The 129,292-nt window shown below is 43.1% G+C and overlaps 1 protein-coding gene and 1 pseudogene across 1 annotated transcript; one reads left to right on the top strand and one right to left on the bottom strand.

Moving 5' to 3' along the window:
• Window positions 1–30,606: 30,606 nt before the first annotated feature.
• Window positions 30,607–30,724, bottom strand: LOC126475762 (5S ribosomal RNA; annotated as a pseudogene).
• Window positions 30,725–39,759: 9,035 nt separating this feature from the next.
• On the top strand, window positions 39,760–119,036 carry LOC126474835 (arylsulfatase B-like). The gene is made up of 9 exons (XM_050102312.1): window positions 39,760–39,861; window positions 42,913–43,072; window positions 54,707–54,930; window positions 76,511–76,522; window positions 89,782–90,034; window positions 108,791–108,951; window positions 115,517–115,652; window positions 115,951–116,109; window positions 118,570–119,036. Exons 1-9 carry the CDS (start codon window positions 39,760–39,762, stop codon window positions 119,034–119,036), a joined length of 1,674 nt encoding a protein of 557 aa, XP_049958269.1.
• The last annotated feature ends 10,256 nt before the right edge of the window (window positions 119,037–129,292 follow it).

Below are 129,292 nucleotides of genomic sequence, written 5' to 3'. Positions count from 1 at the left end.
CCATTACCTTAGTCTTTCACCGATTTACTCTCAAACCGTACTGTGTACTCATTAGCCTGTTCATTCCGTTCAGCAGATCATTTAATTCTTCTTCACTTTCACTCAGGATGGCAATGTCATCAGCGAATCGTATCATTGATATCCTTTCACCTTGTATTTTAATTCCACTCCTGGCCCTATCTTTTATTTCCATCATTGCTTCCTCGATGTACAGATTGAAGAGTTGGGCCAAAGGCTACAGCCTTGTCTTACACCCTTCTTAATACGAGCACTTCGTTCTTGATCGTCCACTCTTATTATTCCCTCTTGGTTGTTGTACGTGTTGTATACGACCCGTCTCTCCCTATAGCTTACCCCTACTTTTTTAAGAATCTCAAACAGCTTGCACAATTTTATATTGTCGAACGCTTTTTCCAGGTAGACAAATCCTATGAAAGTGTCTTGATTTTTCTTCAGCCACGCTTCCATTGTTAGCCGTAACGTCAGATTTGCCTCTCTCGTCCCTTTACTTTTCCTAAAGCCAAACTGATCGTCACCTAGCGCATTCTCAATTTTCTTTTCCATTCTTCTGCATATTATTCTTGTAAACAGCTTCGATGCATGAGCTGTTAAGCTGATTGTGCGATAATTCTCGCACTTGTCAGCTCTTGCCGTCTTCGGAATTGTGTGGATGATGCTTTTCCGAAAGTCAGATGGTATATCGACAGACTCATATATTCTACACATCAACGTGAATAGTCGTTTTGTGGCCACTTCCCCCAATGGTTTTAGAAATTCTGATGGAATGTTATCTATGCCTTCTGCCTTATTTGACCGTAAGTCCTCCAAAGTTCTTTTAAATTCCGATTCTAATACAGGATCCCCTATCTCTTTTAAATCGATTCCTGTTTCTTCTTCTGTCACTTCAGAAAAATCTTCACCCTCATAGAGGCTTTCAATGTATTCTTTCCACATATCTGCTCTCTCCTCTGCATTTAAAAGTGGAATTCCCGTTGCACTCTTAATGTTACCACCGTTGCTTTTAATGTCACCAAAGGTTGTTTTGACTTTCCTGTATGCTGAGTCTGTCCTTCCGACAATCATATCTTTTTCGATGTCTTCACATTTTTCCTGCAGCCATTTCGTCTTAGCCTCCCTGCACTTCCTATTTATTTCATTCCTCAGCAACTTGTATATCTGTATTCCTGATTTTCCCGGAACATGTTTGTACTTCCTCCTTTCATCAATCAACTTAAGTATTTCTTCTGTTACCCATGGTTTCTTCGCAGCTACCTTCTTTGTACCTATGTTTTCCTTCCCAACTTCTGTGATGGCCCTTTTTAGAGATGTCCATTCCTCTTCAACTGTACTGCCTACTGCGCTATTCGTTATTACTGTATCTATAGCGTTAGAGAACTTCAAACGTATCCCGTGATTCCTTAGTTCTTCCGTATCCCACTTCTTTGCGTATTGATTCTTCCTGACTAATGTCTTGAACTTCAGCCTACTCTTCATCACTACTATATTGTGATCTGAGTCTATATCTGCTCCTGGGTACGCCTTACAATCCATTATCTGATTTCGGAATCTCTGTCTGACCATAAGGTAATCTAATTGAAATCTTCCCGTATCTCCCAGCCTTTTCAAAGAATACCTCCTCCTCTTGTGATTCCTGAACAGGGTATTCGCTATTACTAGCTGAAACTTGTTACAGAACTCAATTAATCTTTCTCCTCTTTCATTCCTTGTCCCAATCCCATATTCTCCTGTAACATTTCCTTCTACTCCTTCCCCTACAACTGCATTCCAGTCGCCCAAGACTATTAGATTTTCGTCCCCCTTCACATACTGCATTACCCTTTCAATATCCTCACACACTTTCTCTATCTGTTCATCTTCAGCTTGCGACGTCGGCATGTATACCTGAACTATCGTTGTCGGTGTTGGTCTGCTGTCGATTCTGATTAGAACGACCTGGTCACTGGACTGTTCACAGTAACACACCCTCTGCCCTAACTTCCTATTCATAACGAATCCTACACCTGTTATACCATTTTCTGCTGCTGTTGATATTACCCGATACTCATCTGACCATAAATCCTTGTCTTCCTTCCACTTCACTTCACTGACCCCTACTATATCTAGATCGAGCCTTTGCATTTCCCATTTCAGATTTTCTAGTATCTCTACCACGTTCAAGCTTCTGACATTCCACGCCCCGACTCGTAGAGCGTTATCCTTTCGTAGATTATTCAATCTTTTTCTCATGGTAACTTCCAAGGGGGAGGCAGTCCCCTCCCGGAGATCCGAATGGGGGACTATTCCGGAATCTTTTGCCAATGTAGAGATCATCATGACACTTCTTCAATTACAGGCCACATGTCCTGTGGATACACGTTACGTGTCTTTAATGCAGTGGTTTCCATTGCCTTCTGCATCCTCATGTCGTTGATCATTGCTGATTCTTCCGCGTTTAGGGGCAATTCCCCACCCCTAGGACAAGGGAGTGCCCTGAACCTCTATCCGCTCCTCCGCCCTCTTTGACAAAGCCGTTGGCAGATTGAGGCTGACTTCTTATGCCGGAAGTCTTCGGCCGCCAATGCTGATTATTTATTAAAATTTAGGCAGTGGCGGGGCTCGAACCCGGTACCGAAGACGTTTTGATTATAAATCCAAGCGCTACCCCTAGACCTATACCTTCAACCAACAATTGTGCCATCTTGTCTCTCCAAAATCAATCACCGTGATACAGCATCACTTAACGAATATGAAGTTCGCCTTTCTTCTGCTCTCGGAAATCAACTGTGACACCAGAGAATGAGAAGCATTGTTTAAACCTAGCTCTGACAAATCTCTGTGTTGCGGGTTTCGATTGGGCGGTCCTGGACCATAAAGTTAACCCCGACACTTCTGATGTCTCGTAATGTACACGTCACGATGCGTCGCCTAAGTCATTATGACGTCCTGCCGTGTCACATGGCACAAGGCATGTATGTCCAATACAGTGGCTCATCAATATGTACTGTAAAAATTACAAGAGAAAGGACGGCAAATAACGAATTCTCATTTTCTGTTGATCTACAGCACATTGGGAGGAAATCAAGATAAGGTTTTTAGGTCATACAAGGATATACAGGATGGGAAAATAAGTACGGGGAGTAGACAGCTCTGAGATCAACAGTGGCTCAAACCCAGCTCAGTATCGAGTCGAACTGAGCTTGCATGATACAGGGGGTGGGCAAGAATATGAAAAACCACAAACCCAACACATTACCATAGTTAATGCGATGCTGCAAACCCGTGGACATTCAAAACAGCTTCCAGCTGTCTCAGAATCAATAATTACATATCCTACATGGTTTTCAAGGGAATCGTACGCCTTTATGCCTGCAAAAGTGCAGGTGATGAGGATGGGGGGTGGGCAGACCACGTATCAGTGTCCACTCTTATGTGTCCCGCTAATTTTTATCGGATAGTGTATGTGTATCAAGGCATCGCTATGGTGGGATTGCAAGCGATACTGGACATTATCTCTCACAACAGCCTTTCACTTAACGACCGCGAGCAGCGAAATTTGCGTAGAGTTTTCTGCAGTAACGGACAAGCAACAGCGATTGAAATAACCGCAGAAATCAATGTGGAACGTTCGACGAACGCATCCGTTAATGCAATGCCTCGAAATTTGGGGTTAATGATCTATGTCATCAGAGACCAACGCAAGTGGCCTTACTAACAGCAAATCGCCTGCAGCGACTCTTCTGGGCTCGTAACCATAACGGTTGGACCTCAGACGACTGGAAAACCGTGGCTTAATGAGATGAGTCCTGTTTGCAGTTGGTAACAGCTGATGGTAGGATTCGTGTGGTGCAGACCCTACGAAGTTATCGATCCAAGTTGTCAACAAGGCACTGTATAAGCTGGTGGTGACGCCGTAATGGCGTGGGCTGTGTTAACAGGGATCATTGACTGGTAGTGGTTGTGGTCGGCTACCTGGAGACCATCTGCAGGCGTTCATGTACCTGGTGTTCCCAAATAACGACGGAATATTCGTGGATGACAGTGCACCATATCACCAGACCACAAAAGTTCGTCTTTGGTTTGAAGATCATACTACACGGTACGAATGGTTGGGCCACAGACACTTCCCGACATGAATCGCATTGATCATCTCTGGGACATTATCGAGAAATCAGTTCGACAAAATCCAGCACTGGAATGTATTTAGCGTTTATGGACGGCTGTAGGGGCAACATAGCTCAGTATTTCTGCAGAGAACTTCCAACGACTTGTTGAGTGTGTGCCACATCAAATTGCAGCACTATGCTGGGCGAAAGGAGATCCGACACGGTATTGGGAGGCGTCACATGACTTTTGCAACCTCTACGGATATTTCTTCCCATTTTATCCCAGAAATGCTCTATTTGTGACAAAACAGTGGACTGGGGAGACCAATGATAGATCCATACATTCCACAAGGAGTCTGTGTGTGGACTGTAGCTTGGTATCTTGCATTACCAATTCTGAAATATGTCGTTTGGTATCTGTGGTGTCACCGCCAGACATCACATTTGCTAGGTGGTAGCCTTTGAATCGGCCGCGGTCCAGTAGTATACGTCGGACCCGCGTGTCGCCACGCCAGTTTATATTGAGATTGTATTAATGTATCAACAAGAGCGATGTTCTCCAATTATGGATTAAAGTTAAGTATTACATCAACTACGTACTTTATTTGCTACTATAAATTCCCTTAACCGTTCCAGACCTCACGCCTGTCTACGTGAGCTTAACGCGTGCCTTTCGGCATCCTCGCATAGTGACTTGGCTGTCTTGCCAAGCCACAACAGTATCTTGGTCGTGAAGGTCATGACAAAGTGGTTAATCGTTCTTGTCATATGTAGGTGACCAATATAAATCCCTTAAACAATGAATAAATCAGTCCCTTTATCATGCGAATCAACAATCGCTTTATCCTTTGACCTTTTACCAGTCCGTCTACGGACACAACGGCTTTGATCTGTCCGCCACAAACAGAAGCGACACTCATCGCTACGCACAACAGAATGCCACCGAGCGTTCAAGTCGAACACTGCTCTACTCGAAGTGCGTCTCTGTTGTTTGTGGTTTGGTATGAGCGGCAAACGACACATGACGACTAGAGATGTCAACCCAGCTTCCAGTTATCTCCTCCTCAAAATTCCTGAAGACACTGTGCCTGTTGCCTCGGACTCCATCTGTTCTCCACCTTCTACCCTTCACCGTCGATCTCCTCGTGGGTTAGGCATTCTGGAAGAACCCTTGCCTACTCTTATTGCCACACTGTTTTCCTGAGCCCATATCGTGAGCACTCGCGCTGCTGTCTCCGTGACATTTCGGTAAGACGCTCACTTGTTCCTCATTCCATTGGTCCGACCTTACTAAATGTAACTCCTCTGAGCAAACTGTGTTTCGATCCTCACCTGAAAAGTTCCAGTAATATGTATATATAGTCACAGGTAGCAAATAAATTTAATAGCAATTTCTTAACTACAGGGTGAGTCTTATTAACATTTAAAAACCCCCGAAGCGATGTAGACGCTGCTGCGACAAATGATTTCATATGAGACACATGGTATCGCAAATGGCTGGAAATACCCCATAACTGGATGACAGATGTTGAACATGTGACGTAATCAGATGACGTACCTCGCTGCACGTGCTACGCTTCTGCTTGTCGATTCTATACTCACAGGCACGGGGCAGTGCTACGCATTTCTGCATAATGATGCAAATTTTGAGTACATTTTGTAAATGTGATCTGTTGTTAACGCAGAGGGAAAGCTGCACTTGTTTTCTGTTTCTTTCCGTTGGTTCTTATTTTCTTTTTTTACAGGCATCATGTAGTAAAGGAAACATGGGTCATTTACATGTTGCTACGAAATCCGGAATTTTATACTCATTTACTTGTGACGCAGTACGGTAGGATTTGCTGTACTGCAATGAACCAGCGAAGACCATGAAATCGACAAATAAAATAATACGTCTTGTATCAGCGTAACTGTCTAACGCAATGAAAAAAAAGTGCTGTCTGCCCGACACAAGATTCGAACCCTGAGCTCCATGCGCTAAGGCTGTGATCATTTGCCCGCAGCAACACCTTAGTGAATGCTTGACATGCGTTGGCATGATGTCCAAATGTGTGTGAATTCCAAAGGGGCCAAACTGCTTAGGCCATCGATCTCTAGACTTACACACTCCGTAAATTAACTTAAGCTAACTTACGCTAAGAACAATACACAGCTATGCCGGAGGGAGGGCTCGATCCTCCGGCGGGAAGGGCCGCCCAATCCATGGCATGACGCCTCAAACTGCGCGGCCACTCTTTGTTCCATAGACAGGCAGGCTCAATCGTTGCACGTGCCGCGACGTACGTCATCCATTGACGTCACATATTCAACTCTTGTCATCCACTTTCGGGGTGTTTCCCGACATTTGCGGCCCCAGATGTCTGATATTAAATTATTTGTCTCATCGTCATCTACGTCGCTTCAGAGTTTTTCTAAATGTTGATAAGAATCACCCTGTTTAGTAGAAAGTATAAGGACAAACAATACAAGAGAAAAATCACATGAGTATGTTGAAATTTCTCACCAAAGTCTCCTTCAGAAATTGAGAAAATTGCGCTGCACATTCTCTCAAAAATCAAATCTCATACGGTGTTTGATGGTGTTTCACCGAGCGAGGTGGCACAGTGGACTTGGATTCGGGACGACGACGGTTCAAACCCACGCCCCGCCATTCTGATTCAGGTTTTCTTGATTTTTCTAAATCGCTTCAATGCCGGGATGGTTAATTTGAAAGGGCACGGCCAATTTCCTTTCCCATCGTTTCCTAAGCCGAACTTGTGCTCCGTCTCTAATGACTTCGTTACTGACTGGACGCTCCACACTAATCTCCTTCTCCTGCTCCTTGATGGTGTTTCCTGTAGAATACTGACGATTTGTTCCCTTGTAATAATCCCGGTCCTCTGTGAAATATTTAATGCGTCAATAACTCAAGTCAAGAAACTCTAAAATAAGCCTTTGTCAAACACCATTTTCCAAAGCTTCTGCGACGGTGATATATTCTGGAGTAGTACCTTACTTTAGCGAGAACAATATCCTCAGCGATCACAGTACGGATTTCAAAACAGTTGTCCAAACTCTGAGAACATCATTTACGTGTTCACTCGCCAAATTTTACAAGCTTTAAGTAATAAAATAGCGCCGGTTGCTATTTTCCATGACCCAATGCATTTGACTGTGTGAATCACAGTATTCTCACAGATAAATTGACTCTTTATGCGACTGATGATATAGCCAGCCAACGGATAATGTCACATTTAACCAAAAAAGTGCAGAAAGTTGCTCTTAACAATTTAAGCAATGTAGTCTGATGTTGTAATTCTCACTTTGTAGAAAGCAAGTGAGCAGTTCCCCAAGGTTCAGCCTAAGTCCACAATTGTTCCATATACACTGAAGGGCCAAACAAAGTGGTATACAGACGTATATTCAAATACAGAGATATGTAAACAGGCAGAATACGGCGCTGCGGCCGGCAACACCTATATAAAACAACAAGTGTCTAGCTCAGTTGTTAGATGGACTTCCTCTGCTACAATGGCAGGTTATCAAGATTTAAGTGAGTCTGAACGTGGTGTTATAGTCAGCGCATGGTATAACATCAAATTCCCGAAATCGCTGCGGTCGGAAAAAGATCCTGCAAGAACGGAACTACCAACGACTGAAGAGAATCGCTCAAGCTGGCAGAAGTGCAACCCTTCTGAAAACTGTTGCAGATTTCATCGATGGGCCATCAACAAGGGGCAGCGTGCGAAACATTCAACGAAACATCATCGATATGGGATTTCGGAGCCGAAAGATCACTCATGTATCCTTGATGACTGCACGACACAAAGCTTTACGCTTAACTTGAGCCTGTCAACATCGACATTGGACTGTTGATGACTGGAAACATGTTGCTGGTCGGACGAGTCTCGTTTCAAATTGTATGGAGCGGATGGACGTGTACGGTCACGGAGACAATCTCCTGAATCCATGGACCCTGCATGTCAGCAGGGGACTGTTCAAGTTGGTGCAGGTTCTGTAATGGTGTGGGGCGTGTGCTGTTGGAGTGATATGGGACCCCTGATAAGTCTAGATACGACTCCGACGGGTAACATGTACGTAAGTAAGGATCCTGTCTGATCACCTGCATGCATTAATGTCCAATGTGCATTCCGACGGACTTAGGCGATAGGGAATTCCAGCAGGACAATGCGACCGCCCACATGGCCATAATTGCGGCAGAGTGTCTCCGGGGACACTCTTCTAAGTTTAAAGACTTCCGCTGGTCGCCAAACTCCCAGACATGAACGTTATTGAGCATATTCGGGATGTCTTTCAACGTGCTGTTCAGAAGAGATCTCCACTCCCTCTTATTCTTACGGATTTATCGACAGCCTGCAGGATTCACGGTTTCATTTCCCTCCAGCACTGCTTCAGATATTAGTCGAATCCATGCCACGTCGTTTTGCGGCACTTCTGCGCGCTCGCGGGGGCCCTACACGATATTAGGCGGGTCCAGCAGTTTCTTTGGCTCTTCAGTGTATACATAAACGAACTTCCACGTAATATTCAACAAGCAGGCTTATTTCTTTCTGCAGATAGTAATGTACTTACATGTATTATTGTCTGGTTTTCTGCGAATGGTCTCCTCCTCAATAAAAAAAAAGAACATTATATTGAGTTCTGCACGTGTGGGTTTATTACACGAATGATAAGTGTAATAAATGTCGAGAAAATAATAAATAGGTCGTGAACTTCAAGATTCTTAGGTGTCCACATTGATTAAAAATTTGAACTGGAAAAGGCACATATTGGACCTCCTACATCATGTTATTTCAGCCTTATTTGCACTTGGAATGATTGTAAAGCCTGGGGTGAGACGAATCTATAAGCTGAGATATTTTGCACGCTTTTATTGAATGATATCATATGAAACGTCGTTCTGCGGCTACTCATCTTTAAGGAAGAAGGTTTTCATTGCTGAAACACGTGCTGTAAGAATAACATATGGTGGTCATCCATGATCATCTTGTAGGCATGTTTTTAAGGAGCTGCGAATTCTGACTACTGCTTCACAGCATGTTTATTCCCTCATGAAGTTTTATGTAACTAGTCCACTGCATTTCAAAAGGAGCATTGACGTACGCAATTACAATACTAGAGAGAATAATGACATTCATTACTCCAGTAAAATTGTCTTTAGTACAAAAAGGGGTGCATAATGCCAGAACAGAAATTTTTGATCACTTATCCAGTGACATAAAAAGCCTAACGAGCAGGAAAGTAATATTTTAAAACGAACTAAAAAAGGTTCCCTTTGACATCTCCTCCTATTCTGTGGAATTTCTATTATTTTAATATTTAATACATGATGGGTAAGAGTTAAATAAAGGTGTATTAATTTTCAGTGTGGGTGTAAAATGATTCATTCCACAGCATTACTATATATCGCGCAAACTGTTTCATGGAACATGGAACTAATTACCTTAGACACACTCAACAGCCATCACGTACATACACCATTATCCCTAAGCGGATATAATTTATATCCAACAGCAAATTACGAAAATAATTTGACGTAAGGGCGAAATGTTAATCCACGTATCCCACACGCATAGAATTTCTGAGGCGCCAGTCCGGTAGCATTCCGATTTCCGTCAGTATTTGTCACGTAGCTGATGTCTGCGGTCCAAACCTGTAAACCGAAATTTTATTTTGGCAACATACAAAACGTGCAACGTCATAATTCCAGCGCAGTCAGAATCCAGTGCCGATTATGAGTTCCACTGGCGTGTCACCCGCGGAGGGCAACGTATTGTTCCTCTGGAAGGAACAGCGTCATCCAGCGGAAATTAGAACTTCCCAGTACCCGGCGGCTTCTATCCGGCGGTGGTCGAGTTGCAGCCACAGAAAGGTGACGTAAAAGACTGAAAACACGTAGATGAGGTTGGAGGCACATGTCTACCAAGCTCGAACTTATTGGCCTCTCAAGGAAGGGGGTCACCCTATGATCTCCTACTGTTAGGGAGCAGTCGGCCAGTTAGTGGGACGACCAGTTTTCACAAATATCACTATGAAGCTCTGACTTACCGTCGCCCGCCGTTTGTTGTATACACCAAGTTTTGACAGGTCCAGGTACAAATGGTGCCTAGGAGTTAGGTTGGCCTAGTTCGAACTTGGAGAAGAAACATACATTACGGACAAAGAAAAAACGACCCACCACGAAGGAATGATCCGAGCGCCACAGAAATCATTAGAAGTGATGTACATGTACAAACATGATTACAATTATGAATAATTTGATGATTTATTCAACAGAAAAGGCATCGAAACTGAGCAGGAAAATAACGTGTTGGTCGACCTCTTGCCCTTAAGAAAGCATTGATTGATGGAGTGTTGGATGCCTTCCTGAGGGATATCGTGCCAAATTCTGTCCAACTGGTGCGTTATACAGTGTCCCATTTATCTTGACGACACTAAATAACTGTTTGTCCAGATACAAATTAGAAAATGTTTCAAGTAAATGTGTTGTAACCGTCTGGGGGACATCAATCGGCATGATTGCCTTCGTTGTAGCTTTTTTTTTTTTTACAAAGATATGACGGGCGGTATGACTTTTTTAAATGGCACCCTGTACTTTCTATTCGCTAGTTCATTTCCTCTCCTAAACACCTATTCAGAAATGTAATACAGTGTACCATTCAGTGAAACATAAGCGCCCAATTGGATAATTCCTTTGTGGGCCCCGTCTTTCATTCTTTCTTTCTTTTTTTTTTGTTAGAGTAACGTTGATACTACATCAGAAAATTCTATCATCTGAAGACGGCAGTGGCCTCAAATACATAATGTTGTAAAAAACAGTGAAGCATGCGGAAGTGGAGGAGGAAAGGAAATGATATTTAACGTTTTGAGAGTATACGTAACTTCAGATCATGTCAAATTTACAAGGAATTCGGCAGTACGAGCACTCATTATATCATGACGTTCCATCCTTCCTGGCCTCGAAGTATGCAGTGATTGGACTGTAAGGGCGTCATAAAGCTGTTGTACTCTTCCCCGAGTCACGTTGGTCCACAACTGTAGACGGTCATCGATATTTTGGATAGTGAAACAAGGGCTTACTTGGCGTCAGAGCTGGTTCCACAAATGTACAAATCTGAGGCATCTGACTGGCCACGGGAATAACTCAAATCACACTGAAATTTTATAAAACGACTTGACATGTGTGGACGATTGTTATCCTGTTGCAAATGGTACGATACTGTCACATGAGAGGTAGCACAAATGGACGACAGGTGTCCGTGACGTATTGTTGTACCATCAGAGTTCGCTCAATCAAATGGTTCAAATGGCTCTGAGCACTATGGGACCTAACACCTGAGCTCATCAGTCCCCTAGAACTTAGAACTACTTAAACCTAACTAATCTAAGGACATCACACACATCCATGCCCGAGGCAGGATTCGAACCTGCGACCGTGGCGCCACACCGACCGGCCTTGGCTCAATCACTGACGGCCGTGACCTGAAGTCACAACCTATGGTTCTCTATACTATGACACTGTGAGTTACACTGCGGTGACTGTGTAAAACATTGAAAGAATGGACCCTCTCCACAGGTCGTCCCCACAGATGCCGCCGATGGTCGTCTGGGCGGTGCAGAACCACCATTCGTCGATGAGTACAGGTGATTCCGTAATCTGGCTGCTTCTACTCTCTCGCCAATGGTGGGAGATAAGGAACAACGTTGGGGGGAGTCCATTACTTGCTCCCTCACGGCAGGTGCAGATGTGGTTACTGTGCGCACTACGGGGATCCCCCCACTTGGTGGTCAGACTTTATCAGCCGGAACGTTGACGGCGGGTATGTCTGCTCTTATGTTCCCGTGCAGCCCTACGTCGGGTCACTGTCGTAGCAAAGTGACCCACAACTCTGGATATCCTACGATTCGGATAATTGGGTATTTGTGGTAAGATCTGATGGGACCAAACTGCTGAGGACATAGGTCCCTGAGCTACATGTACATCTACATCTACGTACATACTCCGCAATCCACCATACGGTGAGTGGCGGAGGGTGGTACCTCGTACCACAACGAGGTAGCACAACTAGCATCTTCTCTCCCTGCTCCACTCCCAAACAGAACGGGGGAAAAATGACTGCCTATATGCCTCTGTACGAGCCCTAATCTCTCTCATCTTATCTTTGTGGTCTTTCTGAAATATAACTTGGCGGCAGTAAAATTGTACTGCAGTCAGCCTCAAATGCTGGTTCTCTAAATTTCCTCAGTAGCGATTCACGAAAAGAACGCCTCCTTTCCTCCAGAGATTCCCACCAGAGTTCCTACCAGTAACAAATCTAGCAGCTCGCCTCCAAATTGCTTCTATGTCCTCCCTCAATCCGACCTGATAGGGATCCCAAAAGCTCGAGCAATACTCAAGAATTGGTCGTATTAGTGTTTTATAAGCGGTTTCCTTTACAGATGGACCACATCTTCCCAAAATTCTACCAATGAACCGAAGACAATTATCCGCCTTCCCCACAACTGCCATTACATGCTTGTCCCACTTCATATCGCTCTGCAAGGTCACGCCCAAATATTTAATCGACGCGACTTTGTCAACCGCTACACAACTAATGGAGTATTCAAACATTACGGGATTCTTTTTCCTATTCATTTGCATTTACATTTATCTATATTTAGAGTTAGGTGCCATTCTTTGCACCAATCACAAATCCTGTCCAAGTCATCTTGTATCCTCCTACAGTCACTCAACGACGACACCCTCCAGTACACCACAGCATCATCAGCAAACAACCGCACATTGCTATCCACCCTATCCAAAAGCCAAAAGATCATTTATGTAGATAGAAGACAACAGCGGACCTACCACACTTCCCTTGGGCACTCCAGATGATACCCTCACCTCCGATGAACACTCACCGCTCACCACTCACTTACACACTATTTAATCTAACTGAAACTCACTTACGCTGAGGGCGACACCCATACCCGTCGGGGGTAGCAGCGCGGGCCGCGACAAGACGCCTCTGACCTCCTTGGTCTTTCAGGGGATGGGGATTGTGGCGGTTGCCTTGCAGGATACGCATAATCGTACTTTGACCAACAGAATGTAGCCGGACTACTTACTGGAGCTTCTTCTAGCGTTCGTCTCAATATCTTATGGTACTCAGACTTCCAAATCTGGTGTACTTACAGTCCTCCGTCTCCCTGCACGTTCTGTGAGAGTACCTGTTTTGGCACAGCTCTGCTGCATCTCGGTCATTTCCCTTTGCTCAGCCGTACACAAAAACCATATCGCCTCCTTCCCGACATGAATGTTGAACTATTATGCTGCTTACAGTAACTTGTGTCAATCACATAGCCTGCAGCCTACAAGGAACCCACGTCACATAGTCACAGCAAGGGTCATTAGTCCGCACCATCTACTGTGGCAACGATGCATTTCCGGATACATATTCATTTGACCTTTCTACTTCTTTTCCAGTCAGGAATCCGTCCCTGCAGTTTGTCGGTTTTATTAATGTTCACGCTGTAAACACTACAATGCTCGGTAACAACTCTAAACTCGAACAACACTAATGCATCATAGAGAAATGCAGCTGTAGTCATCTGCGTGTACGTGTGTCACTGACATACAGTTACATCTAGTGGGTCTTTTTGTATTTTTTAAAAATTATTTCAGGCAGAGTATATTACCTCCATATACACATAGATGCAATTACGGTGACAGAATAAGAGAAACAGTGTTAAACAAAAAATTGTTTATTTCACATGTTCCTACATACTCCTGAAGCCATTGTGAAGTGCATGGTACGGTGTATGTCGAACCAGTATCATCAGTTTTCTTTCCTACTCCATTCGCGGACTGGGCGAGGGAAAATTTCTCTGCATCCATACTAATCTCTTTTATATATATATATATATATATATATATATATATATATATATATATATATATATATATATATATATATATATTTTAACCTCAACGTCAGACAGACGTTGATTGTTGCGTAATGGTCGCTCCGTCATGATCGAAAATACGTTCTCTAAATTTATGCAAGCGAGTTTCGCGAGAACGCGTCGCCTTTATATCAAGGATTCCCATTTAACTTCCCCTAGCATTCCTGTCACACTGCCGTATGCACTGTATTGGCTTGTTACGATACTCTCTGTTTGTCTCTAAACTCTGCCTTCCGTCATGCCTGCTTCATAAAGCCCCAAAACACTCGGACAGCACTCTGGATCAGGTCGCTGCACCGTCGTGTATGCGGTCTGATTTACGCACGCATGGGGAACATCACCAGTGACGACTCAGTTTCTGTCCCACCCCCCACGCACCAGCTACGGCGTACCCTGATACAGGGTCGCGCATAGACGAACGCAGCATACCACCAATATTTCTTCTTCTGACTGTCACTGGAATAAATTTTATATACCGGAATAATTCTTGCAGCTGCTTCGTAATGTATTACATCCCTGCTTTGTTTTATGTTACCCACAATAAACACTACAGTGACAAAGTACCCTCGCCATACCTCAACTAACATGACAGTCAACTATGTACATCCTCCGTACAGCGTTAAACACACGATACAGACAGAGCCGGGAGAATGACATTACTGGTAGTGGTGTCATGAGGTGCACTGCGGATCGCTTCATCACTCGCCACATTACGTGTACACCACTGTGACACAGTTCTGGCCGCTGTGTAGCGAGCCCAGTTTTCTTTGAAACCGTCCTGGCATATTTCAGAGGATGCGAATTCCCATGGCCAAGTGGTCGTTCAGTTACACAGCTCTGTAGTTGCAGATCCGGATTGGCATCACCAGCGGCTGTTTTCATTTTGCTGTTCGTTTTTTCTGACTATATAGTAGGGCGGAGGTTTCGAAAACTTGAAAACTTACAAGTTGGCTCCACGAGATAGGAGTCCCTTTAAGAGGAGTTGGCCGTCATAAAAATAATTCCCCACACAAGACTTTTAACAAGATAAGACGTGTCTAGGCAGGTGCGGTTTACCACAGGACGTGTGAATCTTAGTGTCGGCGCCTCCGACTAACTGTTTAAACTTTCGTAATCCAGTATTCTGATTGAGTCTTACAAGGGGAGGCCGCCAATTGTGAAATTCAGATTCGATTCATACTGCGCATAATAAAAGCTCATGGCCAGAGGTGTAATGTGGCAAAGCACCAAGATGCACTTCTCAGCCGTTGTCGAGAAAATCGACAGTTAAAAGAAACCGTTGCAGTGAAATACTCTCTACGATTAATAATTTTCCAGAGCGTCCTGGCGCAGCGGTAAGCGCTCGGGTTCGTAATCTGAAGGTCGCCGGATCGAATACCGCGCCATGCAGCCTTTTTTTTATTATTAGTTTTTTGTAATTCAAATATGCATGTTGGTGAAGGCGGATCGCTCTCCAATTGTACCGCCTCCATTTTTCCGTTTGTTTAACAGGGTCTACCAAAGCTCTCACGTCCGCACAGATTTTCGACGATGTTATAAGTTGCGCTAGGGACCGCATCTACCTTCTTTCGAAGTTAGCAGGCAACTACGCTGTTATGCGGCGGCTAGTTTCGGCCCATTCAACATCTGTCCTTCAAGTGTAACGAGCGAGTAACGGAGTTTATATTTCATACCTGCCACAGCAAATTTGTGTTCGTGGGGTTTCCATTCTAATTCGAACGTTTGACTTACGCTATACGTATCCGTTTCGGAATATCGTTTCTACGTCTTCCGTTAACTATACGTGGTTAACATTATGAAGACAATTAATAACATTTGTGAAATACTACTTTGTTTGCGGAAAACATAATGATGTTCGAAGTCACCAGTTTTTCCACGACAAACGACTTTCTACAACTTATTAAATGCATAATTGTTGCAACTGATTGCCGGGAATTTATATATATATATATATATATATATATATATATATATATATATATATATATATATATATATAATGAATTACAAAAAACAAATACTAAAAAAAATGTTGCATGGCGCGAGATTCGAACCGGTGACCTTCGGATTACGAACCCGAGCGCTTACCGCTGCACCACAACGCAGTAGAAAATTATTAATCGTAAATTGTATTTCATCGCAACGGTTTCTTTTAACTGTCGATTTTCTCGACAACGGCTGAGAAGTGCATCTTGGTGCTTTGCCACATTACACCTCTGGCCATGAGCTTTTATTATGCGCAGTATGAATCGAATCTGATTTTCACAATTGGCGGCCTCCCCTTGTTAGTGTTATTTTCCAGCTATATGCAGAGCATTGGATAGGCTCTTTTCAGAATTGTTTCATGGAGCGGAATAGATTTTCTACATTCCTTCACAGATAAGAGTTCTGTTTGATCAACATACGGAAATTATTCGAGAGTAGGATGTTTTTTAACATCTTCACTCGCCTTTTACTGGTCAGTGCTAGGAAACATTACCACCTTTGACGTGCTGCTGTGACGAGAAACAGCAAAGTTACACATCGGCCAGAAGGAGTACACTTCGGCGTACGCCTTTAAGGAGATATTACATCACTGTAGTATTTGGTGAAGCCTTCACTCTAGGTTTTCAAGTTAGGACAGGTGAGATACATGATGAGGTGGCCCTTGCTGCCACTACAAGGATGTCGGTACTTACGCAGTAAGTAGAAAGAGACGGCTGAAATCTTATTTTCCAGCTGCTGTTGCTGCCGCCGACAACCTTATTCACGTTCCATATGGTTTGGTTAGAAGCGTCACCGTAGCACTCGCCGCTATTGTTCACACACAGAGTTAACTCACTCCCCTCAGGAGCCAGGTGCGTCATGGTAAAGTCACGCATCTGGCTTCTAGCTCTCATTGCACATTTTGGCAACTTTATGGTGTTCCCTCTTATCTTTCGCTCTACTTACTACTTTCAAATAGCAACTTATGCAGTCACCGGTCATTATTAATGTACCTGTGTTTCATCCTACCCAACCACATGTGCCAAGGTTATGCCTCGCGGTTACAATCATTTGCACATTTGCCAGAGCTTCTTTTTAGTACATCTGTTGGTAAGTTTAATGTTTTAGGATTATAAATCTAAATGTGATAGTGACCATCTGTTTCCAGTCATAGCTAGAGGATCCCTCCTCCTATTAATAAATCTATGACAGTGATGTACTAATTTGCTTCATACTTAATTGGACTACAACGGTTAATATTCATCTAAACAAATCGTTTCCTTGCGCGGCAGTACCCTTGTTTTAAGTTTATTTGCATCGTCATTTTGGCTGGTTGCTCATTTTGTTGGTCACCAGAATTTGGTATTGTGCATGACAGTGATATAGTCCAACTAAAACCGACACTCAAGACTGGCGTAACAGGCAAGTTCAAGCTGGGCTCATGATGTCATTACTTCTGACTGCAGCCAAATCGTGGGTGGTCAGTGCGTTGGATACGCACGGTTACTGCAATCGGGGGGCCTTCTTTTACCCATTCATGCAAATTCGTCGGAATGCAACAGAACGGGCGACAAACGCTAAAACGGTAATATCAGATACCTAATGCTGTTTTATTTAAGATGGATCGGACGAATATTAAATCCTGTAACAAGCGCTTTTGTCCTGAAGACCACCAATTGAAGCTGCGTAGGTTTAAATAGACAGAAATGCTGTAAATTTCTGTATGAAATGCTGCTGCAGCTAAGGATGGAAGGGACACATTTCAACTGCTGTCTGACGTTGTCAGTTGTTGTCACATAGGAAGTTTAAATACGAGGTGGAAGGCTCAGTGTTTTGTGGAGGTATTACACAACATTTTTCGCTTTCTCTCTCTCTCAGACACACATACACCCCCCCCCCCCCCCCACACACACACCTTGTTTAGCTATTTACAAAACAGTCACAGTAAAGGTTTAAATTTTTAAATGCAAGACTATTCTTTTCTAATACTCACCTTATGTGTTTAAACGACTGTGTAGGAATCAGTTTAAATCAAACTTCAGTCAGTTTCAGTTAGGGATGTAGAAACTGTCAAAGTTGTAAGGGTGGATGCAACAGAGTGAACGTGAAGTTGCTGGTATCGTGGAGGGACAAGCTCCGTCGCTTTGCTGTTTGTGGCCTTGTTCGGTTACACTGTAAAGTTCCTCTTTAACGCCGTCGTATACAAGGCAGGACTGAATGCACATGTAAACCCGATTCGGCCTGCTTGAGAAACTCATGTGAAATAAACGTGGCATAAACAACCAATGAGTACGTTCACATATTGCTGAACCTCCGTGAATGCCAGAAGGCTGTAACGTAGCAGCCACGGTTCATGCTGTTAGTTATCCTGGTGGCCGAACTCCGTCATCAGTTACTTTCCTATGTGCTGAAGAACGACTTCGAGAAAGAAGAAAATGCGGTATGTGTGTCACACTCAGACGGGTACCAACAGCAGTGAGCACGTGAAAGTTATTGATTTAGCTACAGTGCACCACGGTATGTAAGTTACCTGACGAGAAGTTCCTGCAGTCACTGGTTCCAGCCTTATATCGGCGTGGCGAATTGCACACGGTCACAAGTTTCACCCGTACCACCCATCACTGACACAGCAGCTGCATGAGAAGTGCTTCAGTTCGAAAGTTTCAGCTAATAGGCTTTGAATGACTGCACTCCGGACGTCTCACGATTTGACATGTTCGCTGATCAACCTAATTCAGCACCGGTCGGAGGGTCCGAGCGGTTCTAGGCGCAACAGTCAGGAACCCCGCTGCTGAAACGGTCGCAGGTTCGAATCCTGCATCGGGCATGGATGTGTGTGATGTCCTTAGGTTAGTTAGGTTTAAGTAGTTCTAAATTCTAGGCGACTGATGACCTCAGAAGTTAAGTCCCATAGTACTCAGAGCCATTTGAGCCTAATTCAGCAAATTATGGTTCACTGAACTGTGATGAAACATTACTGTCCGAAAATGTGGTTAATTAACGTGTGTCATGAAATCGTAAGACATGGAACCATAATAGATTCTTACTGCTTCGCCGGCGCCTTGACAGATGGGACGTACCGAAATCTTATTGTCAGCAGTTCAGTTGATCACCTCGAAAATGTTAGTCTAGGCATCAGAGGCCTTATATGGTGGCATTGTTGCAAAACAATGGTCACAAAGCTCATATTGGTGCCATGTTGTGCTAGAAATGAGAAACATATTTCCTGGTCGTTAGTTTGGAAACCGTGTTCTCTTAGAAGGTCCGCACAGTCGCCCAATTAAACTCCAGAAAGTGTCTTTCGGTGTGGATATCCACCAACTTGTGGTTACGTCATCGTGTCCACAATACACAGTTGGTCTTAATACATCGGCTACATAAAAAATTAAATAACGTTATCTTTAAAAATTTTAAAACGTGTTACTGCATCCCACTGAAAAATTGATCAACTTCGTTGATAGTTGCACTTTTACCTACCTACATAAATACTCCTGTCATTTATTGATTTGTAGTATATATATATATATATATATATATATATATATATATATATATATATATTTGGTGTGTGTGTGTGTGTTATACACTACGCACTACGGCTCGCTGCCAAACATTTCCACAAATTTGCGTCTCCCAAAGGTAAGGTAAGTGGCCACCACTGGTATACAATTTGCTCACCAAGACGGCAACTTACATTACGTTTGGGAGACGCAAAGATGCGGAGCTGCCTCGAAGCGAGTCACATTTTTTAGTGGCTGATAGCTAACATAAATGAGGAAACATTATTTTAAAAGTAACAATCCCGCTCCGGCCGGTGTGGCCAAGCTGTTCTAGGCGCTTCAGTCCGGAACCGCGCTGCTGAAACGGTCGCAGCTTCGAAGCCTGCCACGGGTAGGGATGTGTGTGCTGTCCATAGCTTAGTTAGGTTTAAGTAGTTCAAAGTCTATGGGACTGATGATCTCAGATGTTAAGTTCCATAGTGTTTAGAAACCTTTGAACCATTTAAAATTCTTGTACTATATTGTTATAAATGTGGTGACTGTATTTTAGGACAAACAGCAGACACCATTTTCAGCCCCTAGTCACAAAAATTCAAGACACAAAGGAATTAAAGGCATTAGCTGCCACTGGGCATTGATTTAAATCGATGGGGAAAGTTGAAAATTTGCTCCTTATTGGAATTCGAACACAGGTCTCGGATACCTGCAGATTCATCCAAAGTCAAGCTCAATGCTGAATAGTCACACAGCATTTTCTTTTTCTTTTTCTTTTTATTTTTTTTTCGGTAGCTACTGTCAGTATCATCACCAATGGCAGAAACTTGCGTATCTAAAGCATGTATAGAACGGGAGATTTGGTCAACGGCTATTTGTAGTTTCTTATTGTCAAGATCTAAAACAAAAACAAGTTGTGTCATATTGTTGTCTATGCATTCTCCCTGTGTGTCAATATTCTTTTATATTGGAATATAAAAAGCCGGCAGCTTCAGTAGGTAAATCTGTTTCCCTGGAAAACATGCTCGTAACCTTACTCTGCCCTTGAAGTATTTCCTTCAATGATGCAATTTAGTTTTCCTTATCTGAGGAACAACAGGAAATTTTTTCCGGAAACCACTGTGGTTGGTGTCATGATGGTGTTCGAGATAACTCGTCTTGTACTGTGACAGCGACATTCTAAGCAAAAACTCATTGTTTAACTGTTTCTAGCTACAAAAACGAATTGCTCCCATCACTCTTTATTAAACACTCTGTTTTATTCTTCATAATTACGCTTCTTAGATAAGACTGTCACTGTTAGGACGCTAGCAGTAATCACGTGTTTACTTAAACTGTGATACACCATTGTTAGCTACGACCGTGACCGCCGACTGACCGTCGCACCCCGCTCGTTGATGGAGACAGGAAGACTAGTTTTAACATCTCGCAGATAACCGAAGTCTCAAGCGACTGAACTAGCGGCCAGAATGGACAAGGATGGAAAAGACAATAGATTAGCGTAATCACTTAAAAACTAAATCTAGATTAGTGGACGAAAATTCGAAACCTACTCCTCCAGTATTCGAATCTGCTCTGTCTTTAACCACAACTGCAACCCACTGGAAGAGTTATCGAAATTGCCTTACTATGAGATGAGCTACCCCTGTAATTTTGCTTTTCATGACTCTTCTGTTATGCCGCTGTCGTCTCAAGCCGAGTTTCAATAACAGCGTATTTCCATTAAAGTCGTATTCAGAGACAATGCAGGCTTGCAGCCGGCACTGATTTATTTTGCTCCAAGATGCTTCGACTAGGCGCCTGCCAGTGATTGTGAGGTGTGCCACAGAAAACTGACGAAGACTCTCCTCTCACGTAGTTTGTCAGCGCATTGCGTGTATCCAACCCATCCTTTAAGACGATGTTGAATGGCTGACCCTGACAAGTGGCGTGTAGCGCCGTCGCAGGTGGATCTGTGTGGCTCTGGTGGGATGTCCTCAGGTTTTCTGCTCGCCATGATCATCAGTGTACTGTGTCTACATCCACATCTACAGGGTGTTTCTTTCCACCGTGTACAAACTCTAGGGATTGATCGACGAGAGTATACGAAGTAAAAAATTCTAGTGAACTCATGTCCGGCAACGCGTCGTTTCTGTGTTAGACACCGTTTACACAACCACAGAGACTGCGGTCCAATACACGCTGTACCATGCAGCCACAGTTACAGTACGCATGGTTTCCTCCTAGAGGGTGGTACAGTTCCTCATACGTCATGCCCTAGCGCCCTCTCCTGTCACGTTAATGCTGTGCCCGATTCACTTCTCTTGCTGACTAACCCTGCAGAGGACGTGGTACAGCGTTGTAAACAATGGTACCGTATTCGAATCGAGAGCTGGCCGATGTGATGTTTACTTACGGAAAGGCAACGGGCGGCGGTTAACAAGTTTGTATCAGGAGACCTAACCCAGCCGACAATAACAGCAGTGTTCACTGTTTGCAACAGTGTCTCAGACTGTCGTTTCAGGAAGCAGGAAATCATGGAGGACGCATCCGAAATGTGCGGACAACAGACTTGGAGGAAATTGTTATTAACAGTGGTGAAGGCGACCGCGTTGTTGGTACCAACCATTTGTCCCGCCAGTACAGAGTAAGGCAGTCGTTTCTACCCTTACGTCGTGTGCAGGACTTACTAGCGACAGACTTTCAACGTCGGAAACTGTTTGTTATTGGTTTGTTCACCATGCAACCACCGTTCCTGGATTTGTTTCAGTCACAGATGAGGCCACCTTTACATGGAGTTATAATCTCCATAGAAGTCATCAGCGGAACAATATGCAGAACCCCCATGGTACGGTGACATCGAATCGTCACTATCGGTGCAGCCGGAATGTATGGACCGGGATAATTGGTGACCGTATTTTGGAACAAGCCTTTCTTCCGCGTTACCGAGCGAGGTGGCGCAGTGGTTAGACACTGGACTCGCATTCGGAAGGACGACGGTTCAATCCCGCGTCCGGCCATCCTGATTTAGGTTTTCCGTGATTTCCCTAAATCGCTCCAGGCAAATGCCGAGATGGTTCCTTTCAAAGGGCACGGCCGACTTCCTTCCCCGTCCTTCCCTAATCCGATGAGACCGATGACCTCGCTGTCTGGTCTCCTTCCCCAAATAACCCAACCCAACCCAACCCTCTTCCGCGTCACCTAACTGGCCGGAACTATCAGCGTTTCTGGCCGATGACTCTGCCTCCCCTGGTGGGAGAAGAGCCATTGATGATTCGAAGAGTTGCGTGTCTGCTACATGATGGTGCTCCAGCCACTTCGCCGTTAACGTACGAACGCATCTTACTCCTGTCTTGCCTGGTCGATGGATCGTACGACGGGGTCCAGTTGCATGGCCCGCTCGTTCACCGCATCTCAACCCTTGCGATTTCTGGTTATGAGGCCATCTCAAAAGTATAGTGCGTGCAAAGCCCTTCCAGATGTGGAGACACCGGAGAAGGGTACTCATGCTGCCTTCGGCACGGTTCGGATGCAGCCTGGGCGAAGTGAACGTGAGACAGAACATACTACGGCGCTTACATGCATTCGTTGCGGCACGTGGAAACCATTTTCAAAACATACTGTAAATGTGGCTGCATGGTGCAGAGCGTAATTAGACTGCAATCCCTGTAACAATGTATGACTGAATGTCTCTAGCACGGAAACCATGCATTTCCGAAGTTCATTTGACCTTTTGTATTACGTATTCTCTCGTCGGATCAGTCCCTAGAGTTTGCACACGGTGGAAAAATCACTCTGTTTATCTACATACACAAACCGATAGCCACCTTATGGTGTACTGCGGAGTTATTTCCTTTTCCACTCGCGAGTGAAGCGAGGGTGAAACGACTGATATGTGCCTCCCTAACAGCTCTTAGTTCTCTTATATGGTCTTCGCGGTTTTTACGCGAAACGTACGTTGGAAGCATTACAATCATTCTGCAGTCATTCGCAAATTCCATTTCTGTCAATTTTCTCAAGATTGTTTCGCGAAAAGACAGTCGCCTTTCCTTCGTAGATTACTGTTTCATTTCACGAAGCATCTCCGTAATACTCGCGCGTTGATTGAACCTACTGGTAACAAACCTGCTCGCTACAGAATTGCTTTGGCGTCTTTCTTTAACTGGACCTTACGGAGTTCCAAACACTCCAGTAGTAATCAGCAGAGGGTCACAAAAGCGTTCTATTCGTGCTCCCTTTGTAGATGGGCTGCACTTTCCTAATACTACTAATGTCTAATAAACCGAAGTCGAATTATCCGCCGTCCCTACTACCATCCTGAAGTACTCGTTCCACTTCATATCGCTTTTCAGCATCACCCCTAGATACTTAAACGACTGTGTCAAGCAGGACACTACTAATACTGTATTCTAACATTAAAGGACTACTTTTCGTATTCATCTGTATTGTACTACACTTTTCTAGATTTAGAGCAAACTGCAATTCATCAAACATCACTCATCGATGATTCTTTCCCGTATACTACACCATTATCAGCTAACAGTCGCAGACTGATGTTCAACTCTGTTTGTCAGAGCATTACGTACAAGAACGGCCGTGTCATGCCTCCCTAGGGTATCGCTGACGCGTCATTGTCCCTGATCGACACTCGCAGTCGTGGGCGACGTACCGTACTATTACTGAAGAAGTCAAGACACTCGTATATAGGGGAAAATATGAATATACTCCGATCCTCGTTCACAGTCTGCATTGGGTCACTGTCTCAAATACTTTCCCAAAGAATATAAATACGTTACATAATTTCAATAACGTGTTCTCGGGTTTACAACCGCGTCAATTGCTTAAAACTACACGAGCTTTAGGCCAAGCACTCCTTGGCAATTGTCAAGTGATATGACTGCCAGTGGGCTGTTGGTGCGCCCTTATATACGCTAGATCCCAGCTGTGACGTCACTTGTGCCCGTGTCATTGCCATATATGGGTATGATTTGAGTCGGCGTTCGATGTGCCCTCTCCAACCACGCGATCGCTGGATCCCATGCTGCGCTGAGCTGTAAGCCACCGTCTCTATTCAGGGTGTTTGCGGTAATTTTTATTTCAATAGCTTCCTTTATTAAACTGTCCCAGAAGCCGTCAGTGCGAGCCACGACAGAGATATCGTCAAATTTTATGTGGTGAGCGTTTTCTAACGCATGCTCAGCTAACGCAGATTTCTCTGGATAGCGTAGCAAACACCCTGAATAGAGACGGTGGCTTACAGTTCAGCGCTGTGTAGGATCCAGCGATTCCGCTTTTTAAGAGGGCACATCGAACGCTGACTCAAATCATTCCCATATATGGCAATGTCACGGGCACCAGTGACGTCACTGCCGGTAGCTAGCGTGTATAAGGATGCATTAACAGCCCACTGGCAGTCATAACACTTTACAATGACCAAGGAGTGCTTGGCCGAAAGCTCGTGTAGTTTTAAGCAATTGACGCGGCTGGAAACCCGAGAACATTTTATTCAATGTTATCGCCGTGAGACTCTGCATTCATACACGTTACATAATCTGTTTGTAGCCTTTCATCTATGTTTCGTAACACATCGTGAGAGAAAGAAGCAAACTCAGTATCGCAAGATCGATACTTTATAAGCGCATGCTGATTTGCGGCCAGAAGCTGTTGTGTTTGTTCTATTCGAACTTGGAATAAGTTCAAGAATTCTACATCTCATCTTTGATAAGGGTATTAATCGATAATTTGGCGGGTCTGTTCTTTTTCCATTCTCATATAGAGGAGCCACCTGCGCCTGTTTCTAATCCCTTTGGGCTTTGGACTAGGCGAAAAATTCGCGATAAACGCTGGCTAGTTAAGAGTGCAAGGCCGTAGAATGCCTTCTCTCGTCTTCAATCGGAGAAAATCGGCGAAATGGTCCTGTTACACACACTATCCAGCTAGTACCAGCCATCATAGTGCATGAAATTATATGCCATGTGTATTAGCAAGGATTCTTGACTCATTGAGTCCCAAAATGATGCTGCTGAGGCAAAATTTTTTATTTGTCATACTCTGCTGAATGTCCAGTGTGGACACTGTATTCAGCAGTAGCAGACTCGATTGGTGCAAACGGTGGGTGCAGCTTTGATGTTCGGTGCACAGTTTTCCCACGGTGGGTGTGCTCCAGCCTTCGTAGGACGCACTATACTGGCAGTGAGCTTACGTAAATATTGATGACGAAGACACTTTACCAAGACCGTTTGCTATAAATGCAAACTATACACACTTTTTGAGAAACTCGTTGCGCTCACTAGTACATTTTCAGTCTTTGGAGCCAGCGGAGGATTGAAATTTCCTGGAAGTGTTTTAAACCGTGTGTCTGACCTGGATTCGAAACAGGAGTTGCGCATTATTTTGTTAGGAAGTTTGAAAACCTCGCATACTCCTCTGCAGTGCAATATATTCGCTCTGAAATCTCTGTGGTATAATCTGGTAATACCCATATTGTGCGAAAAGTGGTAATTGATAATAAATCATGAGAGCTGTGAGTACTCAAAAGGAATCCGTTAAATTTCGGTTGTACGATAACTCACAGAAATATAAACGCTGTAATTTCAACCAAATACCTGGGGATGACAGCTACGAACAAGTTAAGGTGTAACGGTCAAATGGATGTTATTATAGGATAGACGAACGAAGGGCCATGTTTAATTGCTAGAATACTTAGACGATGCAAGAAATCTATTAAAAAGACTGCCTACACTAAACTTGTCCGTCCACTGCTAGAGTATTGCTGTTCACTGTGGGTTCCCTACCAGACAGTATAGACAGAGGACCAAAAAAATTTTATACGAGGTCAGAGCGTTTCGTATCATCACGAAATAGTGGAGAGAGTGTCACGAATATGATAGGCGAGTTGGGGTGGCAATCATTAAAACAAAGCTGTTCTTCGTTGCGGTGAGATGTTTTCACGAAATTTTATTCTCCTAATTTCTCCCCCGGCTGCCAAAGTGTTTTGGTCACACCCACCTGCGTAGGGAGAAATGATCATCGTAATAAAATAAAAGAAATGACAGATCGCACGGAAGGGTTTGTGTTCGGTTTCCCCGCGCGTTGTTCATGGTCACACCCACCTGCGTAGGGAGAAATGATCATCGTAATAAAATAAAGAAATGACAGATCGCACGGAAGGATTTGTGTTCGGTTTCCCCGCGCGTTGTTCAAGAGTGGAGCAGAAGAGAAGCAGTGCGAAAGCGGTTCGTTGTACCTTCTGCCAGGCTCTTAAGTGTGAATTGCGCAGCAGTAATGTGGATGTAGATGTAGATTACGAAAATCGCGCTAAATTCTAGAGTAAGATTAAAGTATCTTGATAAAAACCAGCACAGTTAAAAAATTTAGAAACAGTTGGAATTTTTTGCCCTGTATTCAGTTTGCATAGCCAAGCTAAGAGCACTCGAATACTTGCAACACAATTTCGACATCGGTTTATTTTCGATAATAGTTATAAGAGACAGTAGATAGTAGGTTATTACAACAGTTCCCAGTTTGTTCTTTAATGTAACGCCAATATTTGCAGCGAGAGACTTTCAGAAAAACGAAATCTACAAAAAAATATGCTTCAAGCTGCTGAAATTAGCTGTAAGCGTTGGTTTCCTAGGGCTGCTAGAAGCACCATCTACATTTTGGTATTTTATATTAATAATTATGAAACCTAGTCCCACGGACGAGTTGAATGAATCCCGTTTTTTATATTTACTGTTTAATGATTAACTTCTGTATTACCAGAGTTATAGAGTTAGTGGCAGACGTTAAACACAAACTATGATAATAAACATCAAAATTTATTTTGAAATGGGCTGTTGTTTATTTAGCGGAGAAATTCGTTATCCACAGGTGTCTGCTGAAGCTCTTTCGAGGACGTTTTAGGTGTTGGCCAATGGAAAATTACATAAGTTACGTTTATCGTAATGCCATTCTTCTCTATGTCTTCTGGAAAGATAAATTCAGTGATCGAGATATTTGGATAATTAAAGGGATATTGCGCAAACTCACGAGTAGAAATCAGACGAAGCCATACTTCATCAATGTAGAGGCACACCAATTACAATATGTTTATCGTAATGATATTCTTCTCTATATCTCCAGGAAAGACAAACTCACTTGTAATAATTATCTCATGGGAATTTCAGTGATCAAGATATCTAGGTAATTAAAAGGAGATTGCGTAAACTCGGGAGTAGAAATCAGACGAAGCTGTACGTCATACGGCAGAGCGAGAAGGGTCAACCTGCCTGGCGTGCGTGAGTACAGCGTCCTACGTTTTAAAGCCACATAATTGCACTAGAGTTCATTAAGTATAAGAAGCGGGTTTAGTAGGCGTTCCCCCGTTGTGTGTTGTTGGCTAACTGATAGAGTTTATGGTTCACCACCACAAATATTTCCTTCGTTACTGTCAACCATTTGGCAGCAAGCTTCGATAAAAAATTTCCATGTTTCTGCAAGCGTTACTGTCATCTCCTTAAATTACAAAATCATCGATACTCATATTCGTTCATGGCTTCGCATCAGTCTTATGTCTTGGAATTCAGATAAGAGTTCTCTTCGTGGGTGTCTTTTCGCATAAAACTCCAGTGTGAGAGTGACGTCTCTGAAAGACTACTGCCTCCCTCCCTCGCTCTCTCTCTCTCTCTCTCTCTCTCTCTCTCTCTCTCTCTCTCTCCCACTGTCTCATTCTATCTCTATTTCCAACTTCAGGCCAAGTGCCAGTGTGCTACGGTCCGTCTCCTTGTATACGGTAGGTATAGGCGGCGGGCATACCCTCTCAACGGCCGTCCAACAGCATTTGGACGGCGTCACTGCCTAACAACAATGTTGTTCCTGCGTGGTGGAAAATACTAACAACAAGATGATGGGGTTCCAGTGGGCTTGCCTATGTCACGTTTCGCAACGTTTCCATGGATTAATTTCAAGAAATTGTACTAAAGTCAGCGCCTCGGTCACCTAAGCACTTCTACAGATTCGTCGAAGAAACATTCGGGTCAACACGGGAGGGACACACTAAACGAATTCCGCGACCAACTTCATTCATCAAAGTATTAAATTTAGCACGGAGGCGGAGAACGACTGACCCCCGTTTCTGGACGTCCACGAACTGAAAGAGCCTGATAGTATTTTGGAACATGAAAACCCAGCCACACAGATGTGTATCTTCCAGCGATTAGCTGCCACCATCTACGATAGCTATTCTGGTCTGCAATGACGCTGGCGCAAAGCACGAAGACAGTCTGTAGTAACTGCATCTTACAGTTTGTGCTGCATCGCCTAAAAAGACTTTTACTTCCAGTGGAAACATTAAATAAGAAATTATGAAGGCGCTGGGTAAAACAGAGACGTAACAACAGCAGAGAAGCAAACAATTAAATAGAACATTCCGTTCCTGACATACATGGGCGCAAGAATCTGCCGATCTCTGAGTAGTACCAAGCCGGTTTATTCTCCGCCTGCAAAAACAAGGAACCTTATGGGCACTGCGAAACATATCTTCGGTCTTCGTACACATGATGTTCTTCACGGTACGTGTGAATGAGGAAAATGTTACAACGGACGAATGCATCGCTGTATCTCTCTACTTTACATGGAACATCTTTGCAACGTAAGACCTAGGCTGTAAAATGAATCTGCATTGGATCCTTCCCTCTCATAAAAAAAACCAACTGCTCAAATAATTGTTTCTAGAGCAGCACTGTCAAGCAGGCAATGGAGATTCGAGTGACGGGAACACCTGTTAACTGAAGTAAGGAGTTTGCTCTCAGCGAAGCTTGGCAGCCAGCATTTGAGGCTATAAGACAGGAGAGGAACCAGTCTGCGGTGTGCAAGGCTGCGGTGTGTGGCGGTCAGGACTTGCCAGTTACATTAACAACCGACCAATCCGTAGTTAACTGTTGTGAGAGGCCGTTGCGAGATCTGCGCACATGCTTGACACTGGTATCAACCGCATACAGGGTGATTCAGTGCCCCTACCGATAGGTTCTATGCAACCTTCAATGCCTTCAGAAACCATGCCCGCACTTTTCGTTCTCTCTCGAACACAGACTATTAGTCCTACAGAACAAATGAAGGGCTTATTTCAATAGTGGTACAAGGCCATTTTTGTTCATGTAGAGATACACCGTCCTAAAGTTAAAAGAGCGCTGAAAAATCTACAATTGGGATACCAGAAATATTCAAGCATATGGCTTCTTGCTAGAGATGAATCTTTCTTTCTGTTTGTTTGGCTCATTAATTTCAGAAGCATTAATGACAGGAAAGTGGAGGTAATGGACTTATACCACTATTGAAATAAGCCCTTAAATGAACAGGACCTTTTTGTAGGTACGTTAAATTTTGAACTGGGATACGTTTTCACTGGAGGCCACAGGTTTCTAGTTATTCAAGGAAAACATGTTTCAGAGTAAGTTCTGTATGTTTTTCTTAAATAAGTCCAAAACTACAGCGTTTCTCAATACAAAATTTTAAATACATTAAATTTCGTAAAAAAGAAAAGATCTTTTTGAGCAGGGGCAGCTCAGTACCTCACATAAGAAGATGGACTGATACACACCGTCCCTTTGCCGGGTGAGACTAGCCATTCCGAAATGTCGCGCTGACGCTGCAGTCTTAGGCAAAAAGAAAACTGTGAAGGTTCAACGAAACTGACACTCCCTGAAAATTTTCGTAGGCATAAGAATTTTCTTGAACCAGCAGTCATTCATTCGCGTGGCTGTATGTCCTATGCATTTATATTTAACTATCATTACAAACAGAAACCCATTCTCCAGAACACTATGCTCTCTGACCCACTTGTCTTCGTGTTTTTACCCTTGAGACATGTATCTCCCCATCACTCAATGAGCCATCTGCCGGGTTTGGATCGTTTTACGCATTGGAAGTCCAAGCATCACTGCCACAGGTCACGAGGACCCAACTCTACCGACAGGCCGCCGTGTCATCCTCAGCCCATAGGCGTCACTGGATTAGGTATGGAGGGGCATGTCGTCAGCACATCGCTCATCCAGCCGTATGTCAGTTTCCGAGACCGGAGCCGCTACTTCTCAATCAAGTAGCTCCTCAGTTTGCCTCACAAGGGCTGAGTGCCCCCTGCTTGCCAACAGCGCTCGGCAGACCGGATGGTCATCCAACCAAGTGCTAACCCAGCCCGACAGCGCTTAACTTCGGTGATCTGATGGGAACCGGTGTTACCATTGTGGCAAGACCCCTGGCACCCAGAAATACTTTTAAGATACTATGTCCGGTTTCTGAGCATTACGTCCGTTTGAGAGAGCGACAGTTAATACAGCATCAGAACAGTCAGTAGCAAGTCTTCTAACGATATTTCTGATGCTGTATTAAAATAATCTGTAACTCAACAAGAGACACGGAATTCCATTCATTGCTATCTGAAGACTATCTTCTCCCATTGCTTTCCTTTCTTTTTAGTCTCACCTCATCTTGTATTACTTTGGAAATGTATATTCGTGATGTTACCTGAATTTCTGCTTCAGCTCTTGTGTCGGAGTTGCTGTAGGATCCGACGGTTTAACTGATGAAATGCGATCTCCACCGAACATCAGTTTCGTTTTAGTCTCTTCGTAATCTTATTATATTATTTCCAACGGCCTCACTACCATACTTTCGTATAGCCTTCTCTCACTCTCTCCGAACAGGTGCCTTAAGTTCAGAAAATTCTCTTACATTTCTCTCATCACTTACGCGAAACACTAATTTTATTTTTAATAGAAGCCTTGGTGCATTTGATATAACTTCAGTCATTCGCACAGGAAAATACGTTACATACATCGATCTTTTGTCAGTTTCTGTGTAATACACAGGTTCTAAGATACTGAACACTTGGCTAAATTAATCCCGTTTACTTTCATAATCTTACTTAATTTGCTACAATCCGAGTTCAGGCTTCCATATTTTCTTCCTGCTACCCCATCGGTATCTAATGAGTCTCTGATCCTTTCGAGTCCGATAAAGGTTCACGAGCGCTGCATCACGTAGTACGTCTATACCATTCGATAACACACAGTTAATTTTATTGTTCTTCCAGTCAGGCGCTTCAATGTCCAATTCCTATTACGTTCCTGCTAGATAAATGTATTTAAGGACTAAAGGTTAATCTTACGGGAAAATTTTGTAATGATAACCTGTACTGCAGAGACTCGACATGCACTCCGATTGTAAACGTCGAGACGATATTCGTACCCTTTACAAACCTACTGCAGCGTGTCGGGGGTGATTGACGCAGCTTCGATCCCCTGCCATAACTGTGACAAGGAGTGTGACACGGAAGGGACAAATACTTAATCCTCCACACAGACCCACAAAAAAAAAAAAAAAAGAATCACAAACCGTAAAGGCTCGTTATCGCAGTGACCACACAATGTCACCAGCATCTACACGGCCAAGCCATCATCCAGGCTGATGTTTGTTTAGGTATTCCCGCACAGCGAAACGAAAAAGAGGAGTTACACCATATTCTTATAACATGAAGTCGGTGGAGTCTTCTTGCAATAGCCATAAGAAAGCATGTCAAGAAAGCAAAATGTGTATGACAATTTTACACATGATTAGAAAAAAGGCTGTAAATACTTTCCCGGCGCAAAATACAATTGATCTTTGTGAATCTCGCTCGTGCTGGATGACGAAATGGGGTTTTCTGTTATCCAAAAACTCATATTGTGCCGATTAACTTTGCCGTTAGTATGAAATGTGATGTGTTGGTAAATGTGCCAACACCTTGTAGATAGAGGCGGCCTAAATGCACGCTATCTAACGCAGACGGGCGTGAATTCTGGAACAGGATAAGTAGTGAATTCTAATAAGAAAAGTATGCAGCTCCTCGAATACTTAACTTTATTCCATGTTGTGGTACATCGCTGTTGATAATACAAATAAGACTCTCTTCAGATACGGATAATGGCGCCTTGCTAGGTCGTAGCCATGGACTTAGCTGAAGGCTATTCTAACAGTCTCTCGGCAAATGAGAGAAGGGCTTCGTCAGTGTAGTCGCTAGCAAAGTCGTCGTACAACTGGGGTGAGTGCTCTTCCTTATCTCGAGACCTGCCTTGTGGTGGCGCTCGGTCTGCGATCACACAGTTGCGACACGCGGGTCCGACATGTACTAAATGGACCGCGGCCGATTTAAGCTACCACCTAGCAAGTGTGGTGTCTGGCGGTGACACCACATTCCTCCCCCGCAAATCGGCGAACGGTCGTGTTATAAGGCTTCCGCCCGCCGTGGGGAGGACCCCATGTTGACGTATGCGATGAGGTTGGGAGCCTAACAGCAGGCGAGGCTGTGCCACCCGCACCAGGCCATTCGGTCCGAGGGGAGGTAGGAAACGCCAGAAAACCTAGTCCAGGGTGCATTTCAACATGCGGTGTATGCGCCCGTAAAGAGACAGGAGGGGCCGAAGGGTCGACCTCCATTGCGTCGGGGTACCCGACGCGCGATGACGTCATGTGGTCCGGAGTGGGCAAGAGTTCCATGGCGGAGGACGGCTGGTCACGGGAAGCGATCGGCGGCGCGTGACCCAGGGAGGCGCTTGGCGGCTGCAGCGAAGCGTCGAATGCGGGCGGCGCCGGCGGGAGAACAGGCGGCGGCGGCGGCGGCTGCTGCGGCGGCGCGTCGCCATGGGGCAAAATGGAAGGCATCGTCGGTAACACCTGGGGATGAGGCGAGCCAGTAGATGGGTCCCCAGGGCGCTGACCGGACGGCACCGTCGCTGAAAGCAGACGGGGAGCGGCAGAACCCGTGCGACGACAGAGGCGCAGCTGATTGAGATGCCGATGCACCTCACCAGAGGCCCCCAAAACCAAATACATCGCGCGGCCGAGGCAGCGAAGAATGCGCCCTGCGAGCCAACGCCGTGAACCTCGATAGTTGCGATAGAATACAACGTCGCCTGGAGCAAAACAGAAGTCTGCCGCGGCACAGGAACCTGATGCGGCGGATGCAGCAAAGACATCAAGGTTCGATGAGGACGACCGTGGAGCAACTCAGCCGGCGAGCGACCATCTCGGGGCTGAGAGCGATACGATGACAAAAAGAGCAACAACACGTCCTCCCGAGAATGCGACTCTTTCAACTTCAACATCTGTGACTTGAAAGTCCGGCACCGTTTGACTGAGGCGAAAACGGCGCGGATGTCAGATGTTGAATACCATTGGCCTTGCAGAAAGACTGAAATTCGGTGGACATGAATTGTGGGCCATTATCGGAAACAATAGTCTGCGGAAGACCTTCAATGCAAAAGATAGCAGACAACGCTTGGATGGTGGCAGAGGACGTCGTGGAAGACATCCGGACCACAAAAGGAAAATTACTGAAGGCATCTACCAGAAACAACCATCGAGCATTCCAGAATGGACCAGCAAAATCGATGTGCAAGCGTTGCCAAGGAGAAGTGGCTTTTGGCCATGCAAAGACTTTCCGCGGCGGTGCGGATTGTTGTTCGGCACACGCCATGCAAGAAGAACACATATTCTTAATCGCAGCATCGATTCCGAACCAAGTACAGTGCTGACGAGCAAGTTGTTTCGTTCGCACTATACCCCAATGACCTTGGTGAAGAAGCCGTAAAACAGAGGACTGTAACGAACGTGGGACCACGACTCTGGACGGATCATTATCAGAACGCAACAACAAAATACCACGTCGAACAAAAAGTCTCTCCCTATGAGCAAAAAATCGGCGAACCAACGGATCCTCGATTCGAGACTTTGACAAAGGCCATTGCGTAGCAACAAAACGCAAAACGGTAGCAAGGACAGGGTCAGCCGCTGTGGCTGTAGCTACACGACGAAAATCAATCGGAAACGATTCGACCATTTCATCGGATTCCAAATCAATGAACATGCAAGCAAGTTCGGAAGAATCGAATGCTTTATCCTCAGCTATAGGCAAACGGGACAACGCATCTGCGTTTCCATGCTTAGCAGTGGACCGATACAAGATATCGTAGTGGTACTGCGAGAGGAAAATAGACCAGCGAATGAATTTCTGCGCCGTACGTGGAGGTACAGGCTTGTTCGGATGAAAAAGCGATGTCAAAGGTTTGTGGTCTGTGATGATGGTAAAGTGACGACCGTACAAGAAATCATGGAACTGAGTAACACCAAACACGAGAGCCAAAGCTTCTTTCTCTATCTGGGAATAATTTCTTTGCGCAGACGAGAGCAATTTGGACGCAAAGGCAATAGGGCGATCATGCGAGCCAACTTTGTGCGCAAGCACAGCACCGATCCCGAAATCCGATGCATCTACCATCAACAAAAGGGGTTTCTGGGGATCGAATGGCGTAAGGCAAGTATTAGAAAGCAACGCCGATTTCAATTGGCGAAAGGCGCGTTCGCAATCCGTCGTCCAGACGAACGGAACACCCTTACGGCGTAAGCTATGAAGCGGAGCTGAAATAGAAGAGGCATTGCGCACATTCACTCACACCTTGTGAGTCTAAATCGTTGAATGTTGTTGCGACCTCATCACGCAATGCGTGAGGAAAACTGCGCGCTCTGAAAAATTTCGGTTGCACGTTGACTTTCAGTTCCAAATGTGCTTCATAGTTTTTAGTGCAACCTAGGCCCGGTGCAAAAATGTCTGTAAATTCTTCACACAGACGAGAAACACTGTCTGAAGGCACAGTCTGATTCACTGATAGGACCTGATTTACGATAGACATGTTAAAAAACTGAAATAAACTAAAGCAAACAAGTTCACTGCAGTAGAAGAACGAAGACCGTAAAATGACACAAGTTTTGTTTGTCCCTTGTATGTTGCAAGAAGGGTGCACTGTCCTAACACAGAGATCTGCTGTCCTGAATAACTTTTGAACTGAACATTGGCGGCACGCAACGGAGGTTTGCCCAGTTTTTTTTACGTGTCGCGATTGATCAATGAAACTGCAGCTCCAGTATCGAGCTGGAATGGTATGACCTTGCCATTAAAGTCCAAATCTACTAAAAGTTTATTGTCCTGCTGACGACAAGAGCGACTGTCTCGTGCAATTTGAACTGATACAGGTACAGCATCACTTGCTAATTGACGTGATTTCCGGCGACGTCGACGCACACTTGTTGTGGGACGAACACAGTCACTGTTAGAGAAAGTGGCACTGGACGAAGTGGAATTAACTACATGAATGTCCAGGGGCGAAGGTCCACGAGCCTGAGTGTCCTTGGTTCGATTCCGGCGCCTGGAATGGTTGTGATTGTCTGATCTGAGCTTTTTCTGGCAAACACTTTGAACATGTCCTTTATTATTACAGAAAAAGCAAAGAGCTTGGCGTGACGGGCAATGTTCACGCGAATGTCTAGTAGCACACCGCGGGCATGATTTCACTGCAGTTGTACGCTGGCGCGGCACACCTGGTTTAGAGCGTGGCGGCAGCTGTGCGGACGTGTGCGAGGGCAGTTTACCAGGCCGCGCAGCTCGCCCGACGGGCCGGTTAATGTTACACACTGCTGGCGAAGTTTCAAAAGATACCTGAGCAAAGTCAAGTGTGTCTTGTCTATCCAATATGTCTATCACTTGCTGAAGGGAGGGATTAACTAGTTTCAAATTTTGCTCCCGTATACGAACATCAGAAACGTTCTGTGCAATTGCATCACGCACCATAGTATCTGAATAAGGAAGGCCACAGTCACATTCAAACGCACAATCCCTAGTAAGGCCTTGCAAAGTTGCAACCCACTCCCTATTAGTTTGACCGGCCGTACGTTTTGTACGAAAGAACGTATACCTTTTTGCAACTACATTAACTGTTTCTTTATAATAGGCGTCCAATGCCGACAAAACTTCTTCGTAGGACAGAGTTGCTACGTCGCGTCGGGTAAACAATTTCACTATCACACAGTACGTTTGCACCCCTACACACGCCAATAAATGAGGCTGCCGCTCGTTACCTTGAATTCTGTAGGCGGCGAGATGAAATCCAAACTGGCGTGACCATTCAGTCCAGGTCTCGTGCTGTGCATCAAAATTGCGAAACTGCGGTGCAACTGCATGTTGTGGCTGCGGGAGCGGTGAAGCGGCGGCTGCCGCATCGGTTTGAATGGCACGTTGACCCTGGACGAGCTGTCCAAGGGCATCCAATAACGCCTGCGTCTGCTGAGTCTGCAAGCGATAAAATTCGGACAGTACATCTGGCGAAGCCATGACACAAGTAAATGTAAGCAATTAGAAAGAACAAGACCCTTTCCGTTAAATCATCGCCAATGATGTGTTGGTAAATGTGCCAACACCTTGTAGATAGAGGCGGCCTAAATGCACGCTATCTAACGCAGACGGGCGTGAATTCTGGAACAGGATAAGTAGTGAATTCTAATAAGAAAAGTATGCAGCTCCTCGAATACTTAACTTTATTCCATGTTGTGGTACATCGCTGTTGATAATACAAATAAGACTCTCTTCAGATACGGTTAATGGCGCCTTGCTAGGTCGTAGCCATGGACTTAGCTGAAGGCTATTCAAACTATCTCTCGGCAAATGAGAGAAGGGCTTCGTCAGTGTAGTCGCTAGCAAAGTCGTCGTACAACTGGGGTAAGTGCTCTTCCATATCTCGAGACCTGCCTCGTGGTGGCGCTCGGTCTGCGATCACACAGTGGCGACACGCGGGTCCGACATGTACTAAATGGACCGCGGCTGATTTAAGCTACCACCTACCAAGTGTGGTGCCTGGCGGTGACACCACAAAATGTTGCATCGGCACTAAAAATTATACTCTCTGACGTGTCATTGTCAGTGTTCATTCTAGCCAACGCATCGATGTAGAAGACAGGTTGTGCGGAATAATCTCTTCGATTCATTGCATGAACAGACTGTAATTTGCAAGCTTTCATCCGCAAGTGTTTACAATTATGCGAACTGGTGTTTGTCGGATATGAAGGTAAGAGCTTGCACGAAGCATTGATTTCTGTGGGCTTTGTTGGAATGCTGCTCGAACGTGATCAAAATTTTTCTCCTGTACGGTAGTCAGACCAGGACTTTTGCCTTTGCATATGCAGCCCTTCTCTTCATACTGTTTGTACAGGCATAAATGGAGACTCCACTGGATGTGCAATATCTTATCAGAGCAAGTGACATACGCAGACTCCGTTACACTCCTCTAAAGATACATGTTAACTGTAAATTATGCAACGGAATCGCTATTTTCAAACACCCTAAAACATAGAAAGATAATGTGAAAAATCACAAATATCTGTTCCATCAATAGAATAAATCACTGCACTGAAGAGAACTACGTGCATCTTCAAGTAAAAAAGCAAATGAAACATAAGCCGATTTTTTTATATTAAACACTAACAAAGTATTGGCATTAACATTCTATGAAAAAACAAAGTTAATTGCTGACGTCATCTAACAAGATAGGAAACCGGAGGGATGGCTACTCTATCGTAGCTGCATATGAAATCATTAACCCAACCCAACGATTAATTTGGTAAATCCAGTGTTCCATTCAATACCACATCGAATGGCACTTAGGCATGAGTCGGATTTAGTGGAGTTGTGGCAGCGGTGCGCTTCCTACCTAAACACGAACACCCACGTAATGAGCAGTGATACTGTAAACTCTTATCAGTCTGCTGTGGCAATGAGTCGGAGGACCATGGTCGTAGTGGAGGATCAGAATCTTGCTCGTCATGACCCCTCCAAGCGCCACGATGTCTTGAACCAGCTACCTGTCTCCATCCACAATCCTACCGAGAGAATCCCTTCCTCTTCCGACACTCCACATATCCTCAGCAAACTGATGAATATACCTTTTGTTCCTTGTTCTGAAGGGGTGCCAGCACAGATTTTTTTTTTTGTGAGATTCAAATGTTTTCTCATAACCTTGAATGGTATGTAACATTCTTGGGTATTAATAACCGCGTCATTTGTATTCAGTTCTCTGTCAGTGGATCACTACCGGTTTCGTGGCACTGAAAGCAACATCTTTAGGTGAACATATGACTAAAACATTAGAGCGGCAAAGCTCGGAAACTTTTTACCCAAATTTCGTTGTCCGTCAGAACAAAACACCACTTAGCGGCGTTATGTCGTACGATGAAACAGCCGGATTCCAATATAGTGGATGGGCTGCTTCTCCGGTCTACACGGAATCGCGTACAGGTGCTGCGGTCGCGTACTGTGAATGCTAGGCTGCGATCACCCCGTTACACACCCAAGGATGCAAATGAGTTCACTGATTACGACTGTAGCCTACTGATATTGTAATCGCAGGAAAATACGTTTATCGGTCTTGTACTGACGGGCAATGAAATTTGGGTAAAAGGGTTCCCTGCTTTTCCGCTCTAATGTTTTAGTCATATGGTAACCTGAAAATGTGGATTTTAGTGCCATGAAACTGGTAGTGATCCAATGATAAAGTACTAAGTACAGCTGAAGTGGTTATTAATACCCAAGATTAATATTCATAGGTGTGCTTGCCCTACCTACACGGTTGTCTGTAGTTATGTAGCGTTATCTTCCTCCCTTCTATAATACTGTTGCCAAATAGTACATGATCCATTGTTCCCTACCCACTTGTAAAGCCAACTTGTTCCTTTACTTGTTTGTAGTCTGAAGTTTCCTCTAAAAAACTTTTGTTAAAACGGTTCATATAAATGACTAATGGACCAGTAGCATTTCGAATTCCCTGCTCCCTTTCCCGTCGATTACAAAGAATTGTTACAACAGTCTGATGTCGTCCTCTGGACAAAAATAGGTGTACAAATTTATTCCACTTCCCCCCCCCCCCCCCCCCCACCTCTGTTCTTTTCTGCTTTACCATTTCTACTACTAGCCCAGCATGTTACAGGGGAGTAACTGGGGAAATGTCAAGTATTAGCTTTCTACTGCTATCCACAGTAATAATTCCCTCCGGTTTTTTTCTCGTCCCACTACATGAATTACATTACGATAGAGCACTCACTCTCACAGTCCATTATTAAGTGTTCGCACAAATAATTTTGGAGTTGAATTTGCTATAATTTTTACCTTAACCGGAGCCGCATATGGTACTTACCTGTAGTCTATTGTCTTAACATCATCGCGAATACTTGCCTTCGTCCTATTTAGAATTTCATGAAGTGAAGAAAGAATTCAGCGTATGTTTTTATCTCTCTGGGTAATCGGATCTAAAAGTAAAGCTGAACAACAGATGCGAATAGCTGTATACAGAATTAAATTATATTTCATCCTTATTCAAGTGAATTTAACGTTTTCGCAGGTGTATAAACTGGCGGTTATTCTGAACGCACAGTGAGCGATGTCTGCCCTCTTTGCCGCAGTGTGGCTGCTTATAGCAGCAGGAGTCGGGCATGGACAATCGACGCCACCCAACATTATTTTCATAATTGCAGATGACTTGGTAAGTCTCCTCTCATGATGAAGGAAGAGCAATAGTAGCTAAATGAATTCATAGAAATTAGTAATAGAAGCCTTGGTACATTTGACATAACTTCAGTCATTCGAACAGGAAAATACGTTACATACATCGATCATTCGTCAGTTTCTGTATAACACACAGTTTCTAAGGTACTGAACACTTGGCTAAATTTAATCCCGTGTACTTTCGTAATCTTACTTAATTTGCTACAATACGACTTCGGGCTTCCATATTTTCTTCCTGCTATCCCATCAGCGTCTAACGAGTCTGTGATCCCTTTCAGTCCGATAATGGTTCGCGAGTTCTATGGTACTAGAGGGAACTGTAGGTGGGCAAAACCTGTAGAGGAAGACAGAGATTGGAATGCATCCAGAGAATAATTGAGGAAGTAGGCTGCAAGTGCTACTCTGAAATGAAGAGGTTAGCACAGGAGAGGAAGTCGTGGCGGGCCGCATCAAACCAGTCAGAAGACCGATGACCCCCACCCCTTCCAAAAAAAAAGAAAGCTGCGTGTCGTATACTGCGATTAGGAAACGTGGCATTCATATCAGATAGCCGTTATGCTTTATCTAATAGAAACTTAGGCGTGCTACAATCACAGAATCACAGTTGCAGCGACAGAAAGTGAATGCATAAGACAACGATTTACATACACATACAGACAAGTTATGACCCCTTCCCACATGTGTACTGCTTCCGATTTACGGTAACATTAAAGGACAGGCTACTCTGATATATAAAGTGTACGTCTAAGAGAATTGTCACAATATGTTCAACAACACTATCCAGTCACTTTAATGTAGCCATGAAAACCCTGGATAAACACAGTTTGTAGCTCTCATCGCTGAAAGATGTGTAGGAAGAGGGTCAGTGAAGATCTGGAAGGAACCTAAAGCGGCAGTTGCGTCTAATGTATGATCACTTAAAATTTTTTAGGCAGCAACAGAGACGAATGCTGAATTAACTATGTTTTATGAAGTGTACAGCAAATGTAAGTCCACTAATTGTTCTATATTACATGTAATTTGAAAACTCACGTAGACAAGCTTGGCACCAGAATGAACCACATCAACAGAACATCGGATAACAATGAGCGTCTAAGACTAGTCATGTGCAACATGTACACAATGAAGTACGAGGGTGAGTCAAATGTAAATATTAAATTTGTAATAACAAATCGAAATTCCGCGGCCGTTATCGGGTAAGTTGGTAAGCGTGCAACAAACAGCGTGCAGAATGGCCTGTAGGTGGCAGCATAGTGCAGATGCACACATACCGTCGCAGTATCAGTATAGCGATGGCCGCCCCACTTGCGACTTGGACCAGGAAAGAACAGCGTTTTGTTAATCGGTTTTTGTGTAGTGAAGGTGTGAAACCTATTGAAATTCATCGACGAATGAAGGTTCAGTACGGTGATGCATGTCTGTCACAGCAGCAAGTCTACGAATGGAGTAGGAAATTCGCAAATGGTGCGACTTCAGTGGAAGATTCTCCTCGTCCAGGTCAGGCACAACGAGTTGTGACTCCACAGAACATTGCAGCAGTTGAAGCCATAGTGAAGGAAAACCGCCGAGTGGCACTGAATGACATTGCAGCATGTTTACAGATTAGTCATGGGTCAGCACACCACGTTGTGCATGATGTGCTCCAGATTCACAAAGTGCGTGCAAGATGGGTGTCACGACAGCTGACTCCTGAAATGGGAGAACGACGTGTTGATGCTTGTGAAGAACTTCTTCGGCGCTTTAAACGAGAAGGTGATGGCTTTATTGCAAGAATCGTTACTGGGGACGAAACCTGGGTTCACTTCCACCAACCGGAAACGAAGAGAACGAGCAAGGAATGTCGCCATTCCTCATCACCAAAACCAAAGAAGTTTCGAACAGAACCATCAGCAGGGAAGGTTATGCTGACTCTCTTTTGGGATAAAAAGGCGTCATTTTGGAGCAGTACATGCCTAAAGGGACCACTGTCACCAGTGCATCACACACAGATCTCCTAAAATATCATCTGCAGACTGCAATCAAATCAAAGCCACGCGGATTGCTGGCAGCATATGTCCTTTTGCAACATGACAATGCAAGGCCTCACACTGCCCGTACAACAGTTGCAACAATCACAGACCTACATTTTGAGTGTTCCTCATACACCATACTCACCAGACCTTGCCCCAAATGATTTCCATATGTTTGGACCACTCAAAGACACAATGGGAGGAAAGAAGTGCCATCTGATGAAAAGGTACGCCACGTGATGCATGAGTGTTTGCGCGGACTATCAAAAGAATTTCTTCTAAAGGAATTTATGCAATTTGTAAGCCCTGGAGGACTTGCTTTGAGCGTGGGGGAGATTATGTTGTAAAGTGATACAGCTTTGTGCCACTTCTTCACAATAAATAATATGTTAAAAAATATTAAAAATTTTCATTTGACGCACCATAGTAACAAGCCGATAGTTACTGCAGCTATTTTTACATGTGTTTTAAAACGAATACAAATAAATACAATATTGCAGCTTTTTTACAGAAGTTTCGAAATAAATCAACACAAAAAGTAGTATGCTTAAAACAGATCACTGAATACACTACGTGGATAGAGTAGCTGTGTAATGTGATACTAAGATAAAATTAAGACCAGACGTATCGATATCCTTTTTGGAACAAGTACATGGTCTGCGATATGTCGTTCAAATTTTCCATTGAATTCTTATTTTTCGCATCAGATCATTTCATTTCAAACAGTAGGTCTAAGTACGTAAGTTTTTGAAAATGTTTGTAAATTTCCTGCTCATCTGAAACATCCGGGCATTATATAAAATGGTATACAGGAACTTCATTTGATGGTTGTCATTCGGAACTGGTTGTTAAATAACAAATATTTTCAGCACCTCAAGGAGGACATCATGACGTTTTTAATCTCCTAAAAAAACTTCGAACAGTAAGATCATATAAGTATAAAGCGTTTTCTATCTTGTATACCATTACTCTCATTTCTTGAGAGAATAATTACCACATCAGAAAAACTTGTGTTTCAGGGTTGGAATGATCTGAGTTTCCACGGCTCCGATCAAATCCCGACACCCAACATCGACGCCCTGGCTTACAACGGCATCATACTGAACAGCCACTACGTGATGCCAACATGTACACCGTCCAGGGCGTCCCTGCTGACAGGGAAATATCCCATACGCTTAGGTGAGGAAAGTATTTATCTCAAGATCCTAATATATGGCACACTCCATCTCTATGTGTTGCCTTAAGAGGAGGAAAATCTTTTCGCGATAACTGAAATGTGACAGACACATCGATAAAATACTGCACTTGGAAATTATTAGACAGAAAACAGTTGTCCATAATAACATACAGTGTAATATTTATTTAACTATATGGAATGAAGTCGTCCTAACTTCTGACGGTTTGCGTTAGGACGTTCAAACTGTACGGTTGGCCGCGGTTGGCGCTTAGCGACGAAGCTCACTTTCATTTTGTTAGGTTCGGCAATAAGGAAAATTGGCGCATTTGGGGGACTGAGAATCCACATATCGCGAACGAGAAGTCTCTTCACCCTCAACGGGTGACTTTGTGGTGTGCAATGTCCAGTGACGGAATAATCGATGCGACATTCGTTGGCGGCACGTTAACTACCGAACAGTATGTGAAGGTTTTGGAAGATGATTCGATCCCCACCATCCAAAGTGAATCTGATTTCGAGAAGATGTCGTTCATCCAAGACGGAGCTCGACCCCAACGAAGCAGGATAGTGTTTGATGTTCTAGAGAAGCACTTTGGGGAACACATTCTCGCTCTGGGATACGCAGAGGCTACTGGCACGGGCCTCGATTGGCCTCCATATTCTACGGATCTGAACCCATTAGGCTCCTTTTCGTGGGGCTATATTAAAGATAAGTTGTACAGCAACAACTCCAAAACCTTTGCTGAGCTGAAAACAGCTATTCAGGTCATCGACAGCATCGATATTCCGATACTTTAGCAGGTTACACAGAATTTCGCTATTCGTCTGCGCCACATCATCGCCAATGACGGCAGGCACCTCGAACATGTCATAACCTAAATCCAAACATCTGTAGTGATTTTTACATGTGGAATAAAGTGTGTGCACGCCGTAGTTTGTACATAATTTACTTTAGTTGTCTTCAAATGGTTCAATAATTACCGCCCTGTATAGACTGATATTTCTTATTACCGCTATCTCATGAGAACTTCAATGTCAAAGTCGATATAAACTGTAGGATGTTGGGAAAATGTAATACACTCGTAGAGTTTTTTCTGTCTGTGCTGTCCAAAGAGAGATATCGAGAATCAGAATCACACAGATCATAGAGCATTCTAGGCTTACTACTTTGAGACGAGGAACTAATGTTCAGTAACGAATACGTTCTTTCAGTTGACGTAAGTTACACGTAATACAGCTCAGGCTCACGACCCACTATTAAAAGTCATCACTGCCGCACTCAAATCATACATTAAATTGAATCATGAGATTTTGCTCGCACTCTCTCCGTGAAAGAACGCTGTCAGCAATATAACTTTCAGTTTTTACTGCTCTTTCATACACTAAGGACTTCACGTAGTTCTATCAAAAACAACACAGCAGTGGAATGGTCCACGGTATAAATGTTATCCGCGAAACATGAGCTCCACACTGTAATTCAGTAAATAGGGTGTTTGCCGTTCAGGTCCTCTCGGACATCAGTATCTGATGGGGTAGTGCACGGTGCTGTTGAAACCACACTTATCGTTGCCATAATATTGTGGCAGTACAGCATAGATTAATGTTGGCTTAGGAACACCATTCCACTGGTCTATGTAATTGAATCAGTATATTTTCTATTAACAAGTTGGTAGAGAATCGTTATTGCTGGTATAAGAGATGTAGAGCTAAGTCACTTCATAGATAGCTATTACAGCAGTTTAGAACACTGTCATGTTATAAAAGGATTCCACCGTTAACAATGAAATCTGTGGAAAGTTCAGCAACGTAGTACTTCTTTGGATAATACAATTAAGGATTAAACTCCGGTCTCGTAATCAGCTGTCCCCATGTTTGCACACGTTGCCTATAACGGGAACACAAACACTACTGTTCAAGCACTCCCCAACGTGTATTTCTCGAAGTATTACCCGTGGTCTAAGGATGGCGTCTTTCATTCATAATCAAAACGTGTTCGATCCCCGCCACTGCCTAAATTTTGATAAATAATCAGCATTGGCGGCTGAAGACTTCCGGCATAAGAAATCAGCCTCATTCTGCCAACGGTCTTGTCAAAGAGGGCGGAGGAGCGGATAGAGGTTCAGGGCACTCTCTTGTCCTAGGGGTGGGAAATTGCCCCTAAAGGCGGAAGAATCAGCAATGATCAACGACATGAGTATGCAGAAGGCAATGGAAACTACAGCATTAAAGACACGTAACGTGTATCCACAGGACATGTGGCCTGTAATTGAAGAAGTATCATGATGATCTCTCCATTGGCAAAAGATTCCGGAATAGTCCCCTATTCGGATCTCCGGGAGGGGACTGCCAAGAGGGAGGTTACCATGAGAAAAAGATTGAATAATCTACGAAAGGATAACGTTCTACGAGTCGGGGCGTGGAATGTCAGAAGCTTGAACGTAGTAGGGAAACTAGAAAATCTGAAAAGGGAAATGCAAAGGCTCAATCTAGATATAGTAAGGGTCAGTGAAGTGAAGTGGAAGGAAGACAAGGGTTTCTGGTCAGATGAGTATCGGGTAATATCAACAGCAGCAGAAAATGGTATAACAGGTGTAGGATTCGTTATGAATAGGAAGGTAGGGCAGAGGGTGTGTTACTGTGAACAGTTCTGTGACCGGGTTGTTCTAATCAGAATCGACAGCAGACCAACTCCGACAACGATAGTTCAGGTATACATGCCGACGTCGCAAGCAGAAGAATAACAGATTAAGAAAGTGTATGAGGATATTGAAAGGGTAATGCATTATGTCAAGAGGGACGAAAATCTAATAGTCATGGGCGACTGGAATGCAGATGTAGGGGAAGGACTAGAAGAATAGGTTACAGAAGAATAAGGGCTTGGGATAAGGAATGAAAGAGGAGAAAGCGAATAGCCTGTTCAAGAATCACAAGAGGAGGAGGTATACTTGGAAAACGCCGGGAGATACGGGAAGATTTCAATTACCAGAATGAGATTTTCACTCTGCAGCGGAGTGTGCGCTGATATGAAACTTCCTGGCAGAATAAAACTGTGTGCCCGACCGAGACTCGAACTCGGGACCTTTTCCTTTCGCAGGCAGGTTCTCTACCAACTGAGCGACCGAAGCACGACTCACGCCCGGTACTCAAAGCTTTACTTCTGTCAGTACCTCGTCTCCTACCTTCCAAACTTTACAGAAGCTCTCCTGCGAACCTTGCAGAACTAGCACTCCTGCAAGAAAGGATATTGTGGAGACATGGCTTAGCCACAGCCTGGGGGATGTTTCCAGAATGAGATTTTCACTCTGCGGCGGAGTGTGCGCTGGTATGAAACTTCTAGGCAGATTAAAATTGTGTGCCCGACCGAGACTCCAACTCGGGACCTGTGCTTTTCGCTGGCAAGTGCTCTACCAACTGAGCGACCGAAGCACAACTCACGCCCGGTACTCTTAGCTTTACTTCTGCCAGTACCTCGTCTCCTACCTTCCAAACTGTACAGAAGATCTCCTGCGAACCTTGTAGAACTAGCACTCCTGAAAGAAAGGATAATGCGGAGACATGGCTTAGCCACAGCCTGGGGGATGTTTCCAGAATGAGATTTTCACTCTGCAGCGGAGTGTGCGCTGATATGAAACTTCCTGGCAGATTAAAACTGTGTGCCCGACCGAGACTCGAACTCAGGACCTTTGCCTTTCGCGGGCAAGTGCTCTACCAACTGAGCGACCGAAGCACGACTCACGCCCGGGACTCACAGCTTTACTTCTGCCAGTACCTCGTCTCCTACCTTCTGAACTTTACAGAAGCTCTCCTGCGAAACTTGCAGAACTAGCACTCCTGAAAGAAAGAATATTGCGGAGACGTGGCTTAGCCACAGCCTGGGGGATTTTTTTAGAATGAGATTTTCACTCTGTAGCCGAGTGAGCACAGATATGAAACTCCCTGGCAGATTAAAACTGTGTGCCCGACCGAGACTCGAACTCGGGACCTTTGCATTTCGCGGGCAAGTGCTCTACCAATTGAGCGACCGAAGCACGACTCACGCCCGGGACTCACAGCTTTACTTCTGCCAGTACCTCGTCTCCTACCTTCCAAACTCTACAGAAGCCCTCCCGCGAAACTTTTAGAACTAGCACTCCTTAAGGAAAGGATATTGCGGAGACATGGCATAGCCACAGCCTGGGGGAAGTTTCCAAAATGAGATTTTCACTGTGCAGCGGACTGTGCCCTGTAATGAAACTTCCTGGCAGATTAAAACTGTGTGCCCGACCGAGACTCGAACTCGGGACCTTTGCCTTTCGCCGGCAAGTGCTCTATCAACTGAGCGAACGAAGCACGACTCACGCCCGCTACACAGAGCTGTATTTCAGCTTTATTTCTGCCAGTACCTCGTCTCCTACCTTCCAAACTTTACAGGAGCTCTCCTACGAAACTTTCAGAACTAGCACTCCTGAAAGAAAGGATATTGCGTAGACATGGCTTAGCCACTGCCTGGGGGATGTTTCCAGAATGAGATTTTCACTCTGCAGCGGAGTGTGCGCTGATATAAACTTCCTGGCAGATTAAAACTGTGTGCCCGACCGAGACTCGGACTCGGGACCTTTGCTTTTCGCGGGCAAGTGCTTTGCCAACTGAGCGACCGAAGTTCGACTCACGCCCGGTACTCACAGCTTTATCTCTGCCAATACCTCGTCTCCTACCTTCCAAACTTAACAGAAGCTCTCCTGCGAAACTTGCAGAACTAGCACTCCTGAAAGAAAGTATATTGCGGAGACATGGCTTAGCCATAGCCTGGGGGATTTTTCCAGAATGAGATTTTCACTCTGCAGCGGAGTGTGCGCTGATATGAAACTTCCTGGCTGATTAAAACTGTGTGCCCGACCGGGACTCGAACTCGGTACCTTTGTCTTTCGCGGGCAAGTGCTCTACCAACTGAGCGACCGAAGTACGACTCACGCCTGGTACTCACAGCTTTACTTCTGCCAGTACCTCGTCTCCTACCTTCCAAACTTTACAGAAGGTCTCCAGTGAACCTTACAGACCTAGCCCTCCTGAAAGAAAGGATATTGCGGACCAAAAGGCAAAGGTCTCGAGTTCGAGTCTTGGTCGGGCACACAGTTTTAATCTGCCAGGAAGTTTCATATTAGCGCACACTCCGCTGCAGAGTGAAAATCTCATTCTGGAATCATCCCCCTGTCTGTGGCTAAGCCGTGTCTCCGCAATATCCTTTTTTCAGGAGTGCTAGTTCTGCTAGGTTCGCAGGAGAGCTTCTGTAAAGTTTGGAAGGTAGGAGACGAGTTACTGGCAGAAGTAAATCTGTGAGTACCGTTCGTGAGTCGTGCTTCGGTCGCTCAGTTGGTAGAGCACTTGCCCGCGAAATACAAATGTCCCGAGTTCGAGTCTCGGTTGGGCACACAGTTCTAATCTGCCATGAAGTTTCATATCAGCGCACTCTCCGCTGCAGAGTTAAAATCTCATTCTGGAAACATCCCCCAGGTTGTGGCTAAGCCATGTTTCCGCAATATCCTTTCTTTCAGGTGTGCAAGTTCTGCAAGTTTCGCAGGAGAACTTCTGTAATGTTTGGAAGGTAGGAGACGAGGTACTGGCAGATGTAATGCTGTGAGTACCAGGCGTGAGTCGTGCTTCGGTCGCTCAGTTGGTATACCACTTGCCCGCGAAAGGCAAAGGTCCCGAGTTCGAGTCTCGTTCGGGCACACAGTTTTAATCTGCCAGGAAGTTTCAAATCAGCCCACACTCAGCTGCAGAGTGAAAATCTCATTCTGGAAACATCCCCCAGGCTGTGGCTAAGCCATGTCTCCGCAATATCCTTTCTTTCAGGAGTGCTAGTTTTGCAAGGTTCGCAGCAGAGCTTCTGTTAAGTTTGGAAGGTAGGAGACGATGTACTGGCAGAAGTAAAGCTGTGAGTACCGGGCGTGAGTCGTGCTTCGGTTGCTCAGTTGGTAGAGCACTTGCCCGCGAAAGGCAAAGTTCCCGAGTTCGAGTCTCGGTCGTGCACACAGTTTTAATCTGCCAGGAAGTTTCAGATTTCAATTACATTACATCATGGTCAGACAGAGATTCCTAAATAAGATACTGGATTGTAAGACGTACCCAGCAGCAGATATAGACTCAGATCACAATATAGTAGTAATGAAGAGTAGTCTGAAGTTCGAGACTTTAGTCAGGACGAACCAATACGCAAAGAAGTGGGATACGGAAGTATTAAGGAATGACGAGATACGTTTGAAGTTCTCTAACGCTATAGATACAGCAATAAGGAATAGCGCAGTAGGCAGTACAGTTGAAGAGGAATGGACATCTCTAAAAAGGGCCATCACAAAAGTTGGGAAGGCGAACATAGGTATAAAGAAGGTAGCTGCGAAGAAACCATGGGTAACAGAAGAATTACTTCAGTTGATTGATGAAAGGAGGAAGTACAAACATGTTCCGGGAAAATCAGGAATACAGAAATACAAGTCGTTGAGGAATGAAATAAATAGGAAGTGCAGGGAAGCTAAGATGAAATGGCAGCAGGATAAATGTGAAGACATCGAAAGAGATATGATTGTCGGAAGGACAGACTCAGCATACAGGAAAATCAAAACAACCTTCGGTGACATTAAAAGCAACGGTAACATTAAGAGTGCAACGGGAATTCCACTGTTAAATGCAGAGGAGAGAGCAGATAGGTAGAAAGAATACATTGAAAGCCTCTATGAGGGTGAAGATTTGTCTGATGTGATAGAAGAAGAAACAGGAGTCGATTTAGAAGAGATAGGGGATCCAGTATTAGAATCGGAATTTAAAAGAGCTTTGGAGGACTTAGGGTCAAATAAGGCAGAAGGGATAGATAACATTCCATCAGAATTTCTAAAATCATTGGGGGTAGTTGCAACAAATCGACTATTCACGTTGGTGTGTAGAATATATGAGACTGGCGATATACCATCTGACTTTCGGAAAAGCATCATCCACACAATTCCGAAGACGGCAAGAGCTGACAAGTGTGAGAATTATCGCAAAATCAGCTTAACAGCTCATGCATCGAAGCTGCTTACAAGAATAAGATACAGAAGAATGGAAAAGAAAATTGAGAATGCGCTAGGTGACGATCAGTTTGGCTTTAGGAAAAGTAAAGGGACGAGAGAGGCAATTCTGACGTTACGGCTAGTAATGGAAGCAAGGCTAAAGAAAAATCAAGACACTTTCATACGATTTGTCGACCTGGAAAAAGCGTTCGACAATATAAAATGGTGCAAGCTGTTCTAGATTCTGAAAATTGTAGGGGTAAGCTATAGGGAGAGGTGGGTCATATACAATATTTACAACAACCAAGAGGGAATAATAAGAGTGGACGATCAAGAACGAAGTGCTCGTATTAAGAAGGGTGTCAGACAAGGCTGTAGCCTTTGGCTCCTACTCCTCAATCTGTACATCGAGGAAGCAATGATGGAAATAAAAGAAAGGTTCAGGAGTGGAATTAAAATACAAGGTGAAAGGATATCAATGATACGGTTCGCTGATGACTTTGCTATCCTGAGTGAAAGTGAAGAAGAATTAAATGATCTGCTGAACGGAATGAACAGTCTAAACACTACACAGTATGGTTTGAGAGTAAATCGGAGAAAGACGAAGGTAATGAGAAGCAGTAGAAATGAGAACAGCGAGAAACTTAACATCAGGATTGATGGTCACGAAGTCAATGAAGTTAAGGAATTTTGCTATCTAGGCAGTAAAATAACCAATGACGGACGGAGCAAGGAGGACATCAAAAGCAGACTCGCTATGGCAAAAAAGGCATTTCTGGCCAAGAGAAGTTTACTAATATCAAATACCGGCCTTAATTTGAGGAAGAAATTTCTGAGGATGTACGTCTGGAGTACAACATTGTACGGTAGTGGAACATGAAACCGGAACAGAAGACAATCGAAGTATTTGAGATGTGGTGTTATAGATGAATGTTGAAAATTTGGTGGACTGATAAGGTAAGGAATGAGGAGGTTCTATGCAGAATCGGAGAGGAAAGGAATATGTGGAAAACACTAATAAGGAGAAGGGACAGGATGATAGGACATCTGCTAAGACATGAGGGAATGACTTCCATGGTACTAGAGGGAGCTGTAGAAGGCAAAAACTGTGGAGGAAGACAGAGTTTGGAATACGTCAAGCAAATAATTGAGGACATAGGTTGCAAGTGCTACTCTGAAATGAAGAGGTTAGCACAGGAAAGGAATTCGTGGCGGGCCGCATCAAACCAGTCATTAGACCGATAACAAAAAAAAAAACACCTTTTAGAGGCAGGGTGTAGGATGCTTACTGTCGAATCAACTCGCACATGAGCCGTTGCCGTCTCCTCAAAATCTTCTGTGTGAACGTTTCTTGGTCCCAAACCTCATCAGCTCTTGAACAAGTCAGTTTTTTGTAACTTACTGTGGAAGAGCATCCATGGCAAGTAGCAGAACGACAATGAAACCACCCGTAGGTGACGAGGCCTTGAACGTCCACCCCTAATCAGACAAAGTGGATGTCGTATACGTCGATCCGTGGAAGATCTGGCAAGAAAGTACAGTGTTACTGCTGGCACGTTTCGCATCACACCGTTCAGCGGACATTGTGAAACAACTGGCTCCACATCCGGTGACTCATACCATGTTGACTTAACGACATAGTCAATTAAGTTTTCAACGGGCACAGCCTCATCGAGATTGGACCGTGCATCAACTGAAACTTGTCGCCTGACAGTATGAATTACTTTCGTTGCTACACGAGGTCGAAGGTGGTGATCAAATGCGCTGTCATCCAGGTGAACAGTTTCTTTAGCCCAGCGGTCTAAGGCGCTGCAGTCATGGACTGTGCGGCTGGTCCCGACGGAGGTTCGAGTCCTCCCTCGGGCATGAGTGTGTGTGTTTGTCCTTAGGATAATTTAGGTTAAGTAGTGCGTACGCTTAGGGACTGATGACCTTAGCAGTTAAGTCCCATAAGATTTCACACACATTTGAACATTTGAATGGTTGCTCTAGACATTCACCGCGGCACAAACGCATGCCTGATGGGGCAGCGTTATTCACCTGGGCTCCTACGGGAACTATGGTTGTAATCAAAGACACCATGAAAGCTGTGGACCAAGCGTGAAAGTTATAACGAACCACATGCGTCCTTTCAAGGTTGATGACATCTTACAGCAATACGAGTGACCTCGTCGGAAGGCCGTAACGACGCTACAGTGGTTTTAGGAGCATGTTAGTGATATCACATTGATGTCTTCGGCACCAAATTCACCTGCTCTGAACACAAAGGAACAAATTTAGGGCTCAATTAGGAAATAGCTCCACGCCTGCAAACCAACGGTCTGCAGTTTACAAGAAATGCGTTCCCCGTGTCACCTTGTGTTACATACTTTCAGAAACCTATCAAGGACTTCTCGAATCTATGATACCCAGAAAAGCTGCCATGTTACGTTCCAATGGTGGACCAGCACTGTTTTAAGCAGCTGATCATCACGTTTCGGCTCATTAGTGAATCTACGACAAACATTAACGTGTTGTTTACAGCTCTAAAATTGACCGTGGGCACATTTATGTCTGTTATGAAGCGTAAGAAGTTTACAAAGCTGTACCTTACACACTTTGTTCATTCAAGAAGTCCTGCCATCTGAAACATTCATTTGCGGCCATCGGTTACTTTTACCACAGTTTTCGGCTTATGCTTCCCTACCGTTTCCATAATTGTGCACCTAAATGTTCGGATATCCATGTGGAAAGAAAAGAGAACGTTCATCGACCAACGACTACTGCCATTAGTTTTCTAACGATTGTTCACCAGATGTCACTGCAATAACCAAGTGTATCATTGCTGCGATGTTATCACGGTAAATGTATCGGGTGAAAGTTACCTGGTAGGTCAAACAAATATCATGACATTCAATACAACTTCGGGAAGTTAAGAAAATTCTAAACATGCTTCGTTAGTATTAACCCGTTCAGGATCCTACGTCTTCAGCCTATAGATTTTACGTGCTTAATTTCAGATATTTAACACGTTACCCCATTTGTAAACTAATCACGCCCCTGGAGCTGGTTTACGCTTTCCGCCTCGAGGTATCATAAGTGATAACTCCAGGTTTTATTTTTTTCTCGGGCGCCTACGCAGCTAAACGTTTTCTGACTTGTGGCATCATGTGCAATTCGCATTGAACTTGCACGTCTCACGTCTTCATCCTTCTGCCGAGCAACACAAGCCTGGCAGCACTGACTGTGATTCGGATCGTGCAGCTGCACCGCATGTCTCGGTGAAGGACAAATATCTTTATAATCATAGGTGTTTTTACATTCTTTAATAATTTATTAAAACTTTACAAAAATTTCTCAATTAATAGCTAACTATAAGTTAGTGTTGTAACGGACTTATAAGCTTTAAACTTGTGCCATACCTTATGATATCTCAGCCTCAATTCCCACTTTGCTTACCTCAGTGGTAGTGGGGTTATATTCTTTTAGCTTGTTTACCAGACTTCATCGCCATGTTCCGAAGAATAGGTCAAAATGCCCAGCAGAAGGCTGCACCTTTGTACGACGTAGACAGTGCGAAGTGTTCCTTTGCTTCGCTACGACAGGACTTGCTTTACACATTCAACAAAAATTACAAAAAATTATAATTAAATCAGGAGAAGTAATGTTAACTCAGCACTGATCCCTGTGGTAACATGAGGAAGAGCAAAACCTCTTTGAAAAAATTTGGTATAGTAGTTTTCTTTAAAGTCATGTCCATTATAATTATCCAGGCTGTTATGCAGTGGTCGGTTGATGAATTCTGTGTCTATTCCCAACTCTTCGTCCCCGTCTGCGGTGGACATCTTCAAGGGGGTCTGTAGCTCGATGGAAGGTCCAACACACCCACTGGTTCGCTACTTTCTTCAAGTATTTAGGACTGTTTCCTCACAATTTTTGAAAGATTTGAACCAAGAGTGTATTTTGCCCTATCTTGAAATCTACGACTAAAGGGAATAATATGTGTATCGTACATGACGGTTTTTCTGTAATAAAAAAGATGCAGGTGCAGAGTTGTGTGTACAATTGTCCTGCTGAAGTCCGGAGTCATCATATACCATCTATAAGAAATTTATTACTCTTTCAAGAACTTCTTGAGAGTCTTTCATTACTAACACTCACACAAAGCAATTAGCACAGTACCAACATACTTGCACTTTTAATAAGTGCTCGGTAGTGAAGAGGTTATACACGGAAGCTCTTCTGCTAATTGTCTACCATAGAGTCCTTTCTGTATCTACTCATTGCAGTACCTTCCATTTCACATTTTATCTGCCCACAATATAGCCTGCATTTTTCGATAGCTTCAAATGCTACCAGTCCCCTCTTCAGATTTCTAAGTTTCAGTCCCCAACTATGCATATAGGGACCCAGACGTAAACTTTCAAGAACTTATTCTTCAGTTACGCATGAATGTCTTACACCATTAAAGCACTTTTGTTGAAGAAAGCGATCTTCACCTTATACAGTTCTGAAATATTCTTTGTGTACCCGACGTGTGTAATGTTGCTTCCTAGAGAGGAGAACTTTTTCTCTGCTTGCACTCCTGCCAAGCAGGTCGTTATTCTACGTCTACCTTTTCATTTCTGCACTCAGGTATGCAGGGAGCACCTCTAAACCCCACTATCAAGGGAGGGCTACCTGAAGGCAAAATCCTGCCGCAGTACCTCAAGGATCTGGGCTACGTAACCAGGGCTATCGGCAAGTGGCATCTGGGCTTCCACAAGAAGGAGCTGACGCCCACATACCGCGGGTTCGACTCGCACCTAGGGTACTGGAACGGCCACGTCGGATATTATGACATCATTTTGGACTATGGAGTAAGTACCTTCTACTAAATTCTTAAGTAACTTCTTTCATGCACATCCCAATACCGTACACATAGATGCCACAGTGCAACAAACACTTGAGGACTTTTATAGAGTAGTTTGTATGTGTATGGTGCATGTGCATATGTACTCAAAAACCCACTACATTTGTGTGACTGCACAGCGCGTTAAAACTATTTCCCTCTCTTCCTATCCCCTTCTAGGATGAAGCACAGCAAAGAATGCGAGTGATCAGCGATCGTGTAGTCAAAACTGACCGGACATTTCCGTGTAGCTACAACAATTACAATTGTTATGTTGCTTTTATTTCCATGGAGGGTTCTCTGCCAGTCTTTGCAACCAGACACTAATCGTATTCAACACTTCCTGCGTTTCATAATAATTTTAGTGACAATACAAGGATACACACACACACACACACACACACACACACACACACACACATATATATATATATATATATATATATATATATATATATATATATATATATATATATATATATATATATATATATCAGGGTCTCAGCAGGTTCTTCCATTTCTAAAGATCGGGGTCCCGTTATTTGCGGAGAGTGATAATGAACTCAGATTGATGACTTAGCAACCAATGTCACTTGGTTTAATCTTGATGGAACACCTCTGTGACGCTTCCAAATATACTCCACTACCCCTTTGAAAAAGTCGGTTTAGTAAGTCAATTTCGTCTTTTCCACATCGTGTCGATGCTACAATGATTCACCATATGTCTCTGATCGGCTTACACAGGTTTCAGTAGACCACTGCGCGAAGACACATATCAGTGAACAGAACATCTCTCCAAGTTTCTACTGGTAATCTGCGCTGTGATGTAGTTTAGGTAGGCGGTGGATGTGTCAGAACATTAGGACAAATCGTCCACTCCGTTCTGTAATATGTAATTAGTTCACACTAGCAAATAGGCAGCCCAGTAAACAGACTTCTAAAGGAAGTTGCTGTTACAAATTTCCATGCAGTTAGTGTCAGCGGCTTCAATCAGTTGTATGCATTTATTGACATCCGGCATGTCACAAAAGGTAAGCACCTTTAATGTGAAATAAGAACTTGCACAGTCTATCGTGTGACAGTTGTCTGCTTTAGGTATGTCTTGGAGTTGTCACAAATTAACCTCATGAAAACCAGAGAGGCACCTATGAAATGCACTGTATACTAACCTTACAGCGTCAGGTACCCACACATGACAGTCGCAAATATGACGTTGCTCGGCCCAGTTTCTTTTATTAGAAACGAAAACAAAAACTTAACTGTGGATTTGTGAAAACACAACAGCTTTGAAATTGTGAAACTGTTCCTGTACGCTGGGTGGAGATTCTTCGCATATCTACAACGCAATTTTATAAATGTCTCTATGGCAACGCCTTTTCATAGCTCCACAGACGGCTATTGTTTACGCATACAGCTGTTGGCACTTTGCACTTGCAAGCTGTAAAAAAAGCTGACAGGCGCCAGGAATTTGCTTAAGTTGACTCGACTGCAAGAGTGCCTTAGTAGCAAGTAATAAACGTATTAAAACTTCATGCATGATGCGGGAATCTTCACGCACCTCAGTGTTTGTGACACCATATCTCTTGCACTACTTCGGTAGGTACATTCAGCGGCATATGTGGATACTGTCTGCACATGTAGTTGCGAATAGAATTAGTAGCAAAGAAGTAATAAATTTAGAAGATATGCCCAATACGGCATTTTTTGAAGCGTCTCAGTGTTTATGACGTCATATCTCCCGTGCAATGTGTTTTACCAAGATATGATTTTGCAGGTGTATTCATCGGCATATTTACATACTGCCTGCTAAATTTATTGCGAACAGGGCTAGTAGGACAGAAGCAACAAACTTAAGCGTAACACATGATGCGGCAGTTTTTCACGCATCTCATTGTTTATGGCGTCATATGTCCTGCAGTATGATAGGTAGAAATGGTTCAAATGGCTCCGAGCACTATGGGACTTAACATCGGAGGTCATCAGTCCCCTAGAACTTAGAACTACTCAAACCTAACTTACCTAAGGACATCACACACACCCATGCCGGGGGCAGGATTCGAACCTGCGATCGTAACGGATACGCTCTTCCAGACTGAGGCGCCTTGAACTGCTCGACCACACCGGCAGGCGATAGGTAGATCTTTATTACCCCCACAGCAATTGCTGCCTGACAGTAAGGCATATACCTACCAGGTCTGTGGAAATCAGTGCAGAGGTTTTGGAGGAGATGTGGAACATATACAGACAAACATATACACACGTACATCCATTCACTTTATACGTATTTATGGTTAATTATTGACGAAAACAAGTAAACACGCAGAAGGCCAGAAAGGAAAGAAATGAAACTTTATGACTAGAGTGGGTATGTAATGTTATTTCGGTGATTAAAAACGAGTCAGATTTACAAAAAGAAAAAAAAATCTAGGTAATGTGATCACCCTCATCGTTATGACGGTTCACTGCTTCTGTCTTGCATTCATGCACTAATTCGATTGAGAAGTATGCCATAATGCCATGTTATCCTCTCCCGAAGCTACGTATATCACCCATAACTATGGAAACTGGACCTTGACATCCCACATAATGGCGCTGGAAAAGAGTTCAAACCTGAACTGGACCCACACATGCTGCGTGGGGAATAGATCTGGGTATCTGGCTACCCGCAGAAGTACCTCAACATCACGCATATGTTTCATAGTGACATATACCATGTAGGAGGGGCGTTCAATAAGTTACGCAACATTTTTTTTGAGATTAAGTTGGTTTTATCCAGGTTTCCAATCCCCTAACTTTTGGCTGCAAAACCCTATTTTACAACATAATCTCCGTCAATTACGACAGCTCTACGCCATCTTACTGGGAGAGACTGTATGCCCAAATGGTAGCACTCAACTGGTCGACGTCGGAGCCAAAGTGAATGCTGCATCAGTAACCTCACCATCATCCACGTGCCTCCTTCAGTGGGCGAAACAGATGGAAGTCGGATGGTGAGGGCTGTAGGGTGGGCGAGGATGAACCCTCCAACTGCGTTTTCTGAGCTTCTCTGGGATGTGCAGACTTGTGTGAGGCCTTCCATTACTGTAGAGAAGTCCGTTTCCATTCTTGTGTAGACTAACATGTCGAAGTAGTTTGCTGAAGGTAGCTCAATACACTTCAGACTTGATAGTAGCACCCTGAGGGAGACATGTTACGGAATAAAACCTTCAGGGTTCCACAAGACCGTCTTCATGACCTTACTGCTTTGAATCTTTCCTTCGGAGGAGCCAACACGCGGGGGTTCGTGTAGGTTTGCGTGACCATGTTGTGGTGATGACAGACGCCTCGCACACGACTCACCGTGCTTTTGGTCACTGCCAGGTCTCCGTAGATATTCTGTAAGCGCCTGTAAGTATCAATGCTCTGGTTTGCCGCCAAAAGAAACTCAGTGACAGCTCACCGACCAGAACGCACCTCCGTAACTGACGCTATTTTGAAGCTCCACCAGCTATTAGTACTTCATGAAACTGTAAAAGCCGAAGAGGGAGCATCACACGATGTCCCACAACAAATTCGGCATTTTATCAACCGAAATCATGTGAGAAAAAAAAATTGTTGCATCGCTTATTGAACGCCCCTAATATAGGTGAGCATTGTCCTGCTGAAAAATGGCGTGAAAGGATGTGCGTGCTGTACTGTTTTGCCGTCAGAGTTACCCGCCGTGATCTGACGCCTTGACCCGACGTCTCTCCACACCATGACGCCAGAAGTACCGCCGCTGTGCGTCTTAAAAACATTGGAAGAAAGGGACCAGTCTCCAGGTGGCCGCCATATTCGCTGAAGTTATCACACACGCTAAACACATCGCGACGCCGTTCGTCAGCAATACATGCTTCGCAGTCACGGCATCACTCCAGACACAGCCGCTTACGTCGTGCTGTTAACAGAGGACAACACATAAGAAAATAATGCCCTACTCCACCTGCTGCAAGTTTCCGCCCTGTTGTGTTCCATGACACACAGAAAGTATGCAAATTCCCCTCGATATGCGAAACAGATAAAGAAGTTTCTCATTTTAGACGTGATCCCATAGAAAGTGAGGTAAGTGACATAAATGCTTTCCCACACGAGAATGCGCTTGGTAAAGTAATCCTTTCCTGGATTATCTTAACGAAATGGCGCATAGGATTTACTCCTACGTCTTCTCTGTGAATCCCTCGCAGATATTGTCCATCGAAGTAGTTCTTGTAGCGTTTTGGGTTCCTTGGAAGATGCAGGCAGGCTACCTGCGATTGTAAGTGGACAAGCGGATAGCTAATTTGCTTAAACTAAGTTCCAGGATGTCATTATGATGCGTTTATTAGCAAACACATTGAAACAGTTACAATTTAATAGTACGAAACAATTCCAACTCAAAAAGTGAATAAAATTCGAGAGCGTTGTAAGAGAGACTCCTGCATAAGAACAGGCTACAGGTACGTCCTATCACCGATTGTTGGGACTTGCGAATCCTCTTATTTACATGTACCTCTTCGTACATCTTCGGTAATTTAACGGTATTCCTTTTTCTATTGAATTAACTGGTTTACTGCGTAGCGATATTATGACATAAAAGGCCTGATGACCCGTAGGCTACTCCTAGTATTTGGCACATCAAATGTGGACTTCAGTAGCTAATACTTAATGACGGAAATTCTGAGTTTCAAGCCAGAACACTAGTCGTTCCTCTCTGTACTGATTGCCGAGCAAGATTAGCTTTCACGGCTCGCGTGCTTGTGCACACTCGCATGATTCACTACCGCCCCATATGGTCCACTCGCCACCATAACCTTCGTGGGAACCAGCTACCTACTCGCAGCCATTATATTCTACAGCTCTGCTTCAAGCCTTCGAATTACTTCTTTTATCTGATGAGTTCTAGTAAACGTAAAATTTAGGAAATAAAATACATTTCAAAACAGGAGGAACCTCACACATCTTGCCGCGCGGGATTAGCGGAGCGTCTAAGGCGCTGCAGTCATGGACTTTGCGGCTGGTCCCGGCGGAGGTTCGACTCCTCCCTCGGGAATGGGTGTGTGTGTTTGTCCTTAGGATAATTTAGGTTAAGAAGTGTGTAAGCTTCGGGACTGATGACCTCAGCAGTTAAGTCCCATACGATTTCACACACATTTGAACATTTTTTGAACCTCACACATCTTATTCGGTGATTTCGTTTCAAAATTGCATATTTCTTGAAATAAAATTCCGATTTTGAAAGATAGGGAGTCATCGAATTATAGGCAATAGGAGTAGACACAAGAAGACAGTAATGAGAAGTAGCAGAAAGGAGTACAATGAGGAACATAACGTCAGTATTGGGGATCACGAATTAGACGATGTTAAGGAACTCTGCTAGCATGGATAGCAAAATAACCCATGATGCACGGAGCAAGAGGGACATAAAAACAGACTAGCACTGGCAAAGAGGATGTTTCTGGCAAAGAGAAGTCTACCAGTATCTAACATAGGCCTTAAATTGAGGAAGAAATTTCTGAGAATGTGCGTTTGGAATACTTTGGGAAAACCGGAACTGAAGATAATCGGAGCATTTAAGGTGTGGGGCTACAGAAGAGTGTTCTAAGTTAGGTGGACTACTGAGTTAAGGAATGAGGAGGCTCTCCGCGGAATCCGTGAAGAAAGGAATATATGGAGGACACTGACAAGAAGAAGGATGGGATGATAGAATTACTATTACGACACCATGTTAGTAGATGGAGCGATAGGCTGTAAAACCTGTAGAGGAAGACATTCAGTGAACAATTGAGAACGTAGTTTACAGTTGCTACTGTTGACTAAAGAGGAGTTTATACAAACATCAAAAGGACGATGATTTTCAGTGTGTGGGTATCGTCAAATTATTTTCATTCCATTTCAGATGCTCTCGTAATATATATACCCATTACTATTTTTAATATGATAAATAATAAATGCAAAATAATAAAGAGAATGCCAAACGTCGCATTCAGCATTCAAGACAAAGAACACAAAATTTCAAATATTCTTTTTAACTACAGAATTTAGTGGTAATTATTAGTCACATGTCATTTCGTTACAGTTAATTATATAAACAACACTAAGCATTTGACTCACATTTTTGGCGGCTTCGTTATCGCTCTATAGAAATCCATAACCACATTCTTTAACATTACATAAACACAAATATAAAAACATATGCCTTAATTAGTTACTCGCTATCGCTCCGGGTGTTCAATTACGTTAAACACGGGGTAATAATTCTCCTTTTACTCTATAACACCTGGTCGTCCACCACAACATTTTCAACAAGCGCTACCGACCCGATGGTAGTTCTTTTATAGTATATGTCACTGAGACATTATGTTCATTTAAACCGTGCTTCACTCGTTTATTGAAACAGTCGATCCTGGACGCTGTAGTCGCAACATACTTCGTCACTGTCAGCCATAATTACGCGGTTTTCAGCCGAATCTTTTTTCTTACTGACTGCCACTCTGTTTTTGACTTTCATGTCATGTCATCTCGTTATCATGGCTCCAAATTTCCTGTGGTTCCAGGCGTCATCAGTTTCATTACGGTAACGTGCAATAAAAAATGGTTCAAATGGCTCTGAGAACTATGGGACTTAACTTCTAAGGTCATCAGTCCCCTAGAACTTAGAACTACTTAAACCCAACTAACCTAAGGACATCACACACATCCATGCCAGAGACAGGATTAGAACCTGCGACCGTAGCGAACCTGCAATAAACAAACGTATTTCATACACGACATACTACAAAGCTTTCACATTTTCCATACTGATTGCATATTATTAATTATTTTCTTTCTCTCCCAAATGGCACAGAAATGTTTATCAACGTCCCGAGTAATTAATTACTGAATTTACTACCTATACACATTAAATCATATTCACCAGTTAAACTAGTTCATGTAAAACGAAACACACTACCAAGCAATCAAACATAGAATATTTGGCTGCAAACGTCCCTTAACACCACTGGTGTTTGCAGTTTCTATTTGCAAACAGTGGCTCACCCCTTTTACGTCACCTATGTGTTCGTTTTAGCGTCGATCCTGATATATGGACGCCACCTTCCAGGAATCCATTGGTTCGGGACTGTCCATAGATCCCTTCACTTTAAATACCACTCCGGACATCACCTTCCACTCGCTTCCTTATCTACAAGGCCGTTCAATTCAGGGGACATCGCGTATGTAGACACGATGATAAAATAAATTATACATGATTTCTTAACATTAGTTTCCTCTTGCCAGTAGCATCTCCCCACTCTGCTGTAGACATTGAGCGCTATTTAGTACATGGTCCTTTACCCATCGACAATTTATTTCGACCATTTATTCACAAAAGAAGTGCTGTTTTCATTATCTGGAATTCATGCTAGTCACATACTCATTACGACGGTATTTTTTAACATCGCCTTTTAACGACTGGGATTCAGAGTGCGTCACTTCTACTGCTTTTGAATTGGGTACGTTGCCCATAATTTAGAGGTCTTCAAAATTTCATAACACAGCTTTAGCTTGCCCATAATACTAAATGCTTTCTCGTCATTTTCATTAATCTTGTACATTTCTAAAATACATTCTGTTGCTTAGAAAGCCAATTCGTTTATCCTCCGTTTACAGCTTGTAAATTACTTTTACCATATCAGTAACTTAGTGTATCTTCCCGTCACACTCCACCACGTTTGTGATATTTGAAACCACATTCGTATACTTTAAACCCCAATTACTTGCTCCTCCTTTTTCCATGTTGTTAATTATTTTCATTTCCTTTACTTTAACTTTTATTCCACTGGTTGACACTCTTTGTTTCAGTAATATTATGACGATTCTTTTTTCTTCCCGAGGCAATTTCATATTTACTGGTTACGTACAGAAAACATTGACTAATCATCGTCACAAAGGTTTGATTTTGGTCTTCTTTACAAGACACTTAGTATTTGCGAACATTGTATTATTTTCTGTACCATAGATCTTAACGGTCACACTATCCTTCTGAAAATCAGGACTTCACCAACTTTTCTATAATAAAACCAATACATCGATCTGATACCAGCATGGCAATAGTTCTCACTACTTTTCCTTTTCAATTATTACCAGTTTCTTTATTCTAACTGCATGTACTACCTCTAATTTATGCACTGGAAAAACTGACATGCTCTATGTACTTATCATTAGCTCGTAAGATATTCCTAGTACAATGGCATCTAACCTGCTACAGATTCCAGTGACCACTATTGTTTCAATACCAAGAACGTCAACACTCACACTAAACTGATAATTCTTTTTATTCTCATCCCTTATTCCTTTCCCATTAAATTACTCATGATTATTACATCACGTATTACAATGAAAATCCGAAGTCCCGTGAAAGTCCTCTTTTTTCAAAATCGTTAAATTGTCTCTTACTGTCAGAGTGTAAATACTCATCAGAGTTTCTTTTGTCACAGTTATTGTTTCGCATATAGCCGTAAAACATGAAGCCCTTCGTTTCGCACCTACTCTTTTCCTAGGGAAATCATCACCAAACCTTTAATGCTATTTTGAGGGAAAGTTTGCCTTTGTTTCCTTTCCCCCATTTTTTTAATTTCCTTCTTATCCTCTTCCATTCGTTGCTTTTTTCTAGCAAATCAATCACCTAACACAAAGCCTCCAAAACATTTCCTATTTTCTTTCGGTGATTCCCAATACGGTGAACGTTTCTCTTACATGGAAATTCACGAAAACAACCTACATTTATTGGTGGTCATCTTTGGTGATCTCTTACTTTAGCCCTCCTATTCGATTCTGAATCTAATTGCTTCTTTACGTTTTCAGGAGAGATTTCAGTGTCTACAGTTTAAGATGATAACTGAATGCCAGCAAATTTAACAAGCACCTCCTTTGCATTACTAACATCAAATTTCTTAACAGATTCTACATTAATAGATGGTGTATTTTGGATTGGCTCATCTGTGACTAAGTTTTAATTAGATTCATATTTACTTCAGATTTGATTGTAATATTTAGTATGAACTGGACCTGTTCAGTTGCAACTAACTTATTGTATGCATCAGAAACTGTCCTCCTCCATTCTACAGTCTCATCACTGACAACAGCTCACAAAACTTCAATCGTATCTTCATTTTCATTCTTATTTTTACTAGGTGCCATCTCCTAGTCTCTCTCTTAGTCTTCTCAATGATTTTCCTCATATCTTCAAACTTTTGGTTAGACTTCCTACAAAATTCTTCCATTTTGTTGTTAGTTTCAGCAACTTTAGTCTTAAAGCTCTGCATTATTTCCTTCAATGTACACTTTTTACTTTCTGTTATTACGTCCTTATACATGGCAACCAGAATATTTGCTTCAGATACATTGTCTGCAGTGCCCACAGCCCATTGAACCATTTCCTGCTCGTGATTTAACGTTAAATCACTTACATCCCTGAAGTCCCTCACATTGTTCCGATGGATATGAGTTACTGATTTCTGCTGAGCCTATCGCTTCTTGAGCCATGTTATGCTCCGTGTTTTCTACTTGACTTTTCGGCTTGTAGTACCACTCCTAGGCAGCACAACATGACACATAATTATATATTATTCAAAACTGTTATTTACTCCTTCTCATATCCTATGTGAATTTTGACTTTCTATAGGTAAGTTTTATTGTTCTCCGGATGACGTAGCCATTTGTACATTTTGCCGATGCTTCGCCGGTGTGTCGAACTCCGGACCTCTGCGCCTCAGGGGCACCCCCTCTCTGCCGCTGTGACAGACAGATTCCCGCACGCCCTCTGCATGCATAGATGCCTCCCCCGGGTACGTGACTGCCGTCGCCACGTCTGTTGCCGCTGGCTTTTTTTTCATCCTCGCAATATCTTCCTGGTGATCGTTCGGTGTATTTCACTCTTGAAATGTTCATCATCCATGGACGCGGTTCATCTTTTCCGAGAAGTGAATTCGTTACTTTCCGCAACACACTTGTCGTACTCCGCGACGCACACAACTGTAACTCGACATTGCTGCCTGAAAGCCACATATTTCAGTCTTCCTAGTTTACAATTCACCTCCTGCTTCTATTTTCTACTTAGACAGAAAGTTTTTTGAGCTGACTACTTGAATTTTTGTGAGATAGTAGACATCTGACAGTATGGTGTTCTGAAAGGGTGATCAAGGTAAATACAATTAATGTCAAAAATTTCCGCAAAGAAAAATAAGCTCTTGTGTTAATAACCATGATTATAATACAGTAAGTACCTAATCGTTTACGTAACAAAGTACGCAGAAACGAGCATCTGCACATTCTTTTTCGTACATATCTATAGAATCACAGTCTCACATTCGTTTTCTGCCTCAGATAGCCAGTTCATCAGTTTCTTGACGGAAAGCTTAGTAACAACGGACTTGTGCCTAGCAATGCTATGTAGGGCATCGCCTATTGGAACTGCCTCTACAGGAACTGCGTCATCTGCTCTATAGCTGTTTCGGTTGTGACTACACTGAGGATCTGCGTTCATTTCCGCCCATCTTCCCAATTATCATCACTACTGAAGAATCCAATTTATTCGTTCACTGTAGAAACATCCAATTCGATACTGGCAGCATTGCGCAGGTGCAGAGGATGTTAATCGATTTATGGCCATCTTTTTTTTCTCCGGCGTTCACATTTTGTGAATACCGAAAACCAGGATTAATGAAACATTTTCTAATTGTTTCGTTTCTCACTTCATCTCATGCACTTTTAATCCAGCTGACAGCATCACCTACCGTTACAGACTTAGCTAGGCCATACACAGATGTGGCGTTGTCCATTTTCACATCCAGACAATGCAGAAGCTTTTTCGGTAATTTAGTTCAAAAGACCGGATCACTCCTTGACCAAGAGGCTGAACACGTGATGTTGTGTCCGTAGGAAAAATAATTTTACATCCAGATTTGATAACCCGGTGCATTATCTACGAAAAGTATGACATTACATTTCTCAATGCTCATTTGTCACACGTCAGCCAAGCATTTTTGTTTCCGTTCTAAGAGACAGAAGGAAGGAAATGTCTTTTTTTTTTAGTACAGTGGACGATTTCCTCTTTGTATCACCAGTCGTTCTTCTTTTTCACTGCAGACATTAGCACGAACAACGATCGTGAATCTCTGTTTCGCCGTTTTGCCGCCTTTACACTGATCATCCTTAACAGTTGGTGGAATAGATTTAAAAAATAGACCAGCTTCATCCACGTTGTAACTGCCACTACCACAACAGCCACTTATAATTAGATTAAGTCTCGATTCCCTGTCGGATACAACATCCTGATTAACGTCTGCACTTTCTCCACAGACTGCTTGAAAACAATACTGTACCGAACACGAAGTCGGTCCAACCAGCCGTAACTTGCATTGAAATTTGGGGTTCCAAGATAACGAGCAAATTCAAGAGCTTCTTATTGCAGTATCGGTGTGCTAATAGACAATCCTTTGTCACGTGCTTCTATTAACCCACTCTAAAACGGCATTATTAACTTCTTTCCATTGAATTATTGTTGACGTTTTCTTACCATTTCTTGGCAGTCGCGATTTGCAATTATATACAGTATTTCATTTTTTCCCACAGTTGAACTCACCAGCTAATTGTCACTACAATTTTTCGTTTTCAATCTCTCTAAGAACAGAATTTCGCTGTTCTAGTGAAAGAACAAGTAGCTTTCTTTTATTTGAAGTAGCCATGACTGTTCACTACAGAGGAAAAATCAGAACTGTTTGCTATTAGAATTAGAAATGACAACGAAATTTTAGAGATTGCTGTGTCACATTGTCGACGAGAAACCTTGCGTTAATACAGTATGTTCGTGATCGTCTGAAAGGAAGGACATTGTTAGTTAAAGAGTGATCGCTGATCGAGAAAAGCAGTGGTCATTTCAAAGGGGGTAACCTTTTCATTGGTCTTACAGAAAGTTATTTCCGTTCCTTAAAAATATGGCCGTTTAGAGAAGGGGTCGGCTCAGACGGGAGGTCTTTCCAGATGTTTAACTGTATTTTATTTGAAATTGCATCTTCTGCCCTTAAAATATTAGCATTTTCCCGCAAGATTATTCCCAGCTTAGGGATACCTCACGCCACGTCCCGTCGTTGTACTAGACTGACGTAAAAGCTTCTCAACTTAGTCACGATTCCGTAGAAAGTGATAGAATTAAAGTACTGATAACTGGTCAGGTCTTCCTACCCGAGACTGTAGTGTTTAATCTATCCCTTTCTTGGATTATCTTAGTGAATCGCTGTATGTAATTTTCACCTAGCTGTTTTCTATGAGTCTCTCGTAGATCTTGTCCCTCGAAGCAACCTTTGTAGTGCATTGGATTCTTCAACGTGATTCGCTTGCGTATAGCTAATTTACTTGAAATAAGTCCCGGGATACCATTACTATGCGCTTATTAGTAAACACCTTAAAACGGTAACAATTTGCTATTATGAAATAATTCCTCTGAAACTATTAATAAAGCTCAAGAACATTGTGAGACTGGCTGTAACGTAAGAACAGCCCCGCATCTCCGATATTTCCGAACCGGGGCAAAAACTTGACAGTGGCGCCCGTCCTGCCCCCAGCCCCCTCCCTCCGTCAGCCCTTGAGCGTCTGGGACAGGGCATTCCTCTATCGCACGTCACTGTACTTCGCTCTGTGAAACTTAAATATATGTGTTTTGTAGTGGGAGCCATCAAGCCTGTATTCAGGGCGGTGGAATTAAAATGTCATATGGTACATCTTCTGGTCCTAGAAGGCCGGTTTGGCATTCTACCTCTCATTAAAAAAAAAGACTCACGATTATTTGCGACGGGGAAGATAAGGGCTCTTCAGAAAATTTGTACTCTTTGTTGGTTATTAGCTAATAAGTTTCTCATTTGCGTGACATAAAATTAAATATAGGAATCACAAAATCAGTAAAGAGAAGAAACAAACAAGACAGTACACATTTCTTCAATCCTTAGGTCCCAGTATCTTTTGTCTCTAATCTTAATACAAATTTGCACGGCGTGCATTCCTTTTCTGCGAAAGAATCTACTACGTCAAACGTTTTTCTACATGAAAAATCAAAATAGCGTTGTCTAATGCTGAAAAAACTGTTAATACGAATAGTATCCAAGACTGGTGTGTTTTCTCGGTTTCGTTACTCTGTATGATCAAAAGTATACGGACACCCCAAAAACATACGTTTTTCATATTAGGTCCATTGTGCTGACACCTGTTGCCAGGTACTCCATATCAACGTCCTCAGTATTCGTTAGACATCGTGAGAGAGCAGAATGGGGGCACTCCGCAAAACTCACGGACTTCGAACGAGGTCAGGTGATTGGGTGTCACTTGTGTCATACGCCTGTGCGCGACATTGCCACACTCCTAATCATCCCTAGGTCCACTGTTCCCGATGTGATAGTGAAGTGGAAACGCGAAGCGACACGTACAGCACAAAACCGTACAGCCCGACCTCGTTTGTTGACTGACAGAAACCGCTGGCAGTTGAAAAGGGTCTTTATGTGTAATAGGCAGATATCTATCCAGATCATCACACAGGAATTCTAAACTGCATCAGGATCCACTGCAAGTACTGTAACAGTTAGGTGGGAGGTCAGAAAACTTGGATTTCATGGTCCAGCTGCTGCTCATAAGCCACACTTCACACCGGCTGGGTGTGGGTATGACGAATGTTCGGTGAACGTCATCTGCCAGCGTGTATAGTGCCAACAGTAAAATTCGGAGGCGGCGGTGTTATGGCGCAGTGGTGTCTTTCATGGAGGGGGCTTGCACCCCTTGTTGTTTTGCGTGGCACTTTAACAGCACAGGCCTACACTGATGTTTTAAGCACCTTCTTGCTTCCCACTATTGAAGAGCAATTTGGGATGGCGATTGCTTCTTTCAACACGATCGAGCACCTAACTATTCATAATGCACGGCCTGTGGCGGAGTGGTTACATGACAATATCATCGCTGTAATGGACTGGCCTGCACAGAGTGCTGACTGAATCCTACAGAACACCTTTCGGATGTTTTGAAACAATGACTTCGTGCCAGGCCTCACCGACCGATACCCATACGTCTCCTCAGTGCAGCACTGCGTGAAGAATGGGCTGCCATTCCCCAAGAAACTTTCCAACACCTGATTGAACGTATGCCTGCGAGAGTGGAGGCTGCCGTCAAGGCTAATGGTTGGCAAACTGCATTACCGTTGGAGGGCACCACGAACTTGTAAGTCATTTTCACCCAGGTGTCCGGATGCTTTTGATCACATAGTGTATGTCTATTTTGACACTGATAAAACGAAATGGGCCTTTCTAATTTTGCAGCAACTGCAACACACACCAAATAAGCGAGACTGTTTTTGCACAAAAGGTCATGTTTATCTACCTGATCTATGTAAGTAACACGACAGACTATAATTCACGGGGTAGAAATATCAAATGCCTATTAGGCCTACTGCAAGCAGAAAGTTTTATGCTAGAAAATAGTTTCACATTCCATTCATATGCTCCAGTTTCTCGAACGTGACATCGAAAAGTAGTAGTGCGAAATTCTTATATAAATTTGGAATCTTCATATTGTTCCTTATAATTTGTGTAATGTTCTCGTTTCTTCTCCTTTTGCCGGCCGGGGTGGCCGAGCGGTTCTGGGCGCTACAGTCTGGAACCGCACTACCGCTACGGTCGCAGGTTCGAATCCTCCCTCGGGCATGGATGTGGGTGATGTCCTTAGGTTAGTTACGTTTAAGTAGTTCTAAGTTCTAGGGGACTGATGACCTTAGAAGTTAAGTCCCATAGTGCTCAGAGCCATCTTCTCCTTTCTCGTTCTAACAGACAATGTTGTCACCACCAACTCTGTAACTATTCCTGCCATTGTCAAAACTTATTCTCCGGGCTACTTCACCAAACATGCCAGAATCACAGAATCCCGCGTTATTCTCCGGTTAAGCCCTATTACGTGTTCGTACGACGCCTCTTCCACGCTCTTGCTAGAATAGAGTTTAAAGTGGCTGCTAACCGAGAACTGAACAACTGTTATTGTTGCGATCTGGCAAAAATTTTGTGCCAAATTTCGTTTTCTTCGATACAGCGAGAAGATAATACGTAATCTTTCTTATCGGTTATTACTGTTAGTCGCTTATTTCCACTGAAGTAATCTGAATCTCTGGATCCTCAATAATTATAACAACGCTGATAATTCGCTCATCCAATCAACCGCTTAAACAAACACCAATTGGCCTTCACCCGTTCGGGTTTATTCGGCTCAGCTCGTGTAGCCCCGTCCTCTTTTGCCAGGGGGAACTTTTTCATATCTAGATGTGACAGGGATTCCCCTGGCAGAGACAACTCGTACAATATGCACGCATCCAAAAATCAACTTTTGAAAGCAACTTAGAGTGTGTTCAAAACTGTTCAAAAATCAAGTCGGGTGCGTGTTAACATCATACGAATAATCGATAGAGGAACGTGCGCTGGATGATAGGCACTTTGTGAAATACGGCTTCTTTCTTCAAGAATATGAATTTTGTGCCCCCTGAAATTGCCGCCCGAGGCAGATAACCCGGTTTAACCTCCCCCCCCCCCTTTCCCTGCTTCCGGGCCTGCGTAAGAACTCTTTCGCCGACTTGTGGCATAGATGCACGGCTGAATTCTCTTGCATGCTTCATGAAATCTTCAATTATTTAACAGAATTCATTGGGTTACTGAATTACCTGGGTCACTGCGTATCTATGTTATGGTGGTAAGGTGCTGGTGACGTGTAGGTTGCTGCAAGTATTTGCTGTGGCAAAAGCGGACTTTAATAACTAATATTTAATAAAGGAAGTTCCGAGTTTCGCACCAGAACGCATGTGGCTCTCCTACATACTGACTGCCGAGCAACATTAGCTGTCAGGGCTCTCCTTCTTCTCTCCATTCCCATGATTCACTACCGCGTCGTATTGACCACTGGACCACTTGTCACCGCCACGTTCGTGGGAACCAGTTTCCATCTCCCTGCCACTCTATTGTTCAGTGCTTCTTAGGGTAGCGAATTACTTCTGCTGTCTGCTGAATTCTAGCAAACGTAAAATTTATGAAATATAATACTCCACAAATCAAGAGGGATCTCACACATCTTCTTCGGTGAATTCCTTACAAAATTAGAAGAAAATTCCAATTTTCAAAACAACAGAAGCGCCGTATTATGGATAATGGTGATAGCATATACAGTTGATCCTTGCTTCTTCCTAGGCAGCAAACTTAGATTGTTTCCAGTTTCATCATTATCTGCTCTAAACATTTTTTTCATTAAATGATGTCTTTCAAGATTTACCAAAAAGAAACAAATTTAACAAGTTTATACAAGTATCAAAAGCAAAACGATTTACAGTTTCCTCATATTTACATAACATTTTCATTCCATTTCCCACGCTTTCGTAATATCTATACATATGCCATCGAATGGGAACGTAAGGTTCTACTTTAAAAATATTCTTTTTTTGTGAAGGAAACCACATCGACTCTTTTAGTCGACACTGATCTTCACTTGACAGATGTTATGAGCAGTACATGTCTACATCTCACACCAGCTACACGTAGCAAAGACGAACCACCAGAGAAAGTAATATATATGGATGCATGTGTGTGTGTGTGAGAGATAGTTTCTCACTGTGTGCAGGCAGAAAATTTACGACTGAAGGTCAGTGATCGGTGCTGAAACGAGTGCAAAACGTGTGTACCATTTTCTGTACACTAGTACTTACAGTATACTACCCCGTTTCTGATTCTCAAAAGCGTTACGACGGTGTAACATAACACTTAGTAATTAATACGTAAAACATTCGTGTGATAAATATTTCATGGAGGGAAGCTCTTTGGTCGACATATGTACGAAGAGGTTTTGGACCGAACGAAAGGAAACAGGTTCGTTTAACTTCGGAAAATCTATATTTCTTCTTGGCATAACCGGCAAGGAGTCTTGGCCAATGTCGTCCAGCAACTGTGGACTAGCTTCCTTCGTACCTATTCTGCCTGATAGTGTCTACTTGAATCGTAAGTTCCTTGTTCCACTGTTCGTCTCGCCATCTGATCCCAACTGCCTTTTCGAAGTACACGTGATGTTGGAAGACTGTCGGCCGCGGTGGTCTAGCGGTTCTAGGCGCACAGTCCGGAACCGCGCGACTGCTCCGGTCGCAGGTTCAAATCCTGCCTCGGGCATGGATGTGTGTGATGTCCTTCGGTTTGTTAGGTTTAAGTAGTTCTAAGTTCTAGGGGACTGATGACCACAGATGTTAAGTCCCATAGTCCTCAGAGCCATTTGAACCATTTTTTGTTTTTGAAGACTGTTCTCATAAACAAAGTATTTGGCGTTTTTTACTGATCTAATACGTGACCATACGAAAAACGGCAAAAATAACATTTACATGCGATTTACCTGTACTACCTGCCAGCTATGTAACGGGACTGCGCAGTTGCTACTGGATTACTAGTTATTTTTCCCGTTTTATTGTTCCATATAACACCTATCTCGAACCTAATACGGCGCTAGACTAATGTGGGACCGCTCTGTCGAATTAGTACGTAAAATTACGGTTTTAAAAATCAGTTTCTTCCACCGGGAAAAAGAAGTTTTGCATTGATACTGGTTGTCGCATAAACATTTGATGAGCAGTATTTGTTGGGGTTGAGTTCAGCGATAAAAAGTAGAATAAAATTACAAATATCTGCTGAAAGACCTAATAAAATGCTTCTTACAATTCTTGAGAGCGACACTCTGTGTGAATTTTGGCGTGTGTGCATATGTATTGTACATTTAATCTATTACCACATTTCATTGTGGTAGGCAGGTGCTGCGTTTGATTGTAGTGATAGCATCTTATCAACAGGGACATATCGCATTCACTTATTTATCAACTATTTAATCAAATCACTGTCCCGTTTCGATATTCCCTTGACGATTAGTCCGATGTGTACTTAAGGTATCCGGTTATCAAGAAACACATTGTAGGCTGGCGCTCCCTTATCTACAAGCGACTGAAATTCGTGAGTGATGAGAGATTAATTAGTTTCTCGCTATCTTGTCAAAAGTAGACGTATTGAGAAACGCGGCTGTAATACAATGACGAGGTTTATAATTTAAAAACCAGCCAGACGCTAGTATGGCTTAGAGAGGTTTATTGAAAGCAAAGTATTACCCGTTTCGGATTTATTAGAAATGAATTTCCAGATGACTGTAACTGGTTTCATTGCTTTTTTCATTGCTTTTCCGGGGGGGAGAGGGGGGGGGGGCATCGTGTAGAGGTGGACACTTCTGTGCGAGAAATTCCTCGCGTATTTGTGTTATGAATTTCAAGGTCAACACGCATGTGTTAACTCTAAAATGTGTGACGCAAATACACGAGAAAATCTTCGTAAAGAAATATATAACACCGCAAACAGCCTACATAGAGAGCAAAACGATGTCCCAGTTGGAGAGCAAGCAGATACGATGTAAGGTGGCAGTATGTTTCCGCACACATGTAATGCTATACCAGTTCATTTACGTATTTTATCCGATATGAGATCGCGATGGACGGTGGGTGGTGGGATAATTGATCATTTCTTTGGCTGGTGTTGAATAGCTCCACGCACTAACATTTTTCTGCAGTGTTGCAAGCCTGGAAATTAATTTTAGCTGAGCGCTGACAGCACGGAGTGGTGACTGCAGCAAGTTAGCGCGAAAGCGGCGATCAGCAGATGGAAGGTTAGAAGAGACGCCGTGTCGTGTTCGACCGGGAGGTACCAGTTTGAATGCAGTGTGGAGACAGCGGCTATATTGTCATACGGGAGATCTCCCTGTCACAAGTCCGGTGCATCGAGGTTAGCCGCAATCCTGTCGCTATAGAACAGCCAGAGGCTGACAGCGGGGGGTGGAAAGCCATAATATCTTACAAGTGAAGAAGGTATAAGGAGCATTGCGAGTGTGTCACGAACGGGGGATGCAAGACCTTCTCACGAGAAAAGGCGAGCGACGTTTCCCGTAAAAAAAAAAAATTGAGAAGTGAATGTCATTGGTGGTGTCCTTGGCCGTAGGCCGAGTTTTAGAGTGTATTAGAACAGTGTCCTATACGGCATATGAACATCAGGCAACTGGCTGGGAGTTTCATGACCCGTTTAGTGGGAGACGCTGCTTTCGTAAGGCACGGGGATTCGTTGCAGGCAGACCACACGTAGTTGCCGGGAACCTCGCAGGAAACCGGCACACTGCATGTAAGGGACGCACCTGCAGGTGTCGAAAGAGAACGTATTGATGGTAAGGAACTTCGCTGATAAGTGAGTGCGTGAAGAGTCTCAGTGTCAGAATTGGCAAAGTGTCGATTTCACCACATAGGGTGAGTTAAGTAACCAGAGTGACGATTCTTTGCTTCTCTGTAGAGTATGCGGCATACTGAAGTTCTTTCTGACGAACGAATAGCTGAGCTGAGTTTCTGTTGTCGTTTTATGAGCAAATAGAAATCTCGATTCGTTTTCCGTGCCGCACTCACGTAGTTTCAGCCTTAGGAGTTTGCGGACACTACACTAGGTCGACTGTGCAGACAGAACTGATAGGTATGCAACGTACACCGATAAACCAAAATATTACGACCATTGCCCACTGCGACGTTGGATAGCGTCTGGTGGCGTTGCGAGCACGTGACGTGGTAAGCACGTAAAAGGAGCAGACACGGGCGGTGGATCACCCTAGCGAAGATATGGGCTGCAAAGGGTGAAATCCTTTGACATAAGCGATTTTGACAAAGAGCACATTATTATTACGCTGAGCCTGTGAACGAGCTTCCCTAAAACGGCGAAGCTGGTAGTGTCGTGCTAGTGTCGTGAGCGTTTACGCAAACAGGCAGAAGGGTAGTGGAACTGCCTCCAGGCGCTAATTTGGTTCGACGTCTACGACTCTTCAGAGAACGTGGCGTTCGGAGGCTCGTCGGCTCTATAAATTAGGATAGATTCTGATCTTTGTCGTTTCTGCCGGAAGAGTGTAATGCTGGTGCACGCACAAGTGTTTCGGAGCACACCGTTCATCGTACGTTGTCGAACATGGAGCTCTACAGGAGGCCACCAATACGTCATCATACGTTGACAGAACGACATTGTCAGTTACGATTTCAGTTGGCACGCAACCATTAGGATTCGACCGTTGATCAATGGAAAAGTGACGGGTGTTCGGGTGGATCACATTTAGCTACACTAGATCGACGATCATCTCCACAAACACTATCATCGAAGTGAGCGACGGCTCGAAATGTGCAGCGCGTCACGGTCGCAGGCTGGTTGAAGCAGTGTTATGCCACGGGAGACATTCTCCTGCACTTGCAGGGACGTGTGGTAATAATCGAAGACACGCTCAGAGCTGCGAACCGCAGCATCGCTTCATGCTTGATTTCGTTCCCGACGGCGATGTCACCTTTCGGCAGTGTAACTGTCCGTGTCTCAGAGCCAGAACCGTGGTACTGCGGTTGGAGGAGATTTATAGCGAACTCAAGTTGATGTCTCGGTGATCAAATTCGCCTGATGTAAATCCTATGCAACCTATCTGCGTCGCTATCGTGCACCATCATCGCATACTCGAGCCAGCGGACAGTTATTTACTACCATAGCGTGACCTGCCCCAAGACGTCTAATGCCACACACCTCCGCAAACCTACCAACAAATTTTCGGATCCCTGATATGCAGAATCAGTGATCTATTTCGTTTCAAGGCCGGACCAACAAGCCATTAAGCAGGTAGTGCTAATGTTTTGGCTCATCAATATACATCTTGTGCACCGTAATCGGTGATACACGCACCACTGCTCGGCATATGGGGAAACAGTCACACCAAATGTGCTGAGTTCCATTTGCTTGTTCTCTAAGCTCTTTACTATCAGTGCCAATCAGGCTGGAGGTCTTATGGTTCACGGGGCTAATCGGTATCAGCCAACTTATTGCGAGCGTCTAATATACGAGGGTGCAATTTATAGGACAGTCACAGATGTTCTCCCAGTCTCAAAGCTAGAGTAGGATTTAACATTCTGTACGTATTTTATACATTTACATCATTCTTCTATTGTTTGAAAATAAATAATTTTAAGGTATCTAGTTGTATTATCCTAGTAGGATATCTATTCGACATTATAGATTTACTAATTAAGATAGAATAGAATATCATCACGACTAGGTATCTTATCTAATGTATTCCTCTAGGTGTAGTTTGTCGATACAATGCTGTTTTAAATTCATTCGTATGCGAGATGTTTCCGTTGCAGACACAACATTGGCAGCCACTCATACAAGCGGTATATATACAATATAACCCCGGGGTTCACACTGTAAAAGATCCGAACTGGGTAATGGGTTGTTTTAAGTAAACGTTTGTAAATCACACTTGTAGCTGAGTGGTGTTTAAATTATAAATCTTATAGTTAGTTTCTTACGATCAATGGTGTGCAATCTCTTTTTACTCCGACAGGGAATGTATTCAGAATTCTGTTTAAAAGTAACGAAACGTGAGTGCCAAATATTTCTAATAACTCTACAGAATAATGATGTCAGCCTGATGGGTTGGTAATTACCTTGCGATCCCTCATTAAGGAACGGAAGAGCCAGATTATTTTCCACTCCATGCAGGGAGCTCTATTATTCCAGCGACACGCTATACGCTGTTACTCGAAGACGGGCTAATCCTTCCTCATATTCGCTATTGAATCCAACAGCAAACCAATGCAGCCATTCAACTGTCACTCGTCTTCACTTGTTTCTGACCTCTGCATCTGTGCAGCAGTTCAAAGTAGAAACAAAATTCTTTGTGAAAAGAGACAGTCTCACCTGCAATGTTAATTTTATTACAAATAGTGCGTTCCGATTGATTAAGTCATCATCAGATTTTATCAAAAACAAAAAAAAGGCCAATGGCATACAAAAGTATAATTCTTGGGCGTAGTTCCAATCTGCTCTAAAATTATTATTGTTGTTACCATTATTTTCCAAAAGCGAGGAAAGAAGTAAAGGCGAAACGCTACCAAAAGCGTTTCATATTACCGGATGAATAGACAGGTGGTCACAAATGAAGGGGATTAAATCATATAAAAGACATTTCTACCAGACTAGATCGACTGAAACAAAACAATACGTCAGATGGTAATAGACCGGAGTGAATATATAAGACACAGGTCTGTACTAAACCGTCAGTATAACCGAGCATTACCACCGAACGAAGCGTCGCATGAGTCTGAAAGTCAGTTAAGTAAACCGCCTACAAAGCGGTTACATTGGACCTAGAGTACGCAACAAACACATGTGCTCCGTGATAGTAGAGTGGATCGACCACAGAGGGCACAACTGTCGGAAAATCTTCGACTATCAAGAAAACATTCTCAAGTGTCAGTGAACGATCTTGATGAAACTTGCGGGTGTGTAGAGGGGGCAAAATAATGCAATACGTATTTTTTGGTTTGTGCCCAATTTAACTTTATAGGGATAAAACACACCAAAAAGTATTTTGGCGTATTAGGTTTTCAGTGAATATCTTCGAAACGATGGTATACAGAAATACGTTAACGTATCAGTGTTGATATGTAATGAACTGTCCGCCTCCATAGCGTAGCGGTAGCGTTACCGCCTACCACGAAGGGGGCCCGGGTTCGATTCCCGGCAGGGGACTACGTGTTGTGCGTCCTTCATCATCACTGACTTGCAGGTCGCCTATGTGGCGTCAATTAAAGACGGCTTACAATACGGCGTCCGAATTCCCCCGAATGGGGCCTCCCGGCCAACAATGCCATCCGATCATTTTGTTCATGTAAATACGTTCCTTGGAAACTGATCATCAAATGTTATCATTATTTTCATGTCAGAAACATACAGGTACAAGTACATACATTTTACACAGTTATGATTAAATTACTTTTGACCAAAACTTGGCCACTTCCAGTGCATTTTCTGTTGCTTGTTAAAGGTCTTCTTCTGTACAGGAGACTGGACACAGTCGACATCGAAGCATGTGCCGGACTGTCTGTTCTTCTCCACAGTCAGACCGTAGTATCATTTGGGTCTGTGTATCCCCATTTTGCCGCCTTAGCTTTTGATCTTCCAACTCCGGATCTTAGCCTATTCAGGGACTTCCAAGTTGTCCATTCCCGATCATGGCCTGGAGGTAAAGCTTCAACAACTCTATTCCAACCAGGTGCAAGGCAGGTCGCAGCCCTCCGTAGTTGTAGTCTAGCTTTCTCAGCAGTCGTTCTAAGTTCTTTTGATGTCCTAAGGGAGCTCTTCCTTGACTTCAGTCGTTGCGGATGCGGTTCATGCCCCATGAGTAAATTCATTTTCCACTTGTTCGCAGCTATCTCTCTTCGAACAGGTGGTGGTGCTATTTCTGCGAGGGAGTAATAATTAGAAATTTTGCAAAAAACAGTGAACACAATGTAAAACAGAATTCATGAGGATTTCTAATTTATTTGTTCACGATATTTGTTGGAGGAGCTACAGAAACTGGAAGTCGTGTATTTTTTCGTCTACTTTGGGTCAACCGACACGGGAAGCAGCGAAGATGAGCTAAGAAGACGGACCTCGTTTGGCCGAGTAGTCATGAAGCAGATAACGGAAATATGCCAGAACAAAGCGCAAAATCTAGAGAAAGATCGAGGGCAAGAGACCGAGAGAAAGAGCAGCGAGCAGGTACAAAGATCTAATCAAGAAGATCTTGGGTCGACCTCTTCAGCAAGCTGTAAGCGAGGCTGGTAACCTTCTGGGAGGGAGACTCTTGGTTCATGATGTCACGACACACAGTAAGACATACGTCATCTTACCGACCCAAGGGCGCTATCTGCTCAGCTCATCAACGACGACTTCCTGAAACTCCCTCGAGTGTCATAGTTCAGCCGTTAATTCAGGCAAATGTAGGCCGCTACCATTATTAAAATAGAGAATCTCGCGGCCACCGGTTGCTTTTGTAGCGGCCAGCTTGCGTTGGCTGATTTGTGACGCGCCCATGCTCTCCTGTCGGTCAAGATGCGTGGACGATTTTCGCCCAACGTACGAATACATGCATGGCTACACAGAGTATGGATTCTTGTAAAACTTATGTATCAAAATAGACTTTAGTTGCAATGAAATGAAAATATCACATTCTCTTCGTGGACTTATGTAACTTCTTGGCTGCTATTACAGTAGACCTAAATGATAAAATTACATGTGACGACACAAAAACCGATAAAAGTAATTTTTTCCGTTGTAGCCTCGCGCTGTTTCTATTGCAAATGTATAGTTTTACGTAAAAAAGAAGTTGCGAGAAGAAAAAGATCTCCACTTTAAAACAGCTGCCAGAGCAAATTCGATGCATTTTGAGGTCTCTTCCACGAGAATACGCAGAAAACTTGGTTTCAAGTATGCCTGGAGATGGCAAGCAACCACCGAATCTGCGATTGACTGAATGTATTATTTACTGTAACTGCGTTTTTCTTTTGTTCACATAGATGTACATCTACGTTTTAGAATGTTGTCGAATAGATTTTTCTACTGATTAACCAGACCATGATCTTGCTTAACAGACTGAATAACTTTACTTATTATTCCATTGGATTTTACGATGTCACAAAAAGACTGATGTGACATGTTTCCACGACAGCAAAAGAAAAATTCGCAGTAAGATTCGATTTCAACACGGGACTTTAAACTTCGAAATTGTGCTGTTAGCGACTGCGCTGCTAACTCACTTCCTTTTACGATGAGCATGTGGAATGATGAAGGCGCCTCGAAAGTTTTACCGTCATTTTCTCGAAAACACGTTAGGACACATCGAAAACAGTCGTGATCGATACCTAACTGGTGCAAAATTGTATCGATTATTTCATCAGTGTGTAATTTTCCGAGGTTTTGTTGAAATGTGTTTAAACTGCAAGGTTTGAAGAATACAGTAAGCTGTCTAACGCATGATGAGTGTAATTATTTTCTGAATTTTGTCAGAGTCGGTCTCCTCGTATTTTGCATTACATTTTGACGAAAGGTCAAGTGATTTAAGTTGGCACGTGTTAAGTCAAGAGTGACTTTCAATGTGTTTCAGTATTTGAGTGTAGAATTCATGAGTCGTTAAAATACGACGAGACGTAAGTCTTGAGTTCAGTGATTTTGTCTCAAGTGATCCGTGTAGTGTTTCTGCGATACTAGTTAGTACACATACCAGTGGACTTGGGTGTCACATTTGGTTAGGTGATATTTAGGAAGGCTCATTCGAAGTTAGTAGAGAAATCGTACTACGTGGTTGTAACGTTGTTTTATAAGTGGAGTAACTGCTTACCCAGCGTTATGCTTGAAGCTTTTCTTGAATGGCGAATAAAGCTCAGGTGTGTTGTTATAGATATCGTAAATTGCCCGTACGTATTGTTAACAATGTAATCATTTAGACCACATCTCCTTACGTGAACCATCATAAAGAAGAAATTGCAACTGCTACCGTTATTTCTGTAGTAAATGTGATGACTAACTTTACATTAAGATTGATTAGTGCGTGCACGAGAGACCAACACTTGAAGGGGCTTATAGTTTGAAAATCTAACATTTAAGTTGAGATATAAAATCGTGCTGTTACCTAGAATTTACTTTCAGTTTGGTTTTGATAGTGTTCTTCTGGTTTATTGTGGGGCTATTAGGTTTTTTGGCAGTCACTCATTCACACTCGGCGTTTGATCATTAAACAGCACTTACACTTAAAAGGAAAGAAAATAACCTTTAATTGGTTTAAAATAAATTTTAGTTCCCGAGTTATCATTCACCCACGGGGATTTTTCAATAACTGGTTTTGAAAAGGAAAGAGTTAAAAATAAAAGCAATTTTCAGTAAACAGCGTAAGAGCCCTCGATTCAGCGATTAGGTTTACACAATTAAATTGAGAACAGTTAAGAGAAAGAGAGACATTTTAAACCTCCTCTTAGCTTAAAACATTGAAACGACTTAGTAAGAGGTTGGCATTGAAATATTACGATAAATAAAATACTAGAGTTGGCGAGAATATTTCTAAAAGGTTTGGAAAGGAAAGAATTGATATGTATCTGAAGATCATATTAAACATTCATGAGTTGCAGAACAAATAATCAGAGGAAGAGCCTAAAGAAGTTTTTTTACGTTGCCTTAGTTACAGTTTATATCTCTGGAATTGGATATCAAAACATATTATGAAAATACTTAAATTGTGAAACCTTTAAACACTTTAGAGATTTGTAAGTAATTGATGGAATATAAATGTTTAAGTCTTGACTATCACATACTCAGGGTCGTATTTTAATGCTAGAAAAGATATTTTAGTTATTTAGTAGTTTTATGATAAGTGCTAAGTTACATATCCGTACGATACGTAATTATATTGAGCGAATGCTTCACAAAAGAAAAACATAGATACTCCAAAGTCTGGATAAATTAAATAATACAACTCAGTAACAATTACTAGGTTGTTTACAGCTGAAGAGTAATTTAAAGCATTTTTATATATCACTGGTGAGTGCTATAATCAGTCAAACGCTTCATTAATAATAAGATGGCTTGTGCACTCGTTCGATTATATACTGATGGTTAATTTTGGGGAATAAGTTTCATCTACATAAGATCCATTTGTTCTAAAGTGCGCTATAGTGCTGGGAGATAGAATTACCAATTCGACCAAGCATGTGATTTCTTATTGGCCATGTAATTGATCGTGTAGTGTTCCTTGGAATCAGCGTTCTCCTGAGAGGTTAGATAGTAGCCTATTGCGCCTCTCCATTATGATTTTCGTTTCATTCATATTTTTTTCTCCATTTTCTCATGTACTGGGACGGAGTGGTCCCTCAACGTTTTAGTGTGGGTAGCTACGTGGCTGCAATTCCAGCACAGTGTAAGGCGAATGTGAGGTCTGTTGGAACCTGCCCATTAGTTTCGTATAGGGTGCCTCAGGGATGCGGCGTTCTCTGAATGCTATACAACAGTTCAATAAAGAACCTTAGTAGTTTCATTTCTATAAAGCAGATTAACAATACTTAGAGATTTACAAGGAGTAGTCGCAAACGATGAGCGACATGCAAACAGTAATATTCTTAGCTATGCGAAATCACTTTAAATTTGACACACGTTGCTAATAACTGATCTGCGAGTGCCGGTCTACAACTGCGCCTACATTGTCCACTAATGTCTGTATACTCAGGCGATTTGAATGGCTAGACTGGTAGGAGCTGTGCTTATATTCACTTCAGCTTGAGGGCGCTCCTGTCGCTGTGCGGTAATATTCCGAGCACCATTGGCCGACGTCGTTTCACCACCTCATCTGGTCTTACGTTTCTCATCTTCGTTCCGGAGCTTTGGTTAAGCCAGAACAAGGTCCGATCCAGTACCTTCCTCTGCAAAGCCTGCTGCGGTGCCTCGGATATTTGCGCTCCTGCAGTATCCAATCTTCATTTTTAACGATGAACCAACGTTTGGGAGTCGTCATCAAACATCTTTGATAAACGCGACGCATAGGCTGCACTCACGTCTCTTCTCGCACATCTCAGTCAACAATTAAGAGTAAACTAATGCTTTATGAAGATTGCATGAAGGACAAAGGTTCCCTCTTTTGGGTTGTGGAAGTACTAAGTCGATATCGTTTACAATCTGTGTGTAATGCCGACCACACTCTTACTTAACAGACAGTAAGCGTTTCAAATCTTATCTAAAATAATATTTTTTATCGCATATTTTATGTAAATAACAGTAATTGAACAATAAAAACATACAAATTATAGTAATTTAATTTTTATTCTTCGAGAGAATACGTACATTCACAAAAACATTCAAAGCGCAGTACACTCCTGGAAATGGAAAAAAGAACACATTGACACCGGTGTGTCAGACCCACCATACTTGCTCCGGACACTGCGAGAGGGCTGTACAAGAAATGATCACACGCACGGCACAGCGGACACACCAGGAACCGCGGTGTTGGCCGTCGAATGGCGCTAGCTGCGCAGCATTTGTGCACCGCCGCCGTCAGTGTCAGCCAGTTTGCCGTGGCATACGGAGCTCCATCGCAGCCTTTAACACTGGTAGCATGCCGCGACAGCGTGGACGTGAACCGTGTGTGCAATTGACGGACTTTGAGCGAGGGCGTATAGTGGGCATGCGGGAGGCCGGGTGGACGTACCGCCGAATTGCTCAACATGTGGGGCGTGAGGTCTCCACAGTACATCGATGTTGTCGCCAGTGGTCGGCGGAAGGTGCACGTGCCCGTCGACCTGGGACCGGACCGCGGCGATGCACGGATGCACGCCAAGACCGTAGGATCCTACGCAGTGCCGTAGGGGACCACACCGCCACTTCCCAGCAAATTAGGGACACTGTTGCTCCTGGGGTATCGGCGAGGACCATTCGCAACCGCCTCCATGAAGCTGGGCTACGGTCCCGCACACCGTTAGGCCGTCTTCCGCTCACGCCCCAACATCGTGCAGCCCGCCTCCAGTGGTGTCGCGACAGGCGTGAATGGAGGGACGAATGGAGACGTGTCGTCTTCAGCAGTGAGAGTCGCTTCTGGCTTGGTGCCAATGATGGTCGTATGCGTGTTTGGCGCCGTGCAGGTGAGCGCCACAATCAGGACTGCATACGACCGAGGCACACAGGGCCAACACCCGGCATCATGGTGTGGGGAGCGATCTCCTACACTGGCCGTACACCACTGGTGATCGTCGAGGGGACATTGAATAGTGCACGGTACATCCAAACCGTCATCGAACCCATCGTTCTACCATTCCTAGACCGGCAATGGAACTTGCTGTTCCAACAGGACAATGCACGTCTGCATGTATCCCGTGCCACCCAACGTGCTCTAGAAGGTGTAAGTCAACTACCCTGGCCAGCAAGATCTCCGGATCTGTCCCCCATTGAGCATGTTTGGGACTGGATGAAGCGTCGTCTCACGCGGTCTGCACGTCCAGCACGAACGCTGGTCCAACTGAGGCGCCAGGTGGAAATGGCATGGCAAGCCGTTCCACAGGACTACATCCAGCATCTCTACGATCGTCTCCATGGGAGAATAGCAGCCTGCATTGCTGCGAAAGGTGGATATACACTGTACTAGGACCGACATTGTGCATGCTCTGTTGCCTGTGTCTATGTGCCTGTGGTTCTGTCAGTGTGATCATGTGATGTATCTGACCCCTGGAATGTGTCAATAAAGTTTCCCCTTCCTGGGACAATGAATTCACGGTGTTCTTATTTAAATTTCCAGGAGTGTATTTCGGAGCACTACGAGCAACCTGGGAAGGCATATACACCACACTCACAATTTCTGTGTACATGTCATTAGGAAAACCACCTCGCAATCTGGCGATAATTTGGCTTGGAGCCATGTACATTGAAACGTTTCCTGGAAAGCAGGAGCCTGCAACTGATTATCGGTCAAGATATACATTTTAATTGCATAGCTTCTACTTGTGATTTTCCTTGCTGGTGATGATAGTAGGGCACTTCTATAACAGGCGAGTGTAACTCTTAACCTGTCAGTAAACGTACCCGTCGCATGCTTTACGTAACGGCATACACCTTGATAGAACTGCTTCTAATTAACACATAGGCACTCCGATTTCATCAACAAACAGCCCATTGTACGTATAAGAAAGCATCGGTTTGCCCACCACACGATTCAGTAACGTAAAGAGACTCTCTTCACTGTCACTGTAGGTGTTCGATGCTTCTGCCACCCTGCCAATCGCATTACTCACTGGTGTCAAGGGCCCACCACTGTCCTTTTGGCTTTCAAAGTAAACACGCAAATCGCGTACTTGAGATTTCAGCGCAGCTCGTTTTCCAGAAGTCCTCTTATGACGCCATTTTCTACAGGCATGGCAAGAAACTCACAGAGTTAGTGGTATGCACATGTAAACACACAAACCTGAACGAAGCAGGCGGTACCACTGCCTGAAAGTTGGGATCGCCTAATGCTACGGTATCACTGGAGCGTCGCCAAGATAACGTAACCAAAATCTGATGATCTGATTGGCCGTCGTGGACGCGCGAAGCACGTGCACAGTGGCCAGTTCAACTGTCAGAACTCTTCTCTCGCTGTACTGAGTATAACGGAATTGGATTTATTAACTTCTACGGGAACCAGCGTAGGTGAAAACGAGCCCATTTCCTAGTAGATGAGGTGCTATATCTCGTACGGAAAAATTTTGGATGAAGCGGTTGTCGGCCGAGATTTTAATGGTGTTATAATGCCAAAAGACAGAAGACCAAACTTTATCAAATGCGTAGTTCTAGAACTAAATGTACGTCGTTTAGAATTAGAGGAGGCTTGGGGAATTCTGAAGGGAGATTGACAACGCTTTTCCTATCATAGTGCTACAGCTACGCCACTATAGAATCTATGTGGCGAAGAAAATGAGCGACAGAGTAATTGCTACTGAAACTGGCCAACATATTTCTGAGTCCACTAGCTGCACCATTGTACCTTTCTAATGATAAGACAGAATCGAGAAGAAAGAGTTGCGTAAACGAATGCAAGAAATATGGTTGACCATTTGGCGCTAACAGCACACATTTCAATCGATAATTCTGTGGGAGTGCTGCTATGCCAAACGTCGACCAATTAGCTACGTGGTGGCTCATAGTTATGAAGGAAATCAGCTGAAGAAAGAAACTTCCGAATTTTCTATTTGTCGCCTTCGTCGATTGTATTCCGATTCACCTCTAGCAGCGGAAAGTTTCATAGAAGTCGAAGGAATCTAGTCAACGTTGTCACTGCTTCAACGAAGACAAATGGATGAAATTAAAATTCTTTCCACAAATAGTAACAGTAACTCCAAGGAAACTTCACTATCGTTGCATCTCTGGAAACAGAAACGTCGCACAAGAGAACAATTTATTAACAGATTAAATAGTAAGAGGGCAGCTGTGTGACATCGCAGGCTGAATGAAGGGAATATGTCAGGAAATACTGTACACAACTGTACAGTGTACAAACCATAAACGGAGAAGGAACTACTACCACGTAAAACTATTTCCAATAACGCTAGATGAGCAGGACAGAAACCGTTTAACGAGTGAAGTAACCGTGGAAGATATTTGGGGTTCACCGAGGAAGGTGCAGGTTAATGAATCATCCTCAAATGATAGCCTGATAATGGAATGTTTTTGGCCGTTTTGGTATGCTGTTTAATGGAATATTGCTTTGCACGCATATACAATGAACTTAGCAGCCCAGCAAATATCGGTAGGCTTAAATGATAGCCTTATATTCCTGATACCGAAAGGACATCCACATGAAGATTTAAATTTCGTCTCATTTCTCTCCTGAACTATATTTACAAGTTTGTGGCCCGCATTATAGAAACTAGAATAAAGAATGTCCTAGGGGAGATCATACACAACAGGCAGACAGCAGCAGTAAAAGGACGAACAATCTTATTTAAAAGTCTGGCAGATTATAGAGAAATCATATTTACAGAGCCATATTGCGACCAGAGGCTAAAGTTTTAGCTTTAAATCTACGTGAGGCCTTCTACAGGATTTCTCAGAATTACTTGTTCCAAGTACCGAACCATCTAGGACTCAAAGTGTAATTTATTCAAATGATTAAAAATCTCTGTAATTGTGCCAGTTCCTAGATTATGACCAACGCATTGGTCACCAGACAAATAGCCAATGAGAGGTCGGTTTGACACTTATACCACATGTCAATTCCGCTCTTTGTTATTGCAGTTGACCCACTAATCATAATGATGACCTGCAAACATCAGAGGATGAATATTTACTCAATTATAACTAAATGCATAGCATTTGCAGATGACGCGGGTATGTTACTGTAATCGAAGTAGCACCATCAGGAAGTCAATAACAACACATAGGAGTATGAAACAGTGTCTGACTCTGAAGCAAACATCAGAAAAAACTTGTCTAATGCCAATCGGGAGAGGATTCTGAATGATGACTCTAGAACACAACAAAGGCTGAGGGCAGATCTGGTCAACACCAAAATACCAAAAATATGATACTTTGACCGACTAAACCCTGTGGCTCAAAGACTGGTTAGGAATATAGTGGCTACAGTTGGCTGGTATATCTGGAAGGATTAAATCTTCAAGATTGAGGCAAATGTTATAATCCTCCCACCAAAAAAGATGTACCTTGGGCTAACAGACGCCCAAGTTAAATAACAGGCACCTTTCATACGGAGTATGACGAAACTGAGCCAAAAGTTCCCGGACATTGTGCTGAGTAGAGCATAGAGACACCTGAGCCGGGCCACATCCCAGTACAAAACCAGAACAGGATGTTCCTGTTGGACGTTAGCCACCTGCGGGAGATAATAACAAGCTATACGAACTGGAACATACAGTAATCTGGAGGAACGTTCTCAAAAGAAACCGCTATATGATCAGCCTGGTAAAAAACTATGGACGAAATAAACCGCCGAAAAAAGAAGCTTCACAGAATACATTTAACAGAGTCTGACAAATGTAGAAAGTGTGACGTTGGATCTTAACGACCACCGCAGAACGTATGTGGATAGAACAGTGTCATATGGGAGTGGTGTATAAAGAATCTGGCTACGATTAGCGGTAGAGCAAGATAGCACATCACACTAACATCGCGCTAATTTAGGCGCAGGCCAGTAAATTTACTTCATTACTGGAAACAAATGAAAATATGAGTTTAAAAAAAGAAGAAGGAGGGAGATACACATACGCATGCTGCTATTGAGGTATTTCATTTGCTTGGTGACTGAAATTGAGAAGAAGGCAAGGGATCATGGTCCTCTACATAAAATGCTGCACCGAGAAAAACAGAACGATATTGATAAGGAAAACCTCATGCCACAAACTCAATAGGCCACTGAAGCAGTGAACGTGTGGCAGTGAAGAGACTGCAGGTTAAGAACAGAGATATGAAGACATTCAAACTGCAGTCGGGTACCCAGAAGATTATTGAAATAACCTTGGCGAAAATCAGTAACTGTGTGCGTGTGCGTGTGCGTGTGGGCGTGCGTTTGTGTGTGTGTGTGTGTGTGTGTGTGTGTGTGTGTGTGTGTGTGTGTGTCACGTGACCTACATTAGGTGATGAGATATGACTTAGAAGATAACATTGTCTTTCGTAGAAAATTAAGAGAAAACTTCATTGTACAGAATGATAAAAAAGAGTAAGAAAGTTTATTTAGAAATAGTGAAAGAACGGTAAGATGACCTACAAAGACCTACACGTTGCGTTGCCAAAAGCATCCGTAAGTATATTGAAACTGGAGGTGGAATTTATGAAAATCAGCCCTGAACTCGATCATTTGTCTGTTCTGCCATTATTTGGTTGGGTTTCATACAGCTGTGTCCTTTGTAAAACTGGACTCAAATAGACTGTTTTAATCGAATTAGTCTGTGGTACTTGTGGTGTCACAGCCAGACACCACACTTGCTAGGTGGTAGCTTTAAATCGGCTGCGGTCCATTAGTACATGTCGGACCCGCGTGTCGCCACTGTGTGATCGCAGACCGAGCGCCACCACAAGGCAGGTCTCGAGATACGGACTAGTACTCGCCCCAGTTGTATGGACGACTTTGCTAGCGACTACATGGACGAAGCATTGCTCATTAGCCGAGCCAATAGTTAGAATAGCCTTCAGCTAAGTCAATGGCTACGACCTAGCAAGGCGCCATTAGTAACATTGCATGTATCTAAAGAGTCTCACTTGTATCGCCACAATCTCCAGATGTACCAAAAAGGATGGATTAAAAGTTAAGTATTCCAGAAGCTACGTACTTTTCTTTATAGCATTCATTACATATCCTGTTTCAGACCTCACGCCATCCTGCTTTAACTTAGCGCATGCCTTTCGGCTTCCTCTCATTGTGTCTAGGCTGTCTTGTCTAGACACAACAGTACTACGTTCTAAAGTATTTACTTTCGCTTCGGAAACATTATATATACAAAGTGACAATTATTGAACTATACTTCTGAACGGTTTGCGTTAGGACGTTCGAACTGCACGGCTGGCCGCGGAGAATGATGGGAATTAGTATGTACGTATAGTTTGTCTTATCGACGAAGCTCACTTTCATGTTGATGAGTTCGTCAATAAGCAAAACTGGCGCATCTGGGTGACTGTGAATACGCATTTCACGATCGAGAAGTCTCTTCACCCTCGACGGGTGACTGTGTGTGCAATGTCCAGTCACGGAATAATCGTTGCGATACTCCTTGATAGCACAGTGACCACCGTACGGTAAGTGAAGGTTTTGGAAGGTGATTTCATCCCCATTATCCAAAGTGACCCTGATTTCGACAAGATGTGTTTCATGCAAGACGGAGCTCGACCCTGTCGAAGCAGGAGAGTGTTTGATGTCCTGGAGGGGCATTTTGGGGCTGCATTATGGCTCTGGGGTACCCAAAGGCCTTTGACATGGGCCACGATTGACCGCCGTATTCTCCGGATTTGGCAGATGTGACTCCTTTTTGTGGAGTTATACTAAAGACAAGGTGTACAGCAATAACTTCAGAACCGTTGTTGAACTGAAAACAGTCAATCAGGAGGTAATCGACAGCATCGATGTTGCGACACTTCAGCGTGTCATACAAAATTTCGCTTTTCGTCTGCGCCACATCATCGCCAAGGATGGCAGGCTTATCGAATGCGTCATAACCTAACACTGGAAAAGTGACGTTTACATGTTGTGTGCACGCCGTAGTTTGTAAATAATTTGTCTTTGTTTTCATATAGTTCAATACTTGTAACCCTGACTGACTACACAAAGAAGTGCCAGTCACAAGTGACTGCTTTACGTTGCGGAATGACTACGTCACGATTGCTCAATCCCCAGAGGAGAACTGTTTGTTTCCGTGCAGGACATCGGCGCGGGCTACGACATGCACAGCAACATGACGACCGCCTGGGAGTTCGCTGGCCGGTACGCGACGGACGTCTTCACAGAGGAGGCGGAGCGTCTGATCCAGCAGCACGACGTGCAGAGGCCGCTGTTCCTGTACCTGGCACACCAGGCCGTGCACGCGGGAGACGCCGCAAAGTGGCTGGACGCGCCCCAGCACGTCATCAACAAGTTCCTCTACATCAGCGACCCCAACAGGCGCATACTGGCCGGTGAGTTTGGCAGTACACCGCCAATCAAAAGAGCGGTATCCGCACTATCCATGTAACTAACGCTGTAAGTGGGAAAAATGTTTGATGGAGCATAACAATGAAATAGGACTTGGAAGAGCAGTTGAAAGGAATGGATAGAGTCTTGAAAGGAGGATGTCAGATGAACAAAAGCAAAACGAAGATAGTAGAATGTAGTCAGATTAGAGCCGGTGATGCTGAGGAAATTAGATTAGGAAATGAGACCCTTAAAGTAGTAAATGAGTTTTGCTGTTTGGAAAACAAAATAACTAACGATGGTCGAAGTAGAGAGTGTATAAACTGTAGATTGCCAATGGCAAGGAAAGGTAACATCGAGTATAGATGGTATCAGGAAGTCTGTTCTGAAAGTATTTCTATGGAGTGTAGCCATGAGTGGAAGTGAAAGAAGGAAGATAAACAGTTTAGACAAAAAGAGAATAGATGCTTTCTAAATGTGGTTCTATAGAAGTATGCTAAAGATTAGATGGGTACATCACGTAACTAATGTGGAGGTACTGAATAGAACTGGGGAAAAGAGGAACTTGTGGGACAACTTGACTAGAAGAATTTATCGGTTGGTAGGACATGTTCTGAGGCATAAAGGGATCAGCAACTTAGTATTGGATGCAGCGTGAAGGGTAAAAATGGTAGAGGGAGACCAAGAGATGGTTACACTAAGCAGATTCAGAAGGTTGCAGTAGTTACTTGGAGATAAAGAAGCTTGCACAGGATAGAGTAGCATAGAGAGCCGCATCAAATCAGTCTCTGGACTGAAACCACAACAACAACAGGAATGAGATACTGAGTGGTCAGTGCGTACTCTCTCGAAATGGTAGACCTAATCGATAAAACTACTTAATTTATTATATATTCCTAAGTCCAGCATCGATTTTGGGGTGGTGAATATTCATACGAATGAATCAGGAACACAAGATTGTACATGGTAGTTTCGTTGGTAAGTTTGAAATATCTATAGGAAATTAGCAGCGTAACTACCTCTGTGCAGCAGGAAGACATATCCCAAAGAAGTGTGATTCACAACGAGTTTTGGACCATGCTTATTATTCACATTTGTAGCCACTTCAGAATCGATGTCAGTTCCGCGACTTACGTAAAACGATTCTTGAAACTGTCTACCATACGTGCTGCGTCTGTACTGGACGTTTCACTAACTGGTTCACTTGATGCTGTATTACCCAGACTACCACCCTTACAGCCTTAATGTGTTAGTGTCCGAAACTGTAGAAACAGTTGCTACACTATGTGCATCAGAGTCTCCTGCAAATTTCGAAACTTCTGCATGCTGTTCTGTAACGTCTTCCGGTCAGTTCAATACGCAGCCACTCAAAATTTTATGTATCATAGAACTATGCGACCTCAGTGACAAATCGCTTAGATCTAAAAGTAATATTTACGAATATCGGTATGATCTCTGTAACTATAAACATTATACAAAGAGGAGTAAATAATATCGAAATGTGTGCAAATACTATTTTCTTCATGTTGCATGTTTTATGCATTTTCCTGGAGGTGAACTGTCAGTGGAAATAGTGTACATTAACTCAGCGGCTAAAATTATCGAGGATATTTAAGGGTGAATGGATGTAACTAGGAAATAAATTGGTGAGAATCGCTTTCCTTACATAAAAGGCGAGGAAGAAAACTAGCTACAAATATGCTAATAAAGGACCCCCATATTGATTGTGTGCTTTATAATATAGGAAATGTTAATGTGAGTTTAACTTCCCGTCGGTTATGTCAGGAGACATCAGAAGTGTCAATCTACAGGAAACAAATGCTACTTGAACACAAACCCTGCTCTTGAGATGAGTGCCTCAAAGACTATCCGTAAATATTCATACCTTTACTCACTTGCTAGCTAATATCTGAAGCCCACGAAATTAGAAACATAAAAATGATAATAAACGCAGTAGAAATTCTTCCAATCCATCTATGGCATACAGCAAACCAGTGCAATAATAAAAGCAATCATGTTCGTAGTTGTTAGAGAAACCGTTATGAATATAGTAATAGCAATATAATCGCAAATTTGTACCAAATAAAGTAATAAACAGCTTAACGGACCCGTGGTATATACTCGTATGCTTACCAGTACCACTTACAGCGTTAATGTCGAATATTGAATGCGTTGAAAGGAATTAGCAAAACCTGGTAGATATACAAGTAGCCCCATAATCGCAAATACAAAATTTTGAGAACATTCTGTTTAAATACCTATATATAGGGTGTTTCAGAATTCATGTTAAACACTTTTAGAGGTTGCAGAGGGGAGTTAGTAGGTCCAGTTTTACATTTGAACCCATATGTGGAAACGGCTCGTTTTCATGTTACAAAGAAAGCAAGATGTACAGATTTCACTACTATTTCCTATGATATTACAACAGCATTTCGATACGAAGACCACCAAGTTCGCTGCAGTCAGGCAAGTTCACTTTGTCCAACATGTGTGGTATATGCTCATTCAGTATTGCCGCAGTCGTGATCCATGCAACCAGATCTTCGTCTAACTGGACAGGGAAGGGAAGGTCCAAAGGGGTTAAATCAAGGTATCATAGTAGCCAATCATGTGGTCCACCTCGACCGATCCGACTGTCCCCATAGACGACGTTCAAAAAATTTCTGGCTCGAACTGCGAAATCTATTGCCGCGGTGCAGAATGTCCAGTGGTATATTTCCTAAAAATTCGTCCAGCACTTGGTGCAGGAAAATCAAGTGCCTGACACCTGTTAGGATGTACGGCCCCGTCACGCGACAATCGCAGATACCTGACCAGAAGTCGATGCCGAAGGTGTCCTGAAATCTTCGTGTACACGTGGCCTTGTGGCTTTCTTTACTCAAAATGTGGCTCTTTCGTACGTTCAAAAACACCTTGATTGTTGAAATGCGCTTCGTCGTTGAACAAAATTCGTCTTGTAAACTGAGGGCAATCTACACTACGGCGCGACAACCAAGTACAGAAATTGACAGGTGGCACAAAATCCGCCGCGAGTACGGCGCGTTCCTTGTAACGGTGATACGGATTGAGTTCCTGTTCGTGCATAACACGCCAGACAGACGACTGAGACACATGCAAGTCACCTGCATTGGTTCGAGTACTCGCAGATGAGTTCTGTTCACCTTGATGAAGCACTTCCTCTTCTGATACGACAGTGCGCTGCCTTCTTGGAACACCACAGTTTGCTCTATCGCTTGTGCATTTCCCACTTTGTCGCACCCATTGTTCTACTCTGGCAAATACGGAATGAGATGGTGTCACACGATTTGCAAAGTACCCGTGACGTTGAGTTTCTCTTCGATTCTACATCTACATCCATACTCCGCAATCCACCTGACGGTGTGTGGCGGAAGAATTACTACGAGATTCACCGTAAATTAACGACATACCGGTTTACTCTGCAGACATGTGCTCAGGCATCCTGTTGCTGGAATACTAGTCACCGTCACGTCAACTGACGCATTACCGGCAAGTACGAAAACAAGGCTGATGGAAACACGGGACATCAGGTGACATTGCGTCATTGTACCATGCATGAATGTGGATAGCCTACCATAACACGCGAACAGCGCAAGAAACATCTGGCGCACGAGTAAGTAGCTCTTTTTTCCTTGCAAAAAGGATCATTTCCGGACGTGCATTACCATGTAAAACTTGATCTACTAAGTTCCCTCTACAACTTCTAGAAGTCTGTAACATGAATTGTGAAACACCCTTCATATAAAAGCCAATGTCCCGACAGGTTGACTCACTCACGGGCTCATCGTCGTCCAGCCCAAACCACCAAGGGTAGAAACTTGAAATTTGAAGAGGATGTTAATGTTATACTGCAGGCGCCGTTTAAGAGGCAATTCGTCGAAATTCCACCCCTAAGTGTGTGAAATACGAGATGAAATGTTTCTTTCATTTTTTGAAAAAACGGACGCAATTAAGGCAATTTTGAAGCGAGACATGCGAAAATCAGTATTTGGTTTCTCGGCTAGCAATAAAGAAATACATCTCTGAGGATTTACTGATATTTAACCCCTATGTGCGTAAAATAATGGGAGAAAGGTTTTTGAAAATAAATTATTAATGAAGAACTACTCAAGTATTTTTAAAAATAGATCTATGAAACCTGATATTTCATATCTCGGTTATATAAAATAAGAAAGTGTTTCAGTGCTTTTGGAAATTCAACAGTTAAGGGGCTGTTACATATAATAGTTAATTATGAAAGCATTTTTAAAGCTAAATATATGGAAATAGCAATTTGGATTCTTGGTTGGAAATAAAGATTGTGTTTCACTGATGTTGGAAATTGAGCCCCTATGGCGGTGAAACTGGGAAAGTTCTTTTATAATATATCTCGGTAATAAGGCATTTTTGAAGCTAGAAGTACGAAAGCAGGTATTTCGTTTCTCATTCAGAAATAAAAAGGTACAAGTGTTTTAGAATTTTTGGAAATTCAGTCACTAACGGATAAAAGTTTTTAATAAAATATTTCGTCATATTAAAAAAAATTAAAGGTAGATGTATAAAATGTGATATTTCACTTCTCGGTGAAAGCTGTGTTAGGGGATGAAGTTTGTGTGGTTACACCACCACAAGAACGCTAAAAATATGATTAACATAAACTTTCCAATATCGCTTTTTGGTCAGATGTACGTTCGGCAAAGACCATGCTTTTATGACCGTCTTTAGAGTGTGGAGCTTAGAAGGTGTTACAGTGTGTGTGCAACATAAAAATTCGATTAAAGAAAAATTTTACAAAATGTGCAGACCATAGAGTCTACGCTAGCGAATCAGCTTGCGCTACGCCATTTGCTGATAAGGGATTAAAGAGAAATGAAACAAAAGAACAGGGCCATGCCCTGATGAAACATTCGACCGAGGAGGGCATTGACTATGGAAATGCTAAGTAACTGCAGATTGTGGCGTTATTTAAGAGAGAAGACACGGGAACACAACGGAAAGAATCTGAACTGGACTGGCGGATGTATTCGAAGCACGGGTGGCTCGAAGTAGGGCCCGGTGCGCCACGGCAAAGGCGCCCAGACAGAAAATGAGTTAACGTTGGGAACACACTGGAACACCCTCGACCAGTCACCGACGCTGGTCCTGCTCTGTCCACAAGACCGATGCTACCTAAGGTCACATGGAGCAGGCTATGGGCCTGTTCAGCTTGAGTTCATAGCAGAGTAAAACTGTTGGTCGTCACCCATCGCCGTTTCAACTAACAGCGATAAGAATGGGAATACGGAAAGTTATGAAACATCGAAGCCGTAATTCTTCCCCCACTGCATACACGACTGGAATGGGCAGAAACTCTGATATGTGCTACATGCTGAGTACCTTCCACCACGCCCTTATCCGCGAAGTATGTGTGTGTGCATACACAGATTTAGATGTAATCGCCTGCTACCTGCTCCCAAGCGTCACTGCATCAGCGGGCATGGTTCATTCATTTGTTTTATTTTATTTATTTTTTAATCCACCCTATAAGTTTGTCTCTGTTAGTCCATCATGGACAGTGGTCATCGACCGATGAAGTAATTGTCAATGTCAATGGAATTTACCAACAGGCGCCGGCCGAAGTGGCCGTGCGGTTAAAGGCGCTGCAGTCTGGTACCGCGAGACCGCTACGGTCGCAGGTTCGAATCCTGCCTCGGGCATGGATGTTTGTGATGTCCTTAGGTTAGTTAGGTTTAACTAGTTCTAAGTTCTAGGGGACTAATGACCTCAGCAGTTGAGTCCCATAGTGCTCAGAGCCATTTGAACCATTTTTTACCAACAGGCCATGTAACTTAAGATGTTATTTTATTTTGAAGTCTACCAGTTTCAGCATTTGGCTGAGCCATCTTCAGTCCTCTTATGCATCACTCCAAACAAAACGAAAATTTCTTATATTTGTTTGACAGCAACTATTTTACTATCAAGTCTTCGAATGAAGCACTAGTGTGCCGACTGTATTCATGAAATCCAGAGATTTATGACTCTATATGATATTTTCGTCTTATTTGGAGAGATGCATATGGTGTCTGAAGATGGCATAGAGAAATGCCGAAACTGCTAGCCTTCGAAATAAAATAAAAATCTTATGTTATATGGTTGTTGGTAAATTTCATTGACATTGACAACTGATAAGATTACAGTTGAGGATTGACGTGAAGTCACGTAAGAGGTATGCACCCATTTTTACGTAATTTGAAGGTTGTGGTAGTGCGAAGGATGCTATAAAACACGTGGAAGTCATAGATTGTGAGGTTACCACTTCCTTTAATTACGAGTTTCGATTCATACATCACCATCCGATTAATAAGTGTTTTCGTGAAGAAATGTCATAAATTTGTATGGAGGCATCTACTTTCGAGTCATACATACATCATCACCGAACGAGGTGGCGCAGGGGTTAGACCCTGGACTCGCATTCGGGAGGAGGACGGTTCAATCCCGCGTCCAGCCATCCTGATTTAGGTTTCCCGTGATTTCCCTAAATCGCTCCAGGCAAATGCCGGGATGATTCCTTTGAAAGGGCACGGCCGACTTCATTCCCGATCCTTCCTAATCCGATGAGACCGATGACCTCGTTTTCTGGTCTCCTTTCCCAAACAATCCAACCTATACATCATCTTCAGATTAATAAATGTTTTCGTGACAAAACGTCGCAAATATGTATGGAGGCATCTACTGTATCCATAAGAATATGAAACTCAGTTATCTTACGGACAAAGAAGATGATCCCTTACATATGTGTGAGGTGTTCACAATACGAAGCTTGGTTGTCTAATGGGTGAGGCAGATGACACCATAAACATGTTTCACGAGTTGTCGCCCAAACCGTGATTCATCTAGTGATGATGTGTAATTATAAATGTGTATCAGATGGACTTCCATTATAGGCACTGCTGCAACCTTCAAAAGTTTGCGGCCATCGGCACTCTCTTATACTTAGCCAGCCATTCTATATATTTTGCGTCACAGTCAATATGATAACAGCGTTATATCTTACACTAACTGTTATCCGCAGCTGCGCTCGCGTATCAGTAGTCTTATTATGATGAATGATGGGAGCAGCTAAGATAGCAATTCATAAGCATCTCTGTATATAGTGGTGAAGAGACACGTACATAAAAAAGTATGCAGGGCCTGTATGCAGGTACATAACGAATGTGTTTCTATTTTGGTGCATATCGAATCTGAAACCATGCATCGTATTTACTGTAGTTAAAAAGTGCCTCGATTCAATGCATTCGTAAAGAAATAGAGATTTTAGGGGTTCCTTTGGCACTCCTGGTACTGGATGAGAGATTTTGCCACCAGAGAAACACTTACTAACCGTTTCTATCTTCCATTTCACTGCAATACAGTGCCTACATTTTGATCCACCCCACAGAGATGATTAATTTATAAGTAACATAGTCAGTTAAAAGATCATATTCCAATGCACCCTGACCATAAGCCTCCCAGATTCGCCATGTAAAGGTACGACGTCTTTCTATTCGTCGCACAGTCCTTAAATGAGGCTGTGCGTCTCGGAATCTGTAACAGACGCATGATGTTCAGCATCTAAAATGCGACGGGCTCGTGTCTAATATGATGTGTGTCTAGCTCTTAAGGCCGCCTGACGTTCTGCATCCAAGTTCTGGCGGACATGAGATTGCTGCGAGGTATGCTGGGTTCGAGAAGCTATCGCAACACTACCATCTGGTGAGAAAGATGTTTGAGACAGGCGAAATACCCTCAAACTTCAGGAAGAATACAATAATTAGCCCAAAGAAAGCAGGGGTTGACAGATGCGAAAATTACCGAACTATCAGTTTAATAAGACACAGCTGCAAAATACTAACACGAATTCTCTTCAGACAACAAAAACTGACAGAAACCGACCTAGGGGAACATCAGTTTGGATTCCGTAGTAAGGTTGGAACACATGAGGCAATATTGTGTAAGAGATATTTAAGTGTCAGGAAGTCGTTTCTGAAAATACTTATGTGGAGTGTAGCCATGTATGGAAGTGAAACGCGTAGGATAAATAGTTTAGACAAGAAGAGAATAGAAGCTTTCGAAATGTGGTGCTACAGAATAATACAGAAGATTAGATGGGTAGATCACATAACTAATAAGGAGGTATTGAATAGAAATGGAGAGAACAGATATTTGCTGCACAACTTGAGTAGAAGAAGGGATCTGTTGGTAGGACATGTTATGAGGTATCGAGGGATCACCAGTTTAGTATTGGAGGGCAGCGTGGATGGTAAAAGTCGAACAGGGAGACCAAGAAATGAATATACTAAGCAGATTCAGAAGGATGTAGGTTGCAGTAGGTCCTGGGAGATGAAGAAACTTGCACAGGATAGAGTAGCATGGAGAGTTGCATCAAACCAGTGTCTGGACTGAAAACCACAAGAACAACACGTCTCCACAGGAAATTTGCAGGTATGCGAAGTGGTATAGCAACTCATTTTCATATACCGCGCACACATAATGTAAAATTTCCACTTTCGCGGAATAATCTCTAATCACTAAAGGACGCCGACTATCGCACCAGCGTTGTTCGCATCCCATTCATCTGCACCACATTTAAAAATCTTAGTAATACCCAGAAAGATAATACAACTTTCTAAAGTAGCCTATGCTCTTTTTCAGGGTTCAAGCTACCCCATATTAAATATCACCGGAATCGATTTAGCGGTTAGAGGCGTGAAAACGTAATAGGTAGAGTTATATTCGTATTTAATAATAATGGTACAACTATGAAAGTATGGATTAAAGACATTAAGAATTGAATAAGCGTTGTACTGATTACTCTGAATCGTATTACGTAGAACATATCAACCACCAAAGCATTTTCCCAAATATTATAAAGTTCGAAATGAAAGTGAATTACGTCGTTTTCCGAAATTAGTTATGGCAACTTTAGTTTATATCGTCGTAATCTAACTGTTTCTTAAGTGAAAAAATCTATTTTCGCTAGTTTGCTACGTACTCTGTCTTGGTAGAGTCTTCCGACTTTCTGCTCACTGTCAAGTGCGACCGTTTCAAGACACCACAAAAACTCGTTCTAGGATTTGGGATTTTATATTTAGCTTTGTTTGTTTTCTTATTCTTTACAAAAATGTGATGCTTTGTGATTAAGACTAGGCCCTCATTCATGCTTCCGAATGAGAGGAAAGCAAATAATTATTAAGTATTCATCCCGTTGAAATAGCCCTGCGGAGAAAATCAGACACAATTAAGTTCACGACAATTCTCTCGTCTTCGTTTTCTGGCAGTGTACCATCACACCACTGCAATGTTCTGAGCTAGATGCAATTTTCGCTGAAATACCAATATCAGTTATTCAACATTCGAAATTTCGGACGCTCTTCACCCACAAATTGGCGCATGATGCTACTCCACATTCATTATTCGATGGCCGAAGCCCTTCTGTGTTTTGTGCAAATGTCGTTCATTATCGCAATATTTAATTTACAATTAATTTCTGCAAAACATAATTTGTAATTGAACCATTTTTCCTCGGAGTGCTGTAATATCTGACGCAATTACCAGGCACCATTGCGTGGTTTGCGGTCCGTTTGACGCTAGTGCCATCGCGCACACAGAGAGATCGAAATGAATTTGAAACTCACAAAATTACCTGAGCCTGCTACATACATTTAAACTATTTCATCTACTGCTGCTAATCGTCTGGTATCTGGCAATTACATGCTAACTAACACTTCCAGTGGGATTTCATTATTGGGACCCGTGATCCAAAATCTATCATTGAAAATGTGTACGCGACAGGCTTTTAGCCATTCATTCTACCTGTACTGTATCTGCACTTCCAAATCTGAACGTAGTCGGGAATAACAACTAAAGTTAAAATGCCACATCCAGGAGAAATGCTGCTCTCAAATTCATATTAACAACAAAGCTGAAATAAAAGCCAAGTACTATCACAAGTTACAGGGTGTTTCCGTAATAGGGTGTAAAACTGTAACACGACATAGAGAGTGTTCCACTGAACAGTTTGAGGCGGGGAACCTAGGGTCGGAGAAGCCAGCTTAAGGAGGTACGAAAGTAAACTTGCCTACCTCGTTGTCCGCCTGCTTACATGCCGACACCGTAGCTCAGCGTATTCGGTCAGAGGGCTGCGTGCTCTCTGTAGTAAAAAAAAACTGAGTCAAGGAGTCAACGATCAACTTGAACGGATGTCTTGTGACGTCCGCCCAGACCAAACGCAACGAACTATATTAAATAAAAAAAGAGGCTGGGTGGTAACGTGCTCGCCTCGCATGCAAGCGGGACCGGGTTCGATTCCAGGCAGGGTGGGGGATTTTCTCTGCTCGTGGAATGGGTGTTGTGTTGTCCTCACCATCATTTCATCCTCATCACGCAATGTGGCAATGTGGCGTCGAATGAAATAAGACTTGTACTCGGCGGCCGAACTTCCCCGAATTTCATTTTTTGTCTACCTCGTTGTCTAGCATTACTGTTTCCACGGTTATTTACAACTAACATGCTACTTTATTTACATGTACATTCCTTATTTCCTGCAAGGAAACTAGGAAGGCGAGTCCGGTTACTAGGAAGTATTTCCTTGTAGATGGACTGGAAGGGGGGATCCTAGTCGATGGGCCTTGATTATTTCCTGTCGGTATACCTAAAGTCACTTGTGTATGAGACCCCAGCGGATACTGAGATGGAGTTAGTTGCCGGTAATGTAGCTGCCTGTGACGTTATTCGAAATCCGCCAATGATACTTGTCAGGATGCGTCAGAATCTTGTTCGCCGATGTCATGCTTGCATTGAGGTTGATGACCGCTAGTTGCAGCACATTTTGTAAGATACAGTACAAATGGTACGTTCATTGTGTCAGTGATGGTATTTGCAGTTAACTGTAACTAATGTAAATAAAGAAGCACACAGTACTGTGATTTTATTTCTTCTACCTCTTTACTCTGCCTTCCCCGACCCCAAGTTCCCTACCTCAAATTGTTTAGTGGAGCATCCTTTATGTCCTGTTAAATTTTTGTACCCTCTTACGGAAACACCCTGCATAAAGATTTTGTCGCGACGTCAGGAAGCAGATGATACGTAGCCACGCTTTTAAATTGCTTGAATCCTAGCTTTCAGATGAATACCGCAGGTTTCGACACCGCTGGTGGTCACTTGAATGCACTATATCCCACCAGCCTTCTTTGTTTATGAGATATGTTTAGGAGCTGTCAAAACATCTTTTTTTCCCACGTGAACTGATAAGTTATGCAGACTTTCTACTGTGGATATGACTTGGGATAGTTGTAGCAGTAGGTGGCACAATTCTTGCATCATGATATCAGCGTCTGAAACTGGTTCCGTACGAAGCACCAAGGTCCTCAGGAAAGATCTTTTCTCTTCTGGGAGGTGGCAGTGTCTAGCGTGCAGATATCGGTCCGTGTAGGTCGATTTTCGTTAGCCATTGCCCCTAAGACGTCCATTTGCTTTTCGGTGGCCAAGGACGGCAGCGAGAGGCAAGGCACCTTTCGTCTCTACCACCATCGTGGACTTGATGTGGGCGTGTATATTTTGATTTCGTCCAGCAACTCGGTGCGCTTTTCGTGTCTTTAAGGAAAGTTTTTCTCGGTGAAGGTTAACTATAACCAATGAAGGTTGACATGAGATAGCGGGAAACATTTCCTTATACGTTAATTTAGTTTTGCAGGACAGCACAAATCAAGTTTAAATCATGTCACAACGAAATCAAGGCCTGCAAACATTGTCTGATAAGAACTATGTATTTTCTAATTTACGATAAATTGTGCAATATGTCTGTTAAGCGTTTAAGCATCTGATTGTACCTATCTTACCTTCGACGTTGTGAACATTTCGTGTACGTATTTGCTGTAATCAAACGATCACTGAAGTTTATTTAATCCTTTTTACTGAATTATATTAAATTCTGAGAAGGAAATAAACTTCATGGAGAAGAAGTAAAAGGAATGAGATTTGACAATGATATTGCAATTCCATCAGAGGTTTTGGAAGAGCAGCTGAATGGAATGGACAGTGTTCTGAAAGAAGGATATGAGATGAACATCAACAAAAGCAATGCAAAGGTAAGGAATGTAATCGAATGGAATCTAACGGTGCTGAGAGAACTAGATGAGGAAAAGAGGCACTTAAAGAAGTGGCTGAGGTTTGCTGTTTGGGCAGAAAAGTAAATTACGATGGCCGAAGTAGAGAGGGTTTAAAACGTAGACTGACAATGGCAAGAAAAGCGGTTCAGAAGAAGGAAAGACTGTTGACATCGAATATTGCTCTAAATGTTAGTGAATCTTTTCGGAGTGTGTTTGTCTGGGGTGTACACTTGTACGGAAGTGAAACGTGGATCATACATACTTTAGACAAGAACAGAATAAAACCTTTTTAAATGTGATGCAGTGGGTAGATCGCGTGACTAATGAGGAGCTACTGAACAGAAGGACACGGAGGGCAACAAAACAGAACGTAGAATATCGTCGACGTACCGCTGTGCTGGAAGGATGATGTTGATGGTGATGTTTGGTTTGTGGGGCGTTCAACTGCGCGGTTATCAGCGTCCGTACAAATTCCTATCCTTTCCTCAGCCCAATCTCGCCACTTTCATGAATGATGATGAAATGATGAGGACAACACAAACAACCAGTCATCTCGAGGCAGGTGAAAATCCCTGACCCCGCTGGGAATCTAACGCAGGACCCCGTGTTCGGGAAGCGAGAACGCTACCCCGAGACCACGAGCTGAGTAGGCTGTTCTCGAAGGGTGCCTAGGATGACAACCAACGGGGCCCTGCTATGAAATGAGATGGCACCCCAAACCATCATTTCTGTTTGTTGGGCCGTACGGTGGACGACGGTCAACTTCGAATTCCGCCGCTATCTGGGGCGTTTCATGACACATTTTCGCTGGTCATCGTGATTCAGTTCGAAGCGGGACACGTCACTGAAGACAATTCTACTAAGTCAACGAGATTACACGTCGAAGGCGTGCCTGGATACGCCCCGAACAGTGGTGGGAAACCAAGCTGACTGTCGGCCGCCATACAGCCCGGTCACAACATAGCAGCAGCCCTTCGGCTGCCATTCTCAACAACACAGCGGTACGTCGACGATATTCTACATTCCCTTTGATTGCTGTTCCTTGAAAGCCATCCTGAGCTTACAGTCCAGAAAGATAATGCCAGCTCGCACACGGCGAGAATTCCTGCTGTTTGTGTTCAGCCTTGTCAAACCTTACCTTAGCCAGCAAGGTCACTGGATCTCTCCCCAGTTGAGAACGAATGTAGAAGGTTTCCAAACGACTATGACAATGTAAGGCGCCTCATGAACAGCTTTTGGCACTGTATCCCAAAGGAGGACATTTAACAACTCTGTCAAACAGTGCCAAAGCGAGTAACTGCTTTACATGAGGTCAGATGTGGACCAACGCGTTACGGACTTGCTCACATTGCGAAGCTCTTTCTCTCGAACAAATCGTCAATCTTTTTCCTCAAATTGTAATGATTTGTTTCTCTGCACATGTACATCATTCGGAAGATGTTTTTTCTAGCTCACCTAATTGTTTGACTAGTACAAAAATTCGTGAGTCGAAAGGACTAGATGGAATTGTTAATGTACAGAGATCTAAAAACTCTGACAAAGTGATACTGTTGAATGCATTCCGTATTAATAGCAAAAGCTGCTTTCCTCGACTAGACAGTTTTTTCTCCTCCCACTTTGCGTTACGTTCAGCGCATGTGAAAAGTGTTCCCTCACAACACATTTCGTTTGCTACATGAAGCCTCCTGTAATTGGTTGTATGATTTATTCCCTGACCAGGATTATATGAAATAAAAACGCGTGTAATGTATCGAAAGTACGTCTCTGGTATCACGGACTGATCTAAAGTGCGAGCACAATTACTGTTTTCGGCCTTTTGTTGTCACATTCGTCAATGACAATTCAGAAGGTACAGTTGTAGAACACAGTTTTCTGGAACTTCACAATGGAGTCAAGGTGATGGTGAAAGCTACAACAAATTAATGTTGGTGGGACACAGTGTGATAAAGCAGTTGTGTATTTAAATAAATATCACAGCCACTATTCACTGGCGCATGCCGTGAGCGCTGACACTCAAATCTTGATCTTTAAAGAATTAAGACAAGTCCCTGCTGTTCGTTACAAAGCAAAAAAATGTGATTCCCAACTGTGTCGAACGCAATTGAATGTCCCGACTCATCTAACAAACGTAATTGAATACAAATCTAGACTGTGATTAAAACACGAAAAACTCCCTATGACTCCACACTGCTGAAACAAGTTCTAAGAACAGCCCAAAAATGGTCGGAAAAATTTCAAGAAACCAAGGAATGAATTTCGAGGCCGTGCTAGGAGAGAATACACAAAATTTTTGTATAGGCGCTGATGTACACACACGAAAAGTACTTGTTCAAACCGAAAGTGGGATACATTCTGCCACAATTACTATCAAAGTTCCAAGTCTGAGTGCCACACACCTTCATCTACCAGGTGGTTATAACTAAACTTTCCCTGTTTAACGCAATATAACACGGAAAACATGTACCCTATGAGGATCAAACTTGTTAGCATTAATGTCAAGGAACTGGGGAAGAGAAGTAATGCGGAATGGTTCAAAAGGTTCTAAGCACTATGGTACTTAACATCTAAGGTCATCATTCCCCTAGACCTAGAACTACTTAAACCTAACTAATCTAAGGACATCACACATATCCACGGCAGAGGCAGGATTCGAAACTGCTACCGTAGCAGCAGCGCGGTTCCGGACTGAAGCACCTAGAACCGCTCGACCACAGTTGCCGGCTGAAAATGAAGAATCAACTGAAAAACTTTTAATCTGCTGCTAGGGTACATCATCCCATTACATACCGGTACCATTACTGCTATTAAAGGGGCTCAATATGGCGCTCATCAGTGTCCTGAAGAGTCTGAAATTACAGGACTGCATTCTCCACAGCAGAACGAAGCATGTCCCTAGGCACTGTGGCTATCTCTCTTGATATGCTGCGCTTCACATTAGCACATGTGCGGATGTTCTCCTGGTAAACCCTGTTCTTCAGGCAGCCCCACAATCAGAAATTACAGGTAGTGAGAGCAGGTGATCGTGCTGGCCAAGTATCTCGAAACGATCGGCTGATAATTCGATCGTTTCCAAATGCATTTCGGAGGATCAGGTGAACTTCACGAGTGATGTGCGCTGGAGCCCCATCTTGCGTGAAAACTGTTGAGTTCAATGCGACTCTCTCCTGTAGGGCGGGTAGGACATGCTGGCGAAGCATATCGCAGTAATGCTGGTCAGTCACAATGCACATCTTTGGTCCTTGAGCGACAACCTGTTCAGAGAAGAATGGGCCAATGCTGAAGGTAGCCGTGAAGCCACACCCCACGGTGACACATTCATGCACAGTGACTGGAGGTGAAGATAACCACACTCGCCAATTCTGTGTGTTCACCTCACCCTTCAGAGTAAAATTAGCTTCGTCTGTTCAGGGCCACCCCTCGTCAACTTCAATCCTCGGGATAAAATGGAGAGCGAAGTCAACACGTCGTTGTGCGTCCTGTGGGGCAAGCTGCTGTACGATATGGATCTTGTACGAATACCATTGGAGAATGGTTCGGAGCGCCTAACGTACAGATGACCACGACATGTTCAATTGTCGTGACACAGCACGTGCACTGCCTGACGATCGGGAATTGCGCGCAGCGTTCAAATGGTTCAAATGGCTCTGAGCACTGTGGGACTTAACATCAGACGTCATCAGTCCCCTAGAACTTAGAACTACTTAAACCTAACTAACCTAAGGACATCACTCACATCCATGCCTGAGGCAGGATTCGAAACTGCTACCGTAGCAGCAGCGCGGTTCCGGACTGAAGCGCCTAGAACCGCTCAACCACCACGGCCGGCCGCGCAGCGTTGTTTGCCATAGCGACAGCGGTTACATCAACCACCTGTGGTGCAACCGATCGCCGGCCTCCTCCCGGAGCGACGGCCAGTTCTCCAGTTGATTCGAAATTCTTCATCATGCTCCGCACAGCAGACGATATTCTTGAAGTAGCATTACTCCTTCTGTCCAAGCTCATGTTGACACGTCAACAAGTGCACTGCGACGGGTCACGTGTGTGGGATGAGTGATCACGGCAGCTGGTGGACGGTGGCGCTGTGACGCATGGACATTAATGCTGCCAAATTTTTTTTTTGTGGTTTTGGGGCGGAAACTTCAATGGTCATTAGCGCCCAATTAATGCTGCCAAATATGGTACTCGCACGGTAATTAATTTCCGTGTTATAACTTATAATCATCCGGTATAGAAGTGCTTAACTTCCTTTTATTATCCGTTGTTGGACTCTGTACCAGTAGAGGTGTTTAGTTTCTATGTCCTCAGTATCGGTTAGCACCTAATTACATAACACGACATACTCTCCAGTGCTGATTAACTTGAAATGTTGCATTATGTTGTGCTATTCGAAGATCACGAAAACAGTTAATATGAATTTACTATGGCCACACAATTTCACTATGTTATTAACGTTGTCTCAGAAATACTACTAGCAAAGAAACACACCATTCTTACGATAATGTAACACCAATGCTCGTAAATTAAGTATTATTGCAGAATGTGGTGCCACACAACGTGGCACTACACAAATCTGGTGCTAATAGCATAGGCACATAGGGAACACACACGACACGGTTCTATTGGTGCTAAGTTGAGAAAACCGTCCCCAAACACATGTGCTACAAAATGGTTCAAATGGCTCTGATCACTATGGGACGTAACTTTTGAGGTCATCTGTTCGCTAGAACTTAGAACTACTTAAACCTAACTAACCTACGGACATCACACACATCCATGGCCGAGGCCGGATTCCAACCTGCGACCGTGGTAGTCGCGCCGTTCCAGACTGTAGCACCTAGAACCGCTCTGCCACACCGGCCGAACCATGTGCTACAAAACGTCACTGTTTCCTGCGCATGTACCCCGACACCAATATGGGATATAATGACCTTGCACACGTACACAGACCGCACCATGAGTTGGCATACTCTGGATGAGGTGGTAGAGCAGATGCTGCGGTATAGCCTCCCATTCTCGCACCAGGGTCTGTCTGAGCTCCTGAAGTGTCGTAGGGGTGTGAGGACGTGTAGCGATACGTCGACCGAGAGTACCCCAGACGTGCTCTATGGGGTTTAGGTCTGTAGAATAGGTAGGCCACTCCATTCGTCTGATGTCTTCTGTTTCAAGGTACTCCTCCATAATATCAGCTCGGTGGGGCCGTGAGTTATCATCCATGAGGAGTTAGGTGGGACCCACTACACCCCTGAAAAGACGGACATACTGATGCAAAATGACGTCCCGGTACACCTGACCTACTAAAGTTCCTCGGCCAAAGAGATGCAGGGGCGTACGGGCACCAATCATAATCCCACCCCACACCATCAAACCATGAACTCCATGCAAGACCCTCTCGAGGACGTTACGGGGTTGGTATCTGGTTCCTGGTTCACCCCAGATGAAAATCTGGCGAGAATCACTGTTCAGACTATACCTGGACTCGTCCGGTGAACATAACCTGGGACCACTGTTCCAATGACTATGTACTGTGTTCTTGACACCAGGCTTCACGATCTCTCCTGTGACCAGGGGTCAGTGGACTGGACCTTGAAGGTCTCCGGGTGACTAAACCATGTCTGTTCAGTCGTCTGTAGACTGTGTGTCTGGACACAACTGTTGCAGTGGTTGCGGTAAGGTGCCGTGCAAGGCTACCTGCAGTACTCCGTGGCCGTCTGCGGGCACTGATGGTGACATATCTGTCTTCCTGTGATGTTGTACACTGTGGACGTGCCGTTCTGTCTGCTGTAATCGTTGCCATAATCTTAAGATCACACTTTGTGGCACACGGAGGGCACGTACTACGACCTGCTGTGTTTAACCAGCCTCCATTTCCCTAGTATTCTAAACCTCATAACGTCATTAATATGCGTTCTTTGAGCCATTTCCAACACACAGTCACCATTAGCAAGTCTAAAAACGTCTGCCACTTACTCGCTGCACCGTACTCTAACATGCACCAACACACCTCTGCGTATGTGGACTGCTGTCAGCGTCACCGTGAAACGACCACAGGTGAAATGCACCGCATGGTCGTATCCCGAGGAGATTGAAACCCGCAAATCGCCCACCAGAACGTTGTTTCACCGCGTACCAGCAGTATCCTTAATTTGTGACAATGAGTGTTGTTTCCCTTCCTGCTGATCTTTTATCTCATGATCCGAAAAAAATAAATTGTGGCAGATTTTATTTACGAAACAATAATCAGCTCTAAATAACCAATAATTGCATATAGTAACTTAAACATGTCCTGTGGCCTAAAGTCTATGCTAGTACAAAAAATAGACAAGGGATTGGCAGTAGCAGGCTTTATGAAACCAATCATGAATTCAAAATTTCATTGGCGATTCAAGCTAACGATAAGTTGCTACCAGTGGATCTAGATACTTGGAACTCTTGTGGAATATACCGCAATCCACAAATATTTGGCCGTTTACAATTATAACCTATTCGAATTCTGTTGACTCAACGTGCCATAAAACTGATCGGCCAGCCTTGTAGAGTGATGTCGGCAGGTGCACTCATTGTGACGTGCGGAGACGTTTGTTCATTACAGAGTGTTCTCACACAGGTTCACACTGATGCCTTTTGCTCACATGCCCGTAGGTGTGCTCTGGAAGCTGGATGAGTCTGTGGGACGCGTGGTGGCGGCGCTGGAGAAACGCGGTATGCTGGAGAACTCCATCATCGTGTTTGTGTCAGACAATGGAGCGCCGTCTGATGGGATGGATCAGCCCAACTGGAGCTCCAACCACCCACACAGAGGGGTGAGTTAATGTAACTGCAATCACGACAGGTGATTACGAAATCTAATATAATTGTTATTATTATTGAAACTAATTGACCACTCTGGATCATACTGCAATTTAATTTCTGTTTTGTTCCTTTATCTGCAGTTTCCTCTGTTTTCATCACTCCTTCATGCGCCCGCTAGCCTGCTTCTACTGTTCTTCTGTCCTTGATCCTCCAGTTCTACTATGTCTTCCTTCAGCTTGACACTCTTCGAAATTTTGCAGTTTGCTCCTAAATCTACTTCTTTCCGCACTCTGGGACTCGGTAGTGACCGGTTTTCTCTAAATATTATCTAACTTCTTTTTTCTTTCTGTATTAGTTGAATATCTGCTTGGTTAATCTATTTTCAATAACTCTATACAGGCTTCTAAGGAACACCAATCCTCCCTCCATCTCCTCCACATAACCTCTGAAATTCTACCATGTTCTGTTAATTGCTTCATAGTTTATAACTGTTTTAAATCCACACTGTGCCAGTGTTTTTACTCATAATTATTCATTTCTCAAACTGCTTCAGGATATAGTACGTAGAGAGTGCATTCACTGGCTTTAGATAGTCTCTTTTCACAGATGACCTAATACTGCATTTCCAGTCGATACATTCCTTACTTGTGTGTGTTTGTCTCTGTGTTTGTGTGAACTCTATTCTCTTTCCAGCTTTAGGATTCTATCCCTGTCTCTGACTTCTGATTTTTTCTGATCCATTCCCATGTCTCGTCAACGTAAGTGAACTTCTTGACTCTGCCAATTCGACCCATCTTCACGTCAATGAATTTTACTACAAGTATAGGTTTTGCCATATATTTAGTCTGAGGTTCTGCGATATGTTTGCCTGACATTGGTTGAAATGTACGTTTGTTTATTTAGAACTTTCTGATAGCATTCATCATCAAGCGCTAGCCTGTTGATTTGAATTCTGTTTCATTTTCTTCCTAGATACATCGACTTATTTCCGACTCTCCAATCCGAGTAAGATATTCCCTTGAACTTCTCTCGAAAGTAGTTGAAGAGGGGCAGCGAAAGTCATAGCTTTTACTCACACTGTAGTTTTTTTATAAATTGGTGACTCTGTTTAGTGATTTATTTTTATTCCAATGAACAACTCTGCCTTTGCCACACGACCATGGACATCTTAGAATTTCCAGAACGGTTTTACAGCTAAATAATCCTCATTTGTTGTTACAGAAATTCTTAAGTACATGTATAACATGGAAGGAAAGGCATTTCATTAACAAAACACGCACACCGAGCTTCTTTTGCAGCGAAGAATCAAAGCACTAACGATAACCACAGTTTCTCATTTTCTAAACTGTACTTTTCTGTAATATATGGCAAACAATATGAAAAGAGTTTAACGTAACGTTCTATTACACTCGTATATTTTTCCCAGTATGTCTTTTCTCGAAACTGAAACATTCTCTTTACAGCATATTAGATAAGAAACGTATTTATAAAATGTAAGCAACTTCTCTAAAAATTAATAAATAGTTTAATTTTTTTCCACTTCATACTTGAAGTACGACAAACGTTTGACTGCGTACTGACAATGAATCAAATATTCTTTAAAACCGACTGGTTGCAGTATTTCTCTCCAGAAATCAAGCGTATCTTTTACGTACTTGATAATCGTGCATTACGAAAGTTGCATGAAGAAACTTGCTAATTATTTACTTATTTAACATGTACAAGTTAAGAAAATAGGTTGAATAACAAGTGTTTTCTTTGTTTCTCAATGAAATGTCGAAACGAATCTAGAAAACACAGAAAAAATCCTAGCCCCTTCCACTGATTGTAGTGTCTCTTTAGTGTGGAACATTTAAGAATTCAAGGATGAAAACTTAAAATAAGTTACATCTGTTTTCATATTTATATGATGAACACAAATCGTTATTTTCCAGACCTTTTATGAGTCGTGTGCTGTGGGTATGATTGCGTTTTTTGCAAGGAAAAAGTAAATAAATAACAACACACGAGGCCATTCCAGTTCCCACACTCCTGGCAGTGTGGTTGCCTAATTTTGCTTCTCCGTTGCTACAGTAGACAAGAAGAAATTTTTCATTAACACCTCAGGATGGCGAAATTATTAAAAAGTATTTAACGATTACTATCTCCCTTATTATAGAACAGTCAACGTTTTGGGGTAGATATGTTATTTTAGAGAAACGAGAAATAAGAGTGTGGATCAAAGTGTTAGTAACGATCAGAGTCTAAGTGGTATCCAGTTTTCGCTGCGTACTATTCAAGTCTCCTGCTGCATCAGTCATGCCCCAACACTTGATTTGATGTAGCACCGATTTCCTGAAAAATGGCTCCTTTAAGCTCGTACAGCGTATGTGGTTTGCATACGCATATCCACGATTTGAGGCAACCCTACAAAAACGAGTTATGTCTGAGAAACTTGTGAGCCAAAGGTGTAAAATTAACTTGTCCAGGAAAATACTTCATGCACCTTAAGACAGGGAACCTAACGTCCATCATATGTAAGTAAGTTTGGTTGCCTGTTTTAAGGTGTATGAACTATTCCCTGGCCCAGGTTTATTATTGCCACTCTGTACGACCACCGAATTTTACCCCTAAGGAACTCCTCGTAACGTTAGCCCAGTGAAATGTAGCCCCACTTTGCGAAACCACATTCGGTTGCGATTTGTAGGCACTGTATAGTGCCTCTCCATAGATACCGGAACTTTCTGACCTTATATTCGCCTCAAAGAGCTGTGGTGCACCATACTGTTACTTTGTAACTGCGAAGTGGGTGTTGGTTCATGTCAAATGGTTCAAATAGCTTTGAGCACTATGGGACTTAACATCTGAGGTCATCAGTCCCCTAGAACTTAGAAGTACTTAAACCTAACTAACCTAAGGACATCACACACATCCATGTCCGAGGCAGGATTCGAACCCGCGACCGTAGTGGTCGCGCGTTTCCAGGCTGAAGCGCCTAGAACCGCTCGGCTACAGCGCCCGGCTAATGCATGCCGTTAGGGTTTTTATCTGACCGACATCATGACTTCAGTCATTTGTTCCGAACCATTAAGATATTAATGGCTGAACCATCGCCTTGTTCCTCGACCAGAACGATACATAGCAGGAGCCCACACAGTAGTTGGGTGATATGTACTATGTCACCACAGCATGTCCAACGGGTTCAGGATTTTCTGATGTTTGAACGTCGTGGATCACTCACCTCTTTCCGACTTTCATTTTAGAGGTGAATCTGTTTGTAATCTATTTCGGTCCATGTTGAAATGCTATCTGAACTGTGGCTAAGTTTTCAGACCAAGAGCCACTACTTTTCAAAATTATCAATGGCAAATAAACGATGCTAACACCGCTGACCACAGCCAAATGGCTACTAAAATTGCATAACATGGACAACAATGCGTCGTTATGAAACAATGAAAGTGTTTAATGTTTGTGCTAACAGTATGTGAAACTGCGTCATGTTACTGCCACAACCTGCGGCTTAATGTATGAGAATATTCGTTGGATTTAGGGGCGAGACTGCTTAACACGATATGCGAAGATTGCTGATCTATTTAGATGAAGCTCTCTGATTTACATAAATGCAGGACGAAATGAACCTTTACAAATGTGAGCGTGCCTTATTGTACGTCATGGCGATTTCAGTCACATTATGTGATCATTAGCATGATACTGTACTACACAAACCCGAGATCGATTATCTTGAGTGCTTTTCACGATTATAGTTTCGTAGGAACTCGTTTTAAGACGAATCTTGTGCAGTCACTATTAGAGCTCCTTTGGCCTTTCTCAATATCCAGGCAGATTCAGCTTTAACCACGCAGAGATTTTTGTCTTGAGGTCTGGTATACCGTCATTCAGAGAGGACCTGCGCTCCTGCCTACAGATAACGGCGAGTACACCGTTTGTTTGCAAATTATATTTATGAGGACCGTGAGCTGACACAGACTCTCACAAAAAGTGATTTACTTTAGATTTCGATAGTGTTCTTTTGCTTCAGCTCCTATATTTTATGTGTGTCCTTAGTATGGGCAGGAACTGTGACTGCTGTGTACAGATGCGAGCCGAGTTGGTAGTCCTTCGATCACAGCTCCAGGTGGCATTGGCTTCTGTCATGCAGGTTGAGACTGTTGCCAATGGGCATCACTGTGGGGGCTGGAGAGGGGGATCTGAGGAATGCCCAGCATGTTCCATGTGCCCCTGACCGATCCACTATTGTTACCGCTTCTCGTCCTGTTTCCACAGTAGCTGATCCCTCAGCTGTGGTCGAGTGGGAAGTCGTTCCAAGGTGTGGCCAGCATTGAAAGATTTCTGAAGGGACGATGGGAGGGCATCTTCGGTTGGTAAGACAAACAGGTTTCGGGTGCTATCTGTGCCTGACGATGCCCCTGAGGCAGATAAAGTCGGTCACCCCGTTCCAGAGGAATTGTCTTGGTTTGCTAGGTCTAGGCATTCACAGAGGGTGAGATTACTGGTGGTTGGGAGCTCCAGCGTAATGGGCCCCCTTAGGAATATGGCTGCAAAGGGGATGAAGGAGTCCAGTGTGCGTTCTGCGTACTTGCCCGAAGGAGTCATCTCAGATGTGGAACCGATGCTCTTGTATGCCATGAAGAACGCGGGGTGGTGGCTCATGTTCGTACCAACTATCAAAAGAGGTTCTCTCTGGTTTCGAGAGGCTAGTTAAAGTAGTAAAGTTGCTTGCGAGGTGAAGGCAGAGCTCACCATATGTAGTGTCGTCGACAGAACAGAACCGACTGTGGTCCTTTGGAACAGGGCTGAGTTGTGGGTCTGAATCAGAGGCTCAGACTGTCCTTCAGCAATGTAGTTTGCACATACACTCAGGAAGCTGAAACACGGGTAACAGGGGCTGTGTGGAGGGAAATGGCCGCTTTTTAGTTTAGAGGACCACGAGCCCGTGAAGCAAGGGAGTCAGTACCAAAGGGTGCAGGACGAACACAGTAAAAGCGTAAACATAGGAACAGTCAAAATTGCAGTTGCAAACTGTCATAGCTGCGTTTGAAACCAACCAGAGCTACAAGTCCTAACAGCAATGAATCTCAAATTGTAATTGAAACGGAAAGCTGGCTAAATGCGGAAATAGGTTCAGCCGAAATTTTTACAAAGGACCTAGCCGTATTTAGAAACGATTGATTAAACACTTTTGGCGATGAAGTGTGTATTGCGGTCAGAAGTAGTTAACCTTGTAGTAAAATTGAAGTAGATAGCTCACGTGAATTAGTATGAGTAGAAGTTGAACTTGCAAACCGAAATAAACTAATAACTGATTTGTTCTACCGACCCCACTACTCAGATAATGCAGTTGCTGAACAGTTCAAAGAAAACTTAAGTGTCATTCCGAATAGGTATCTTACCCATACAAATTCAGTTACTGGTGACTTCCAACTGCCCTCGATAATTTAACGAAAATACTTGTTTACAATTGGTGATAGCCAAAAAACGTGTCCAAGATCGTACTGAACGCCTACTCAGAAAATTATTTTGAACACCTGGTTCAGGAACCCAATCGGAGTATATATGGCCGCGAAAACGTAGTTGACCTGTCAGCAGAAAATAATTCTGACCAAATAAGGAGCGTCCTGACTTATACAGCGATTAGTGACCCCAAGCTACAAATAATATTGCAACATACAAAACCACTAAAAATAAACGCAAAATACATCTGTTTTAAGCAAAGCAGCGACCTGTGGCGGAAGTGACGTGGATTACTGTTGTAGGTTGAAGTATTTCTGAGCAAACTGTTCAGAGACAGCGTATTCCCATGCTGATCTAACATCATCGTAAAATTACGAGTGCAGTTCCTACTGGGTCAACGATATTCTATTTTGTATATACGTAATCATGTCGTCTGTCCCAATGAATCACGTTTCTTTTTACTCCAGATCGAATGTTGTGCTCAGATCTCAGATATGCCGTTATCCAGGCGAACCTCTGCTTGGAAGATGCACCACTGACTCGGGTGTGGGCGGGGGGTTTGAGGGGGAGGGTTCAGCGGTGGGGGGGGGGGGGGTTGGGGAGGCATCTTTCACCTGGATCTCCATTGATCTTGCGGTTGTAACTGAAGGCACCACCACGGCTGCGGACTGCCGGAAGGCTGTTGCGAACCGCTTGCATTTCTTCATGCTCGGTGGTTTCTCCGGCGGCAATGGCATTTTAGACGTGTTAGAAAGCTAGAATCGTACTGCGGTGTTTTGAGGAGCATAATAGTGTACTCAGGTTTATTTCTTCGCCACCAGACTCTCTAGGTCTGAACCAACAGTGACTCTTCTGCCCTTTGCGCGACTACCAACATCCGGTCCAAAAATTTCGGCAGTGGCGCGATTTGTGCATTGCCCTGTTGTAAAATCTGCTCGGAAACCTATCAAGGACTTGTGGACTCAATGAAACGCAGAAATGGTACTGTATTGCGTCCCAGTGGTGAAACAATGCGCTATCATGCTTGTGCTCATATTTTTTTTTAGCTCACCTATGTATCTACATTTGTACTTCAGTACTCAGTTATGACTCAGTTATGCTGTGTTTTGTATCCTTCTGCCTCAGTTAAAGGGTTCACTGTGGGAGGGCGGCGTCCGGGGGGCGGCCCTTGTGTGGAGTCCACTGCTGCAGAGCGCGCCCAGGGTGTCCAACCAGCTGATGCACATCAGCGACTGGCTGCCCACGCTCTACACTGCTGCTGGTGAGTGCGGCACACGGCAAGTAGTTCAGCAACACACCGCTCACACGTGCTACAGTAAAAGATTGTTTACTTTCGTTCGTCAGTGCAGAGACAAAATTACGTAAGATTTCCGAGACCTATAAGGGTGATCAAAACAAACCTGTTCCGGAAAATATTTCATGCACCTAAAGATAGAGAAACCAACTTACATAAGCTGCCCTAGGTGCGGATGATGCAAGGTACAGGAAATATATTCTAGACAAGTTGTTGTGCCAGTCTTGTACAGAGTGCTCTCCTGATGAAGTATCTTGATATTCAGGGGGAAACCTGACGGACATCCCCTCGGATCTGGACGGAATGAACACATGGGATGCGCTCGTCACTGCCAGCGACTGGCCACGCACTGAGGTCCTTATCAACCGCAATGACGACGACGGGACGGCTGCCATCAGGGTTGGCGACTGGAAGCTTGTCAAAGGTGAGGGGGACTGGTCTGTCACAGGGCAGAGAGAGATGAGACAAAGGTGAACAGACACCTGTTCATTTGTTGGTAGTGGTGGATTGCTCCCATAACTGGTGCGTTTTCCCCTCACGACAGATCTTCCACAAACAGCGATCACGTAAATTTCTGAGTGACAGAAGCAAGAAGCAGCTTGGTGTTAGTTTAGTGTTTATGCCGCTTCGAAAGAAATTATCCGAGTGGGACAGCAATCGGTAGATGTGATCTACATCTACAGGCATAAAAAGATTACAGTTGAGAAAAGTTGGATTATTACTTCGTGGGACAGGGATTCACAAACTGAGCAAGTCAGTAACGAGTTGCACCACCACAGGCCCTTATGGAAGCAGTTACTCCGCTTGACAATGACTGATAGAGTTGTTTTATGTCCTTCTGAGGATCTCGTGCCAAATTCTGTTCAATTGCCGTGTTACTTCATCAAAATCCCGAGCTGCTTGAGGCGTCTGTCCATAATCGTTCTCAACTGGGGAGAGATCGGGGGACCTTGCTGAACAAGGTAGATTTTGACAACACGAGGATAGGCTGGGTGCCGGCAGGAATTATCTTGCTGAAATAAAATCCCAGGATGGGCTTGCCGTGAAGGGTAACAAAACGGTGCACAGAATATTGTCGACGTACAGCTCTAAGGGTGACGTGGATGACAACCAAATGTGTCCTGGTATCAAATTAAATGGCACTCCTGACCATCACCCCTTGCTGTCCAGCAGTGCGGGGCCTATAGTCAGGTTGGAACTCCACTGCTGTCTAGCGCTTCCCCAGACACGTCTTCGCCGGTCATCAGGGCTCAGGTCGATGTGGGACTCATCACTGAAGGCAAATTTGCTTCAGTCAATCAGATTCCAGAGCGTAGACACGTGTGAAAACGCCGTGGACAACGGTGGGTCACCAACCTGACTTTCGTCCACCATATGGCCCAAGAATCATGAGCGATTGTCTGGTGTACTTTATTTGATAGTAGGACCCACTTGGTTGTCGCCTGCGGCACTGTTACAGCACATCGGTACATTGACGATATTCTCTGCCCCCTTTCGTTGCCCTTCAAGTTAAGTCATACTGGGCTTGCATTTCAGCAAGATAATGACCGCGTGCACACGTCGAATGTTTGTAATGCTTCTCTTGGTGGACGTTCAACTTTCCTGATGTTATAATCATTTGCCTCTACCGATTTCCTGTTCTTTTGTGCCGCGTCTTCTTTGGTGTGTGAATTTTCGCTCTGAGGAAGGAAATACGTGACCTCGATTGCTCAGAACAGCACGAAAATGTTCTCTAAATACAAATCGCTTTATCCCAAAAACAGTGGAATGAGGCATTCGCATGCAAAACTACGTGTCTTACCACGAGAGATATTTGGAAGATCTTCTATTCAAGGTCTAATAGAAGAATCTTGGTAGTGCGGAGGAACATAATATCGATATAATTGGACCAAAAACATATAGATTTCAAGTCGTCACTTAGTCTCGTAGTTCCCTCTGCTTAAAATAATTACTCAATCTGAACGAGAGACTTTTTACACCGAATTCATAGCGTTGCATGGCTATTCAGAGTTGAAATTGCAGGTGTGCGCTTACGATGAACTGGTCGAAGCAAAGTGGGACACAACGTAATGCATATTCGATAAAAGCCATTTTTTCCACATTGGCCACCACTTTTGCGTTCCAGTGGTGCAGTACCAAACCCCACAGTAGCTGAAATTTGCAGCATTATATTGCAATTCCATTGTTATTGCCTTCTCTTGCCACGCATACAGTAACATAGGCTTGCGTGTTGGTTCACAAAGTCAAGGGCCGGTCGTTGTTGAAACGACTATCATGTAACTTTACTTGTAGTTTTTCACACTGTAGTTTTGTAGTTTGCTGTTCAGATAGCAAAATTATTTAATGCAAAAGGAAATATGGCAGTTATTTACAGTACTGGAATCTGTGTTTTTGGTCCATTTATATCGATTTTTGTTTCTTGACGTTATCAAAACTCCTTTGTTAGATAGTCAAATATCTCTCGCGGCAAGACCCGTAGTTTTTCATGCGAATGGCTCATACCGCTGTTCTCGGAATGAGTGATTTACATTCTCAGCACATATTCGTGCGGATCTCAGCGCTCAAGTTCACGCGCCTCCCTTGCGAGTCACATCGACTGATACAAGCACGTTTCTATGGGGGAGATAGGTAACGAGCTCCCCCACGATAGTACAACGGGTCACGAGGCTGGGAATGAATCTACGAGCCAAGACATTTCATTCTAGATGGGTGGTTCCACTTTTTTTGGACAGCTCTTTCTTTTTTCCTCTGAGACGGTAGGAACATTTCAGTTTGTGCTTGCTGTTGGTCCCTAGATTCACGTTAATATAGTGTAGTTGAACTTAAGGCTAAACCATGTCAGGTAATATACAAGTGGGCAGTGTAGGTGTTTTCCATACCGCAGGACCAGCATCTAGCAACGGCTACTACGGAGCGAGTGGAGCAGAGGATCCGCGCTACACGCCGCAGTACGACCCACAACAGGTGGTGAACAGCCTGGCAGGACGAGCCGTGGCCTCCGTACTGGAGGCGACCTCCACATCTGAAGACATGCTGCGGTTGCGAGCGGAGGCCACTGTGTCCTGTCCCAACAGGCCGGAAGAGCCAGCGTGCGTCCCCCAGACAGAGAACGGCGCGTGCGTCTTCAACGTGGTGCTGGACCCTTGCGAGGGCGCTACCTCGGACAACTCCAGTGACGTGCTGGACACGCTGCTGGTGCGACTGGAGGCGCTCTCGGACCCCATGCTGCCTGTCCAAGAGAACCCTGTGGAGCCGGAGCTTGTGCGCCCGTCCCGCTGGAACAACACGTGGGTGCCCTGGACCGACTGCATCGCCGATCCCACCTACATCGCCTGCAACGTCGTCACTTAGCGCAGAGTACCACCGTGGAGAGCGTCGCTGCGGTGTGCGTTGTAGCGCTGTCCGTCATTTTTCGTACTTATCCATCGGTTCCGTAAATTCGTGTAAAAGTTGTAATACCTTTCTAATATTACGATGCTTTCTAATGCTTTGGTATATCCATTCAAGCTATCTACGAAATAAATAATAAATCACTGTCTGATTAATGATTATCATGACTTTTCGCTGTCTCCCTTACGTTTTGTTTTATTTTGTTTATTCACTAATCATATACAGACCACAAGCTAAGTACAAGTATTATCCTTGAGGAGATGCCTGCATAATTTGTGAACAAATACCAACTATTTGTGGAAATTCAAATTTAATTTCATGAGAGAGAAGGCTTCACAGCCGTTCACATCTGCTGTGAAACATTTCAGTGTATGCGTCTGTGTTGCTATGTTTCCATGTAGGTTAATGTTTACGCTGCTGTTGTAAAATGCCTTAATCAAGAAAATGTATCTCTCCACCCTGATGGAAACTACTTGGAACGGTGGCATAAACTTCTTCTCTGTATAGTATTTTGAATTGAGAGCAACCGTAACCACTGTCCAAATCACTACAAGGGAAACGACACAGCTCTGGTTGCACAAAGTTTTTATCAAACTCACGACCGCTTTCACTTCAAGTTAGGGGCATTACCGGGTGATTAAAATTTTGTATATATCATTAATTTGAGCTGTACTAAAGCGTCTCGATGACGTTACTGATAAATTAAAATCATCTAGAAGCGTTTGTCAAATCGATAAAAATGGAGTGTCCCGGAAACAAAGTATCTATAGAAATATAAAGACGCAGTCCCATACACTGCAAACTTGCAATGGTGAAATTGAGCCTACATTAACGATATATCTTTTTTCACGGATTTGCATTGTTTCGAAATAATATTAATTTTTGTGTAGCATATTTTCAGTCAGAATAATAACGTATTTGTCAAAAATTAACCACCAACTTATATGTTAACTGATGCAGCTGAGTACGGCTAGTAATGAAGAACAGTGCATCCATTCCTCTGTTTCAGTCAAGCGCTCCTAGTGCTCCGTTTCAAACTCTCTAAAATCTTTGTTTCTATTAACTTTTTCAAAATCCACATCCTTAATTTCCTTCCTTTGTCTCGTTTTCCGGTTCCAGTTGGTAGTTTACAACAAATAAATTAGAAGATCAGAGCCCACAAGTCCCCCTCTAAGTGCATTACAATTTAATCTTACCTACATATAATAATCTGAAACTTAGCGAAGCCTCCAGACCTTTGCCACGTACACGACCTTCTTTTGTGATTCTCGGACCAAGGTTTTCTCCTTTCCTTCCTTTCCCTTAGTCCATGTCCCTCTATTTTTTCCCTATCTTACTGTGCCTACTAACGCACTACAATCTCCAAACACAATTAACGATCTGAAAAAATTGTTTTATATTATTATACCTTTTGCAAACTCTTCGTTATCTGCAGAGCTATTTGGCATATAAACTCGCACTACTTGCTGGAAGCTGGCTGCGTGTCTCTCTTGACGAAGATAATGCTTTCACTTTGCTGTCTACGTGTGTCTCACACGTGCCGCTGGCTGCAGCTGTTCAACGAAACACGGTACTTCGACAGCCATGTAGGAGACGCGGTGTAGCAAAGACGCTTATTCCGTAGTATTAGTCATCAGAAATTGACGGCAAGGTAAGCTCTTCGAATATGTTTTGTGAAAGATTGCATCCAACTGGGCACCCAAGAGCAATACAAACAGCTGATTCAGTGAATAGTCTCATCATTCACCATGCTCTTCCGAGGAGATTTCCTTATTCATTATTACTCCTGCATTACAACTATTTGACTTTGTCTCGATAACTCTGTACTCTTCTGATCACAAGACGTGTCCTTGCTGCAACCGCCCTACACAAATATGACTTCAACTCACCCATTTTGCTTTTTTCTAGTTCTCTTATTTACCTACACAATTAAGGAATCTATTATTCCACGCACTGAACTGTAGATAGTTAATATTGTTCCTCTGATTACAACATCACCGTTTCCCTTCAACACCTGGCTCTAGGAACGGAGGATCTTTTTCCCTCTGGAATTTTACCCTCATATAATTAAATCATCACTGCACCACACAGTACAGCTGCATGACCTCGGTATATATAACAGTCGCAGCCACTTGCAAGACAAGAAAAAAGAAAAGACCTACTACGAATGATCCATCCGAATGGGACGGACTTCGGTAGACGTGTTTCGCATGTGCAGACAAACAAATGATTATAGTTTCACGAAGATCGGATATCTCTCGGAAGGACACTGAGTAGCGGCATCAATTAGCGCAAGCCAAGCCGAATAACTTCATACATAAGGACCAGAGGTGGACCAAAGCGTTAATGACTTGCTCAATTTGTGAAGCTCTTTATCTTGATATATTATCCAGTTTTTGTGACACTGTAATCATTTGTTGAGCTCTACGTGTACATCACATCTACCGATTTTCCGCTCTGTTCGAATAATACCTTCTTGGTGCGTCTTTTTTCCTTCTTTTTTGTTGGTATTGGACTATAGCAAGGTCATTGTGTGTTTTACAATATCAGATCAGTCATCCAGATTAGTGCCTCTACAACAACTGACTGATAAGGCAGTTTCTCGTTGTCGAGGATCATAGGTTAGATTTTAGGTTGTCTGGCATCATATGTTGGCATTTAGAACCATTAAAACTTCCTTTCAGTACTAATAAACTCCTTAAAGAGCGGCGTCACGAAACCAGCAAAAGCTGCCGTCATCTGTATTCGTTTATAGACACCAAGATTCTGTCAAACTACCAACATCAACGATCGAAAACTATTACAGTAGGTTAAAGGAACGTTCTTTGGAGTCAAGTGCATAATTATTGTCAGTTGTAACATATTTCACTGATAAAACCGTCGACTGTCTTATACGTTTTTCTACTGGACCAGTGTTTTCCAAAGTTGCTGAAACCATTACCCCTGCGTGCAGTCAGATATTAGCTGCTATTCTCTCTCGTCCCCTCTCACCATCATCAATATTACCTTCTAGCTAACTTTTGGGATGTTCTGGAACATTGTTTATTACTTCCTATTTTGATGACAGGTTTAGAGCTACTACAGAGATCATCATCAGATCTACATTCCTTTGTTATAGTAGGAGTCGCTGGCGTGGAGCAGGCCCGTCCATGCTGGCGTGGAAAACATTGCTCAAATCGTTCATCACAATAAAATTAACAACCCATAAGGGACCATGCCTGTGTTTACTAAACAATTTTTTTAATGAAAAGCATTTTCCTAGGCCACTTTTATTTTTCAAACGACCAAAGAATGATATGTATTTTCTTACATATTTTATTAAACCGCGAACTTTTCGAGTCAGTGAGACAAATGGCATTATAATTATTTCTTATAACCTTCATTTGCAGAATGATAAAGCAATTCTCAGTGCGATGCGAATGCCATCTACAACTCGTTGTCTGAGAAGAATGATAGCTACCCATTTTGAGGATAAACACTTGTTGCAAAACATACTTCTTCTGCACCACTCCATTCATAGCGACGGACTACATCCACATTAAAAAACAACCAAATTAAAGTGTATGCACAATACGTACTGTTTGTAAATTACGAGACTGTTTCACTCCTAACGTCTGGTCTGACATTAACTGGAAGGAGGCTGCCAATGTTTGTATTTGCCCACTGCCGCCAATAACAATATTAATTATAATAATAATGCTGTGCAGGATCTGCAGTAATACAGCAGCCGTTTAATAATTTAGAGTTTTGTTATTAAACTCCTATATGAACTGCTTTCACAATCATCAGGAGAAAGGAATTTTATAAGCATTGAGTGAAATTTTTAAGGTATCTAAACCATGCCATGGAAACTAGTAACGTACAATCTGAATTTTTATAGAGGTGCAATATGAAAATTACACGTTTTTACATTCGCAGAGGCGATGAAGATATGAAATATTACTGGAACTTTAGAGATTTTGAGATTCCTAGTAAATGATGAAGAAACTGGAAATTCAGTTTTTTTCTGATAGTTTTATCTTATTTTGTAAAAAGATGATCAACTTGTTTTCATGAAATTAAAGTTTGTCTATTTTGCGAACAAGTTTATCGAAACTACAACACAGAAAACAGACATGATAGAATGAAATATTCAAAGGTGTCTACCGTCGAAGTGTATGTTGCTTGAGAGCAACACAGTAATAGGATTTCCATATTTACAATGGTTAAGTGCACATTATGAGTTATTTGTACCTGGAATATTCCACACAACCGTGTTTGACAGGCAAAGCTAAATATTTTACTTTTACACAGTGAAGCTTTACGCTATCGAGAGAAGACAAATGGTGGTGTACGCTTTTTTCTAGAGTTAAAACGTCGGATCTGACATGATGAATGACAAATATCTTTAGAAGAAACAATAGTACAGCACCGACTACGTATAATTGACAGCAATACTACGATAGAGCGGAATAGGCAGACGAAAAGCAAATGAACGCAGATTACCATTTGTTCTTTGTAGCGCAAAGATTTCCATAAAAAATAATGTTATATGATTACGTAGTTTTAATGTGGCCCTCACAGAAACTGAAAGAAAAATTGGATAAAATTTTTACAATTACCTTTTGTATACACAGTGTAACGTTCATGTCTTTTCTGGATAAATATTGGTGTCGATGTGTTTGAAAATAGTGAAGATGGGCTTTTACCTCAGCATTCCGTAGTATTTCAGTTCCTCGAAGTTCATTCTGGTCCGTGTAGCCTGATTTCAGCGATCGGGGGTGATTTTGTGTTCCGATGTGCTGTGACTCTTTTATACTTTCATAGAGAACTAAGTAAAAAACTTTTTCTTTTAACGACACTTGCACTTATATTTTCCACGTAAGCATTTTTCTTACAGAGTATTGTTATGTCTTCTGGGTACAACTATCGCTCTCAACATCTCACCTCAGACAGAAAAATCTATTTAAAAAACAAATGCAGTCTAATCTTCAATTTGCTGCTTACACATAGTATGTTTCTTGGTTATCATAACTATGTGCAATTTAGCGTGAGCTGTTATAATATAATAAATTTTATCGTCCAAACAAAGAGGTAAAATGACGACTGTTTTTTCTTTATGTTTAGATACGTTATTTCCGTCCTCACTGGAAACTGGCGTCAATAACTTTACTTCCTTCGAGGACAGTATGCAGTATATACATTATGACATTTTATACATGTAATTCATATACAGTCTTACAGTATGAAATGTTACTGTGCGTCTAACATGGCCCAGGAATTTAATCCTTTACTGCTGGACCAGTGGATGATGATTGTGAACTGATTCCGACCCTCTTCTTATGTGTTTGGACCTCAGTCGGAACACTCACATCTGATATTTCACCCGACGTATCGTGCGTTAATTCAACTTTAAAGTAACTCGGTCACCGTTAATTATCTTGTTTACATGGAGGTCCTGCAAAGCACTATCTCCGTAGAACAGTACGTGGCCCTGGATGGATTTAAATCTGTCTCTGGCCGGCCGAGGTGGCCGAGCGGCTCTAGGCGCTACAGTCTGGAACCGCGCGACCGCTACGGTCGCAGGTTCGAATCCTGCCTCGGGAATGGATGTTTGTGATGTCATTAGGTTTAGTTAGGTTTAAGTAGTTCTAAGTTCTAGGGGACTGATGACCTCAGAAGTTAAGTCCCATAGTGCTCAGAGCCATATGAACCAAACCTGTCTCTTTCTAGCTGTTGTTGGTGGAAGGGAAAACAATATCTACCATAATTACGAAGTGATGTCAACATTTCATCATTGACTGTCTTGTATTTGTTTCTGTGGGTGTACAATTACAATTACTTAGTAACTTAGAGCAGATACAATATAAAAAAGAAGTAAAACGTACTCCTTGAAGGCTAAATAAGAATTAAGTGACATTTCATTTTAGAGCTCCCTTTGCTCGTTGTTGTTTACATTCCTTCCTTTTCTCGTTGTTGTTTACATTCCTTTAGAGGGTGTCTGCTCGTTGGCAGTCGAGACACCGCCAAGCTGTGATGTCAGAAAAGGCCCCGCCGACAGCAGGTAAAGACGTTTACTCGCCTTAGCGCCTCGCCCATAACTTGAACCGTACACCTTTCAGTTTTATTCTGCACAAACGTGAAATGAAACGACCGCGTTCAGTATGTGTTTCATGACTTTTTTCCTGCGTAATACTGCTTTACTATTTCGACACCATCATCTTTCTTTATCATAAACACTGAGTGGAAAACGTCGTTTACTTAAATGCCACGTAACACAGTAGATGGATGTTGTGGAGTTTTAAGTTTTTTGTGTTTTTGACTGGGCGCAGGTTAGCCCTTATTGATAATTCACGATAAATCTTCATAATATTAGCTCACAAATCACAATTTGTACATTTCATAGTCACATAAGGATATTTTGTGTTTACTGTCTTATTTATAAATTTTTATTTATATTAATTTTCGTCATTCTTGATTACTTAGTCTTTATTACATTTAATTTAGTGTCCATCCTTCATTTATGGAAGTGGTTACTACTTTTCCAACGCAATGGGGTACATTCTTTTGCGACAGCTAAACAGTACTGTCCGACTTTCCTTTCTGTTAAGCCGTCTTGTTTGGGTCCCCCCGCCAGAACTGCAATGTTGCCAGCGCGTCAGTTAACAGGAATAAGCTGGCACCTGCGGTGCTAGTCCGTGCGACTGCACGCCCATACTTGTCTGGTGTCCCATAAACGCCCCTCCATGGAATACGGCGGGTGTGGACGAACGACGCGAGGAAGAAGTCAGAACTGGTCCATACGGCAAAACCTACATAATGTAGGTTTGCCGCACCATCACCAGCAGATTTCTCAAGTAACAGTTCGCCCGTCCCTAACGGTTGTAGTCCTACTACCGTCCAGGGAACACTTCGTCGTACACACGTTGATGTTCGTACAATTGAAGTCTATGCTTCGTAATTTGAACATTTTAACACATTTTTAATACGAAGACTGTAAATGCATCTCACGAGTCGTGTCACAGTTTCATTTCCGTGCACCTTTACATCACTTTCAAGTACAAAGCCATTATAATATAGTTTTCGACACATGTTTACTGTGAAATACGTACTGCTATTTATAATTTGTGTCACAAAAATTTTGAAACCAAAGTTTTTAAAGAAGGAGAGGGCTTTCCACGTGTCAGTTTTCTTTGTATTATATTGTTTTAGGTAGAGAAGGAAATTTTAAAGTTTATTTTGGATAATTCGCGATTCTTCCTATTTCAGACACGTTTTTTATCGGTCAATTTTTCACAGCCCATCAGGATTTTCATCATAGTTCTGTCAGATCTAAGCTTTTAGTACATTCAGCAGCATCTGAGGGGTGATTTCTACAGTACCCACCTAAATGCTGCGATAGAGGGGCACGTATCAGAGAGTACATTTCAGTAGAGAGTCTGACTACACTATTAGAAAAAAAGTTTTGGAAAAAGGCAAGGGAAAAAATAATACAGCGTGACTTAATCTTGAATACGTCTACTGTGTATTATGTACATATTGACGTGGACGAGGTCGGTAAGGAATTGGCACTGTGTCTTCCTTCTGTTTTCCTTGTTTCTGTTTAGAAAGCGATACGATTTACATCGTCTCAATTTTACTGTTCCGGTTAAGTTTGCGTAAATGTTTAGTGTTACTTGTTTATGCTGATGCAAGTAAATATTTGTCTTGAGTCACTTTCACCTTAATTATCCTTATTACTACGGATATGTGCAGATTTATACCGTTGTTTATTTGACAAGTAGTCTAGTGGTCTTAAAGCAATTCTTTAATTCATTTTCGTACAGAACGTATGTTTCGCAGTTCTATTAAGCTAATATTTTTGTATGCTGACAGTATAAAGCATTTGAACTCACATAATGTAGCAAACAGTGAAAGACATTAATGCAAGAATGTATTTTAAGTAATATCTTTGACGTTCATAGGTGATTATCGAATCATAATGCGTTATTTGAATATGCAAATGATCGCATCTGTGTGAGGGGCGACAGAGTTGTCGTTGCCCTGATTTTTGAAATAGTTTCTGCTCTGACATGTGAAACGAACACTATCAAGTGATTTACAACCCAATGCTTTCGTGTCTCACTGCGTGTATCATCTCTTCCGTCACTCGTTTTCTACTTAGTTATGGAAGTTCTATCAGTTCTGTTTCGTCTATGTTGCCGGTGTGGAAGCAAGACTGTATCCCGGTACCTGTAGCTATTCGTCGAAGTATGCATCAATCAAAGTAAGACCTATTATACACCTTTGTTTAGCGCTTGGCCAGATTCACATTCCGCTAAAACGGTGTTTCAGTAACCTGGCCGTATTGCCGAAGTTATTCATCGTAACTATTGTTGACTGTTCCTGGAAGACACATTAGTATTCTCTTCCGTTTCTTCCGCTGGGTGCTGTTGGTTTCATTTCAGTGCTAATATTCAGCCCAATGTATTAGAAATGAATTACTGATGTTTAGTGGTTGAGTCCTGGGTTTGTTTGAATCGATAACCAGCACGTCCCATATCACTCACGACGCCCGTAAACCAACCAACATAAATGTGACATAAATTTGCATTGGTGTAACTTGTTTATCCAGTTTTCTATGAGGATTTAGTTGATTAGTTGAATAAGTATTTGATACTTTAAATGATGTAATACTGGTTCCACCTGTGAAATGGGATTTTGACATGCGCTGTTCTCTTTTTTGGGTTCTGGTCAACTCCACGTTATGTAATCCTAATGTTCTGTTAAGCCTCTCAGCACTCGCAACAGTCATCCGGGGTATATCTAATTTGTTACTTAGGATAATTAATAGTAATTTTATTCAGTTCATTCCAGTCCTCTCATTTCTTGAGTGACTACAAGGTCTTCTATTTTCTACCCTTATTCTGGAAGTGTGCGTGCCTGTTATCTGCAAAGATTTATTAAGGGGCTCTTCCTATGTGCCGTTACAGTTGCCTGGCTCCTGGTGGCTGTTACGATTTCTATCGAGACTTGTTTGTTCTTCAGCCAACCGCTTCAATTAATGAGTTTAACATCTTGTGGAGGTAAATCTTACCCTTTCTTTACCTACCTCAGCCTTAGGGAGGAGTTTAATTCCTCAATCTAGCTTTAGGTCAGCGGTGGTCCATTAGGATTCCTTTTATCTTAAGATAGTTTTATATGGCTCTAGAGAGTAATTGTGGTCGAGTTTATTAAGTTGATTTTACACGGCCAATGTGATCCCCAAGTGGTGGTTTTAAGAATAATTTGTAATCCCTTTTATATGCTGAATTGTTGAGAGTGAAACAGAGTTGTGATAGAAGCCTGTTTATATATATTTATGATATCTTTAAATTTCTTGTGCTATTTCCATGATTTAATGTATATGCTCATTTTAATGGGTGCTCGATTTATCCTGTCTTATTTAGTGTTTATCACTCGCAAATTAAACTAACTAATGCGGTTTCCTGTGACACGTGAATTTGCTTAGTGCTCCGTGTTCTACGATTTATCTCGTCGGAAAGTGTTTCAGTGCTATACTGTATACCACTCAAATCTGAACCAAGTTGTTCTCCACTTTAACTGTTTACTCCCTAATTTTCATGGAAATTAAAATTTCTAAATTTGTAAGCCATAATCTGTTTTGTGTAAATTTTTGTCAATATAGCTGTGACCTACCTAAACAATTTCAACACGTAATTGTTGGTGTTTTAACTGGGTTTGTTCCAATAAATGCAAACATTAAGTGAAGCTTGTGGGTGATTCATATTCCCCTGTTCCTCATCCTTAGTAATGCTAGAACTAACTTTTTTATTAAAATTTGTGTTAAGATTTTTCAGTGAGTTACTGGGAGAAAAGAAAAGAGGCGCTACAAAAATGTTATTAAAACAGATTTTATCATCACTAATGTTATACAGCCCCATATAATTAACAATAATTGAAAATGAAAAACATTTGAATTTTGTGATTTCATTGTCTGCTTTCATTTTTTACTTTTATATTTCAGGAGAATCATTGCATTCCCCAGAGTCATATATACATACATTAAAAGTATAAAAATTAGGAGCACCACGAGCAACGTGTGAAGGCACATATGCCACAGTCACTTTTTTAGTGTGAATATCATTAGGGAAAGCAACCTCGTTAACGCTGCGAAATATCTCCCTTCTGATGACAATTTCGCCATAAACCAAGCGTATTGAAGTATTTTCTCGAGAGTTCGAGCCAGCAGTTGATTA

Source organism: Schistocerca serialis, chromosome 4 (genome assembly GCF_023864345.2).
Source record: "Schistocerca serialis cubense isolate TAMUIC-IGC-003099 chromosome 4, iqSchSeri2.2, whole genome shotgun sequence".
Lineage (NCBI taxonomy): Eukaryota > Metazoa > Arthropoda > Insecta > Orthoptera > Acrididae > Schistocerca > Schistocerca serialis.
The sequence above is the reverse complement of the archived record's forward strand: the minus strand, read 5'-3'. Positions and strand labels throughout refer to the sequence as shown.

Bases quoted from the DNA above. Each gene is read 5' to 3' on its own strand.
- LOC126474835 (XM_050102312.1), top strand. From the start codon at position 39,760: ATGTCTGCCCTCTTTGCCGCAGTGTGGCTGCTTATAGCAGCAGGAGTC. The intron at 39,862-42,912 runs GTAAGTCTCCTC...CTTGTGTTTCAG, and splicing joins TCATAATTGCAGATGACTTG to GGTTGGAATGATCTGAGTTT. The intron at 108,952-115,516 runs GTGAGTTAATGT...CTTCTGCCTCAG, and splicing joins CCAACCACCCACACAGAGGG to TTAAAGGGTTCACTGTGGGA.